Source organism: Hyaena hyaena, unplaced genomic scaffold, assembly GCF_003009895.1.
Source record: "Hyaena hyaena isolate Hyena2069 unplaced genomic scaffold, ASM300989v1 scaffold_3, whole genome shotgun sequence".
Lineage (NCBI taxonomy): Eukaryota > Metazoa > Chordata > Mammalia > Carnivora > Hyaenidae > Hyaena > Hyaena hyaena.
In genome coordinates, this window is record NW_024080635.1 from 6,889,752 (window position 1) to 6,998,860 (window position 109,109).

General features: G+C 49.6%; 4 protein-coding genes and 1 long non-coding RNA gene across 9 annotated transcripts; 3 read left to right on the forward strand and 2 right to left on the reverse strand.

The window, feature by feature from the left end:
- Positions 1-4,570: 4,570 nt before the first annotated feature.
- Positions 4,571-10,838, forward strand: SLC30A2 (solute carrier family 30 member 2). Of its 2 annotated transcripts, XM_039234016.1 has the most exons (8): positions 4,571-4,620; positions 5,294-5,514; positions 6,212-6,358; positions 7,079-7,232; positions 7,959-8,115; positions 8,857-8,962; positions 10,043-10,177; positions 10,677-10,838. In XM_039234016.1, the coding sequence occupies exons 1-8, from the start codon at positions 4,571-4,573 to the stop codon at positions 10,820-10,822; spliced, it is 1,116 nt and encodes a 371-aa protein (XP_039089947.1). In that variant the 3' UTR covers positions 10,823-10,838. The 2 variants fall into 2 exon arrangements, with proteins under 2 accessions (XP_039089947.1, XP_039089950.1); XM_039234019.1 differs by lacking the exon at positions 6,212-6,358.
- A 2,274-nt stretch (positions 10,839-13,112) lies between these two features.
- EXTL1 (exostosin like glycosyltransferase 1) lies at positions 13,113-28,331 on the reverse strand. 3 transcript variants are annotated; one of them, XR_005528215.1, is made up of 12 exons: positions 27,226-28,331; positions 20,782-20,872; positions 20,363-20,470; positions 19,440-19,559; positions 18,726-18,858; positions 18,395-18,501; positions 17,322-17,411; positions 16,418-16,504; positions 15,894-16,054; positions 14,681-14,852; positions 13,909-14,498; positions 13,113-13,836 (listed from the first exon to the last, which is right to left on the reverse strand). XR_005528215.1 is itself a non-coding variant. In XM_039230688.1 (11 exons), exons 1-11 carry the CDS (start codon positions 27,996-27,998, stop codon positions 14,328-14,330), a joined length of 2,013 nt encoding a protein of 670 aa, XP_039086619.1. In that variant the 5' UTR covers positions 27,999-28,331; the 3' UTR covers positions 13,113-14,327. The 3 variants fall into 3 exon arrangements, 2 of the variants coding, with proteins under 2 accessions (XP_039086619.1, XP_039086630.1); XM_039230688.1 differs by having other exon boundaries at positions 13,113-14,498; XM_039230699.1 differs by lacking the exons at positions 18,395-18,501; positions 18,726-18,858 and having other exon boundaries at positions 13,113-14,498.
- A 7,757-nt stretch (positions 28,332-36,088) lies between these two features.
- On the forward strand, positions 36,089-43,766 carry LOC120232045. Its single transcript, XR_005528481.1, has 3 exons — positions 36,089-36,303; positions 36,902-37,064; positions 43,022-43,766. It is a non-coding gene; the product is annotated as an uncharacterized LOC120232045 (long non-coding RNA).
- Positions 43,767-44,431: 665 nt separating this feature from the next.
- PAFAH2 (platelet activating factor acetylhydrolase 2) lies at positions 44,432-74,541 on the forward strand. Of its 2 annotated transcripts, none has more exons than XM_039232456.1 (11): positions 44,432-44,572; positions 50,835-50,975; positions 51,959-52,112; positions 52,678-52,774; positions 55,999-56,067; positions 56,892-57,033; positions 57,731-57,844; positions 62,227-62,318; positions 63,879-64,049; positions 65,790-65,944; positions 72,705-74,541. In XM_039232456.1, exons 2-11 carry the CDS (start codon positions 50,886-50,888, stop codon positions 72,797-72,799), a joined length of 1,179 nt encoding a protein of 392 aa, XP_039088387.1. In that variant the 5' UTR covers positions 44,432-44,572; positions 50,835-50,885; the 3' UTR covers positions 72,800-74,541. The 2 variants fall into 2 exon arrangements, with proteins under 2 accessions (XP_039088387.1, XP_039088377.1); XM_039232446.1 differs by lacking the exon at positions 44,432-44,572 and adding an exon at positions 46,826-46,844.
- A 4,841-nt stretch (positions 74,542-79,382) lies between these two features.
- On the reverse strand, positions 79,383-79,685 carry LOC120232058 (small nuclear ribonucleoprotein G-like). The gene has a single exon (XM_039232466.1). The coding sequence runs from the start codon at positions 79,683-79,685 to the stop codon at positions 79,455-79,457; it is 231 nt and encodes a 76-aa protein (XP_039088397.1). The 3' UTR covers positions 79,383-79,454.
- Positions 79,686-109,109: the final 29,424 nt, after the last annotated feature.

Below are 109,109 nucleotides of genomic sequence, written 5' to 3' on the forward strand. Positions count from 1 at the left end.
AGTGACAGAGTTGATGCACCGAGGGACAGTCCTGACAAATTCCTGGAGAATGCAGGGAGAGTTCCAGACTGGCAAAAGCTCCTTGTGCAGGGTTCCCCCAAATGTGTGTGAGGGCACCACAGAGTCTCCCCATATGAGCCACCAAATGTGGTGTCTAAATGGAGTGTCTTTCCTGATCAGATGAAGGCCCCCAAATGTGGGGTTTGATCGAGTGGAAGTCAGTGGCCCACAAGGTGACAAGAATTCACCTGAGGTGAAACAAAGGTGATAGAAGTTTATTGAATACACCTGCCAGGAAGCGGTGGCCAGGAGAGCAGAGGAGAGGCTGTCTTCAAGGAGGCAGTGGGTGGGGCTGTTTTTAAAGGGGGAAGGTGAAGAGGTATGGCAACATAGGGAATCTTCCCCTTTTTTGGTAGCTGTGCCCAGTTGTAAGTAGCTCATTGGTCAGTAAGGATCTACGGATATTTTGAGGTGGGTCACCTGATGGGCCTGTCTCTTAGCCAGGTGGTTGCCATGGCCCTTTCTACATTCCATCACTGAAGCCTGTTTGCCTAAAGGCAGCTTCTAGACAAATGGTATAACATATTACACACAACTAAACAAAATAAGCTGTAGAGTTTAATAAACTATCCCGTAATGAAATCCCGTGTTGCTACTGTTCAAGGCAAGAAAAACAACACTGCCGTCCCCTAGAAGCCCTCGAGTGGCCCACTCCTTAGAGGTAGCCACGATCCTGTCTTTTTTCTTTTTTTTAAATTTTTAATCTTTATTTTTGAGAGAGAGAGAGAGAGAGAGAGAGAGAGAGACAGTGCAGGTGTGGGAGGGGCAGAGAGAGAGAGAGGAGACACAGATTCTGAAACAGGCTCCAGGCTCCAAGCTCCAAGCTGTCAGCACACAGCTGTACACGGGGCTCGAACTCACGAACCATGAAATCATGACCTGAGCCAAAGTCAGTTGTTCAATCAACTGAGCCACCCAGATGCCCCCATCCTGTCTTTTTGATAGTCACATACCTTTTTTTCTTTATAGTCCTAAAGTATCTTCCTATGAAAGACCAAAGGAATTTGAAACCAGAAAGAGAGAGGTTTTCATCATTTCGAAATCTCAAAAACCAGTATTACAACCTGTCCACATTCTGCCTCCAGATTTCTTCTGCAGGTTCCTGATAACATGAGAAACGGGCATAACAGTCCACTATCTTGTCACTTATCAGAGAGAGGAGGGAAGGCAGTCAAGGCTAGTAGTCAAAGTTTAAATTCTAGGGAGGTATCTCTTGATTGCAAATGAGATCTCTACATTGCCACACAAAGCGCTCTGCTTATCTCTGCAAACCACAACACTTAAGGGTGTTAAGAAGGGGTCTTGATCACAAGATTCCTGTAAGATCTTGCTGTAAGAGAGGAAACAGGCTTCATGGGGGTTATTCCAATGAATCTTCAATACGGTTCCATAGGCTGCTGCGTTAGAACCACTGGAAGAACTTTATTTTTCCCTAGACCTCTAATTCTGGAAAATTTCAAACATGGAAAAGTAGAGGGAATAGTATAACATATCCATCTGTCAGTTTCAACAGTTATTGACACATTTGTTTCTTCTCTATCATTACCCACTCCCTACATTGGTATTATTCGGGGACAAATCCCAGATACCATATCATTTTATCCTTCAATAGTTCAAATAAAGGTTCTTTAAAAATCAAAATGACTCTACCATAAAAAATGAATAATTTCACAGCAGCATCTAATATTGAGGTTTTAAACATATAGATTCCCAAATCCCTCCCCCCACCCCAGACCTACGGAGTCAGACTCATTGTGGAACATGGAAATATATATATATATACACACACACATATATATGTATATGTGTATGGATATATATGTATATGCGTATATATGTATATACATAGCAGTTCTCAGTTCTCTTTATAGGTATACATACATATATATAAAGTTTATTTATTTTGAGACAGAGAGAGAGTGTGCAAGCACACTCAAGTGAACTTGAGCCAGTGCAAACAGTCGGAGGGGCAGAGAGAGAGGGAGAGAACTCCAAGCAAGGTCTGTGTCATCAGCAGCAGTATATATATGTGTGTGTGTATATATATATATATATATATTTTATTATTATTATTTTTTTAATTAAGTAGGCTCCACGCCTAGCATGGAGCCCAACGCAGGGCTTGAGCTCATGATTCTGAGCTTGAGACCTGAGCTGAGACCAAGTCAGACATTTAACCAACTGAGCCACCCAGGCACCCTCGGAATCTATATTTTTGAAACAAAATCTGCAGGTTGAGATCTGAGAACTGCTATGTGATTCACATAGGCCTTCTTGATGATGTCTGGAGCCAGGTATATAATACAAGTGGACGTAGTGCTTTTTCAGTATATCAAAGTCTTGACTGATCAAACTTTGGCAAATCAATTAAAATGCATCGTCAAAAGTTTTAATTTAAAGGAAATCTGGCAAGGGAGCCTGGACAGCTCAGTCAATTGGGCATCTGACTCGATTTCGGCTCAGGTCATGATCCCAGAATCCTGGGATCAAGCCCTGAGTTGGGCTCTGCTCTGAGCACTGAGTGTGGAGCCTGCTTAAGATTCTCTCTCTCTCTCTCTCTCTCTCTCTCTCTCTCTCCTTCTCTCTCTCTCCCTCACTCCCTCTTTTTCTGTCTCTCTCTCTCTCTCCCTCTGCCCTGTGCACACTCTCTCTTAAAAAAATAAATAAAAAATAAGGGGGAAAAAAAGGGAAATATAGCATAATTTTCTAAATAAAATGAATATATGCATCTGGGTCCAATCTGTAAATCTGCAATTTACTGAAAATTTACAGTGTGCTCTGCACTGAAGGGAACAAGAGGGATGTTTAAAAATATGTGTTTTTAAAACTTTTTTTTAAAGTTTACTTATTTCCTTTTGAGAGAGAGAGAGAGAGAGCATGAGCTGGGGAGGGGCAGAAAGAAGGAGATACAGAATCCAAAGCAGGCTCTAGGCTCTGAGCTAGCTGTCAGCACAGAGCCGGATGCAGGGCTGGAACCCACGAACCATGAGATCATGACCTGAGAGGAAGTTGACACTTAACCAACTGAGCCACCCAGGCACCCCTAAAAATACGCTTTTTACAGCATAAGCGTTTTGCTAACAAATACGTTATAAGATTCTGATTGAGCTGATTTGACGCAGGGTTTGAAACCTGCGTTTTAACACCTTTTCCAGGTAGTGCTGGGCCTGCTGGTTCTGGGACTATACCAGGAAAACTAGGAAGCCTAAGGTAAAGGTTTTTCTCACTCAGACTCCAGAGGAGGTGGAAAGGCACTCGGTGGGGACCCAACCTAGGCAGGCCTAGTGCTGCCACCCTCACTCCCTGCACTTAGCCCCCAAATAAGGTTACTCTTGTTGAGGAGAAACTGAAGGAGCCCTTCCTTGTTCCCAGTGGCGTGGGCAAGAGGTTTGCACCCTAGATTCTAGTCTCTGTGAAGGGACACAGCCAAGCCATGGTCCCCTAGACTGAAGGCACTGGGGATGACTGAGTGACTGGCCATCGAGGTCACCCGTCCAAAGTTCTTTCTACCTAATGGGCCCCTATCAGGGAGCAGCCATAAGGGCAGGCCATATATATGGTCCTGATCCCCCAGGAACCCCTGTGAGGGGACCACGCTTAAAGTGGGTGGGGCTCCAAGCCCGCAGACAAGGCGCTTCTCAGGCAGGACAGCAAGGGAGGGTGGAGGTGGTGTCCCCTCCGCGCACATGGTGAACGCTGCCCAAGGGCCACAGCGCTCTACGTAGGGGTGGAGACGAAGCCACTCTAGATCGTAATCGGGGCGCGCGGGAGGGCAGGAACTGGCGCTGCTTCAGAGGCTAGGATGGGCCGATCAGTCAGTCACAGCCAGTCCTAGGAAGGGCTCCTGTCCCAGCCCCCAGGGCAGGCATATCCCGCCCCCAGGAGACCCCTGGTCTAAGCGGAAGAACGCGGCGGACCGCGGGAGTCTCCAGCCCCAGGGAAAGACACCCCAAGCCTCCGGAGCCCCGTTCTTGCTCTCAGGGGACCCCGCAGCGGATTTTTCACACACCGAGGTCCGAGAACCTGCGGCGGAATGCGGCCAGCTGCGCGCGGGGAAGAGTGCGCACAGCCGTCGCCCAGTCCTGAGTCCGGCCCTGTCGGCTTCTCGGGCCCCAGGGGCGCCGGGGACGGGGTGCTCTGGGGCAGCGCCGGGGCGCTCTCTGCGGCCGGCCACCCCTCCCCCTTCCCCGCGGCCTTTTGCACACGACGCGCCGCGGGCCGCTTCACACGGGGTGGCCGCGGCCGGATAAAGCGGGCGGGCGCGGGGCGCGGACAGGCGGGAGCGGCCGGAGCGGCAGCGGGACGGCCCCAGCGCTGCCCGGGCTGGAGCTGCGGCGCCAGGCAGGCGCCGGGCGAGAGGCGCGGGCGCAGGGGCGCCGCGGGCGGCGCGCGGGGCCCTCCCGGCAGGTGGGTGCGCGCTGCGCTGCGTCCCGCGCGCAACTTCCCGGACGGCCCGGGCTCAGAGGCCGCGCGCGGCTTCCCGGACCCGGCGCAGGGCGCGCGGGGCCGCATGGAGCCCACGGAGAGGCAGCATCTGATGGACGCCAGACCCGGAGCCCGGTAAGGCGAGAGCCCCGGGAGGAGCGGGGATTTGAGCGGCATCGGACGCATCTCCTGGCTTGCCGTTTACAGTGGATGGTTTCGCGGGAGGCTTGAAAACGGGACCATATAGAACCGACGGATTGGGGGCAGGGGGAAGACGGAAAACCGAGCGCGGGCACGAGATCATCCCTCCCTCGCGCCTGGGCACAGATCCTGACCCCTTGCCCGCTAGTGTGCGGTGGCAAGCCTGGAGCCCCGCCTCTCCGGCCCGACACTTTGCCCCCGGGGCAGCCGCGCCCTGGGAGGCCCTGTGTCCCCAGGTGCGCGAGAGGGGGGTCTGTCCTTCTCCCGAGCCTGAGCTCTGTTCCTTCTCCGGGCTTGACTGCACTGGCCCCGCCCCTTGGCCAGTTCCCAAGGTCTTTACCTCTTCCAGGGCCTGGGAGAGGTGGGGGAGGAGGGAACACCCTGGACCAAGACCCCAAGACTCCTGGACTGGTCGTTGCCCCAGCACCCCACTCCAAACACGAGTTTCTGGTTACTCCTCAGAGACTGTCCAGCTTGGAGTGTCCTTAACTATTCTTTTAACTGGACGCATGGGAACGACAAGGCCCCACAGAGAGACAGGACTGGAGTCAGCCTTCCTTGCCCGGTCTCAGAGCTGAGTCTCCCCTCTCCTTTCCTCCCTGGCCAGGTCTTACACCGGATCTCTGTGGCAGGAGAGGGCTGGCTGGATCCCTTTGCCCGCACCTGGTCTGAACTTGCAGGCCATTGAGCTAGCCACTGAGAGCAGCCATTACTGTCATGCCCAGAAGGGTCCTGGCAGTCACTTTGACCCCAAGAAGGAGCAGGCCCGGCGACAGCTTTATTTGGCCTCTGCCATCTGCCTGCTCTTCATGATTGGGGAAGTCGTTGGTAAGAACTTTTGTGCTAATTAAATGAAATTGGGTGCATGGATACTGTGGACGATCTGAAAAGCTTTTCTCCAGAATGTTCCTACTAATATTAATACTGATAGCCCCAGGACCCTGGGTGGCTCAGTTGGTAGAACATGCAATCCTTGATCTCAGGGTCTTGAGTTCAAGCCCCACATTGAGTGTGGAGCCTACTTAATTAAAATAAATACTAATAGCCCCATTTATTGAACATTCATAATGCTGAGTCTTTTATATACACATTATCTCATGCAGTCCTCACAACTTCGTACTGTCATGTGGGTGGTATTATTCTTATTTTACAGGTAATGAAACTGAGGCACATTAGGGTTCAGTAATTTGCTCAAGATCATGCACAACTTGTGTGTGAGGGAGGGCCTGAATGCCTAGAAGGAAAGAGCGTTTACTGAGTGCCTACTATGCTTTCCAGGCCTTGTTTGAACTTGATTTTCACAAGTTCCTCTAAATAGATCGTGTCAGTCCCATTTCACAGATTAAAAATTGAAGCTCAGAAAGTCAGTCCCTTGCCTATGGTTCAATAGCTAATGGGTAGAGAGGTCCCAAATCCATGGTCTTTCTCCAGAGTCCATGGTTTCCCTGCTGCACACGCAGTCTGGGAAGCTGACTTCTTGGGGGAGCTGATAAGGACCCTTGTCTCCTTGGTCCTCCCCCTACAGGCGGGTATCTAGCACACAGCTTGGCAGTCATGACTGACGCGGCCCACTTGCTCACTGACTTTGCCAGCATGCTCATCAGCCTCTTCTCTCTCTGGATGTCCTCCCGTCCAGCCACCAAGACCATGAACTTCGGCTGGCAGCGAGCTGGTGAGGACCCTGGTTGGGGTTGCAAGAGGAAGGTGGTCAAGACGTGGGTTCTTTGGTAGCTGCCATAGGGTGGAACCCTGAGCGAGGCCAAGAGGGTGACTTGGGTTGGGGACATCAGTCTTGGGCTCTATCCTTTGGTAGCTTCCAGTCCGATGGGGGAGCTCTAATCCCCTGTCCTTCTTGGAACTTCTGGTGTGCAGGGAAGGAGAGCTCACCTCCCTAAGAAACGAAATGGTCAGACTTCCAGAACAAATGACCATGGCATTAACTCTGCACATAATTCCGTGGATCAGCTCTTGGGGGAGGGAAAGGTCAACAAAGCCTTCTGGAAGATAGAGCCTTTAAACCTCATTTAGTTCATGTCTGGGTGGCACTGTCATTCTCCTCTTGGTGGGAGATGGCCCAGTTTCTCCTCAGAAGCCTCAGTTTGCCAGATGAGCAATGGGTACATATTTTAGTAAGTCAGTTTCTTTACATGTAAAACAAAAACGGTGGACCCAGATGACTTCTTAAGTTTCATCTAGCTCTGACATCCCTGACATATGAGCGGTGAGGTAAGGCTCAACCATGCCAGCCATACCTTTAGCAGAGCCCAGGTGGACCCAGGCCCTGACTTTGTAGGGAGGGGGCTGGTGGATCGTGGAGGGGTGGGGAGGCCTCCTCAGGCTTAGGGCCCCCTATGCTAAGATTGGTGGTGGGGGGGTTGGGTTTCTTCCTCAGAGATCCTGGGAGCCCTGCTCTCCGTACTGTCCATCTGGGTCGTGACTGGCGTGCTGGTGTTCCTGGCGGTGGAGCGGCTGATCTCTGGGGACTATGAGGTCGAGGGGGGCACCATGCTGATCACATCGGGCTGTGCTGTGGCCGTGAATATCATGTGAGTGTGGCCTCGCTTCTCTGTGAGTCCTCCCCCCTCCTGCTTTTCACACACACACACCTGCAGGCCTGCTCTCAGTGGAAGGAGGCGGTGGAGAGGCCACAGGACCAGGACTTCCCGGCGGTCTGAGCTCTGGCAGCCCTAGGCCGAGGCAGGGGCCACCGAAGGCTCTGAGTCTGGGGCTGCGTCAACTCCACCACCGCCCCCTCCCCTCATATGTGTGAGTGAATACACCGGAAGCCTTCAGACCTGAAATGGGAAAGGTGAGTCTAGTTCTTATAGGAGCACCTATCCCTAAGGGTAGAATCCAAGTCCTTTTCCAAAGCTGGCGTGCCTGAAGTCAGTCTCGGTGAGAAGCAGGGTGTGTGGAGCGTGGGGTCTTGCTTTGGCTTTCTCTACCTTGCTCAGTGGTCTTGGGCAAGCCACTTCCGTCTCTGGGCCTCAACTTCCCCATTTGTGACACGGGTGGGGGAACTAGATGACCTCGGTGGTGTCCTCCTGTTCCGAGATTTGGCATCTTTGTGGCCGGGTTCAGCCTGGCACTGGAGCTGAGCCCATTCTCCTGTGGTGCTCTGAACCAAGGCCAGGTGGGTCGGGCTCCCCACCGGGCAAAGGGACCGAGCAGTCTTGGGGGTGAGGACTTTTGTCCCACAGGAAGGCCAGCCCTATGGGTGGCCTCTACCTGCTAGGGCAGCGAGCCCCTCGGCTTTGTCTCTGCTTCCGCAGAATGGGGCTGACTCTTCACCAGTGTGGCCACGGGCACAGCCACGACACAAGCCAACAGCAGGAGAACCCCAGTGTCCGAGCTGCCTTTATCCATGTGGTTGGAGATTTTCTGCAGAGCTTAGGCATCTTGGTGGCAGCCTATATTTTATACTTCAAGGTCAGAGCTGGGGACAGAGGGAGGTGGGCCGGGGGGATTGGGGTGGGCAGGGGAGTGTAGGTCATCTGGAGGCTCCTCTCTACACATGGCCCTTTCCAGGTTCTAGCTCCCTCCCAGCTGTGTGGGGAGAGGGAAGGAACATTCACCCAAATGCCTACCAAGCGTCAGCACTTCTGATCTTCACGGCAATCCTGGAGAGCAGGTGGTGGTGGTTTCAGCAGCTCGGAAAGGTTCAGGGACTTGGATGGTGTCACACAGCTGGGAAATTGTGGAGCCAGATTCAAACCCAGGCCAGTGTGCTGCCAATGCCCGGGCATTGTCCATCACATGGTGGCCGAGTGACATAGTGGAAAGAGCCAGGCGTTGGGGTTGAAGCCTGGCTCCACCCTTTGCTAGCTGTGTGATGTCGTCCTTTGCTCTGACTGATCTTCAACTTTTCCATCTATACAATGAGATGTTGGACCACTGGCGTCTAAGATTCCTTTTAGTTCTGTCCTCAGCTCAGTGCCTTGGGCGAGGAGGGGTAGGAAGGGACCGTGCCTTACCCTGAGCTGTGATCTGTCCTGCCCATTCTTCTGGACACAGAATAAAAGGTGGAGAACTGGGAGGCAGAGACAGGGTGAGGATTGTGCTGACCACATGAGAGCACCCCTCTCTCTGACGCAGCACTGGGCGGGAAGGGAGAGGGAGGCCGAGGTGTTGAGCAATGAGCCCAAGCTCCGCCTTCCCCTCTCTCTGTAGCCAGAGTACAAGTATGTAGACCCCATCTGCACCTTCCTCTTCTCCATCCTGGTCTTGGGGACAACCTTGACCATCCTGAGAGATGTGATCCTGGTGCTGATGGAAGGTAACCCGTACTTGGGGCTCCCCTTTTGCTCTTGGCTCTCTGGCTCTAACAGGTTTGGGGGGAGAGGGCAGGGGAGTCCCAGCACATTGGCAGGGAGCCGTGGTCTGGAGCCTGGCACAGGCTGGAACACCTCCTGGGGCCCTAGGCCAGTCTTGGCATCGAGCTGAACCCTCAGGTGTGGCTGTTCCTAGAAATGTCCCAGGGACCGGACCGTGCCTTGCCTTCCCTCTAGCCCCAAGGTGTCCCCTCCCTGCTGGGATGGGTCCTCCCTGCCTAATCAGGTAACTTCTAGGTGGTGTTTGTAGCCCTTGGAGCCCCACAGCCCTCCCTCAGGCACCTCAGTCATTTACCTTCCCTGAGGCAGGGAAAGGGGCTTCCATTGCTGACTGAGGCTGAGAGAAAAGGGGGTGGGTGTTGGACAAGCTTACCAAATCCACTGCAGCTCAGTGCTTTCCTTTCTGAGGCCTCCGTCTCCGGAGCGTAGGGCTGGGCTCAGAGGGCTTCCTCTGTGCTGACAAATGGTCTGCCCTGAGTTACCACCTTCACCAGCTTTCTTGTGCCCCAGATTCTTGGGTCATGGGGTTCTGTGTGGCCAGGGTCAGTCTGAAGTTGGGTGCTGGGTTTGAGTCAGCAGGAGTTGTCTGGCTGCAGGTCAGAGCATTTTCTCCAAGAATGTGACTGACCCAGATATAAGTGATGATGCTGATGCCTCACGTGGGTGCAGGGGTCCCCAATTTCCTTCCTTCCTTCTCCCTTCCGCTCCAAGAAAATTTTCACTGAGCACCTGCTATGGGCCAGGCCCTGTTCTAGGCACTGAGGATACGGTGGTAAATAACTGTTCTGCTCTCGTGGAGTTTCCATTATAGAGGAGTCACAGGCAGGAAACTAACAAGATAGTTGCAGACAGCATCAAGTGTGAAGAGACATACAGAAGGATGCTATGATGGAAATCATCTGGGAGGCGGGGGCAGCATCAGACCTGCTGGCCAAGGGGGTCATCTCTGAGGAGACGTGAACAGCAGAAAACAGCATGGGTGGGAGGGAACGGTTTCCTTCAGCCCCAGTCCCTGCCACCCTCAGGGACCCCCAAGGGTGTGGACTTCACGGCTGTACGGGACCTGCTGCTGTCCGTGGAAGGGGTGGAAGCCTTACACAGCCTGCATATTTGGGCGCTGACCGTGTCCCAGCCCGTGCTGTCTGTCCACATCGCCATAGGTGAGTGGTCAGGATACTCAGGGCTGGGTGAGCGAGAGGCTGCCGGATGTCTGGGGCCATCCCTGAGGCAGCCAATGACCTCAGATGTTTGCAGTGCTGGTGCATTGAACCTGGCCCCATGCTGAGTACTTTACAGACATTATTTCATTTGATCATCATGACCCCATTTATAGATGAGGAAACTGAGGCTGGGGCTGGGTAGGGTGCAGGTTCCTAAATTAGGGGTACAGTCACTTGCCTGGGCTTTTACAGCTAACAGGTGGCAGAGAAAAGACTCCTAGCCTTAAAGTCAGTGCTTTCCCCGCTCTTGAAGGATTGGGCCAAGTACGGGAACCAGGGGGTTGCCTGATTGATGCAGGAGTGGCATCTGGGGGTTTCTCGATGCCTGCATCCTGTTCTGCAGGGGGTAGGGAGTGTTGGCCTCCTGATTGTTCCTAAGGGCCCAAGAGTGAGTAAGTGTTCTCTGGTCCCTCCCCCGGTGTGTCCTCTCGGCCCCTAGCTCAGAATGCAGACGCCCAGGCCGTGCTGAAGGCAGCCAGCACCAGCCTGCAGGGAAAGTTCCACTTCCACACCATGACCATCCAGATTGAAGACTACTCCGAGGACATGAAGGACTGTCAGGCGTGCCAAGGCCCCTCGGACTGACTGCCTGGCCAGGTGCCTACTGAGACACGGCCAGGACCTGCAGGTGATGGGGCAGGTGTCCCCCAGGCCCAGCCAGGACACCGCCTATCCTGGCTGTGTTATAAAGCGGGTCCCTCTCCTGACCTCTGCTCTGTGTTCAGTGTGGAGGAACTATTCCCTGCCTCCCCCATCTGACTAGAGCCATTTGAAGGATGGAGACTCGGCAAAGTGTAAAGCCACTATGACCCCGTTCCTCCAGCTTCTGGATTGGTGCCTTGCAGGGCTGGGTTTGGGCCTAATCCTCAGCTAAAGCTTTCCTACCACCGGCTTCAGGAAAAGCAGTGAGGCACAGCGAGGGGTGACGGGGGGAGACTGGCCTCAATATCCCCTTGCCCACTGTCTTATTCCCCATTTCAGTCTGTCTGGCCTTTGCCTACGGATCTATGCAGAAGCCCCAGAACAGTCTCTCCCTCTGCCTGCAACAATAGGGTTTAAGGAGGCCTTGGGGTTGGGAGTTGTGAGGACCCTGCACTCTCACACATGTCCCGTGACAGCAGGTACCTGAGGCCTGTCTGTGCCTTTGTCACTTCAGCTGTGAGCCAAATGTTTCTCTTTCCTGGAGAGAGGAGGCTTCTGATCAGGAAGGGACCTGGCCGGTTTCTTCTTCCCTTATTCCCCCAGCTCGGGCACCACCTGTGCCAACGCAATGATGCCCTGGCCACAGGTGGCAGTGGGGGCAGCGATCTCAGCGTGGGTCTTTCCTGAGCAGCCCCACGGCCCCTGGGCCAGCTCTGTTGCCCGCATGGCCTGACGGGCTCAGAACCCAAGGATGGAGGACAGTGGCTGGGAGATGCTGGCTTCCTGAGGTGGATGCAGGTTCCTAAATTAGGGGCAGCTGGTGTGTCCAAGGTGAAGAGGGGAGACTTGTGCCCAGTCTCCCAGGGAAGGCAGCACAGCCTGTCACTAGGCGGCCCTGGGTTTTACAAGCAAGTGCCCTTAGGTCTCATCTCAGAATAAAAGACTAAGAGTGAACCTACCTCACAGGGTTGTTGTGAGGACTGGAGCCAAAGTCTTTTAAGCACACGGTGTTCCTTGCAGAGTGGTTACTTTGATCATCAGGCTGGAAAGATGCAGCATGAAACTGCTTTGCCGAGGGGACAGGTGGGCTTCCTAGCCTCCCCAGGGGCACTGCCTTGATCTTGACTCTGCCCTGATTCACAGCTGGAAGAGGAGGGGTTGGTCACTCGCCTTCCCCTGTGAACCGCTTTCTTTCCATCTGCGAAATAACCTCTTTGTGTCTTTCAAGCACGGTCATCCAGGCTCACCTGTGGTCTGAGTCACAGGTAAATCTGTGGGAAGTCGTGTGGCTTGGAAGTGTGGTGGGGGAGGGGCACTGCTGAGGGCTGTGTTCTATTCTACTCCAATCTCTGGAGAATCAAGCCCCTCTCCCCTCTGGCCACTGCAGGCTCCAGGAACCTGGGTCCTGACCTCTGCCGGGTGTCACATCCTTATATCCCTCTGCAGAGAGGGTATTTGTGGTGTTACATTTTTACAAATGAGAAAACCAAAGCCAGAGAGGTTGACTCACTTGCTTGAGGTCATGGGGCCAGTGTGAAGCAGGACTGGGGTTTCTGCCTCAGCCACTCAGGCCTCCCTTTACAGCAGGAGCTGAAAACCTGTTCTGGGCTGCATGTTGGTACAGTGCAAGCCCTTGGGCCTGGCAGTGCCCTCCATGGGTAAGGCCATGCCAAGGCAGCTCAGTGTCTGGGTGCTGTAGCAGTGAGTGGGGAGGGGAAAGGTGTCTCTTTCCCTTGGCCAGGACTGGCACTGAGAGCCCTCCCCGCCGTGGGAAGGCTGCCTGGGCCACAGCTGTGTGCTCCCTCACCCACCTTCAACTGTTCTTGACCCTGGGCCAGAATGCCTTCCCTCCTCAACTCCCAGGCCACCCCACCACCACCTCAATACTGTAGCAGCCCCAGGCCTCCCAAGGGAGAGCCCTCTCTGCACCCCAGCTGGGACTGGTTCCAGGCAGGACCTGAATCATCCAAGGGCCAGAGGTCAAGCTGGAGGATGGCAGTGGGAGGCCTTGGAGAAGCCCTTGGGGACAGCATGTTCCCGCTGGCCAGGGCGAGCTGATCACGAGAGTTTCCAAAGCTGTGAGGCCATCAAAGCAGGAAAACACCTGACACCCTGGACCTGGGCTGGACCCACCACCCCCACCTCTTTAGAGTCGCCCTGCTCCCAGGCAAGCCCTGAGTCCCCCTCCCCCACGCAGCTGCTGGAGGGGTATTTATAGCCCGAGCATGAGGGGGCAAGGACACGCGCTTTATTTCGGAAGTGATAAGTCCAGTTCCAGGTGGATGAACCCTGGAGAAGCCAGCGCCCCTTCCCCCACTCCACTGTCATGGCCAGGGTGCTTGGAACAACCCCCTCTCCCACCTAGCCCAACTAGAAATGGCTCTTTCTTAGTCCTGAGTGTGTGGGTTAAAGGAGTGGGGCTCTTTTTTAAATTCCTCCCCCCAGTTTTCAGACCTTGGGCTGCACCGCAGCACCTCTCCACGTCCCCTCGCCTGCCTTGAACCAAAGGGGCTGTAGATCCAGTCCCTTTCCCAGAGGGAGCGCGGTGTGGCGCTGACCTCTAGTGGTCCTGGCTGGTAGTGCAGAGTCACGGCCAGGCCTGAGCTGAGGGTATCACTGCTCACCCCCACCCCCGGGGCTGGGTTGGGACGGACCTCCTGCGTTCTCAGCCCCTTTCTCCTCGGCCCTACGCTCCGCCAGGTCGGGAAGAAAGCGCCGAAACTGGCTTCTCAGCGCCTCTTTGCTCCACTGCTGGGGTGCGAAGATCATGCCTGGCAACACAGGCATCTGCGGGTAGCTGCCTTCCTGCCGGACTAGCAACCCCGTGGGCCGGGGAAGAGGGGGGGGAAGACAGAGTTTTGTCTCACTCAACACACTGTCCACACTCCCGACTACGGCACAGGGCTGGGCACGCAGTTGATGTCTCTTCTAGCTGTCCGTCAAATATTGTGAAGCACCTGCCGGAGAGAAGAGGACATAGCCGTGCCCTCCCGGGGCTCCCAGGCTAGTCCTGGGGCCTGACTGTGTACCTTGCAAAGCTGCACGAACAGTGTGGGAACACCCGGCCGTGAAAGCTCAGAGGATCCGGGTCAGGGGGTCAGTCAAGCCCGTGGAGAAGGCGAAGATCTGAAAGACAAGTAGAAGTCAGCTCCGCAGAAGCCGAGAAAGGCATTCCAGGCAAGGGGTCAGCGATGGCAGAGGCACCGCAGCCAAGCGCCTTGCACCTGACCTGCCACTAGCCGCTGGGCTGGGGGGGGGGAGGGGGGCGAGGCCCCGCCCCTTGGTACGCCAGCGCTGTGATTGGCCAAGAGCGATCTGACGTTTAGCTAACTGGCTGCCTTGATTGGGTCTCCAGTTGTCCCCAGGGAGGAGCTGATGCACCCGCTCCCCCGCCCTGAGCAGGTGCGGCGCCCGGTGGGAGCAGGCCTGGGGGCTCCTCTGGCCGCTCCTAGGGCTTCTCCAGGCTGCGATACTTCTTGCGCAGCGCGGACACCGGGTCCTTGAAAAGCACTGGGTCCAGACGGAGGCGAGAGGAAACCAGGGGCATGTAGCCGAAACCCGCAGCCATCTGATTGATGCAGTCTCGGGCTGCCGGCTGCGGCTCCCGACCCCCAGGCACCTAAAGGGGAGGAGAAAAGAGTTGGGGGTCTCCTCTGTCCTTCTGAACCCACCCCACGCCCCCGAACCCACTCCCACGCTCCTGAACCCTGCAGCAAAAAAGGATTTGGGTTAGACAGTGAGAGGGAATCCCTTCCCCAGCCAGTGCCCTCCCAGTGTCAACCTGTCGCCCTTGTTCCTCACCAGTGGAGATCTGGCCTCAAGATGCTGCTTCCCATAGGGCACCTTGATAGGGGGCAGTTTGGTGACAGCTGCTACTAGGAAGTTCATCAGGATGTCCACACAAGTGGGTGTTTCATCTGCCAGGGTTCTCAGACCCTTGGGCAGGGAGTGGGTGAAGAGGGTGTGGTAATACCTGGTAAAGGGGGAAGGACAGGCAGAGGCTGCAGCCAAATCCACACACCACCTGTCTCCATCAGGCCCCATTCTCCTCCCTCCTGACCTCACTCTCCCTTTGACTTCAACCCCCAAGCCTCTTTAGAAACCCCTGCTCCCCTCTCTGAGCCCTGGCCATCTCAGAGAGCTCACACCAGAAATCCAAACCTCCCTCTACTGTTCTGTGCTCTGTGGTTCTGATGTCTGTGCTCAGCAGATGGCGTCCTCCTTGCCTCCTCCCTTATAGCTCCTTAGGGCCCCCACCCCTGGGGCTCTGAGGTCTGAACTCAGAATGAAGTGGGGGGGGGGCAGTCAGCTGGTTCCAAGGCCATTAAATATGGAGGTTCCAAAGACCAGCTTCTGGAAGGCTGTGGATTAAGCAGGCTGATGGAGCCCTGCCTCACATAGGCCTCCTACTAAACACCGTAGGCCCACTCTGCAGACCTTAGGGGCATTCTTCCCTCTGCTGAGAATTCCCTGCAGAATCTACTAGAGGTTCCAGTTTACCCATACTTGGTTAAACACGTCTAAGGAACACCTCTAAAGGGGCCTTCTAGAATTCAGTCCCTGCCCCAAAGACAGGTGCTTTGGTCAACTTCTGGAAGGTCGGGGACAGTCCCCAGCCCACCACACACACATTTATAAAGCTTCGGGACCCTTCTCTTGTTAGCACCATCACCAAATCCAAATACTGTCCATACCTTCTACTTGGCTCTATTTAAACCAACACTAGCTACTGTTTGTTGACCATCCTGTGTGCCAAGGCCTTCGTAGGGTTTTCTTACCTGATTATCACATCAGCCCTGTGAGGTAAAGACATTTTCCCGATAACGAAACTGAGCCTCACAAGAGGTGAGGAGACTTGCCCATCACACAACTGGGATGGGGCAGATCTGAGCCCTGACCCTGGATCTCCAGGGTCACATAGTGACTGCTATGTTCACTCCCACACCACCCTGCTCGTGGTTCAGAGAGGGGGTCTCTGGCCCTCTGCTCCAAGGACCACGGCCGCCATCTTTACCTGTGGTAGAAGGCAGCTGACGTGAGAACCATGGAGAACTCATTGTTCTTCTCAGCAGTGTAGCCCCAGCCACCCTGGGCCTCATCCCAGAAGTGGTTCCACGTCAGAAAGCCCACCATCCGCTCGGGAAAGCTCTGCCACACCAGAAAAGCAAAGTCCACCTGGGGAGATAGTTAAGTGAGGTCTGAGGAGGGCCTTCCTGACTGGCTAGGAACATCCAGAGATACAGAGGCAAGGCCAGCCAAGCTGAGAGAGGAGATGGGAGCATAAAATTCTCCAGGAGTGCTTGAGGGTGGGGGCGGGGTGTCCCAGCTGGGAGCTAGAAACAATACTTTTCAGTTGGGAGGTGAAGATTGTTTTCGAGAGGCTGTGGAGGAGGAGGGTGATTGGCTCCCTGGGGTAATTTCAAAAGTGGGAGGATGTACCTCTGCTCTGGTCCCCGGCTCCTCCCTGCTCAGGGAATCGGAGGGGCTTCCGGGGCCCTCTGGCTCTGTCCCCCCCCCATACTGGGGCCCAGTCCTCACCTCACTTGTGGTAAGACTGCTATGTGCGTCGAGGCTGAGGATGGCGTCTGTGCTGATGGCTCTGTGCGGGACAAAGCGGTCACTGACCTGCAGCGGGAGGGAGGTGAGGCCAACTCAGCAATGGGAACCCTCCCCAGGTTCCCGCGGGGACTGTCTGCATATCTGCTAAGCGGGAGCCCCCACAGACAGGCAGACATGGTGTAGAAGGAAAGGCAGTGCAGACAGCAAGGCTGGAATTAGGACCTGGAACTCACTCGACCTCTCTGCACTTCAGGTCCCCTGTGGTAAAATGGGGCAGTAGGAACCCTTCTAGCTTCAACACCTCAAAATTCCTCTCTTGTCACATTACGTGTTCACCTCAACCCTGCGAGGGGTTGTCAGACACCCTTCCTTTGAAAGCAACAGATCCGGAGGGATGAAGGGACTTGCCCAGAACCACACAGCACACAGGTGGCTCCAGGCCTCAGAAGCCACCGTCCTCTGGCCCAATTTGCCATCTCTCCCCATTTCCTTAAGATCCCAGGTTTTTCTTCTGGCTCATCCAAGACAGCCGGCATCACTCCCTTTGCCTCCCCTGATCACATAAAACCCCAGTTCTCTGGAAGCACAATTCAGAAGGGCCAGGGATGGAAGAGAATCCTTTCTATCAGGCCTGTCACTGAAACCCGCGTCGGACAGCCCACCATCCACTCCAAGAAGCTTTACCACAGCACGAGAGCAAAGTTTGCCTAAAGAGGTACTTAAGTGAGGAGTGAAGGAGGACTTCCTGACCAGCTGCAGGCGTAACTTGAAGTCCAGATTTGGCTCAGGCCCAAGTGAAGCCCTCTGTGCATGCCCTCCCCGGTTCCCAGCAGGCAGGGGGAGGATCCTTCCCTCCTGTGCCCCTCTCTGCTCCTCTCCTCACCTTCCTCTGCCCGTCCATGACTATCAAGGGCACTGCTGTCTGAGGCCACCTGGGTGGGGGTGGCTTCTCGCTGCTCCAGAGGACCAAGATCTAGGAGGAAAGGAAGGTGTTCCTGAAGTCTGGGAGAGCAGCTGTATTTGTGAGTTTGGGCAAGAGTTTAGTTGGAGCCAAGGTCTTTCATCAATGCTGCCCAGTTTCTGCCTCTGGGGATCTGGAAGGCAGAAATTCCAGAGACGCAAAGGTAGCTACTACCTATAGCATTAGAACTTGAGAGAGTCAGTTGTCAGGGCACCTGCATGGCTCAGTCGGTTAAGCATCCGACTGTGGCTCAGGTCCTGATCTCTCATGGTTTGTGGGTTCGAGCCCCGCATTGGGTTCTGTGCGGACAGCTTCCGATTCTAAGCCTGCTTCCAATTCTGTGTCTCTCTCTCTCTCTGCCCCTCCCCCATTCATGCTCTCTCAAAAATAAACATTAAAAAAATGAGTCAGTTGTGGTAGCCCCCAGCCTGGGCCCTGACCCCATCCCCATCTACTCCTAAAGGCTTTCATTCTCTTCTGCTCCTTTACCATTCTCAGCCCAGCTCAAATGTCACATCGGTAGAGCTGCTCTGTCAGTCGCTGGCTGAGCTAAGTGCTTTCCTCCCCTGTGAGTCCTCTCAAGAGTCTATGTGGCTTTGCTGGAAGTGAGATTTGATAGCGTGTGCCAGGGAATGCTGACTGAATCTGAATCCAGGGCTGAATCCTTTCCTGGTTTTTCTCTGCACCCCAGTACCAAGCCCATGGCCGGACACTCAGAGAATGACTGATGAGTTAACACATGGATGTATGTTTACTTCTCCAGCCTCCCCAAGTGGCATCTGCTTTTTAGATGATTTTGTCAGTTTCCAAGAAGGAGGGAGGGGAGGAAAGGAACGAGAAACTTGGGACTTAAAGAGGAGGGCAGAGATGTGCCTCCTCCCCCAAAATGTGTGGTTATGCTTGGGGTCTAGATGGTCTAGATGGTCTTCAAGGGCCCTGCCCTTGTCCTGGCCCCCACCCTGGATCCCAAGACCCCAGCTGGCAAGGGGACAGACCTGGGCACAGTGCTGGGAGCCTGCCACCGCCTGGATGAGCTTCATGGGGGGCTGGCCTGGGGCCCCCACCCAGATCAGGGCGCTGAACCTGCCCACAGGGCGCGACCCTGAGGGAATGAGACACAGGCTGTTAGGGTAGGAGGGGACAGGACCCCCTGAAGAGTGACCAGAGCTGGGGACTCCGGGAGCCAGGAGAGCTGTTGGAGAATCAGGGAAGGGCTTGGCCGGGCTGTATGGTTGAGGCTGGGATGGGCTTGGAAAGAGTTGGTGGGGAAATTTCAAGTTGTCCCACCCCTAGGGTGTACCCCGTTATCCCACCCCCAGGGCATACCCCGTTGTAGGTAGTAGAAGGGGAAGTCCGAAGGGCTTGTGGAAAAAGTGGGCAGGGCCAGAAGTGCACCCGGGGGGCTGTTCCACAGTAGCGAGGGGTGAGCAGATGCTCCAAAGATCCGGTCCTGAATAATCTGTGAAATGAGAGGGCCGTGTAGAGGCAGTGGCCGGTGTGGCTGGGGACAGGGTCTGGGGAAGTGGGGACCGGCCCTGGCATAGCCCTACCCCTCCCTCCTCCAGGCTCAGGGAGGGCAGCCCATGCATCACCGAGGGGTTCAGGCGCAGAAGTCCAGAGTAAGGACACTCGGTGATCATGTCTGGGGGTGGCAGATGACGGTGAGCTTGCTCCTCCCTTTCTTTCCTCCCTCGTGGCAGACATGGCTAACAAGTTGTGACATTCTTTCTGGACCCAGAATCCCTTTTTGCCTGACACCCCAGGCAGCCACTACCCATCACCTGGACTGGCAAGGTGGCACCTGCTTTGAAATCTATTGGCCAGAGCTGTCCTTCTACAGATAGGGAAGCTGAGGCCAAGACTGGAGAAGGAATTTGTCCAAGAGCTCAGAGTCATGTCTGATTCATCCCGAGGCGTCTTCCAGGGGGACGTCCAAGTACTGGGACAGAAGAGGTGCCCAGAGAGAGAGTGGTGTGGAGAAGGAGCAGGGAAGAGGCAGGAGCCAAGCACCATGGCCCCCAGCCTGGAAGTGCCCCTCACCTCCAGGGTGGTATGGACGACCTTCTCCACTGAGGAGAAGTAGGCATCCCATAGAAACTGGGTCTGCTGACGCAGGGCAAGGACCCGCGTGGGGGGCATCTCCTGGAGGGCAGTGAGGACCTGAAGCACAGAGGGAGAAAAGGAGACATCATGGGGCCTTGTCTTTGACTGACTCTGGGGTGGGGACAATCCAGGTTGGAGGTCTGGGACCCAGAAGCCTTCTCCCCATGGTTTTTTAAGTCGGAAGACACCCTTGGCCAAGGCCCAGGTAGCTCAAGGGTCACACAGAGCTGGGCCTCCATGACACTTGGTACCTGTGTGACTGCAGACAAACTACTTAACCTCTCTGAGTCTCTGTCATCTGAAAAATGGGGATGATAATAGTACTTGCCTCATAGGGTAGTTATGAGGATTAAATGAGATAATACACAATAAGTGCTTAGCAGATAGTAGAGACTCAGTGGCGGGCAGCTATTATTATTAACTGCCATACTTCTCTCCCTTCTCAGGGGAGTCAAGGCTTCAGCATAGATTTTCATAGCCAGGCGGATTAGTTTCATCAGCAGGAAAAGTCACTGTGCATTTTGTTTTTCCCACCCCAGTCCCCATGGAGGCACTCCGATTTTTGATTTTCTGTGGCTTTCCCTTAAATTAGTCCAGTCATGGACCAGTGGGGCTGGGCCCATGGAGATCATCTGATCTCACCTATCCCATTGAACAGATGGGGAAACTGAGGCTGGAAAAGGCTCACAACTTGCTTTTAGTACCTTCAGGAGTTCTGATCCTCTGGGAGCCCCTGAGGCTTGGGACTTGGGGCAAAATCATCCACATCCACACACGGGGGATAGGAATGAAGACTGAGATCAGTCTGGGGGCCGAGATCCCAGAGTCCTCCATGTCCTGGAGGCGGGGCCCTGAGCTACCTGAAATGGCAGCCTCTTGTCAGCTACAATGGCCGCCTTGGTCCAATCGATGACCTCGGAGAAGGGCAGCTCCCACGGAGGGCTGAGAAGCACAGGGATGCAGCCAGCCTGGGGGAAAGGGGAGTCACTGGGGAGCCCTGGGGAGCCCAGTCCTATCCTACACACATTCACCCTCCCCTACTTCCAAGTTAGCAGCTGCTTTGGTTGGGGGCAAGGGGCAAAGAAGAGAGAAAAGTGGTATTTTGGGGGCAGTGGGCTGTTCTAGAGAGGGTGTGGTGAGTGTGGCTGTAGGCACACCCGAGTCCCAGAGGAAAGGCATGGGCCGCTCCCTGCCCCTTCCCGCTGGCCTGAGCCCCAGTACCCTGCCAGCTCAGGAGTGTGGACCACAGGGGCAGGGGGTGCCTAAGTTCGGGGTGTACCTGCAGGGCTTGGAGGAAGTGCAAGGCAGCAGGACGGTGGCCGGGGATGAGGCAGAAGGTGGCATCGGGTAGCAGTCCCCCAGGGTGGGTCCTAAGGAGGTACAGGAGGGGGGTCTCACACATATGAGGCCTGAGACAGCTGCCCCTCACCCCACCTGGCTCCCTGATGGCTCCCCAACCCCCCACACGAACACTCCCAAATTCACAACGTGCACACCCATCACGCGTGCTTCCTACATTAACACTCATGCACACACACGGCCACACACTGAACACCAACACACACCAAGCTTCACACTCGCCCCTCACCCACAGTTGGGCTAGGAGCCAGGGGCCCCGGCTTCTAGTCCCACCTCTAGCCTTGGTGGTCTCCCACATTTCCCCTTCTCTTCTCTGGATCTCGGCTTCCTCTCTGCAGAATGGGAGGTGGTGGCACCAGCTGTTTCCGAGGCCTGGTCCGACTTGGACAGGCCCACGTTTGCCTGCCCACTGCTCTGCCACACACAGATTCTCAGGCAGCCCTCACCTGATTGGCCCCCTGCCCTGCATCCCCCCCCCCCATCCCAAAAGCCCAGGCCCATGAAAGGCTCCTCTGTCAGGAGGTAGGCTGGGCCCCCAGCCTGGAACCGCACAGGAAGCTGCTGTCCAGAGGCCCTCTTGCCCAGAGAACAGGCCTCCTCTGTTCCTCCCACCTTCTTCCCCCAACTTCCCGGGGCCACACTCAGGCTGTATGTATTTGTGGGAGGATGGGCAGGAGCCACCTCCCTGGGACTGCCTCTCCCTCCCCAGGGAAGCAGTGCCCATGACCTAGCTACTGGGAGGTGCAGGGAGGGCCTAGAGAGGCCAGACTCCTGGGCTCACAGGCCTGCTCCGAATGGGACTGGTGAATAGGGTCCCAGGACCCTCCACAGCCACAGCCTATCTGGTCTGAGTCTGAACCTTCAAGAAGCAGTCCTTGGAGTGCTTAGCCTCTGGACTACCCCCCATTGAACAGATGGGGGAGACTGAGTCTCAAAGAGACCCAAGGACTAGCTGAGAGTCTCAGAAAGGAGCAGAGCTGAAACTAGAAACAAATATGTGAACTCCTGCCGCTGGGTCATCTGAACTACCCCAGAGCCACTGCTTAGGGGTCTCCCAGGGGTCCTGCCTCCCGCCTTCTGTCTCTACTGCTCAGGTGGCCACCAGGCCTCTCCTGGGAGAAGCCACAAGTCAAACAACAGGACATTCTCCACTTCATTGGTGCCACAGCACCAGCCAGCTACAGCCCCTCTCCCCTCCCCAGTAAAGCCCTTGGGTGCTGAAAACCCACAAGTTTAGAACCCAGAGAGAGGCGCCTGGGTGGCTCAGTCGGTTAAGTGTCTGACTTCGGCTCAGGTCATGATCTCAAGGTTTGTGGGTTTGAGCCCCGCACCGGGCTCTGTGCTGACAGCTAGCTCAGAGCCTGGAGCCTGTCTTCAGATTCTGTATCTCCCTCTCTCTCTGACCCTCCCCTGCTCATGCTATCTCTCTCTCTCTCAAAAATAAAAAAGAATATATTAAAAAATTATTAAAAATTGAACCCAGAGACAAAGGGCTTTCTGAATAAACCTTCACAAACCTCCACTGTTCCGTCCTCTGTGTCTCTGTAGACCCTTCTCCTGAGGGAGTGTCTGGGACACCCCTCTCTGCCTTCTAGCAAAGATATTCCTCCTATTGATCTTAATGTCTAAGCTCAAACCTCACCTTCTCTGGGAAGCCCTCCTTGATCTTTCCAGCGATGGCTCCCTCCTCTGTGCCCCCACTGTGGGAGTAATGCGCCGTGCCACTCCAGCCTTCTACCGAGCACATGCTTTGTTGAAGCACCATGTGCTTTACACATATTAACTCACTTCCTTCTCACGGCAACTCCTTCAGAGATGGGAGGTGTGTGCTGTTAGTGCCCTGTTTACAGATGAGGAAACTGAGGCCTAGAGAGGTCACCCAGCTCTGACGGAGAGGAACCAACGAGGCAGCGGGCACAGCATCTCTCTGCTTAACAGTGTGTGTCATAACCAGTGACTTGTCTGTCTCCCCCCTAAGACCAAACAACTTGAGGACAGGGGGGCGTGCCTTCCTCATCTTAGCATCCCCAGGGCCTGGCAGAGTGCCTGGCAGAAAACGGGCATGTAATGGTGCTAAATGCATGAATGTCCCATGTGCAATAAAGGATAGACCCAGGACCAATGGACCAAATGTCCAAACAGGTCACTTTCAGCACAAAATCTAGTAATGGATCTGGCAGAGTAGTGAGTGGGTGGCCTTGGGAGATGGTAAGATCCCCATCAGTAGAGGTAAACAAGCAGATCTGGATCAGCACCTGCATGTGTGTGTGAGTGTGTTATGGAGGGGACTTCATGGTACCTGCCAACGAAGTCATAGGGTCCTGTGACCATACAAGGTGCTTGCCACGGACTCAGGGCCTCAGTGCCCAAGGATGGAGTCAGTGTGGCTCCACTGGGCTCTATTGAGGCCTGGCTATAGCCAGGGCCATATTGTGACCTCCATGTGTCCTAGGCACTTTGGCTTTTGGGGTCCCTCTGCTACTAAAAAAAAATATATAACTCTCAGTTATATATTGATAACTCTCAGTATAAAAATGAAAATACTGGAGTACCTGGCTGGCTCAGTTGTTAGAGCATGAGGCTCTTGATCTTGGGGTTATGCATTCAAGCCCTATGTCAGGTGTAGAGATTATTTAAAAATAAATCTTAAAAAAAGAAGTGGCACCTGGGTGGCTCAGTCAATTAAGCGCCTGATTCTTTTTAAAAACATTTTTTAACGTTTATTTATTTTTGAGGGACAGAGAGCAACAGAGCATGAGAGGGGGAGGGGCAGAGAGAGAGGGAGACACAGAATCCAAAGCAGGCTCCAGGCTCTGACAGCACAGAGCCCAATGCCGGGGTTGAACTCATGAACTGTGAGATCATGACCTGAGCCGAAGTCAGATGCTTAAGGTGACTGAGCCACCCAGGTGCCCCTAAGCATCCGACTCTTGATTTCAGCTGAGGTCATAATCTCACAATCATGAGATCGAACTCCAAAGTGGGTTCTAGCTGGGTGGAACCAATTTAAGACTCTCTTATTCTCCATCTGCCCCTCCCCTGCTTCCTTGTGCATGCGCGTGCATGTGCACGCTCGCTCCCTCGCTCAAAAAAATTTTTTTAACTGAGGGGCCCCTGGGTGGCTTAGTCTGCTAAGCGTCCGACTTTCGCTTAGGTCATGATCTCGCGGTTCGTGGGTTCGAGCCCCGCGTCGGGCTCTGTGCTGACTGCCAGCTCAGAGCCTGGAGCCTGTTTCAGTCTGTGACTCCCTCTCTCTGACCCTCCCCTGCTCACGCTGTCTCTCTCTCTCTCTCCTAGAAATAAAGAAAACATTAAAAAAATTTTTTTTAACTGAAACATTAAAATATATATTAACACATTTTATTCTGTTTAAATTATTTTTTTCTTCTTTAATTTAGAGAGAGAATGAGCAGGGGGGATGGGCAGAGAGAGAGAGAGAATCTTAAACAGGCTCCATGCTCAGCACAGAGGCTGATGCAGAGCTTGATCCCATGACCCTGGGATCATGACCTGAGTTGGGTTTTTTAATATTTTTTAAATGTGTATTTATTTTTAAGAGAGAGAAACACAGTGCAAGTAGAGGAGGGGCAGAGAGAGAGGGAGACACAGAATCTGAAACAGGCTCCAGGCTCTGAGCTGTCAGCACAGAGCCTGATGCGGGGCTCGAACTCACAAACCGCGCGATCATGCCCTGAGCTGAAGTTGGACGCTTAACTGACTGAGCCACATAGGCACCCCCAAAAATTTTCTTCTATTTAAAAGTTCGGTTTTTTTCTTTTGATTTTCAAAGAAATGAAAACGTTTTCATGGATCCCTAGACACCACGCCTCCTATATCCAAAGGAGACAGGCCAGGGAACTTGAAAATATGTGTTGAATTTATGGAAGAAAAAAAAAGCCCACCCCAAATGAGGGAGAGCACATACACAAGCTGTTTGTGCACACACAGAGTACCTCAGAAAAGACAGAAGATAGACTAGAAACGGTGTTTGGCTCCAGGAAGGAAAAACTGGGCGGCCAGAGACAGGGGTGGGAGGGAGTTTTGCTGTATACCCTTTTGTGCCTTTGGAATTTTGTACCATGTGAATGAATTCCCTATTCATAAAAATAAATAAGTAACAATTTAAATGGGTGGAGGCTTATTCCAAAGCAACAGGAGACTGTTCAGCGAAGGTGGAAAAATATGGGCTTTGTAGCCAGAAGTGCACGGTTGAACCCCAACTCCACCGCTACCACCACCATAGCTGCCCCATCAGAGACCTGAGAGAGGCCGTGGTGAAGCAAGGGAAGCCTTGAGTGGCTCCCTCTACCTGTCTGAGCCTCAGTTTCCTGTTCCCTGAAGTGGGAATAATAATATCTGTCCTGAAGGGTACTTGAGTGTGCATGACTTGTGCAAAGTGGCTGGCACAGCACCTGGCCCAGAGCAAGCTCTCCCCACGTGTGGGCTTCCTCCCCTCCCCCACCCAGTGAATGTGGGACAGCGGCTGTGGGATGGTGGCAGAGACGGTGAATTGCCTCTTTCTCTGGCCAGTCCTTGTTTATTCAGGCCACCCTCCGAGGGCTGCCCTGTGGCTGGTGGCCTCCCCCTCTCATTCCGTCCCTCTACTGTCTGGCTGGTTCAGGCAGCTGCCCGGCACCTCCGGGAAACTGAGGCTCCAGCTACTCTGGAGATTATAAATCCTGTCCCCTGCAGGTGGACTGAGGCCAAAGAGAGAACTTCTAGAAGTTCAGAGGGCAGTCAGAGGCTGCCAGGCATCACACGCTGGATACACGCTCATCGACAACGTTACTTAGAGGGTGCCCCCCCACCGATTAGAAAGCCTTGACCAGTTCTGGCCAATTTTGGATCAATCGGTAAACATCCAGTGAGTCAACAGTTCACCTACTGAAGGCAGCTCCTTAACTGTTTCCCAGAGAAGTTCAGACTGAAACAGCTTCAGGTTCACCAGTCAGCAACCGCACATAGCAGTCACTAAAGTCAGCTGAAAAAGAACTTCCTCTAAGCAAGCGTAGCTAAGTGCCTAATCAGAAAAGTGAGGCAGGCCCATGGTGAGCAGGAAAAACTTGTTCACCGAAGGGAAGCTCTGTCTGAGCTCTGAGCTTGAGGTGCCTGGAGAGGGGGGCAGATCCCCAACTTTTCAGGTCACTGCTGAGGATGCCCGTTACGGGTGGGTCCAGGCCGAAGGGCAATTCCATTCCTACCACTGGCTGTGGGAGGGTCCCTGGAGCCCACGTGCCTTCAGGAGGGAGAGTGATAGCATTCCCATGAGAGCCCCTGAGAAGCAGAGGCAAAAATGGAGCTTGGCCATGTGAAGAATTCCTAGGAGGGAGAGGAGCTGAGAATAGCCCATGTTGTTGTAGCAGAGAACAGGGAGGTACCTGAGGGAGGGAGCATCAGAAGAACACCAGGCTGACAGATTCCACATCAGGTCTGCCCCAGAGATGGAGAAGGAACCCTCTGCCCCAGGGGCCCTGGACAACCTCCAAAGGGCTCTGGCTCCTGCCTGCCCAATCAGCCTTTTGGACACTGCTGGCCTCCCGGGAGTGCAGGGGTGGACGTAAGGGTGCTTAGGGGTTAACTGCTTGACCACCTGAAGTGTGTCACCCCAACTAGCCCAGGGAGAGAGCACTTTCTGAACAACTCTCCATGTCCCATAGGCCACCATGCCCCTCCTACGTCTCCCGGTGGGAAGTTCTTCCTTAGGTCTGACCTCATTCATATTTGTTGTAACCAAAAGCTGTTTCCTTAAGAGGTTAACCCCCAAATTAGACACAGGAGCAACTTCCATCTGTGACCAGTTCGTAATCTCCATGGCTCTGAGGCATTTGATGGGTTGATTATAAACTCTTGGTTAAATCTCTGAATTCTAATGCTTCAGGCTTTGGAAACAGGCACCCCTGGATTTAAACACTGGCTGTGCTCTTGTTGTCTGGATGGCCTCAGACAAGTTACTTGACCTCTCTGAGCTTATACAAATAAATGATAGCAGTTAGTATTATTTTATTATAACTATTTATAACTTAGGACAGAGTGAGCACCATAGATGTGGATGTTAAAATAATAGGGAAGGAGGAATCGGAATATGAGAAAAAGAGTCAGTAGAAGTGAGTCACATTTTTGTTTTTAAAGCTCCCCCCAAGGGAGAACTCCAAAACCCACTTTGGACACCCCTTATGGTGGAGTATCATCTTGGTGGTGTTTCTCTCTGTCTAACCTGATTACCCCCTGTTGCAGCAGAGGCTGAATTTGCCCGGCCTCACCGACTCTCCCATCCCACCCCAATCCTGCCCTCCACCTTGGCCTCTAGGCTCACTCCCACTGCAGACCCTTCCCGCCCAGCCCGCAAGGGTAAAGGTCCACTTACTGCTCGAGTCCACGGTCCTGCTCACAGCGCCCATCCCAGGGACAGACAGAGGGGTCAGTGCCTGCTGTGCGCCACCCGCCCCTCTCGTCTGCCAGGGCTAGCAGGGGCACCCCGGGGAGGGGGCTGTGCTGTTGCAGCTGGCCAGGTGCCCCACCTCGCAATGGGTGGGCTTCAGGGAGAAGCGGGAGGGCCACGTCAAAGCCAGGCCGGAAGGTGTCCACTGTGGGGCTGGCCTTGGCCACCATCGCCTGTCCCAGTTGGAAGGTCTGGGGGCAGGGAGCTGGGTGGAGACCGAGGACCAGATGGTTCCTTCCCCCATTCCATTGCTGGGGCAGGGGGCTGCACTCTCCAGCTGGGACTTCCAGGCTGAGGAAGAGGAGGAGGCAGGCCTCATCGGGGCTGGCCGAGTGGTAGCCGGAGCTCTCAATGGAAGCCAGGATCCTGCGGTGAGCGGCAGAGAGAGGTCCAGCCACCGGGTGCACGAATACCTTGAGACCACCAGCCCTGCACTTCGAGGCATCAAAGCAAGCCCCCCAATTGCAGCTGCCGCCACGGGGGGCGTGAGGAGGTTGCGAGGCATCTTCTGGGAGCTCCCCAGGCTGGGAGAAACTCGGCAGGAGCTCTGCATCCAGCCAGCGGGGCCAGCCTTGGGGGGCACTTGCCCAAGGTCCGGCAGGCACCACCAGGCGGAGAAGGGGGAAGATTCTCAGGAGGATGAGGAGCCAAGAGGCCGAGAGTGCCAGCCAGAGGGACCTTCTTCTCCACGACTGCATGTGGCCACCCGCAGCCAGGGCTGGGGGAAAGCAAGAGCAGGGGCTTGAGGGTGGAGCTGGAATCAGCCTTCTAGGTCAGCGCCTTCATTGTATAGATGGGAAGACTGAGGCCCACGGAGAGAGCAGACTGCCTACGTAAGGTCAAACGGCAGGTCACCGGCCAGGCGCAGGGAGTCCAGGTAGGACCTGGCTTTCTGGCCTTGCCTTCCTGCAGTCAGGAATCTGTTTCGTTGGCCTGCGGACAGCCACGCCAGCCTTTGCCCTCTCCCAGCAGGGGCCCCTGCCCCTGGGCACTGCTCAGGCTGACGCAACCCCTGACCACACTGCAAGGCCGTGGCCTTCTGTCCTCCTGGCTGCACCCCCTGACCTTGGCCTCAAAGGAGAGGTGGGCAGTCTGCCAGGCCATGGGGGACCCGTTGGGGCTCTCAAAGGAGGTGGCTTGGCCAGGGTGCAGGGCTGACCTCCCCAGTCCTCCCCTTGCCCAAGCGGCCCCTGAGTAGCCCTGGCTGCCTCCTTGTGCCCACTGGGCGGGCACTCCTGGGCTGTGGGCCCAGTGGCTGGAGCTAAAATTAGACCCTGCACCCCATGTGGGCTCTCAGGGTCAGCTGAGGTCAAGGCCGGGCTGCAGCACTGCCCTCTGCCTGGGGGGCTGGGAGTGCTCTGGGTCCGAGTCTTCTCCTACCCTGCCGCTGTACCCCAGCTCAGGGAGCTTGGCCCTCCTCCCCCACACCTAGCAGCTGGTCCTGCACCCTCTGGCTTGGAGCTATCACGGTGCAGAGGCCAGGGACCCTGACCCGCGCCCCTGTCCCATGGCGGTCCCCAGCCCCGCCGGTGTCGGTGTCTTTTCCCGGTCCCTCTCCGGGTTGCATCTGGCCCGGCTAGATCTATTTCCCAGCCTGGCTCCTCCCCTGACAGCCCCAATTGGCTCCTGCCTGGGAGGCAGGGTCTCGGCTTAACCCCTTCCAAACCAGTTTCTTTGATGGCCCATAATCCTCAGCGGCAGGACGCGCACCTCACAGTTGGCCTCAAGCTGTCACAGCCTGAGTCTCTGAAGTCACATATCAAGCCTCCAAAGAAGAGGGTTAAGAGGTTGTCATCCTTTACAAGCGAAGAAAAGTGAACCTCAGAGAAGGGGAGTGGTATCTTCCTCAGCTGGCTAAGATATGACAGGGCGGGGATGAGGTTTGAACCCTGAAGTCCTGTCCCTACTCCTTAGAGCTTCGCGCTGGTCACCCCAGCTGGGGGTATCTTTGTGGGGGGTCCATAAATCAGCGATGAGAAAGTCAACAGGTGAGAAAAATGAAGCATGAAGTGATGGGGGAAGGCAGGGGTAGAATGGAGGGGGTGGGATTGGGTAAGATGCTCTCAAGGATTCCCAGGATCGGTTCCCCTCCTTCAACAACCCCCCCCCATCTCATCTAGTTGCAGCCTTTTTGGACCCACTCCTGGTACCCCTCACAGGTGCCCAGGTCTGCCCTTGTCTGGAGCTCTGTAGGGAAGGTCTTGATGCTCATTCTCCAGTCCATATAATACCTGAGGTTGAACTTGACTATCTCTTAGTCCACAGCCATTGAGGGATTCTCTTGCTCAGTTTCTTGGTCTGTGCCCTGAAAGGGGAATCAGGAATGGGTGATGTCACCCACTGATGAATCACCGAGGTGAAGAGGGAGACGCAGACCCTGGCTGCCAGGAACCGCAGTCTGATGAGGGAGGCCGCAGGAAACCGGCCAACCTGGAGTGAACACTGCCTCTACCTCTTAACAGCTGGATGATGTGGGGCCTCTGTCCCCTTATGTCTAGATGGAAGTAGAGATCTTCACCATGAGATGGTTGGCAGGTGAAATCCAGGCCTATCCCATGGGGTCCCTCAGCAAGTGGCAGCCTCCTTTCCTTGCTGGCCTTCCTTCCATCTGATGTTTTGCCAGGGGATGTTTTGCCCTCCCTGGGCAGCTGGTCTGAGGGAAGAGCACAGTTCAGTCTCCCAAGAACGTCCTCAAAATAGCCAACATGGGAGCCTCTTTGCCCACAGTGTCTGTCACTGAGGGATGGACTGACTTTCCCTGCATGCATCAGGCTCTCCCACAGGACAGAGGTCTTTGCCCTTGCCGGCTGCTGCTCAGCTAACTCCACCCCACCCGACAGGAATCAGCCAAAGGCTCCCCTCCTGCAGGGAGCCTGCTGACCTTCCTCGGGCTCCATCTGGTTCCTCTATGTTCTCGTGCCGCTTCTTCATCCTTCTATCCCGGTACTCATTCATTCATTCATTCATTCATCCAACAATTCCTTATTGAATACTAAACATGGGCCAGGTTTTGTGCCAGGCAAAGAACAATAACAGCTAACATTCATATTATGCTTATCGTGTGCCACGCACAACTCTAAGTGCAAGTGTATTAGCTCATTTAATCCTCTGAGGAAGGTACTGTTATCATCCCCATTTACAGATGGGAATGCAGAGGCCCAGACAATCAGGTAGCTGGCCTAAATTCCTACATCTTAGCCAGGCTTTGGACCCAATCAGTTCAGTCCTTTAGCCATTGCACCTGTGTCCTGAGACAGGTACACCCCCATTCTTGCAGAACCACACCTTCCCTGAGAAAGACCAGGAAGCAGGCAATTACAGACCAAGGAGGGGGGACTATGGGAGGGCACAGACGGGCTGCCCAATGCAGGGTAAGATGCTCTCAAAGATTCCCAGGATTGGTCCCCCTCCAGAGCAGTCATCTCAGGCAGTGACTCCTACCCTAAGACTTGAAGGAAAAAGTATGGGGTTTTTTGGTTTTTGTTTTTGTTTTTTTAAGAAAAACCACTGTGGCTATCCAGAAGGGGACAGACAGGAAATGGCAAGAATGGAGGCAGGGACCGCTTTTTATTAAGGTTCATTCATTCACACATTCCACAACTACTTAAGGAGCCCTCACTGTGGGCCAGGCGGGATCTAGAAGCAGGGAACAAAGCAGACAGAATCTTGCCCTCATGGAGTTCACATCCCAGGGTGGGGAGATTGGCCATGAGTGAAAATAAATAAAATATCTCCTGTTATTTGGCCACAAATCCAGAGAAGGGGAGGAACCGCAGGGTTACGTGGGACCAGCAGGGAAGGCTGGCTGAAAATCTGGCATCTGAGGCGAGAGAGTCAGTGAAAAGTGTGTGCAAGGTCTGGTCACTCCAGCAGCAGGGGAGAAGCCAGGGCACAGGTTGGGGTGAGTGTGTGTGTGTGTGTGTGTGTGCATGCGACGTGCGAGGCATGGTCTGACTTGTGTCTGTGACACCTCTTGGACCTCAGGGAAGAAGCTGGTGTAGGGCCAGAGACAGAAGCAGGGAGCCCCGTGGCCCAGGTGAGCCACTCTGGGGAGCCGTGACGGTGACTAGGACTGGGGTGGCAGGGGTAAGAAGTAGTTGGATTCCGGGCGTATTTCGAGCTAGCGCAAAATGACAGATGTGATGGGCTGGATGTGAGATTTGGCCTGAGCCACGGGCAGGATGGCGCTGCCCTCAGTGGGGATGGGGAAGACTGAGTGGGGAGCCGATCTGGGGGAGAAGGTCAGGAGTTCGATTCTCAGGCTTCAGCCTCGTTCACGCGCCTCATCCCAGCACTAGGATCATAAATGTCCAACAAATACTTGTTGAATAAGTGAATGAATGGAAGGGCAGACATACCTGGGAGGGTTGGAGGTCAGGGCCGGCTGGTGAGGGGCTTGGTAGGGAATGACTGCTCCTGCACCCCCAGCCCCGGGCACCCTGGCTGGCTCATGCCTGAGTCCACACTTGCCAACACATACAAGCTGACTCCTACCTTCGGGTCTGCAAGGGAGGCTCACAGGCTGGCCGGGCCCTGGCCTCATCTGGCCTGTGATTCACAGGGCTGCCCTGCAGCTTGGATGGAGGAGGAGAAGGCAGGGATCCAGGCAGACAGGACTGAGCTGGGCTCATGCTAAAAATATGCAGCTGGGCTCTGCCCCAAGCCCTGGGCCCTCCACCAAGCTCTTCCAGGCTCATCGAAGGCACCAGGAGCTCCCGTCCTATAGCTGGGCTCTGATCAATGGCACAGTAGCCAACACTTTGGGGAGAGGGGGGTGGGACAGGGCAGGAGGAAAGGGGCAGCAGTGAGGAGGAAGAAGGAGTAGGCCTCGGCTCTGGCTCTGGAGAAGGCCTGGGCGTGGGGAGGCTTCTGGGAGAAGGCAGCACTCTTGTTTCCTACAGGGCTGAAGCAGCTTTGATGTGCACTGGAGACGAAGAGGAGCCCTGGATGGATCCCAGAGCCGGAGCACAGCAGTGTTGGCTTCGTAGCCATAACGGCATCACACAGCCCGGGGGCCGCCTGAGTGTGGGCTTGCTTCCTGCCCGAGGCGCCAGGTAACACACTGGCCAAGCGCCCAGGCAGAAAGTGGGGGCTAACATCACTGTGTTTGATCTGGAGTATTCCCTCTTTGCACCCTGCTTCTGCCTCCGTCCCATCTTTCCTTCTCTGGAACGGACCTGAAATTTCTAGGTGGAATGTAGCTAGTCTTCCAAGAGAAAGGGGTCTGGAGCATTGGCTCAGGTGCTCCTAAAAGCTGTATGTTCCTGTGTAAGTTACTTCACCTCCCTGTGCTGCTGTTTCCCTCTCTCTACAATGCTGATAAGAGCATACTCCTCAAAGGCTTCCCGGGAAGAGGATTATATGAGATCACGAATGGACAACCTTCAACACGCCATGCCTGGCACAAAGCAGGCACCTAACGAATGGGTCTCCTATGCCCTCCTCCAACCCAGGGGGAGGTGAGTCGGCATGCACCAAGCTGTCCCTCTGGGGTGGATCAGGGCTAGGACTTGGGCTTTCTCTCCTGTGCCCATGTTCTTCTGGCTACACCTCCATCTCTGTTCAGAAAGCAAGATGCTTGGAGCTCCAGGAGGTGATCACCATGGCAACCCATCTGCTGCTTCTTGTCTGTTGCTGTTTTTTCCTCCAGCCCTGAGCTTTCTGGGTGTCTCACTGCAGAATTCACAAGTGTTGGGGGCTGGAGGCCATGAGAGGCTCAAGGGTCCCAGCTCTCACTTGCTGGAGCACAGATAGCCCCTAATGGCCATTCCCCACAGGACTCATATCTCGATCCAGCTCCAGCTAAAGCGGGTTTCCCCCCTCAGGCGCCACCAAGATGCAAAGCAATTCTGGCCTATCGTGGAGAACTCAGACCTGGAACCCAGACCTGGGGCGGGACCATGGAAGCTGCCCAGGGGATCTGGGGATGGGAGTCAGTGAAATCAGGCTCTGGCCTCTGCCACTCCCCCAGGTACAGCTGTGTGACTTTGGACAAGTCACACCCCTTTTCTGGACCTCAGTTTCTTCTTCTTCTTTTTTATTTTTATTATAATTTTTTTTAGTGTTTATTTTTCTTTGAGGTAGAGCACGAGAAGGGGAGGGGCAGAGAGAGATGGAGACACAGAATCTGAAGCAGGCTCCAGGCTCTGAGCTGTCAGCACAGAGCCTGACATTGGGCTTGAACTCACAAACTGTGAGATCATGACTTGAGCCAAAGTCAGTTGCCTAACTGACTGCACCACTCAGGTGCCCCCGGACCCCAATTTCTTACCATCAGCCTAACATAGGAATAGGACTAGCTATTAAGAGCAAAAAGACCTGGAATTCTTACCCAGAAATCATTTGGAAGTTTGGGAGGCCAGTCCTTCCTTTTCCCATCCTATGAACACTTGACTTTGTAAGGAAAAATATACAAAACCTGGAGACGAGGCAATGAGGAGACTGTGTGAACCGTCAGCATTCCCCTGGGGCCTCATCCAAGAAGCCCCCAAAAGCCCGCTATGTCTTCAGAACCAGACATTTTATCAGTATCATAGCCAAGACACTAAGTTGTAGAACACAAAAGACACAAATAACAATACAAATAGCAATACCAATGATTTCTGACCAGTAGAGATCTTTCCAAAGGGTATAAATCATGCCCTGTAGGGTATTTGCTGGGTTAGAATCTGACTAGCAATCTTATTGCAGCCTTCTCTGTGCTTTATCTCTAATCCTCACTAAGATCCCTGAACCAGCTCCATCCTATAGTTTCCTTATAAATGAGTGAAATACGACTTTGACGCACACTCGCTATGCACTGGTGTGATCTTTTTTTTTTTTTTTTTTTTAACACTTGGAAGATTATAATTTGATTGCTCAGTGAACTTCAATTTACTCTTCTGTAAAATTCAAGAGAGAAATTCAAGGAACTTCAAGGGAGGGGCCATGCATTTGCTCACCATGTGCCAGACACTATTGAGCTCTTTGAATCCATGATTGCATTTGAGCCTCATAGTAAAGCTGCCAGCATGGGCGTCTGTTCTCCCCGTTGAAGAGGTGACATTAGTGAGGTTCAGAGAGGTGAAGTGACTGCCCCAAGGCTACACAGCCAGTGAGTACCAGCCTAGATTTGAACCACTGCTTCACAGGGGGCTAATTCCTGCTTCAGAGGTTTATCTTGGAGCTGGCTGAAGGAGACAACACGTGAGAAAGTGCTCAGAAACTGGACAGACATGTGCACACGTGAATAATTATGATCAGCCAAGGATACCCTCTAACCAGCCACACATAGACACAGCCCAGGGTCTGGGACCTCTGCCCCTGGGAGATGGCTCTCTGCTTCTCTTGGCTGGGTGTCTATTAGCTGGAGAAAGCCAGAGGGGATTGAGGTAAGCAGGCATTCTGGTCTAGCCACTCACAAACAGGACACCGTCCCTGCCTGAAACTGCAGGCTGACCTCTCAGTCCTGGCTACTCCTTTGGGGCCTGTATTCCTGGGACAGGGGTGTTGGAGTAGGGGCTGGGGGACAGCTGGCCAGGACTGGACAGGCCAAGTAAAGGAAATTTCAAACCCCGGTCATAGTCATTCCATTCCACCCTCCTGAGTGTTTCACTTGAATTAGTCCCTCTCAGAAGGCTCCAGAGCCATGCCCAGCTGCCTCATTTCCTCGACCCTCCCAGAGATGCCCACACCCAGAATCCTCCACCTCAGCCCTGGGTGCCAAGGGGTTAATAGACAGGCCAGCTTAGCAAGTGTTTACATAGCGGTTGGGCTGCTTGGAACCCCAGGTAATTAACGGCCTGCTTTTCAAAGCCAAGGGAGGAAGATTTATTTCTCCTCTCCTCCCTCCCCAGGGATGCCGCTTGGCAGAGTAAACACAGCTTTCTGTTGGCTCTTTGAGGAGGTGCCCAGCAAGGACTAGGAGCTAGGGGCAGGAATTTGGCCCGGAGGTGGGCTTCAAGGAGGGGATGAAGGGGGCTCAGTACCATTTCTCTGGGAGTCTTGGCCCCACCTCGGGAAACCTGGCCCAGACTGACATTCCTTAACACAAGGTTATTATTGCTGTAATTGATGGGAGCGCATGCAAGGGCTGGGCTCCCTCTATCACCTCATTTAATCCCTGCAACCACCCGAAGAGCTAGTGCTCGCATCTCTGCTTCTGGATTAGGGAAAGGAGATGCAGAGAGATGAAATCACTTGTCTAGGGTCACCTAGCTAGTAGATCATAGAGCCAGGACCAAACCATGATCTGTCTGACATTAGACCTGCTGGACTTTATACTTTCCGTTATGGAAGGAAAAAGAACTGTTTATTTGTTGATTACCTACTATGTGCCAGGCACGGTGTTAGACACTTTATTTCCATCTCTAATCTGGAAGTATCATTTCCTAGAGTCTCTTCATTAACATCAGAAGCGTGAGATAGTACAGGCCATAACTGGGGGAGGAAATGCAGGCGTGAAACTCGGCAATAAGGACAGGAGGGGCCCCTTGCAAGTTGCTTCCTGCAATCCAAACAGCATCTTCATGAGATGTCCATCCGGTCCCGTTGGCCCTACCTCGAAACAAACCCTGACAGTAGCCTGGCTCCCAGCTCCTGCCCCCACCTAGTCCAGGCCCACCCAAATTTCGTGTGTGTGTGTGTGTGTGTGTGTGTGTGTGTGTGTGTGTGTATCATTACATTGGCCTTTGCCTCCCATGCAGGCCTGGTCTCCAGCCCTCCTCTCTGACTCACTGCACTCCAGCCCACTGCCTTCTCTCAACTCCTCAGACCCAGCAAAGCCATTTTGCTGGATCTTTCCCCTGGCTCTTCCCTCTTCCTAGAACAATCTTCTCCCAGAGCTCAGCAAGGGTTCCAGCACACAGGGCTCTGTGGATATGTCGCCTTCATGGAGAGGCCTTCTCTGAACACTGGCCGTCATGGAATAATAATAGTAGTGCTTCCTAGGTGTTTTCCGTGTGCCAGGCCCCATATTTACTTTCCAGGTCTTCACTCTTTGAATCCTCACTACAACTCCATAAGGTAGGTGTTAATATTATTTCCATTTTGCAAGTGAGGTAAGTGAGGCTCAGAGAAGTTAAGTGACATGACCCAAGTCTCACAGCTAACAGGTGGGAGGGTTGGGACCCAAACCTGGCAGTCCATTTCCAGAGTCCACACTCTGAGCCACTGTACCTTCTTTCCCGGCACAGAGTAAGTTCATAATTAGCTGTTGCTGTTGTTGGTAACAGGGGCTGAATTTCACTCACGCATTTTCTTTCATCAGATTCAAATTCCTGTAGGCAAGTCACTCTGTCCAGTTTCACAGCATCCTTTCTGCTCCCTATCATATTACACCAACTCGCTTGAGTTGCTTGGATCCCAAAGGCACTCCTGTTTCAAGCCCTGCTCTGGGTGTCTCTTGCTCATTCGCTCATTCTCTTAACCAACTGTGCCAGGAGCTGGGCCAGGCCCGTGGAGGTGAATAAGGCCGCATCCTTGTCCTCAAGCAGTCCCTGGCTGGGTGGGAAGGCAGACCTGTCACAAGGATGTCAGCGTGTGTTAGGGGAGCACCCCAGGGCACAGGGAGAATTCAGCCAGGATTCCCCAGAGGAAGTGACATCTCTGCTGAGTTTGGAAGATGGGACAGGAAGCAGTTGGGAATGGTGCAGGAGATCCAAATGGAAACAGCAGAAACACATGGAGGTGGCTGAGCACATGCGGGGACCAGGCGGTCACTTTGCAGAAGGAAGAACGAATCTGACTGGCTGAAGGAAGTTGACTCAGATCGTGAAGAGCTTCCGGTAAGGACTGCGAGCTTAGTTGTGGAGGCCAAAAGCCTTAAAAGGATTTTAAGTAAGGACTGGCATGGCATTGCTAGTAAGGGCTCCACCCCTACCCAACCCCCTTTTCCCAAACCTGCCGTGAACTTGGTACCTACCAGGCCAGTTCATGTTCTGCAGGTTGGCGAGCCTTTACCAGACATCTGACGGCCTTGATAACAAGGCTGGGGGCCAGGAAGAAAAAAATTGAAAGTGGGAATTAAACCTCTTTGGCCTCTGGGCATCCCTGAACTGGCTTAGCCTCCAAGAACCATTTTTGATGAGAAATTCTGGGAAGTAGGCCATTGCCAAGGCCAAGTAAACTCCTGAAGACATAGAAGGAGCCAGGAAGTAGGAAAGGGTGATGCCTTCACCAGTTTTCCCCTCCCAGGTGCGGGTGGGCCGGATGCCCAGCCCCTTCCTTTGCAGGAAGCCCCCTCAGCCTGGCCTTCTTACTCTGGGCTCCATCGTCCCTGTGCCTCTCAGCCAGGTGATCTGGTGACTGCCTTGAGGGATGTCCTTTTAGCTGTAGAGTTAGGTCTGACAGAGGGAAGATGTTGGAATAACCTCAGTGACCTCAATGCTTACCCGTTCTCTCATGCCGGACACAAGGCATAGTAGCAAAACTGGTAGACCTGGGTTTTGGTCCTGGCTTTGCCAGTCATTAACTATAAGACCTTGGGGAAGTCATCTGGCCTCCGTGAACCCTGTTTCCTGACGTGCGAACTGAGAATGGCACTACTAACATCTCAGAATTATGGTATCAGTGGATTAAGAGCATGCATGCCGAGCATTGGACACAAAAGTGATTCTTATCCGTGCCAGCCACTCACTGCTGGAGTTCGTCAGGTGGAGAGCACAGGGATGGACCACAGTGGGCTCAACATGTGTTTCAGCAGAGGACACAGCACTTGCAAAGGCACGGAGGCTGACAAGGCATGGCAGGATGGGAGAACGCTATGTCCCCAAGCAGTCAGCTGTGTCTGGAGCAAGAGGTGGCTGCGAATGAGGAGTCTGGGGGCAAGGCAGGAGAGGTCAGGATGGGAGGGGCCTGGGGTAGGGCTAGAGGGGCTTGGGTTTCATCTTCAGGCTCATTGTTATGGGGCACAGCGGTAAGGACTGTGGAGTGTGAACCATGTGAACCCAGATTCACATTGCAGTTCTGCCACTTGGTTGGGTGGCCTTAGGAAAGTCATTTCGGCTCTGTCTTAGCTTGAGTCCCCTCAAAAACAGACCCTGAGAGGGGCGCCTGGATGGCTTAGTCGGTTAAGCGTCTGACTTTCGCTTAGGTCATGATCTCACGGTTCGTGGGTTCGAGCCCCGCGTCGGGCTCTGTGCTGACTGCCAGCTCGGAGCCTGGAGCCTATTTCGGAGTCTGTGTCTCCCTCTCTCTCTGACCCTCCCCTGCTCACGCTGTCTCTCTCTCTCTCTCCTAGAAATAAATAAAAATATTAAAAAAAAAAAAAAACAGACCCTGAGACTTAGGTACTTGTAGGCTATTTGAGAAGTGATATCAAGAAGCAAAAGTAAAGGCGCCGAGGAGGTGAGTCCAGGAGTGGAGAAAAGCTAATAAATACAGGCCGGGGCTTGGGAGCTTGTTCATGTGAGGTTTGCTTCCAGGAGCCACTGGGTTCGGTGTCCCCAGGGCCTCTCTGAAAGACTGTGTGAAATGCACCTCAAAATCACCTTAGCTCAGGATAGGGAGGCACCAACTTCCTTGATAGCTGAAGGTTGCCCTTGGGGTATGGAACACAGCCGCTCCCTTCCCCTTCCTGGCTCACTGATGCCTAAGAAAGCCCTCCGGCAAGGAAGCAAGCAGAAGCTGGGCTTTGGGTGGAGGGGCCCTCAGGTGTGCTGCAAAGTACCGCAGTGGCAATCAGAACTCAGAGAAGGGATTAGGGGAGATGAGGCCGGCATTAACACTGCTGTTACCTCTTTGAGCCTCTGTCTTGTCTGAAAAGTAGAAAGACCATGATATACTTCCCAGGAGGATTAAATGACATAAAGTATTGGAAATGTCAGACATGTGACATGTCTGACACATAGTAAACAATCAAGAAAGGGTAGGTATGGTTGAGCTCGGCACAAATGCCCTATCTTCATAGAATCCTTCTCTGACCATTCTATTGATCTCCATCAAAGCATCCTGTCTGTTTCCTGTAGAGCATCTAACATAACATATGATTATCTTGGTTATATATGTTTGTTATCTGTCTCTCTCCACTAGAATGAAAGCACCATGTGGGTAGGGCATTAATCTCTAGATGCACCACTTGATTTCCAGTGTTGAGGACAGTGTCTGCCACATAATAGATATGCAGTAATTTTTGAATGGAAGAATTATTATATTAATAATAATAGAGAAGGACTTTATTGGCCTCTGGGCATCCCTGAACTGGCTTAGCCTCCAAGAACCATTTTTGATGAGAAATTCTGGGAAGTAGGCCGTTGCCAAGGCCAAGTAAACTCCTGAAGACTTTATACTTAATACTTTATTAAGTATATACTCTATCTGTTAACAGGATGTTAAAGATCTTGCCAAATTCATCTGGACTCCAGCTGGGGCCCAATGCTGAAAATAGTAGGCACAGCTATATTCAGAGCAGGACCCAAGTCCCTTCCTCGAACGCTAGCCTACGAACTTCCAGGCTATGATATAAGAAAGAGCTAAGAGTACTCGAGGTTTCAGCCAGGACAAGGGTGTTTTGGGAGAGCTTGTTTGAAAGCAGTGATTTGAAAAGATTGAAGATATTGCATAATTTTGTCTCTTCCCAAGGTCAGAGTTATAGTGAAGCTAATACAGTTTAAGCTTCAGAGTCCCTTCCAAGGCCCTGGGAGGGTATCTAGCAATGTGTTCATATGGTCACATGTTTTACAAATTTTAAAACAATGGGGCACCTGGGTGGCTCAGCTGGTTGAGTGTCTGGCTTTGGCTCAGGTCATGATCTCATGGTTTGTAAGTTCGAGCCCTGTGTTGGGCTCTGTGCTGACAGCTCAGAGCCTGGAGCCTGCTTCAGATTCTGTGTCTCCATCTCTCTGCCCCTCTCCCGCTTGTGTTCTGTCTCTCTCTCAAAAATAAATAAACATTAAAAAAACTAAAAAAAACAAAACCCCCAAATTTTGAAAAAGTAACATATTTAAAATTCTTTTTAAAGAGGTTCTCCTCGAATTCTATGAGCTTCAAGACACAAAACTTGCATCCACCTCTGTCCCCTACCAGATCCAACCTATTTAAGTACCCAGTGATCTGTCGATTAGCTCGTTTGATCCTGGCATCAATTCTATAATGTAGATGCTATTGTTGTCCCTGTTATAGATGAGGAAACTGAGGCCTGGAAACAGTAATTGCCCAAGATTTCAGTTAGAAAGTGGTACATCTGGAATTAAAGTCTGTAGCTTACCTCCGGGGCCCAGACCCTGTGCTTTCCAATGGTATATATTTGTTCTGTTGTCCATTTCCTGACCGGCCATGAGGTTCCTAAGGACACAAAGGCAAATAATTTCTATTCACCCAGCCCAGAGCAGACGACAACATATGATGGTATATAAGCAAGAGGAAAGCAGCCCCTGACCTTCAGAAGCTGTTCTGGGACTCACACTTGAGCCTTGGTGACCTAAGCTGAACAGAAACAATTTCATAGAACATCCGAATCAGACAAGGCCACTCTGTGTCCCTGATGGACCAAGATACAAACAGAACCACTCCACAATCATGTCTGAAAAAAATATGGACATTGTCCAAGCCACAAAAAAACATCAACCATTCCCTATTCTGGCTAACAAAAGAGACTGCTGCTTCTTACTAATGACAGCTTTTACTTTACTGAACTACTGAACTCTTCCCCTCCTAGATAAAATTAAGATCCCTGGTCATAGAATCACCTCTACTTTCAGACAGCATCCAAGCCAGAGCAAAGCCCTGCTTCCTTCAAGCCTCCTTGAAATCATTTAACAAAAGCCCCAATTCTAAGTCTTTTCTGATACCTCTCCTTCTGAGATGGCCTTTTCACGTATGCTTTCTCTCATTGCAATGAGTGTCCAATTTATTCAATGACAGCTGTGATTCTGGTGGTCTTTTACTGCAATGGCATCAACACAGGTATCGTCCAATGATGAATCTTGAGCATAAATATCACTGTCAGGGCGCCGTGGTGGCTCAGTTGGTTAAGTATCCGATTCCTGATTTCAGCTTGGGTCATGATCTCACAGTTTGTGGGTTTAAGCCCTGAACTGGGCTATGCGCTGAAAGCATGGAGCCTGCTTGGGATTCACGCTCTCCCTCTCTCTCTGCCTCTCTCTCTCTCTCTCTCTCTCTCAAAATAAACAAACCAAAAAAAAAATCACTGTCAAAAGTTACAAAATGTTGCTTACCCCAAACTAGTTGATGCTGATAGAAAAAAAAAATAGTGGTTCCCTTTGGGAGATGAGTGGTTATAAACTGGGAAGGAACATGAGACAATCTTTTGGGGTATTGGAAATGTTTCACATGTCAAATTAAGTGATGGTTACACCAATTTTTTAGAAAAAGGATTAAGCCGTACACTTAATATTAGTGCACTTTACACATTTTATTGTATACATATTATAGTTTGATTTAAAAAAGTGCTGTCCAAAACTTCAGCAGGTTGGGGGGGGGGGGCTAACAGGAAATCCAAAGTAGTCACCTAAATACCAGTTCAGTCACTTGGCAACAAGGAGAAGTCTAGAGTGAGATGGTGGCCAACTGGAAGGGAAACTTGGGCCACTGGAGGACGGGATCTATGACGAAAGCCTAGAAAGTCAAATGCTTGCTAGAAACTTAAATCATTTGGGTTGTTTATCCCAGAAAAGGCTAGATTAGAAGGAAATGCAATTGGACTCAAGTATTTCATTTTGCAACAGGAGTTTGGGCCCAAGACATCTTCCTAACAGTGGCCAAAGAGGTAAAGGAGGCTGTGACGTCTCTGTCCCTGGGAAGTTTAAAAGTCAGTTGCCCAGCAAATAATACTCTCCACGGCCTGGTCTGGGAGTTGGAGACACAGGAGGTGTGAGCTGCGCCTCTCAGGATTAGGGACTCTGGTTAGTCGTGGCTCTGCTGGGGCAGCTGCAGAGCACTGATTAATTAACGCCAAAGAGAACATTTTAGGATCTGCCCTAAGCTTTTTATACTCTGCTGTCAGTGCCACCCACCGCAACTTTAATTAAATCCAGGACTTAATTACCACAGTGCGGGGCTACCATCACTCTTTCCTGATGAGTTTATCTTGGCTCCTGGAAGGATGGTGGTGGTGACAGCGTGTCTGGAGCAGACGTGAGCCTAAAGAAACCTAAAACAGGGACTCTGGACCCTGGTGATCTGAGGGTATGTGAGATGGGGGGAGGGGGTCACCTGTAGGACTCAGCACCTGGCCTCTGAGAGCTCACAATTTCTTGGAGAGTTAAGACCTCCCACCTAGGACATGGCACAAGGCAGTGGGAGGTAAGCCTCCAAATGAGAGGTGCACAAGAAGATTCCAGCAACTGAGAATGGGCAGAGGTCCTTTGGGACTGGAGGAATCAGGGAAGCTTCATGGGGAGGAGGACCTAGTGGACTTTTAAAGGAAGAACAGGATTAGACAGGCCACTGGGCAGGGTAGCACCCAGTGCAGGGAAGAGCATGACTTAAAGCATGCAGGTAACAACAAAAACCTGGTACATTTCAAGAATGGCGAGGAGGTGATCTAGCAGGAGGCAGAGCAGAAGAGAGGGGATCCCTGTTGGAGAAGCATGAGCAACACTTCCGGGGAAGTAGTGGGAAGCCAGGTCAAGGAGGATCTCCAATGCCAAGTCCAGACAGGGAAACCGAAGGGATCTCTTGAGAAAAAAAGCTGTTTTTTTCCTTTTGCCTCTTTTGGGCTTCTATTCTTGCTAGGACCTGCATCCCCACCCTATGGATGCTTTATTGTATGTTCTCCTTGTAGGGACAGTTAATGATATCTTTGGAGTCTTCCAGCACAATAGATATTTTCTAAGGAACTACTGGACAAAGCCACCAAGTGCATGTTCCAGACCACTGGCACTAGACATCTCGAAGCCAAGACCCCCGGCTCTAAGGAGTGAGTGACTTATGATGGACATCTGGACCCTGTCCTTTTGCCGACCAGTTCTTGGATGTCTGAGAGGACACGTGCATCAGATCACAATTGTCGATAAATCCCCCAGATCCCAAGCAAAGACGAGACTCATGCACCTTTCCTTTCCGAGTCTCCCAGATGCTCTGTCTGTGTCTGTTTTTCCTGTATCTTCAATAAACTGCTTTTACCTCCTGCTGGCTCGAGTTTGGTTTCCATCCTGAGTGGAGGAGCCAAGGACCCTCTTGGCTACTCCTGCAGGACCCTCCTTAGGTCTTCGGACCCTGCCTGCCTGCATCAAAGCTAAGAAGTTGGGATCTCGTTCAGTAAGTAGTCTGAAGCCGTTGAAAGTTTTTAAAGTTGCTTGAATGATCCAAATTTCTTACTGAAGTTTACAAGACTCGAGGATGTGGCATCCCTCACGCTCTTGTGCCTGAGTGTAAAATATTCTTCACAATCCCTGTACTCCTGGCTAAATCCTAGTCCTTCAGTTCTTAATTTGAACATAGATTTCTAAGAAGCCTTGCTGACACCATCCCATTTCTCCCAAGCCTGGGCAGGTGCCCCTTTCCGGGTTCCCACACCCCGCACTGTGTCCTTCATTAGAGCCCATATGGCTGTGTTGTAATTCATTTGTTGAACTCCTCCACTAGATTGTGATTTCACTGGAGGCCACGGACAGTATCTTATTCACCACGTGTCGCTAAGAACCATCACAGGCGCAGCAAAGCGATGACGGATGGAAGGGCTGGGCTGAGGGCGGGCAGTACCAGTGATCACTCAGGTTGGTCCCTGTTCTGTCAGTGAGTTTCTGGAGGACAATGGAAAATCACAATTGTCGACAAGTTACGGATGAGTAGGAAATGTGCGCTTCATTTGAATGATCAGTCTCATACTCTCACAGGAAGCAAAATGGGAGGGAGCCAAAAAAAAAGCTCAAAAAAAAGCTCCAACCCTCCCTCTCCCCTTCAACTCCTTGAGAATAAAACGGAAGCCGTTGCTATTTCTAGGCACGCCCGGGAATTATTTGAGGAACGGTGAGGCGGAGGGTTACTAACCGGGACTATAAGAAGTAACCCTCCGCGTGAGTCTTGTAATCGTGGTGGCGACGCCTCAGACCACCAGGGGGAGGAATCGCGCCGCATCCCAGACCTTGGGAGGTTTCGTCCAACGAGGAGGGGCCGCGTGGAACTCTAGGAATTGTAGTTCTAGAGTCGTAATGTACAATCTCGAGCGAGGCACCTCGGGAGTTGTAGTTCCGGACAGACAACAGGGGAATGCTTTACGGCGCCAATGTGAGTTCTGGAAACTACAACAACCAAAGGACTACGAGCCCCGGAGTAGTTTTTGGTTTCCGTCAGTTGACCTTCTGGGCTACTTCTGAGGGGTCAACTTGACTGGGTAAGTTGGATTGGAGAAAGCTCTTGTTCTGAACTGAGGTGTGAGCCCACTTTTTCATCCTCCAGCCGGTTTTGGGGGCTGCTCGTCTCGATCCGAGGAAGTTCGCGTTAATCCTTCATCTTTTTCTGTCTCCTGTTCAGACACCTCCAGTATCCACTCGCACCCTTCACCCTCCCACTATCATCTGCTCCTTCACTCCCAACGGCCCTGGAATCCCACATTGAGCTCTGGTGCTAGGACCCCCCCCCCCGCCCCCCCCCCCCCCCCGCCCGCCCCCGGTCCCTCTTTGAGCACAGAGTGTGACCTCCCTGAAAACTGGGCTTCTTTATGCTTCACACTTCCCATGTGCTTTCTCTCTCATCCTCACTTTTCTGGTTTTTCATGGTAGTGGAAGAAGGGTCGCATTCCTTCTTCCTAGTGGAAGAGCCCTGGACGCAGCCGACCTGGGGTCTAGACCACCTCTGCAGCTCACTCGCTGTGTGACCTTGGGCACATCAAGCAATCCCTCTGGGGGTAGGCTCTTCAATTACAAAGTGAAGATGGTAATTGCCCAACTGGTCTTAGGGCGAAGCTGTGTTGTGGAGCCAGTAAGCTAATGTGTGAAAGGGCTTTTGAAACTGTAAAGCCTCCACAAAGGAGCGTGGTTATTTTTATTATAATTATTAATGCCCTGGAACACTCTTATCTTGGCTCCTTTTCTATCTCTGCCCCCATGTTACTCAAGCCTGCCTCTTGAACACTTGGTGCCTCTATTCTCTAAGAACAGGATATTTCCTCACTTCCTCCAGAGACCAAAGGTCAGACCAAGGAGCTTTAGGTTTCCAGAGAGCTTTGTCTGAAAGGAAGCCCCAGAGAAGTGTTTATCGTGGACTCTGTCCTGGAACAGCCACTGATGAAAAGTCCACACAGCTGGACAGAAGGGTGGTTGGTTTCTGCTCACTGGAAGCAGGGCCCCAGCAGGAGATGGACAGCTGCATTGCGGGCCCTGTCCATTCCTTCTGGGCTCCTGTGGCCCTTTTTAGTGCACTGTGGTTTCACCTTGGGTGTTTCCCACCCAAAAAGCCTGGGAAGAAAGAACCCATTTTCCCAAAGGGCTTAATCCAGAAAAAATGAAAGAGACCTTGGTTGGGTATGGCGAAAGAGAGACGTAGCATTGTTAATTAATTTTTAACATCTTATGGGACTTAAAATGTACCAAGCCATAGGCAATTACCAATTTTCATATTTAAATTTAACCAGAAGTGACTTCATTTTACTTATAAAGAACTTAGGCTCAGAGCTACCATCTGTAGTTCTAGTGCCTTCTACATTTCAGGTGCTTTATATACATTATTTCATTTAATTTTCATCAACAACTTCATGAGTACTATTCTGTCATATGGATAAATTATCAGAGGCTTAGAACATAAGAAACTTGCTCAAGATCACATCCAGTTAAGAATTGGAATTCAGGGGGCGCCTGGGTGGCTTAGTCGGTTAAGCGTCCGACTTTCGCTTGGGTCATGATCTCGCGGTTCGTGGGTTTGAGCCCCGTGTAGGGCTCTGTGCTGACTGCCAGCTCGGAGCCTGGAGCCTGTTTCAGTCTGTGGCTCCCTCTCTCTCTGACCCTCCCCTGCTCAAACTGTCTCTCTCTCTCTCCTAGAAATAAATAAAACATTAAAAAATTAAAAAAAAAAAAAAGAATTGGAATTCAGACTGTTGCCAAAGCCTTTTACACTATGCCCTATAGCCTTATTTTTAGGTAAAAAAGGCAGATTAAAGAATTGAGGGGATTTAAATCAAAGCCAAATAAAGAAGCATTTATTGGGTCCTTACTACATAGGGAAAGCATGAGGATAGATGGTTTGGCCATTTTTAGTATAACACACAGCCTTTATCTCTAGTATATCCAAAGAAATGAGGATAAGTGTGTAAAAAACTCAATCAGTTTCATTGGATAAATTAATTACTGAGAGTAGTTTTATATGCAGGGCACTACAATAAGCCTTGTAACCAGCAAGAACATGCTTCTAGGTGGCCATGGAGATTAAACTAGGTGAAAATCCTAGTCATTATAATTTCATTACTATACAGTGGTGGGCTGGAAAACTGTATACACTCAGTAAATATTTTTTGCATATGTGCATCTCTGAATAAAAAGTCCTATGTTCCCTCTGGACAGGAGATTCTCAAATCTTGCTGATGAGAAACACAGGCAGCTTTTAAAAACTGACCTCTGGAAATGAGGACTCTAAAATCTATGTTTTTTAATGTTTCCTGGGTGATTGTGATGGTAGGTTCAGGAAACTCTAGACGAGGCTCTACTTGGGACTATTCATAGGCAAGTCACCGATTGAAAAGTGCTGAAATAGGGAGTAATCAAGAGCTGTCCTAAAGCAGCCCATGATTGGTTACGAGCTGAGGGATGTAGACAGTGCTTAGATTTGATAGGAGGGAAAATGGAAGGACTTGGGAAAGCACAAGGAACCAGGGATGTCGCTGGGCCTTGACGGATGGGGTAGGTTTCATGGATAGAGAGGCTTCTAGATAGGTTCCACCTTGAATTGTTTGGATGAGGTCAGCAAAGCAAGGTAGAGGCACCTGGGCTGATTTCCTTGGGAAATTATATGGCATTTATTAGAAATGACTCTGGATACTCTGTGTGAGTGTCTTGTAGGCAAAACTGGATTTCCCCCGTCTCGCCCTCTTCCTTGGACATCAGTTAATGTGAGCCCAGGGGATGCAGATTCATTGTTGGGTATGCCTCACTCTGGCCAATTAGCTTTAGTTTGTATTTATTTCCAAACTTAGTTAATGACCCTTCCAGGAACTACCAGTGTTCTACTTCCCGTCTGTTAAACTCCACTCATCCTGATTCCTATCCCAAGCACCATTCTTTATATGCAGTAAGACCAAAATCTTTTCCTGTACGAAGCTACTATCATTCTGATCACCCAGTCCTGAGACCTGACTCATCTTTGGCTCTTCTCCCTCCCTTGCGTCCATAAATCCACTCAGTTGCCAAATCCTGTTGTTTCTACATTTCACTCAATCAACAAATATTTCCTGGATACTTCATAAGAGCCAGGTACTATACTAGGTGCTTTAAAAGCATTATTTCGTTTGATCTCCCTAGCAACCCTATGAGGATGGGTAGCATCCCATTGTACTGATGGGGAATCAGGCTTAGTGAGATCAGCTTTTCTGCCCAAGGTAAGAAAGCTAGGCAGCAAAGTTGCTGGGCTCAAGCTTGGCTCTTTCAGACTTAATATCACTCATTTCCACAACCTCATTTCCAGGGTAGATTCCAGTTCCTTAGCCTAGCACTTGAGAGACTGCTACCCTCCATATCTGTCACACCTTTGTTTTCTCACCTTGCATCCCTCACTAACGACTGTCTGTTTCTCATGTGTGCTTTCTTACCTCTGTGTCTTACCATACACACTTTCTTCTTGAAAATTAACTTTTGCCGACTTCCCCTGCTCTCCACTGCAAAGCTACAGAAGTGAGCTTTCTTACAACTCCTACATCTATCTGATCCTCTTATCTGACCCTCTTTGATGGCAGTTAGAACTCGGAGCTGCTTCACTGTCATGTGGGTGACATGTGTCCTGTTTCCCTGAATAGGCCTTCCGTTGGTTACACCCTCAAAGACCAGGGGAAAAGATCAGGGTGTGAGACTAAGCAGCGCCTGCTCAGTTTCACCCTGGCTAACCAGTCCACTGACTACATCAGGAGCCCAGTTTCTTTTTAAAAGGAATTGGATTCTCGGGCGCTTGGGTGGCTCAGTCGGTTGAGCGTCCAACTCTGATTTTGGTTCAGGTCATGAGCTCACAGTTTGTGAGTTCAGCCCCCTGTCAGGTTATCCGCAGATAGCACGGAGCCTGCTTTGGATTCTCTCCCTCACCCGTTCGCACTCTCTTCTCTCAAAGGTAAACATTTAAAAAAGAAATAAATAAAAAGAATTGGATTCTACTACTACAGAGTAGTAGAAAGAAAATCATTCATTATATTCCAAAATTAAATAGAATGACATTCGGATGGTTGGAGGTTGGCAACCAGGAGACCTGTGTGTGATAATAGTTACACTTGTGATGAACAGTTCACTTAACCTCTTAGGGCCTTGATTTCTTCATCAGCAGCACATGTATATACTATGGATGGTGGGGGAGGATTGATGGCCTCTTCTTGCCTAGACACACTTGGACTTGAACTTTCTGGTCCATCATAGAGTATCTTAAAGAACACAGAATAGCGTAATGATGAAAAATGTGGGGCCAGGACTTAGTATATCAGTTTAGATGCTTTTGGTTCAGGCAATAGAAATCTTAAAGTCAGTTTAAATAAAAAGGGGATTTATAGGCTCATGTAACTAGAAAGTCTAGGAGTGAGTGGGTCAGTTGTTTCATATATAGTCTAATCTAGAGATTTTTTTTTAACAGCTGATAATTTATTAAAGAGGTTGATTTAAGCATCTGCAACGGTGACTTCAGCCTCAACTCTTGGCTCAATACTGATGGAAGTAATCTGCTTAACAATCTCAGAAGACTGTGCAAATCAATGAGTCGCTTGTATATCCCCATCTGAAAATGATCCCAAGTCTTAGAACCATCACCACAAGGAGTTTTTCTTTTTCTTTTCTTTTTTTTTTTTTGTGTATTTATTTATTTTGAGAGAGACAGAGACAGCACAGTGAGGGAAGGACACAGAGAGAGGGAGAGAGAGAGAATCCCAAGCAGGCTCCACGTGTGAGCCCGATCCCCACACTGGGCTCCATCTCATGCACCTCGTGAACCATGAGATCACGACCTGAGCCGAAATCAAGAGTCAGACGCTTTACTGACTGAACTGCCCCTGATTTTAAGAGATTAAGAGATTCTTAATGTCTTCGCAGATAGGACTCCTGTTTCTCCGATTTGCTCACATCTACTACCCATCCTCCTTTGGTAGCTTCACCCTTGAAGTCGCAAAGCAGCTGCAACCTTCCAAGGCTTCATATCTACACATCACTCTAGCTCAAAACAAGAAAGAGCTTTTCTGTCCTCAAGCATCAAAATTCCTGAGCTTTGCTCTGAATGGACCAGCTATGTCATATGCCCACTCTTCATCTAGATACTGACCAGAGGACACCCAAGGGCTGATCGGTTCAGCTCAATTAAGGCCCAACTCTAGAAGTGAGGGCGAGGGCAGCCCCACCCAGATCACATAGGAGGGCAAGAAAAAGTGCATACTGAGAAGTTTGGCCATATTCTCCACTGTTAGAGCCACATTGCCCACGACTATCCTGGCTCTGTTAGCTGTGCGCACTTGGGTAAACAACCCAAGCATCAGTTTCCTCATCTCGGCTTTTCAATTAATCATACAGTAAAGCACTTGATGTCCTTTCTGGCACTCCATAGGTATAAGGATGACGATGCTGCTGGTGATGATGAGGCCGCAGAGGGATAGAAGCAATGACATTAGCTCCAGCTTGGGGAGCAGCCAAGTTCCTGGAACATGGGCTAGTCAGAAGCACACACGCCTGCCACGTTCAAGGCTCTTGGTTGATCTCCTGCCACATCGTACTCTTCCCCGTCGCTGCCCTTTCTTGCTCTGTAGAAACGCTTTCCTTCCTCTCCCCTGCCTCCAGATCTTCCTCATACCTCAAAGCCCGGCCTGAGTGCCTCCTTTATAGTCCATAGTTTAGGTCCGTGCTTTTGTAAACTTGGAACTGAGTGCCCCCACAGGCAGGGTTGGTAGGTGGTAAGAGCTCGGGTCTGGATTAGACAGACCTGGGTTTACTGCCTGGAAGCAGTATAACTTCAACCTTTCTGTGCCTTCGTTTCCTTATCTATAAGCAGGGTCTTCATAGGACCTTCTTCAGAGACTTGTGGGGAGAACGAAATGACCTACTGTATGTAAAGAGCTTAGTTCAGTGCTGACACAGCCAGTAACACATCTTAGTTGTCATTCCTAGCCTCGTGAGGACACGCTCTGGGTTATGTTCTCTGCAGAGGTGACTGCGGAGCAGGGCACATAGTAGGTGCTGAGTAAGCACTTGGCAGTGAGTTTTGAGGAAGATGGAAGCTCTCTTTCCTTTCCCCAACCATCTCTTCACCCTGCTCCCAACAACACGGCAGCCCTTAACCCTTGGCAAAGTTAGGGTAGCACAGTAGATGGTGCGGAAGACTGAACAAGGAGATGGGGTGATAAGGAGCAGTGGACACAAGTAGCAGATGACACATAGAAGCAACAGGAAGCTAAAAGGAAACCAGCAAGAGGCTCTTCTGTGTTCCACCCTCAGCCATCAAGTTCAGCACGGCCCAGGTCATTGTTTGTCTCAGCCGGTGATGACATGGGGGTCAACCAGTCCGTGGGCTTTCCACCTGTCACAGGACCCCACCTCGTAGGCTGCGGGGATGTGATGGAAGGTCAGAGTCTCCAGGTAAGCGTCTCCGGCTCCGTCCCCACACGTCTCTGTTGCTTTTTCCTGCACCGTGACTTATCAGTAGCCATTCTGATGGTGTGATTCTCAGTGGGGGAAACTGAGAGCTGGTCTGGATTTGGTGATGGAGCCCCCAAGTCTGTCTTCCCCGACCTTTGTCTTTGTCTCTCGAGTTGGAAACCTCTCAGTAGCCAGAGATAGGTTCTTTTGCCAGCTAGGAGGAAAAGGGGGCTCCGGCTCCAGGGGCAGCTCTCAGACCTGCTGCCCTGTCTTGAGGGCGGATGCCCGATCCTGGAAAGGTCTTCAGTCTCCTGCTAATCTGAAGGTATGAGAGGAGGAGCCATGGGTCATGTGCTGTTGGCCTTTGACTCCCTGACCTGAGTTGGAAGATGTACTCCTCTCTCTCCTGCTGTCATCCATTTTCCTTCCTGCTTTGGTTCTGGACTTGCGCTCCATCAGTTCCTAGGTGCTTCTCTGCTGGCCTTTGGACTCCCCCTCTCTCTTGAGAGAGACACATATTTCCTGTTAAGCCCTCACCTAGTCCCTAGTCCCTTACCCTAGTGTAAAATGAGTGTGCTGCCGCTTCCTAAGGGCCAGCCTGGAGAACTGGCCTGGGCGATGCCGCCCCCACCCCCGCCCCAGCACGAGGGCTAATCTCATTCCCGGGGCTCCTCCAGGCCTGGGCTCAGGACCAGATTGAAATCTTTCTAATCCATGCACTGAAAATACTTTGGTGCCCCCAGGTGTAATTCAAAATCTAGGCGGCTACTTGAAATCACATAAGCCATACATGTATGCTAAAAATAAAATTGCATCTTTCTGGATTTTCTGAGTGCAAAATTCAGGTCTACGAATTAGAGCTTCAGTTCCCCATTTTGGTGCCGTGCTCCACTGGTGCCTCAGATACCCACGGACTGTGTCGTTGGGCAATCTAGCAGAGTTAGGCTTCTTGCTCTGAGCAGTTGCTCTTTTCTTTCCTACAGGGGAGCTTCTTTCGGCTCTTCTACCCCTGCGAAGAGTCAGAGGAGACCACGGAGCAGCCCCTGTGGATCCCCCGCTATGAGTACTGTACTGGCCTGGCCGATTACCTGAGGTTTAACAAGCGCTGGGGGGGGTTGCTGCTCAACCTGGCTGTGGGTAAGGGCTGGCCTCCCCCCCACCCCACCAGATGCTTTCCCAGCTTCTTGGTTATGTTCCTAAGAGAGACCCCTAGGCGGACACAGTACCATTAGTTTGCATTTTCCAGCCCACTTGTCATGGGGCATGTATCAGCCAGCGCGGCGTGGAGAATTGGGACAGGATTATATACCTAAGAGCTTTGGTTACAGAGTTAGATTGTCCTGGATTCGAATCCAGACCTTCTCATTTATAGTTCCTCCTGAACTCTTCCTGTCTCCGGGGAAAGTCTCACTGAATCATCCATGTTCCCCAGAGGCTCCATTAGGACGTCTACCCACTGCCTTGGCCTCTGGGGTTGTTCAGTACTTGTTGTGTTTATCTTCCCCTTTTCTATTATATTTATGCTTTCCAGGGAAGGGAAGGGGAAAGGAAAGGTGATTGTTTGCCCTGGACTGCTCAGGGGCAAGAGATGGTTCTCCAGTGAGAAGGGGCATACGTCCCCACCCGTGTGCCCATTCCCAGGCCGCCCTTGGGATTACGGATCTGGGGCAGCCACAGGTTCTATAGCCCATGTCTCTGCTAGGATCCTGTCGTCTGCCTGTGAGCTGGAATGGCCCCTTTAAGACAAAGGACTCTGGATACCCCTTGATCATCTTCTCCCATGGCATGGGAGCCTTCAGGTAAGAGCTTCTGTTGCCCCCAAACTTGTCATATTCCTCAACCAGTGATAGCAGCTGGGCCTGAACTTCTTCTCAAAGGCAGGGAAACAGACATTTCTACCTACCTGCCAGCTATCTTATCTCCCGTGTGCTTCCTTCCATCTCATGGGGTCCCCCTTCCCTTGAAGGCCTCTCCTGAGCCCATTGCACCTGGTGAAGTCTCTCAGCAGGCTTCACATCCTTCGCTTCTCATGTTCAGCATTTGTAATGAAATAAACGTAATTTATTTTCTATTTATATTTCTTTAAACAGAAACATTTAGAAATAAAATAAATACTTTTAGCCCTCTTTCTATATAACAGCACAGAAGTATTAAAAAAGAGTTTATGCCTTATAGTCAGAGTAATTTCTTCAGTGTGCGCAGAGGGACAGCTCTGCCTGGCCCTGACACAGTGTAAGATGGGCTCGGAGCCTCACCTGCGAATCTCAGCCATGGCCCCCGTGCTCGGCAGGAGCCTGGGACGGTGGTAGAACTCTCCGAGCCCAGATTTCATCATCTCCCCAATGGGGATGCGGCTCCCACAGCATGGTTTGCGAGGATTCAGTTAGACCAGCACCCGGAAGCGTTCGCACATGCGGTTCTCTTTGTTTCTCTATGTCGAGGAATATGAGATGGCGAGCAGTAAGATCTCTCTTACCAGACTTGGGTATGCTCTGCCTGAGTTTTGTAAGTCAGTATCCATTCAGAATTCTTCCCAGGAAGCTTGGTTTCTACACCTTGCTGTGTTACATGGCTTCATAACTATAGTCCGTGTGTTCTGTTTAAATTTGTGAAGATTCTGCCTGTATGTTCATTATCAACATACAAGTCTGGCTTATGTCCTAGAGGGTCACACATCTCTGAGGTATCTATTTTTGCCTTCCCACTCCCTAAACAACTGTTTACACAGTAGCCAGGGAGAACTGTTTTAAAAGCAGATAGGACCAAGTCATTTCAGCACCTAGAGCAGTTCTTGGCAGATGGTAGGTGCTCAATGGATATTTGCTAAATAAATGAATGACTGTCGCTTCCATGCTGAGACTTTGTAATGGTCCTCTGAACTTAATTCAGTTCTTGTCACGGTCTTACCTGGATGCAGGTGCCAGACAAAGTTTCCAGCCTTGTTTCCTACTACTTGCCACACTCCAGCTCTCGAGACAAACTGACCTTTCACTTCTATAGAAGCACGATGTTATTTTCTGCCTCAGAGGCAGAAATATGTATCTGTGCTGTGCTTTATGGCTATTCCCATTGCCTGGAAGATTTGCTGTTCCGCTCCTATCCTCCTCCCTGGCCCCCCAGCCCCTTCATCTTTGCCTGGCTAATTCCAAATGACCCTTAAGGTCTTAGTTTGGATGTCACTTTTAGGGACACCCATCTTGACCCCTGCACTATATTAGTTTAAGTTTTTCAGTAATGTGCTTTCATAAGATAATATCCAGTACTTCTCAGTACTTATAATTGTAATAAATTAAATATGTGTGATTATTATTTTTTAATTAAAAATTTAAAAAAATTTTTTAAATTTATCTTAGAGAGAGAGAGAGAGAGAGAGAGAGAGCGTGAGTAGCGGAGGGGCAAAGAGAGACGGAAACACAGACTCCATAGCAGGCTCCAGGCTCTGAGCTGTCAGCACAGAGCCTGATGCGAGACTCGAACTCACAAAACACGAGATCATGACCTGAGCTGAAGTCGGATGCTTAACTGACTGAGCCACCCAGGTGCCCCTATGTGTGATTCTTTAAGGTCTTCTTTTATCGTCTTGCTCTGCCATGTCTGTGTGGCTTCCATTTCTAAGGCTATCTGATGACCTTGGGTGTCTGCTTTGGCTCCTGCCCTTACACCCACAGTCCAAGCAGTAGGAAGGGAGAACTCTCTAGAAAGTTCTGTACAACACAGCTATTTAGTCCCATTAACTAGAGCTGCTCTGTCCATTTTAGTAGTTTTTAGCCACATGTGGCTCTTGAATATTATAAATATGGCTGGTCTAAACAGATGTGCTGAAGTATAAGGTATACAATGGATTTCAAGGACTTCATATGGAAGAAAAGAACAAAATATTTCATTAATTCAGATGTTCTTTTTATTTAAAGTAATCTCTACACCAGCATGGGGCTCAAAGGCTCAAACTCATGACCCCGAGATCAAGAGTAGGATGCTGCCAACAGCCAGCCAGGTGTTCCTAATTTGGACATTTTGATTCTATGTCAAAATGATAATGTCTTATCTCTATTGAGTTAAATATAATATTAAAATTCCACCTGTCTTTTCATTTTGGGGGGGATTTTTGTTTTGTTTTGTTTTGTTTTTACTTTAAAACATCTCTCAGGGCTTCTGGGTGGCTCAGTCAGTTGAGCGACCGATTCTTGATTTCAGCTTGAGTCATGATCTCACAGTTTGTGAGTTTGCGCTGTGCATTGGGCTCTGAGCTATCAGTACAGAGCCTGCTCTTGGGCTTCTCTCTCCCTCTCTCTGCCCCCCCCTTTCAAAAATAAGTAAGTACACATTAAAATCTGTCTATCTATCTATCTATCTATCTATCTATCTATCTATCTATATCTACTAGAGAACTTTAATGACTTCTGAGGGTAGTATTGTATCTCTATTGCTGCTGGGCTGGAACTTAGTCACATGGATAAACCTGGCTGCAGGGGAGTCTGGGAGATGTCATAATTGATGGCATAACTGTATCTTCAGCTGACAATTGGATTCTGTTACTAAGGCGGAGGGAAAAATAAGTGTTTAGAGTAGGCAGTGAACAGCGTCTGCAGTATTGCTTTTTTTTCTGGGAAGTTGGAGGACAGACAAAAATTCACATGGTAAATCACAGGGGCATATTTGCATATTACAGAAATAGCCAGAGTGTCTGTCTTCAAGGATCTGACCAACAAATTTGGGAGACATACAACATATACACTGTAAAAATGTGATGGTTGAAGTAGCTAAACTGTATCAGGGGTGGGTAGAGGAGATGAGTCCAGGTTAGTATGGGGTTGAAAACATCGATCAATTTCCACATGCTTCTTGGAGCCTTGAGGAGACAAGTGGTGTGCTGGCCCAAGAAGGCACCTTGAGGAGGGCTGTTGGAAATGAAGCTTCCTCCATTCAGTCTTTTGAGATGGTCAGTAGCCAAGTAAGGTTGGATTGGGGGCTGCAGGTGGGCAATTCTTTTGACTTTTCCCTTCCTTCCTTCCTGCATCACTAGGACACTGTATTCAGCCTTCTGCATGGAGCTGGCCTCCCATGGCTTTGTGGTGGCTGTTCCAGAACACAGGTGAGGGGATGGCGGTCATAACGAACTATCATGGCTTGGATGCCTACCGTTGGCTAGGATATAGGCTAGACCTGTATCGAGATAGTATTTCTAGTCTTCACAACAACCATGCAAAGGTATTATACTCATTAAAAAAAATCTTTTTTTATGTTTCATTGTTTTGTTTATTTTTGAGACAGAGAGAGCAAGCACGGGGGAGGGGCAGAGAGAGGGGGAGACAGAATCTGAAGCAGGCTCCAGGCTCTGAGCTGTCAGCACAGGGCCCTACACGGGGCTTGAACCCAAGAAGCGTGAGCTCATGACCTGAGCTGAAGTCGGTCGCTTAACCGACTGAGCCATCCAGTCGTCCCTATACTCATTTTAAAGAGTCTTTCTTTTTTCTTTAATGTTTATTCATTATTATTTTGAGAGAGAGAAAAGACAGTGTGAGCGGGGGAGGGTCAGAGAGAGAGGGAGACACAGAATCTGAAGCAGGCTCCAGGCTCCGAGCTGTCAGCACAGAGCCTGATGCGGAGCTCGAACTCCCAGACCAAGAGATCATGACCTGAGCCTAAGTTGGACGCTTTAACCGACTGAGCCACCCAGGTGACCTGCCCCTATACTCATTTTAAAGGTGAGGAAACGAAGATTGCTAAATTGGGGTTCAAACCCAGCAGTCTTCAAAATCCATGTTTTTTCTCCTCTCCTAGGTATGCCCCCAGATCTTTTTCCTTGCTAGCTGAAAGTTGATCTAGGGTGTCTTGGCGGAAATGGAGGATTTGGTAAAGGGGAGAAATAAGCTGAGGAGAAATCTTCTGACTTCTCTGGTGGCGTGTGTATTTCAGGGATGGGTCAGCCGCGACCACCTGTTTCTGCAAGCAGGCCCCGGAGGAGAATCAGCTCACTAATGAGTCGCTGGGGGAGGAATGGATCCCTCACCGTCAGATTGAAGAAGGGGAGAAGGAGTTCCATGTCCGCAATTGCCAGGTAGGCTCGGTGCCGGTTGGGGAAGGGAGAGTTAAGCCCATCGACCTCCTACTACAGTCTTATCTACACTCTGGCTTCCCTTGTGAGGTTAGAACCGCAGCTCATGACAGTCTGAGCTTGCGTATGTGTGAGCGCCCCATCTGAGACAATGGGGCTGTTTGGGGGCTGCCTTCCAGTCATCACACCTGCCTCGAGCTGCAACATGAAAAACCCTGAGGGAGGCTCTTAGACTGGGGAGAAGTACCCAAATGGGAAATTCCCATCCGAAGTACAGGGCTAGATTTGAGGGGAGCACGATCCTCAAAAGTCAGGGCGAAGTAGGGGCAGGTAAGTGCCAGACGGACCAAAGCCATAGATGTGTGTTGTAAAGAGGCCAGTGGAATCCAGTACCGGGTTGATTAAAAAACATTCTTGTTTCTTTTGTGTTCGAGGCGCTTTCGTAGGTGTCTTATTTGGTCCTCTAGGCGCCCCCGTAGGGAGGTGGGTAGAATCTGCGCGGCAGCGCACTGTTAGGAGGTGCTTCTGTGAGCTGCTAGGAGCTGGCTGGGCCCTTCTCAGGATGTGGACCCCCCGCCCAGTGCTTGCGGAGATGTGGGTGGGCACACTAGCCCTGCGTTCTTCCTCGGCTCTGTTGGAGAGCGAGGTCCTTGCCGGGTAACTGTCCAGTGTTGCAGCTCCCACCGGGACTGTGTTGCAGGTGCATCAGAGGGTAAGCGAGTGTACACGGGTGTTGAAGATCCTGCAGGAGGTCACTGCGGGGCAGACCGTCCTCAACATCTTGCCTGGCGGGTTGGATCTGATGACCTTGAAGGTATGGTGGCCGTTGGTATGACCCCGAGCACGTGCATTCATCAGGACTTCAGTTACGCAAAACAGAAACCTAACTCGTTAGCTTCAATTCAGAGAGAGTTTATTGGCTCAAGTAAGTGGGAAGACCCAAGGCTGACTGGCTTCAGGCGAGTGTAGCTAGATCCAGGGTCTAAGACGTTGTCATCCAAGCTCTAGCACTTTTTCTTCCTTCTCCTGGCTCAGTTCCACTCTGTGTGAGCCCCATTCTCAGGGCACACCCCCCGTTAGACAAGAAAGATGTTGCTAAGTTTATTTATTTATTTTGAGAGAGAGAGAGAGAGAGCAAAGCAAGGAAGGGGCAGAGAGATAGGGAGGCAGAGAATCCAAAGCAGGCTCTGCACTGACAGTAGAAAGCCTGATGCAGGGCTCCAACTCACAAACCGTGAGATCATGACCTGAGCCGAAATCAGACACTTAACCTACTGAGCCACCTAGACACCCCACCCCAAGCATGTATTTCAATTCAGCTCTGGATTTAATAGGAAAAGAGATTCTGTTGGCCGCCACTGTTCCGGGAAGGCCGTGACCCTTGCTTGGGTTACGTGTCCCTTCTGGATCAGTTACTGTGCCAGGACAGTTGTAAGTGGGGCAGATTGGCTTGCCTTGGTTCTACCCCTACTTCTGGGTCAGGGGAACCTGAGCGCCAGGACTGGCAGCCCTCCAAAGCCACAGGGATAAAGAAGAGATGGTTCGGTCCCCAGAGGAAGGGCTGTCGACCAACAAACAGGCTGTGTCTACCGCAGCCTAATTCCTTCCCTCGGGGGGCTCTCAGAAATCCTCCCGAGAGGATAGCAACTGTTCTGGCTGTGGAATTTGCTGCCGGTGAAGATACATTCCCAACCCCCCAGTCTTTCCTACCTAATTTCAAAGATAGCTCAGGCTCTATTTAAAAAAAAATTTTTTTAATGTTTTACTTATTTTTGAGAGAGAGAGAGAAAGTGTGAGCAGGGAAGGGTCAAAGAGAGAGGGAGATACAGAATCTGAAGCAGGCTCTAGGCTCCGAGCTGTCAACACAGAGCCCGACAAGGGGCTCGAACTCAGGAACTGTGAGATCCTGACCTGAGCCCAAGTCGGATGCCCAACCGGCCGAGCCACCCGGGCACCCTGCTCAGGCTCTATTTAGACCACCAAGAAATCACACAAAAGCATGAAGAAAAAAAGTTTTTTTACATTTTGATGTTTGTCCTTCCGGTTCTTCTACTTATTTATCTATTTATTTATTTGTTTATTTTTGAGGAGGGAGCCTGCAAGCAGGCGGAGAGGCAGAGAGAGAATCTTAAGCAGGCCTGTGCTCAGCACAGTCTCCATTCTCCATGTCACAACCCTAGGATCATGACCTGAGCTGAAATCAAGAGTCGGACACTCAGGGTGCCTGGGTGGCTCAGTTGGTTAAGCGTCCGACTTTGGCTCAGGTCATGATCTCATGGTTCATGAGTTCAAGCCCTGCATCAGGCTCTGTGCTGACAGCTCTGAGCCTGGAGCCTGCTTCGGATTCTGTGTCTCCCTCTCTCATTCTCTGTGCCCTTCCCCAGCTCACGTTCTGTCTCTCTCTGTCTCCCAAAAATAAATAAAACATTAAAAAAAAAAAAAAGTTGGACACTCAACCCACAGAGCCTCCCAGGTTCCGCAGGCCTTCTAGTTCTTTTGAAATGCATAAGGTATGTGTATACATATTTCAAAACCATAATGTTATCATTTAATACAAACTTTTTTATGTTCTTTGTTTTTCACTTAGCAAAATAGTCTGAATGTTGTCCTATGCCAGTTAATATTTTTCTATGGCATGATTTTTAATAGTTATGAAATATTCCATTGCAAGGTGAGAATAGTGTATGTATATATATAAAAAATAACAACTAATGTCTTATGAGTACTTACTGTGATGAGAGCCCTTCACACAAACTTATGCAGTTAGCGTTATCTCTTACATAGAAAGAAACTGGGGATCAAAGAGACTAAGTATTTACCCAAGGTGATGCAGCTAAGTAAGTGGTAGATTTCAAACTGGGGCTTTTGGATCCCAAAGTTTGTGCTGTGTGCCCCCAAACCTCATTACAAAGTGCCTTTTAGGGGCACCTGGGTGGCTCAGTCAGTTGAACGTTCTACTTGATTTCAGCTCAGGTCATGATCCCAAGGTCATGGGATTGAGCCCCATGTAGAACCTGCTTGGGATTCTCTCTCTCTCTCTCTCTCTCTCTCTCTCTGTGTGTGTCTCCCACTCTCTACCTCCCACCCCCCACCCCTCTCCCCTACCACTGTGGCTCTCTTTAAAATAAAAATAAAATAAATTTAAAGAATACCTTTTAAATCTCTAGTAGTGTGCTCCAGGGCAGAGTATCTGCCTGGATGGCCAGTTGGTAAGGTAGAGATCTGAAGTTCTTTACCAACTATTTGATGAATGTCATCAACCCCCACCGGACAAGCAGGGTCCCGACACTAAAGTGCAGGGCTGCACGTCTATGAGCTTAAGACCGGCATTGGGCAGGCTAGAGTTTAGTTGGATTGTTATATTTTGGAGAACTACAGAATAAAAAAAGCTAAGAACATTTTTGTCTATCAGATTGAGATTTGAAAGTTCATTACTCACTCTTGTTGGCAAAGCTGGGGGAAGTAGAGAGTGCAGATTGCCCCATGCAGGGCAGTTTGGCGATAGTTATCAACAGCACAAATGCACGTATTCTTTGACCCAGCAACGCCCACTTCTCGGAATTTATTCTATAGATACCTGTACACATGCAGTGTCATGTATGTACAAGGTTATTCTTTCCACTGTTGTTTGTAATAGCCAAAGCTTGATAGTATCTTATGTGTTCTCCAGTAAGGGAAGTGGTTTAATAGATTATGGAATAATGGATGTATTCGTTTTGGGAATGTTAATTACTGTAACTCCTAAGTCCCAAATCTCAGTAGCTCAACACAGTGGAAATTTACTTGTCTCCCAAGTAAAGTCGAAAATGGGTGCTCCCATGCGGGAGCTAACTCAGGGATCCAGGCTCCTCTCAGCTCGCAGTTCTACCCTCTTCCGCTTGTGAAACCCAACTCCATCATGTGCAGTAGCAGTCCAGGCATTGGAAAGGATGTGGAGATTTGTATGAAGCACTTTTTATGGGCCAGGCCTGGAAGTGGAGATACCGCTTTCACACTCATGCCGTTGGCTAGAACTCGGTCCCAGGGCCACATCAACTGCTTGGACATAGAGCCTAGCTATCTGTCCAGGAAGAAGAAGATTTGGTGATCAGCCAGCTGTCTATGCCATGATGAAACCCAATGTAACTGTAGAAAGGATAAGGAAGGTGTTTATGTACTAATATTATTATGCACAAAGGAAAGACACAACGTCACTTGGGTAAAAAGCTGGGGGACTGTAGAGTCACATTTACCTGTATGCGCCTCAGCAAACTCAGCAAAGACCCTGAAGAAACTTACCCGCTTGGGGGTGGGCGTTGGGCAGCTTGGGGACAAGAGAATGTGGTACATGGGCGGTTTCACTATATACTCCTGATTTTAAGGATGTATAAATAAATGAAATTAACCTATTTAAAAAAGGTGAAGTGGCCACCAGCCCAGTTGGTCAGAAGGTGCTGAGCGAGAGGGGGGAATTTAGATACAGAGCCTTGGGTTAGAAATTGCGCAGAGCAGAGGAGAGCACAGGAGCAGAGAATAGGCCAGGCGGCAAGGGCTAGAGAGATTTTCTGAGCCCCTTCGCGAGCAGCTGCAGCAGCTTTTATATACTCAAGCCCTGTGGGCTTCTGTGGACAACCAGAAATAGATACTCGCAGACCATGTTATAGCAACCAGACTCTGCTGGAGAAACTTCAGAACAGATGCCCAGAGGAAGTAGAACCTGAGTCTGTTTCTGGGTGAGCACGCCTCGCTTCGGAGGAAAGTGGACAGGGGCCAGGAGCTCTGTGTTCTGTCCTTGTCACCCCACTGGCCTGGCTGTAAGGCGGGGACCAAGAGCCCGAAGACCATGTGTGTTCTTACCTGGCTCTGACACCGATGGGTCAGCGTGGAATCACATCATTTCTGCCCCTTCATTTATTTGTAGATCTTTGAATGTCTCCCCTGGTCCAGGTGTCACAGGCAATATGATTACAAAAGGAAAGATGAAAAACATAGTTTTCAGAATTCCTGACTCCAGAAAGCTGTTCGGCCTGGGGGGACTGCCTGCCTGGCTGCTCTCCAGAGAGCAAGAGATTCCTAATGTGCAGGCGGGAGCTCACCCACTGTACTCTGTGTACTCTGCTTCCGCATCACTGTCTCACTCTTTGCCTCTTGCCCTAAAGAATTCCTGGAAAAGCAGCCCCGCCTTTCTGATTTGGCTCAGTTCTCCGCTTTCCTCAGGGCGGCATCAACATGAGCCGCGTGGCCGTGATGGGACATTCATTTGGTGGGAGCACAGCGATCCTGGCTTTGGCCAAGGAGACCCAATTCCGGTGAGTTTCCCAGCGATGCTTCTGTGAGCTCCACGCACCATTCATTCATTCAGCGCATATTAGTCACACAAGTGTTATATGCTATACACTGTTTTGGGGGCTGAGGTGTCAGTGGCGAACAAGAAGACAAGGTCTCTGATTTCATGGAATTACGTTCATGTGGGAGGAGACGGAGGAGGAAACAAGCTAACAATCACATCCCAGCACCCAAGTGCCGTGGAGAAAGTAAGAGGCCGATATGCCAGAGTAGTTGGAGGTTTTTTTGAGAAGGTGACAGAAGCCAAGACTTAATAAAGAAGCCAACCGTATAAAGGTCAAGGGGGTCATTCTAGGAAGAGGGAACAGCTAATGCAAAGGTCCCGAGGTAGAAAGAAGCTTGCTGTGTCAGTGTGGGAGAGGCACAGTGAGTGATGGGGAAGTGGTTCAAGATGTAATCAGAGAGATAAACGGGCTAGATCACAGGCCACAGTAAGGAAGTTCAATTTTATTCCAAGTATGATGGGAAACCATTGAAGGATTTTAAGCAGAGAAAAATCTTTATTTTACTTTAGTTTCGTTTTTATCTATTACACTAATTGCTGTACCCCACATGGGGCTCAAACTCACATCCCCAAGATCAAGAGTTGCATGTTCCTACTGAGACAGCACCCCCCTCCCCCCCCAGCTCTGCCCCAAGATGAATCTTATTTACACTTGTAAAGATCCCTCTGGCTCCTGTGTGAGGAGTGGACTGTAGCAGGACTAGACTGAAAACCTAGTTAGAGGAAAGCTATTTCAGAGTCAAGGTCAGAGGTGATGGGTTTACATTAGGACAGAGGTGACAGGATAGAGAGATATGGATTGAGTCAGGATATATTTTAGAATTTTCTGGACTTGGTGATGTATGAGGTGAAGGAAAGAGAATTCAGGTTCTTCATTGTTGTATACATCATTTCAGTGGGAGATGAATGTCCTTCACTGATCTGGAGAAGACTCGAGGGACTTTGGGGGTGAGGTGCTAATCTTGGGGCCTTAGTTTTGCCCCAGGTGACAGATTACTGCTTGACACGCTGGCCATGTCTTTGAGTTGTGGCATCAAGGAGGCTTTCGTGACCTCCCGTGCTTGCACACTGTGGGCTCACATAGCTCCTTGTGCAGTCAGCACACTAAGCTGTATTTTGTTACCTTGTCCATTCTGTCTCCCTTTCTAGACTGGGAACTCCTTGAGAGCAAGAACTGTGTAGTTTATCTCTGAATCCACAGCACAGGGCTAAGCACATAGTAGGTACTCAACAAATGTTGAATGACCTTCTGAGTAACTCAAGTCAGCGACCTGAGTAGATCCGGGAGAAGGTCTGACCCTTGCTCTCAGTGAGTTTAAAATCTAGAAAGATCTTTGGTGACACAAAACTGATCTCCATCCAAGATCCTAACTGAAGTGTCTGGGCCCTGGTACCCCCTTCCTGGCTTTCTGAGTCTTTGTCCCACTGAATGGAAGAACCCTGCGCCTTCCCCCCTCTACCTTAACTATTCTTACCTGGGTTTCTACATGGCTATTCCAAATGTCTGGTCCCGTCACAGGTGTGCTGTGGCTCTGGATGCTTGGATGTTTCCTCTGGAACATGACTTTTACCCCAAGGCTCGAGGTCCTGTGTTCTTTATCAATGCTGAGAAGTTCCAGACAATGGAGAGTGTCAACTTGATGAAGAAGATATGTGCTCAGCATGAACAATCCAGGATCATAACTGTCCTGTGAGTAAGCCCCAGGATCACCATCCCCAGTGTCCTCTCCCTTTGCTACCCAGCCATGGCCTCTCTTAATGTCTTCTACAGGATCCATAAGCTCTACCCGTTAATATAGTACCTAAATACTTCCTGAAACACAAAGCCTTACTCATTCTGTTAGGATTTCGTATCTGTCCTTTGCCACTTTGCTCCACTTACAGCAATTCCTTTACTAGCTTATATGACTTGATGACAGGATTTACCTGTTGCTTTCTGGAAAAGGGTATTGTGGGAATGTGTGCGGGAGAGGAAAAGTGTGGATCTGGGTAGACTCCAGAGATCTCAAACCTCATTTGGGAATTTTATCGAGTCTTTTGAAGACTGTACATGTAGTAGACCTTCGACGTTCACAAGATAGACTTTGGGAGACCTTGAATACCTAAGTTCAGATACCTTCCCCAAACCATCTATATTCTGCCCAAGAGAAACCATATTCTCTTCACTTCCGTTTCTAGCACTATCAGACAGTTTTCTTTCAGGACCCCTATTTCACAGAAATAAAATTTTTTGGGTGACTTTCAGATAACGTACCGTAGATTGTAAGTGGCGCACAGTTCAGGCGCGGGGCTGAGGCTCACTGACTGATCTCTGACTTGCTTCTGCCCTGCACTCGAGCCTGACAGAGCCTAACAGCACAGGCATCAAGGATCCCACGTTCTATTTTAGCAAGATGACGGGTAACTATGTGTCATGGGCCCTTGGAATCACTCAGATAGTTGAAACGCTAAGACCAAAGCGCTGGAATGCTAGGAGTCTGCTCGGAAGTCAGTACTTCCCTTGTTCACGTTGGCCAGGCTGTCTTTCTGAGGGCCAGCCCTCCCCTTGGCCTTTGATCTCATGCCAGCTTGACAATTTCCCTAAACCAGTCAGATTGAGTATAATGGTGGGAAGGGAGGTGAGAGCAGTTGGGAAGGGGGTGATTTAACTGTTGGCAGTGTCTCACTTCTTAAACCCAGTGCTGGATATCCAGTGTGTTTATTCTTTACACTTTTTCATGTGCCTCAAATAACATTTTCTTTTTAAAGTCAGTCTTTCTGCATGATTAACAACCAAAGTTTGGCATTTAGATTTTCTTCCCTCATTGAATGGACTAGTACATTTAGTTGTGAGCAGTAGCCCAGAATGAATCTGCCAAGAACTTCATCTTTGAATGAAATGTATTTGATATCAGAGAATTTAAATTCTAACCCAGAAAACCTCTTTTACAAGCGTTTGCCCTCACTTTTCTGATTACTTAAATAAAGAAAGGGGATTCCTTTTCCTGTTTACTCTGTGGTACATTTCTGAAGAAGGAGGAGCTGATATGTTTTGTGAAGGCTCAAAAATCACCACAGAAAAGCCACAGTGCGGTGGTTTATAATGACGTAGGAATGGCCGGCGTGGCAGACCTTGCTTCCTCACCCCTGCGCCTGCCCGCTGCAGCTAACTCAACCCTTCCCTGCACCATCAGATGCTGTGTTCTAGGGACTGAGGCAGCTTTGCAGCCAGGCACGTTTTCGAATCCTAACCCTGTCCCTTACTAGCTGTGTGACCCCAGGCAGATTGTTTCCTCGGATTCCGTCAAAGGGGAAATGCTTCCCTTAAAAGGCTGTTGTGAAAATTGAGATAATGCACATAAAACAGCTTGCACCTAGGGAATGCCTATCAAATACTTGTACCCCTTAGCCTCTAAGCCCATACCGGTTATCTGTTCCTCTTTTCCTTTAGTGGTTCTGTTCATCGGAGTCAAACTGACTTTGCCTTTGTGACTGGTAACTGGATTGGTAAAATCTTCTCCACTCAAACGCGTGGGAGCTTGGACCCCTATGAAGGTCAAGAGATTATGGTGAGGGCCATGTTGGCCTTCCTGCAGAAGCACCTTGGTAAGGAGAGAACTGGGGTTTGTGGGGAAGTTGTGGGGTCCCTTAGATCTTCCTCCACAGCGGTCTATACCGGCAGGTCCCAGAGCAGAACGATTTATGGCAAAAGGAAAATCTGAGCGAAGGAGAGAGTTATGTAGAATTACAGAAAGAACACTCAGCTGAAAGTTCAGAGACCCTGACTCTGTCTCTTACTACGTGAATGACCTTGGCCTTGTCATGTAACTCCTGAGCCTTGGTTTCCTCACTGTAAACAGAACATTCACCTCTCTCTACACCATTACCCGTGTCCTAACTCACAATCACTCACCTCATGTGGATTGCAGAGGAGGTTTATGATGAGAAATGGGCTAAATTTGTGAAGTGTTTTAAACAAAACAAAGCACAGAAGGCCTGTGACCAGTGTCGTGCATCACAGACCAGCTAAGTGGCAAGGCCTGTAGAGGTCATTGGTCCAGCCTCCCACCCAGAGGAGAAAGCGTCTTCCGCCTTCCCTGCCGCACGGTCCAGCAGCGTGGGGAGTGCACTGCTTTGAGGGCCAGTCTTCGCCTCTCCGTTGTAAGACAGATGCTCTAGTTAGGCTTTTGCTTTGGTTACAAGGACTAGAAATTGACTCAGTTACCTCAAGAAGAAAAGGGGAGTTCGCTGATGACAGTACACCCAGCCAGGTGGGAAGCGAAAAGTTACAGGCACCCAAGTAGCACCGCCCTCCCTCTCTCTCTCATCTCTCTCATGGGCTTAGTCTCACTGTCTCTTCCTCTCATGACATCTCTCTTTCTCTTGGCTCCGGTCTGTATTTTTCTTATTTCCTACTCTAGTTTTTCTCTTGCCGATACCTCTGCTGACTCGTACCGGTCAGCTCGAATCCCTCGTGGCTTGGTCTTTCTTCCTCGGGCACAGTCATCTTTGGGCCCCACTGCTCACTGCCATGTTTCCCTGGATTTCCCAGACCAGATTCCAGATTCCCAAGAGAGACAGCTTGATTCTCCCAGCTCATCTTTACCTAGCAACTACGCATTGTCGGCCACTGTCCAGCCTCAGCCCGGAGCTTTCTGGATCACATGTCCCTCCCTGATCCAGCCAGAATGGAGGGGCCTGCCACTGCAGACACCAGCTGGTCTCAGCATTGGTGTGTGTGCTCGCGCAGTGTCCTTCAGAAAGGAGCCAGGCCGCCCTGGGTTTCCAGGGTTCCGCCTCACCCTAGCCTCAGACCAAAATGTCCTACTTTGTGACTCCTTCCCGCTTGCCCTGATCATCCCCTCGAGGGCTACCAGGAGAAGCCTCCGACCCCTTGCACATGGCAGGTCTTCAGATACTTGAAGTCCCCTATGGTGTCCTCTCAGAGTTTCCTGCTCAGTGAGTTAAATATCCACGGTACCTCCGCCTGTTCCCCAGGCAGCTCCCCACGTTGCCATTTATTATCCCCTTTGGATGCACTGTTGGTCACCAGAGCTGCATGGTACCCCACTTGAGATGCGGGGTATGGTACAGCAGGACCCTCCCCTCTGTGCTCTGGATGCTAGACTTCCGGCTGCATGGCCTGAGCCCATTCTCAATTCCAACAGGTGCCTAACAGATAACACATCCATTCTTTTGTAAGAGTTTATTGATTTTGTGAACCTACGTTTGCATTTCTAACTTTACGCCTGTTCATTTTATCTTGCTCGTTGTGTGAGCCATTATGCCGGCCTGGGTTCAGACACTTAAGGGTTAATAGAGACCTTAGAGCACCACCCTGTCACCTCGTAGGGGAAGAATGGATCCATGACTCTAGACTCTAGTGGGGACTGACTATGGGGTCCTCAGCCCGCTTTCCCTGTTTCCTACTGGCACCATGCCGTTAGGTAAGAGCTAAGTATGACAGCAGAGCCCACCATGGCATGATTGAGCTGCCTTTAATACCAGTGTCTATTGAGCTAAGCTACTTCTTACTGGAGATCCCCAGAAGAGGGGATGGAAGGGAGGCGAGCCTTACACTGCAGGGAGATTATTGAGGACTTGCATTGTGCCAGGCTTTGCACTGAGTACTTCAGATTCACTATGAGGTATAATCCTGAAGATGACTCTCCCGGGCAGGTGCTTTTTTAATTTAAAAAAATCGTTTTAATGTTTATTTATCTTTGAGAGAGAGACAGACAGAGTACGAGCAGGGGAGGGGCAGAGAGAGAGGGAGACACAGAATCCGAAGCAGGCTCCAGGGTCTGAGCTGGCAGCACAGAGCCTGACGCGGGGCCCCAAGTCAAAAACTGCGAGATCGTGACCTCAGCTGAAGTCAGATGCTTAACCGACTGAGCCACTCAGGTACCCCTCTGGCAAGTACTTCTATTAGCTCCATTTTACAGATGCAGATATGAAGCTTAGAACATTTAAGTAATTTGTCCCAGGTTATCTGGTTATTAAGTGGCAAGGTCAAGATGCAGCCTAACTTGTCTGATTCCAAAGCCCATGTACTTAGTCAATGCTTGTACAAAGTGATGCTTGTCTTTAATCTTTTTTTTTTTTTAATGCTTTTATTTATTTTTGAGAGAGAGAGAGATAGCATGAACAGGGGAGGGGCAGAGAGCGAGAGGGAGACACAGAATCCGAAGCAGCTCCAGGCTCTGAGCTGTTAGCACAGAGCCCAACGTGGGGCTCGAACTCAAAAACCACAAGATCATGACCTGTGCAGAAGTGGGAGGCTTAACTGACTGAGCCACCCAGGCGCCCTTGGTGGAACACACCAGCAGAGAAGTGGGCAGAAGCCAGAGGAGAAGCCACGTACTTGCTGAAATGAGAGTGGATCTTATTCCACTGGTGGGGGAAGGTCATGATCAGACTATTGTGCGCATGCTGGCTGCAGCCTGTCTGAGGCTGTGGCGGAACCAGGCGACAAGAGATGACGCAGGGTCTGAAAACCCAAAGGCTTTCCACTTGGGGGCAGTTAGCTTTGCAGCGGGAGAAAAGCATGTGGTGGCCACATGGGAAACTCAGATGGGTGGTAGTGAGCTGACCCTCTTAGGGCTCTGCAGAACACCTCTGGGAGGGTGTACACCACAGATCCGGGCATACTCCTTCTCTTCTGTTAAAAAGAGCAGTGCTTCTGGGGCACCTGGGTGGCTCCGTCGTTTAAACATCTGACTCCCGATTTCAGCTCAGGTCATCATCTCGTGCTGACCGTGCAGAGCCTGCTTGAGATTCTCTCTCTGCCCCTCACGCCCTTCATTCAGTCTCTCCCTCTCCCTCCTCCCCCACTTCTCTCTCAAAATAAATAAACAAATAAACTTTTAGGAAGATTGGTGCTTCTTTCCAGTGAACTACAGGTAGCTTCTGTCTCCACCGATCCCTCCTCTCTTCCCCTCTCCTGGAAGACTGTTTCATACCTGCTCCTTTATGGACCTCTGACACCCTCCCCTCTCCTGGCTCTCAGCTGATGAACTTCGCCTTCCATCTCACTGAGAAAATGGAAGGAGTCAGGACTTCCTCGAAATCCCAGCACCTCGTCTGCCCGCCTTCACACATATACTCAGCTCTGCGTCTGGCTCCTAGAGATTCCTAGCCGGTTGCCTGAGGCCACCCCTCCACTCGCGTACCAGGTTCCCTCTTCCGTAGGCCAGCAGTTTCTCCGTCTTTATCATCCATCATCAGTTTTCCCCTTTCTCTTTGATTCACTTCACCCTGAAATTTCTCTTTAAAGATACCTCTCTTGGGGTGCCTGGGTGCCTCCGTCAGTTGAGCCCCGACTCCTGATTTCAGCTCAGGTCATGATCCCAGGGTCGTGGAATCGAGCCCTGCACTGGGCTTTGCCCTGAGCATGGAGCCTGCTTAAGATTCTCTCTCTTTTCCCCTCTTTCCCTCTGCCCTCTCCCCCACTTGTGATTTCCCTTTAAAAAATTAAAAAAAAATTTTTTTTTTAATTAAAGATACCTCTTTTGACCTCACTTTCCCCCTCCCTTTTCCTTGTTTCTCCTAACAGCAAAACTCCTCAAAAGAATGTCCATCTTCACTTTCTCTGGTCCTTGTGTTCGCATTCTGTCTTTTATTTATATATTTTTAAATTAAAAAAATTTTTGATGTTTTTATTTATTTCTGAGAGAGAGAGAGAGAGAGAGAGAGAGAGAGAGACAGCGTGAGCAGGGGAGGGTCAGAGAGAAAGGGAGATACAGAACATGAAGCAGGCCCCAGGCTCTGAGCTGGCTGTCAGCACAGAGCCTGGCATGGGGCTCGAACCCACGAACAGTGAGATCATGACCTGAGCTGAAGTCGGATGCTCAACTGACTGAGCCACCCAGGCACCCCAAATTTTTTTAATATTTGTTTATTTTAGAGAGAGAGAGAGAGAGAATGGGGGTGGGGCAAAGAGAGGGGGAGACAAAGAATCCAAAGCAGGCTCCAGGCTCTGAGCTATTGGCACAGAACCTGATGCGGGGTTCAAACCCACGAACCGGGAGATCACCACCTGAGCCGAAGTTGGACGCTCAACTGACTGAGCCACCCAGGTGCCCCTCCCTACATTCTCTCTTAAACTCACTCCAGTCAGGCTTTTACATCCCAGTTCCCCATGAAAACTGCTTTTGTCAGCGTGGCCAGGGACCCTCCCCACCCTCCATCTGGTGGTGTGCTCTGTTCCTCATCTGGTACACTCAGCAGCTTCTGACAGTCGAGGACCCCCACCTCTGTGAGACCCTGTGTTTGCTTCCGGGACGCCCCACGGTGGGTTTTCCCCCCACCTCAACGGCTATTCGTCTTTGGTCTACTTTGCTGCTTCCAGGGCTCAGGACTTAGACATCTTCTCTACCTGTATCCCCCAGCTTGCCACTTTAAGGGTCATCTCCATGCTGACGACTCCCAACTTTATGTCTCCAGTTGAATCTCTTCCATGAACATCGGCTTTGTCTAAACCCACTGCTCAAAGTTTCTACTTTATCACCAGCAAAACCTGATTTCAGCTGCAGTCTTTCTCTTTGAGTTACTCCAGCCGAAGTCCTCATTCTTGTCTCTGCTCTCACATCCCCCTTTCCAGTCTTTTCAAGAATCCCCTCGGCTCTATCATCAGATTACACGTGGAATCTCGTCCCTGTCCTCACCCCCGCGACTGCCATCCTGTCCAAGTCGTCTGTCACCGAAACTACTGTAAGAGTTTCCCAAGTGGCCTCCCTGCTGCCACTCTTTCTCCCCACATGGTCTTTCCTGAATCGAACAGCCAGAGTGATGCTGCTAGAAAGTAAGTCAGATCGTTGACGCCCCTGTTCAGGTCCTCCAGTGGCTCCCCATTTCTCTGAGAGTCAAAAGCCAGCGTCCAGCATCCTGCTGGGCCCATATGATGCGGCCTCTGGTCCCTCCTGACCTCCTCTCCCCTGCTCCTCCCCAGGCCTCCTTCAGTGTTGCTGCACGAGCCTCCTGCGCTCCAGGTACTCAGTGCTTCCGGGCCTGTGCACTGCTGTTCCCTCTGCCTGGAACGCTGTTCCCATATAGTCTCATGGCTTCTTCTCGCCTCCTTTAAGTCTTTTTGCAAATCTCACCTCAGTGAGGCCCACCCACCTTGACCACCCTTTTCATTTTTTATTTAATTTTTAAAATTTTAGGTTTCTTTATTTATTTAAGTAATCTCTACACCCAACGCCAGGCTAGACTCCCGACCCTAAGGTCAGAAGTCACACATTCTTCCAACCGAACCAGCCAGATGCCCCTGACCACCCTTTCTAAAACATTGTCCCTTCCCTGCCTCACCTCACCCAGTCCCCCAGCCGCCACCACTGCTCTCTTAACCTCGCTCTATTTTTTTTTCCCCATAGTATTTCACACCATTTCCCATCCTATATAATTTCTTGTGCGTATTGTTATCTCTGCCTACTAGATTATGAGCTCCGTGAGGATAAAGGTTTCTATTTGTGTGCGCGTGTAATTTTAGCACCAAGGACAGATTGGCACGTCACGGGTTTGCTCGCTGTTTTTTGCATTCACGAATCTGTAACGCTTCCTTGTTGAGGACCTGTTTGTGCGGGGTGCTGGGGAGCCAGAGATGAAGGGGAGCGGTCCCTGCCTTCTACCCCAGCGTTGATTTGTTTCAAACGAAAGCACACTTGGCATGTTCGGCTGTGCCCCGCTCCCTCAGCCTGAGCTCTGAGGCCCTTTTTGACCATCACTGCTGTGTATTTAGACCCATCTGCCTACGATGCCAGGGCCCCCTCATGAATCATACCCAGTGTTGTGCTGCCTCACGATACTGCCATCCTGCTCTCTCCTGCCCTGCCTCGAGGTGGCCCTGAATTTGCATCCGCGGGCTGGCGTGCCAAAGGTCTCTCCCTGTTCAGCAGCTTCCCTGAGCTCAGAAGTAGGCTTTCCGCTTTCTCTCCCTTTCTGACCCAGTGGTGAGTTCTGTCTCTACCACTTGGCAGCCATAAGGACCTTGGGTGAATCAGGTAGCTTCTCTGAGCCTCAGTTTCCTCAACTGTAAAATAGGGCTAATACAGTACTGAACTTGGAGGGATATTGGAAAAGAGGAACGATGCATGTTTCTCTTCGGATTATCCTTCAGGAAATTCTGCCTTGTGTTATTATTATCATTCCTGAGTTGTTATGGATTAAGCAAGTCGTTTATGAAGCACATGTAAAAGCACTGAACGCAGCACAGTTACACTGCCGTCACCGTCATGACCACTGTGACCGCCCTTGTTGGTGTCCCCGGTGGCCCCTCTCGAGGCCGGCCCACTAAATCCATGGTAGCTGCTCTTTGATCTAACGTTGCAAAGATTGACCTAACTGTCCTGTGTTTTCCCCCATTCAGACCTGAAAGAGGACTATGACCAGTGGAACAGCCTCATTGAAGGCATCGGACCGTCGCTCACCCCAGGGGCCCCACACCATCTGTCCAGCCTGTAGGCACACCCGGCTATTTGTGAGAGGTCACTGAGCTGAGTTCCCATTCGGGGTCTGTGCAGGGACACCCGTAGCCTCCTATCAAGAAGTGGTTGACGGTGACCCTTCTTCACAGATTGAATGGATGAAATCACATTGCTGATTAGATTAACTGGGTACTTTGATTTTGGACTTGTTGATCTCAGACTTGTTGATTCTCGGACTTGCTGATCTCAGACTCATGCTGGGGCGTGGGTCACTCACTGGTTGGCAAACTGACTTTCTGGGAACTGAACCTTGATGGTGTGGGGATCAGGCAGTGGGGTGGATTTGGGGGGGGGGCGGTGCTTCGGGCCCCAAGCACTATTGACCCAGCGGCGTACTCCCTCACCTTGGGCTGTTGTGGCTTCTGCAGTGGAAGAAATGAAGCCGAAGGATGGAGTGAAATTCCCGTCTTCAGAACCGCCAGCCCAGCCTTGCACTAGCTCTTCCCACCTTTCAGCCTGCTCCCTCCCAGGGCCACTCGGTAAGTTCTGAGCACTTTAGGTAACTTCCTAGGATAGAGAGCACCATTTTCTGTTTATTTTCAAGCCTTCTTGTTATATGGAACATGCTCAGAACTCAGACTTGTGAGCCCGCGGAGGGCAGAAGCATTGTTCTCACAGCCTAGGGAGGGAAGCCGAGCCCAGACCGGTATTGCAGAAGCTCTGGATGTCATGGGCATTTGTTAAAGACGTATCTTGACGAGAATCAACACAAGTTGGTTGAGATGGAGAAGACAGATAAACACCATTAAGTGGACTTTTGAACGTGCCCTTGCCACAAGAGGGAGGTAGTTCGGTTGTCAGAATTCAGGCAGCCACCCCCGGAGAGCTCTAGGGACTCTTTCTCGCCCCTTACCTCAGGTACTATGAGCCTTTGCTTGCTCGGACTCAGGTGCTGTAGGGTTTCTGTTTTCTGGCTCTGGGGCCCTACCCTCAAATGTATGTCAAGCTATAGACCGAATTTCCATTCTGTTCCATTTATGATATGAATCATATTAATACTCATGTTTGCCTAATGATATGTTGGAATATTTTCTTTATTTAATCTGCATTAGAGCAAGATGGCGAGCCATCTGGAAGTGACTTTTCCTTCAGTCTTTTCTTTGTTCGCTTACCACTTATGCCCATGTGGAAAAAACCTTCGAAAGGAAGGGAAATCTTCCTGGGGAGCTAACTCAAAGCTGTCTGGGAACATCAACCTGAAACCGTCCTCTCCACTACGCTAGACTTCGTACCTCAGCCCAGGTAGTAGGGGATCCCAGATGAGGCAGGAGAAAGGGGAAATACACCTACACAGTAGGTCTGAGGTCAAGCGCCACCGAAGCAAGCTTGGGACAAGGTGGCTCCCATCTTGCAACAGCTGTTCTTTCTAAGATGTGAAGCGTTGGATCCCCTGAGGCTGTGGGGGACCTTGGAAGGACCTGTGAATTCCAGTGAGACTGAGCATAAGGAGAGTATCATTGAAGCGCTGGGCTCTAGAATTCTGTATCCTGGTTTTGAGTCCTGACTCTACCACCACTGAGTAAATTTGAGCAAATTATGTTCTTGTTCCATTCTTATTTCCTGAATTCTAAAATGGAGATCTGCATCATGAATTGTTAAGAGGATTAAGTGTCAGGATGTGTGACCCAAGGGTTGTTTAAACGTATGTTTCTGGGGCACTGGTGGCTCAGTTGGTTAATTTCCACTTGGGTCGTGATGTCACGGTTCTTGAGTTTGAGCCCCATGTAGGGAAGGTTCTGCACTGACAGTGTGGAGTCTGCTTGGGACTCTCACTCTCTCCCTTTGCTCCTCTCCCATGCTCTCCCTCAATCTCTCTCAAAAATAAATAAACATTTAAAATTAAATAAATAAAAGTGCCTTTCCTACTTTCCGGATATGTGAGATTTTTGTAGTTCTCTTCTTAACTGTTGTTTTCTGGTTTAATTGCTTTGTGGTCAGAGAAAATAACCCATATGGTGTTCATCCTTCAAGATTTGTTGAAACTTGCTTTTTGGCCCAGTATAAGGTCGTTTTTGTAATTTAAATGATTTAAAAGACTATATATAAGAAGTTTTTGGCTTGCTATTTTACTCAACAACACATTATGGACTTCCTTCTAGGAGAATGCATTCAGATATTTAATAGATAAAGACTTCTAGCCCCCAAATGGGGACCAGAGCCCCTCTGTGCTTGCAGAACCAGTATCTACTGGTTCTTGAGCCTGGGGCCAGTTCTGGCAGTATTAGCATGAGACCCAACTTCTCCCTTAAACAAATAAATAATGCAGATATATTTTGTAAAGAAAGTACTCAGAAATTAGATCCATCTTGTCCATTCAGTTCATGTTCTGGTAATGACCCATTTATCTAGCAACATTGGAGTAGGTAAATTTTTATATAATTGAAAATTATATCCTGTAAGCTACAGAATATAATATTGACTCTTGTTTGTTTGTTTGTTTGTTTTTTAAGCAATCTCTGCGTCCAACACGGGGCTTGAACTCATAACCCCAAGATCAAGAGTTGCATGCTGTACCGACAGAGCCAACCAGGCGCCCCTGATATTGACTATTTTGAATGTCACTCTACCAAAAAGATAATGCACATACTTCATAATGTGAACCGACCTCATTTAACTCTTTAGGATGTTTCTGTGAAGATAAACTAAATTATATGATAGTAACAAGCAACCCCAAACAGCAGCCAAAGTTTATTTCTTGCCCGTGTTCTTTTTCTCTGTTGGTTGGCTGGAAAACTCTGCCTTGTGTCTGTTTTATACTCATGAGACATAAAGGATCTATGAATTCCAGTGAGACCAAGCATAAGGAGAATGTCGTTGAAGTGCTGGGCTCTAGAATTCTGTATCCTGGTTTGGGGACCCAGGCCGGTGGAGCTGCCACTGTCTGAAAGCGTCCACTGCCAGTTGCCATGGGCACCCACTAGCTCTAGAAGCTTCCACCCAGAAGTGCCACTCACTATTTCCATTCATATTTCATTAGCCAAAACTAGTCTTCTGGCCATCCCTAACATCCCATACTGCGCCCAGAGGGCCGACCTATCTGTGATCTAATGTCTGTGCAATGGTGCCCTCTGATCTGTAAAGATGTGGATAGCTGTTTGCACCTATCCTGTGTGGCCCCCCAGCAGCTCTCTTCTTAGTTCTTTTGGTTGCTTTTCAGAGTTTGTGTTTGTCTCCCTTGTGGTCAGGCTGCCAGCCATCACTCTTCATTGCCTTTATTGTGCCAACCCCTCTTTGCTTGTGATTTGGGACTTGTGATCAGCCACATTATTTACAACTGTCTAGAGTAAAACCACGTAGTCAGAGAGGGCTTTGGAGACTTCTGCAGTCAGAATGCACTGCCTTCAGCGCTTGGACTTTATAATCCTTCCTTTGACTGCTCGGCAGGGATATCACAAGGCCTTTGGTTCTTTATCCTGGTTTTTTGTTAGCTCCCAGGGCATCGAAAGACACCAGATAAATGGCCTTTAGATAAGTAAGGTGATCTGGCATATTATTTGGCATTTGCTGTAAATTACATGCTGGTGAATCCTTTCCAAAAGCAAAGAAGACGTCTCAGATTTCTTTTGCGTCTTATTCTCCATCCCATTATTGGACTGCGCCCATGGAAGCCTCCTCGTGGTATATTGGGAGGTGTCTGCACAGGGGATGGTGCACCAGTTAGGAGGGAAAGTTAGTAAATACAGACTGGAATGAGAGTGCTCATCCCTCCCGCTTCCCGCACTTGTCAGGCTGAGGCTGGTTGGGCTCTTGCTGTGCCCCCAACACAGCCCCAGGTGCGTGTCCTGACAGGTGCTGTCTACTTGCTCATCCTCAGGAGGACTCCTAGGCTCTTGAAATGCCAGTCAAACTCCAACTCCATGTCTTGGCCTTGTGCAGGACAACATCTGCTCCCCTTTTCTTCTGGGACACCACTTACCCCTGCGCCTGCAGACCAACAGAGGGAGGGACGGACGGAGCCGTACTCTGTACCCAGGACCCGTCCTCCTTAGGAAGCTTGCTTTCTGTCCTGTCACAATCACACACAGATGCCGAGTGTCCCTGGCCATTGCCACATGGCAAAGTACCAGTGATCAGGACCATCCTCATAGCCTGGGTTAATGAGCCCTTCCTGTGCATCAAAGACTATGCCCAGGGCTTTACATGCGTCATCTCCCTTCTCACAGCAACCCCCTGAGGTGAGGTGATATTGGCCTCATTTCATGTATGAGGAAACAGAGCCTTAGAGGAGCGACTTGATCAGGTCTCACAGCAAGAATTTGGCAAAGCTGGGATTTCGGTGTCAAAATCCAAGCTCCTAATCGCGGAGCTGTATACCAGCTGTATACACCGTTTTGCACCTGCCTCTGTCTTTTTAAACTGTCAGGGTATGAAGAATGTAATTTCATGAGGAATTGAATCAAAAAAATCAAACTCCATGGGGCGCCTGGCTGGCTCAGTCAGTGGAGCATGTGACTCTTGATCTCGGGGTTATAATTGAAGCCTCACGCTGGGTGTAGAGCTTACTTAAAAATAAAATCTTGGGGTGCCTGGGTGCCTCAGTCAGTTAAGCGTCTGACTCTTGATTTTCGCTTGGGTCATGATCTCATAGTCCGTGGGTTTGAGCCCCCATTGGGACCTGTGCTGGCAGTGTGGAGACTGCTTGGGATTCCCTGTCTCTCTGAAAAATAAATAAATAAATAAATAAAACACTTAAAAACTCTTGGGAAAAAAACTTAAGTCAAACTCCAGCAATTTCTTTTTTTTTATTTTAATTTTTTAATGTTTATTTTTGAGAGAGAGAGAGAGAGACAGAGTATGGGTGGGATGGGGCAGAGAGAGAGGGAGACACAGAATCCCAAGCAGGCTCTAGGCTCCAGGCTGTCAGCACAGAGACCAATGAGGGGCTCGAACTCACAAACTGTGAGATCATGACCTGAGCCAAAGTTGGACACTTAACCGAATGAACCACCCAGGCGCCCCAAACTCCAGCAAGTCCTATATGACTTATATTCAGATTCCGTGACATCCTCAGCATTATTGAGAACCGGGTTGGGGGGAGAGTTGCCTTTCACCGAGGACTGTGGGTCGGGCGCTCGGTTAGTCTGGTTTATGAGGAAAGCAGTTCAGGTGTCAGTTAAGAAGATGGTCTTTGAGATCAGTCACCCCTGACCCCAATAGCCCTGTGGCTTCACGCTGTATATTCTGTGAACTCTGTTTTCCTCGTTTGCAAAATGGGAATTCTAATAGTATTTACCCCTTTGAGTTATGGTGATGGTTAAATGAAGTTAATGCATGTAAAGCGCTTAGGCCGATGTCTATGCAAGCGCTCAGTCTACACAACCCGTGACCGGCAGTGTTTCCCTTGCTCCTCCTTACGTGCCGGTGAGGTCAGGCATCATTTGCCCTTCGCTGCGTGGGCCCCAGTGGTCCTGGTCGAAGTTCTTATGTCAGCCCGTCCGGTTCCCCGGCCCCTCTGTCACGAGAAGCTGTTTCCCCTGTGGGAGGTGGAGCTGGATGGAGAGAAGGTTCTGTTCTCCTTGCCCTGGTTTCCCTGCTTCCCACATCAAAGCTCAAAGCCCACGCTGCAGTTCCAGCCTCTCTTCACCACCAGGGAGAGTCTCCACTCCTAGGTTCTGGGTTGGGGTTTAGTTTCACACCTGATCATCCGAACACGCATGTCTGTGCACCAGCCGTGACCCAAAGGTGGGCGGCTCAGAGGGTGGTGGAGGGAAGAGGGGAGTTTGTGGCTAGTTGCTAGTTTGAAGCTAGTTGCAGTGATCATTGTCGCGTTCAGGGCGGGCGCGGAGGGGTGAAAGCGCCCCTGACCTCCTCTGGAGACACCCCTCCAGCCCTCCCCCTCACTGCCTGCTCTGCTTCCCCACCGGGTCCGCTTGTGCCCTCCCACAGGCCAGCTGTCGCCTTTGAGGCTCGTCTCACGGCCGCTCACCCCTGGATTCATTCTTACAGCCTCCTGGACTCCAGCCCCTTTCCCCCTGCGTCCACTTCTGTATCAAAACGCCGGCCTGGCGAGGTGGTCTGGGGGGAGGGGGACCAAACTGCCTATTTGGAGCCCAGGGTTTTGGTCTCGGCTCTCAGTCACCGACCCTCTTGTCACCGTCTCTCTTGCTAGGTGCTTTCCCTCTTGTGACTTCAGTTTCCCTGCCTGTAAATTGGGACGTGGGGTTGGGACGTGGGGTGGGGGGTGTTGAACTGGCGGACCCCTGAGGAGACCCCTGCTGTTGTGCCATTTCCTGGCTCCGTCACCGTCACCGAGTGGGTTTTCCCGTAGGACTGCATCCCACCCCCTCATCGTGCCTGGTCCTGCCCCACCCCCCCACCCCCGTCCCCCGCTTCTTTTTTTTTTTCCATGTGTTACATTTAATCAAATTCTTCAATATTAATGCATAAAAAGCTTTGAACAATTCAGTCTCAACCAGAAACTGTTCGTGTTAGAGAAAACTAGAATAAGAGCTAACATTCAATTTTCCATGTTCACAATGTCTGAGAAAGCGTATTTTGACTATTAAAAAAGTTTATTTAACAAAAAGTTCAATATGAAAATGCATGACCTGATTTTTATACTGTAGTAAAACAGGTACTATGGAGGGGACATGTGGAAGCAGTTGGATTCTTCAGGTGAACACACCCATTGTTTATACTCGTTCCAAGGCTTCTAACATGATGATGCTATTTCCTCGAATTACCACCATTCCAGTATTGTTCTGTTGCCCACCAGTTGCCATCTCCACACATTTATCTATCACCAGATACATAAAGGGATCGAATCCCCACAATATTCCTTGGACATGTCTGCCACCATTTAATTTCAATGATAATTTCTTGTCCATAAATTTTTTCGACTCAGGAGGATGTGCTTTGCTCATGGTGTCTACTCGGTGAGCTCAAAAATCCCCCTGTCCCCCGCTTCTTACCGCACCCTTTTTCCACAGCCCCCCTCGTGTGCCCGCCTGTTCCCCAGACACACACGCGTGCCCTTTCTCACGATGCTTTCTTCCCAACCTCCTCCCTGTACATCCAAGCACTGCTCATCTCTTGGGCCCCTTTTGAGCTCCCGCTCTTCTGCGAAAGCCTTCCTGCTTAGACTCGCCTCACATTTGACCTCTTGGCCCCCTGCTCCCCAAGAGAAACACGTCCGCGCCATATTTCGTATTGCGCTTAGTTACGTTATTCCAGGGGCGGGACCCATCTGTTGCACAGGACAAGCGTCCTCCTGTTGGCTGACATGGGGAGCAGGGATCGCCGTCCCCTCCCCCGCCATCCCCCTCATCAGCAGGCTTGTTCCCCAGCCAGACTTGGGAACAGCTGGTGTTCGCCCAGCCCTCCCACGTCTCCAGCTGCCCCTGTTCCCTTTTCACTGGGTTTTCCCAGATCCCAGGTGTGGGGCCCAGGGCAGAGCCAGTGACCTTGCGGCCGAGGGCAGTGCGAGCGAACGGAGATACAGAGATCCTTGGACACGTAGCGTTTGAGAGTTGGAAGGAGGGCAAAACTGAGCACAAGTCATACCGATACTGAAAATGAGGGAAAGTTTGCCAGCTTATTTTTCCCATCTTGCTTTCGCCTAAAAAAAGAAGCTGCTCAGAAATACAGTCCTCCTCAGCCTGCTAAGCCAGATGGTCCCTAGATGCTCGGCCTGCCAAGTGTGCGTGTATAATTATTCATTTTCGTGGTGTCACACCCGGGTCTGAATCCAGACACTGACGCTTTCTTACCATTTGAGCTGGAGCCAGTGAACCCTTCCGAGCCTTTATTTTCCTGTAAAATGGGGTCATTAATAACTGCCTTGCCCACCTCAGGATTCGGGGGAGGGGGAGGGGGGTTCTATATAAGACGTAAGGTGCTTCGTAATTTACAAGGCACTAGACAAATATATGTTGCTATTAATACCAAAAGTGCCATATTTTGTTTTTTGCCAGTGTGCTGCTATATAATGAGCCCTTGTTTTGTGCCAGACTCTGTGCTAAGTGTTTTACATACATCGTATCATTTAATCCTAACACCATCCCTCTAAGGTAGTATGCGTTATCCCCACACAACAGCTCAGGAAAGTGAGGTTCAGAAAGATGCACTCGCTCGGCCACAGTCACCCAGCAGGTCAGTCAGTCCTGGGGCCAGGATGTGAACCTAAACTGTTGGCTTCCAAAGTCAGTGCTCTTAATTTCTGTTCATCCCTATCTCACAGAAAGAAAGCAGTTCTGTTCCCTCTATAGGCTAAAATAAGCCATGATTTGATCTCCAGTAAATGCCCTAAACAGTTGGGCAGTACAAAGACTGATTTTTGGTGAAGATCCAACTGAGTCCTGATGGTACACTTCGAATTGCTTTTCTAGCAGTAGAGATGGGCCGGTTCCAGCAGTCCATCCATCATCCCTCCGCCCCACATAAAGTTAACAGTTCAGAGAACAGACCGATTAGTTCCGTACTCTGTAAATCATGGAGCCAACCAACTGGCAGGAAAAGAAAAATTTCTAATCTCTAACTTACATATTGTAGATCAGTGAGTCTCAGCTCTGGATGTATAAAAATACAGATGCCCTGAGCATGTCTCCAGAGACCCAAAGAAGCTGATTCAGCAGGTATACGGTGGACTCCAAGGGTGTGTGTGTGTGTGTGTGTGTGTGTGTGTGTGAACTGTTATAAACTCCAGGGATATCCTGATGTGTAGCCTAGTTTGAGAACCCCTGTTATGGTTTAACACTATTAGCCTATTTTTCTCCTCGTTATGGAACAAGAGTAATTACTCACTGAAAATATAGAATCATTACATTTTAGACCTGGAAGAACCTTTAAATCTGGTGCATGAGGAAACCAAAGCTCAAGGAGGTTCAGCAAGTAGTTGGCAGATTTGAATTAATATCCAGATCTGAATTCCAGTCCAGTCCAGTCCATCTGTAGATGCCTCTATAGATGCCAGGGGTTTGTTGGATTATTAAGAAAATCCTCAGGGGGCGCCTGGGAGGCTCAGTTGGTTGAGCGTCTGACTCTCGGTTTCGACTCAGGTCATGGTCTCATGGTTTGTGGGATCGAACCCTGCAGTAGGATCGCTCTTCCGCTGACTATGTGTGGAGCCTGCTTGGGATTCTCTCTCCCTCTCTCTCTGCCCCTCCCCTGTGGATACTCTCTGTCTCTGTCTCTGTCTCTCTTTCAAAATAAAAATAAAGAAAAAGGAAGAAAGAGAGAGACGGTGGGAGGGAGGGAGAGAGAGAGAGAAAGAAATAGGGAGGAAGGGGAAAAGAGAGAGAGAAAGAAAAGAAAGAAAGAAAGAAAGAAAGAGAAAGAAAGAAAGAAAGAAAGAAAGAAAGAAAGAAAGAAAGAAAGAAAGAAAAGGAAGAAGAAAGAGAAAGAAAGAAAAGGAAGGAAGAAGAAAGAGAAAGGAAGGAAGAAAGAGAAAGGAAGGAAGGAAGAAAGAAAGGAAGAAAATAAGAAAATCCTCAGGACATACTCATTGTGATATCCATGATTTCCATAAGTCATAATTGGAGCTTTTGTGTGGGGAAGAAGCCCAGGCTAAAAGTTCTGTGAGAATTAACTCAGATGGCCTTTCTCACACGTGTTCATTCACGCTACAAGCACTTACACGGCTTTTCACAATTGGCTCTGTCCTCCTGGGACTGAATCTAGAGGGTAAGAAAGGCAAGTCAACAGTTAGGCCCCGTGTCACGAGTGCCGTAAGAGGGAGATCTAAAGCTCAGAAGTGGCACAGGGCGATTCATCAACCCCAGCAGAGGAGAAAAGCTAAAAAAGCCTCGCAGTGTGTCATTTGCTTGAACTTGGTATTTGTATTAGTTACCTATTGCTGCATTGCTGCATTATAACCGCAAATGTAGCAGCTTTGCACAGCAAACATTATCTCCCACTTGACGGCTCAGGAACCCTGGCGTGGCTTAGCTGGGTGCTTCTGGCTTAAGATCTCTCAGTCAAGATGTCAGCTGGGATCACAGTCGTCTGAAGGCTTGACTAAGACTGGAGAATCCGCTTCCAAGCCGGCTCACTCACATGACAGGAGGCTGTTGGCAGGAGGCCTCACCTCACGGAGCTCTCCGTGGGGCTGCTGCTCAAGAAACGGCAGCTGGCTTCTCCCAAAGTAAGTGATCCAAGAGACAGTAAGATGGCAGCCACAGTATCTGTTATGACCCATCCTTGGAAGTCATGTTCCATGGTATCCACAATATCATATGATACAGGCCAGGCCTATTCGGTGTGGGAGGGGGCTCTACAAGGGTGTGAACACCAGGAGGTGGGGATCACTGGGGGTCATCTCGGAGGCCAGCCACCGCAGTATTGAAGATGAATGGAGTTTTCCAGACGGGCAAGGGAGAAGGCCTTCCAAGGCCTGTTCCTTCCCTTCTGTAACATGCAAAGGCACAGAAGTATAAATAGCAAGGCATGGCATATCCAGGACATTATAACTGGAAGAAAGAGGTAAGAAATGGGGATAAGAGGGACCTTACTGAAGAAATCAAGGCTTCTGTGACAAGTGAAGGAGTTAGGCCTTTATCCTCTCTATCAAAAACAAAACAGGAACATCTAAACTTTAGCAGCCCCAAGAAAGTTCCCATCATCCTAAATTGCCTATTTATAAATTTCCAAACCTAACATTGATGCCAACATTCTTACATTAACATAATCACTCCAGAGAGGGATTTTCCCTCCCTGCTTCACACTTTCATATATGCATTTCGCTATTTCTGCATGGTCCTCCTGTCCAATAGGAGAGTGTTAATTAGGGGCACGGCTTTCTGAAGCAGATGGACCTCTGAATTTGAGTCCTGATGTCATCACTTATTAACTTGTTTGGTGACTGAACCTCTCAGGGCTTCAGCTAACTCATCTGAAAAATGCAATCCTATCAAAAGATGCTTGAAGATATTAAATGAGATTATGTATGCCAAGGCCTCTCCTCAGTGCCTGGCACATGGTGCTCAATAAATGTTTATTATTATTCAGCATTCCAAACGACATTTAAAATTTTTTTTTTAATGTTTTATTTATTTTTGAGAGAGAGAGACAGCATGAGCTGGGGAGGGTGAGAGAGAGAGGGAGATACAGAATCTGAAACAGGCTCCAGGCTCTGAGCGAGCTGTCAGCACAGAGCCTGACGTGGGGCCCGAACCCATGAACCGTGAGATCACAACCTGAGCTGAAGTCAGACACTTACCCAACTGAGCCACCCAGGCACCCCATCCAAATGACATTTTTAAAAGTTTATTTATTTATTTTGAGTGGGGGGGGGTGAGGGCACAGAGAGAAGGAGAGAAAGAGAATTCCAAGCAGGCTCCACGCTCAGCACAGAGCTTGACGCGGGGCTCGAACCCATGAACCATGAGATCATGACCTGAACCGAAGTCAAGAGTCAGATGCTCAACTGACTGAGCCACACAGGCGCCCCTACAAATGATGTAAAAAGTTTTTTTGTTATGTTTTTATTTATTTTTGAGAGAGACAGAGCATGAGTAGGGGAGGAGCAGAGAGAGAGACACAGAATGTGAAGTAGGCTCCGGGTTCTGAGGTGTCAGCACAAAACCCCATAAGGGGCTCAAACTCGTGAACTGTGAGATCATTACCTGAGCCGAAGTTGGACGCTTAACTGAGTCACCCAGGCACCCCTTAAATGACATTTTAATATTCTGTTGCATCAACCACTATCCTTTTGTTTGGGTCTGCTTAGTGATTCCCTCGATTGCCAGGGTTTTGAGGCATTTTCCGTTGTTTTTAGCTGTAATAGTTTACATTTCTTTGTATAAATTGGTGTGGTTTCACTTTAAAGGTCTTTCCCTAATATATATTTTTATCTTTTCGTTCTTTATTCTTTCCTTTCTTTCTCTCTTTCTTTACAAATCCTTGTGTTGATGGCTGACTAATGTTTTAGATGTGGAAGCTGAAGATTGGAAAGATGAAATAACTTGTCAAACAAAGGTCTTCCTGTTTGTGAGTGTCAGAGCCAGGACCAGGGCCAGTCCCAGACACCCTGAGGCTTACCTTCGTGTTCTTTCTCCCCTGACACCCAGACGGCACAGTCACTGGAGACTTGAAGACTGGCCCTTCTTGCCTTCTCTTCTCCAGGCTGAGTGATTCGGATCTCCCAGTGTGCCCTCTGACATCTCCTCCCCCACCCTTTCATCATCCTCGAGGCCCCTCATCAATCCACTATAATTGGTGCAGCAGCCCTGCTGGGCCCCTGAGGCATGGGAGCAGACGATGACTAATGCTTTAGAGACCGGAACTCCTCTCTGGGCGCTGCTGGATCTCCGCTGGTTGATGTTGTGCATTCAGATGGGGGTGGGGATCCTGTCTGACTCAACCCCTCTCTCCTACCTGGAACACTGTCTGATTTCATCAAATCCACCTTTCCAGAACAGTAGAGCTTGAAGGGACCAGAGAACTCATTCTCTAACTTAGCCCCTGTTGTTTACAAAAGGAGGAAACAGGCTCAGGGATACAGGTCCATCAGTAGCAGATCTGGGACTGGGACCCAAGCCAGGAAACTTCTAGTGTGATGTTGGGGAGAGGGCTTCGGAGCCAGGCAGGCCTGGGCATGTATCCCAACTGTGTGAACTTGGGCAAGAGAGTTAAGTGATGCCCAATTTCCTCTTCCATAAAATGGCAATACCCAGCTCAGGGATGTGGTAAGGAATGAATGAAATAACTAACGTAGAGTATAAATGCTAGGTAGTCAGTAGAGCACAGTGGTGTTAAGAGTCTGGGCTTTGGAATCAGAGAAACTATTCAAATCCTAGACACCCATTGGCGAGTTGAGCTGTGTGATCTTGGACAACTTACTTAACAAGAGCTAATATTATTGAACTTGTTGCAGGCATTGTGCCAAGTGCCTTAGAGATATTATTTCATGTGATGTTCGCAGAAATTTTATGAGATGGGTACCATCAGTATCCTGTTTTTACGACCAAAGATACTGAGGCATGAATCAATTTAGTAAATTTACCTCACCATCCTGTATTTTCTGATTATTCTCCCGTTTAAGTTCTTTTCTGCCAATCCAGCTTCTTCCCTCAATGCTGAAGAATCTTCTCCCACTTTTGAGCTTTGGGACAGGCCACAGTCTCTTAAAAACCCTCTCCTCGCTTCTCTTCATCAACCTCTGTTCCCTCCATCTGGCTCCATACTGCTGCTGACTCTCCTCCTCTACAAAACCCACCCTGCAAGCCTCATGCAGGCTGCTCCAGCATCTCCTCTGGCCTGTCACCTGTCAGTGCCTGGGATTGATTCCACAGGGTTGTTAAGTGCTCGTTGTACACGCTGGTCCCCCTGCTCACAAAAGACTTCACACAAGACAAGCATCCACAGCCACCTCAATTCAACCAACGTCACAGCTGCTTGTGTCACTGCTGGACCACATGTTGGGTACTGTCCCGACTGTTAGGACAGGCTGACAAATCACATACTACCCTACAAAAATGAAACTCAAATTTCATTCCGCATTCCTGAAATGCAGAATTCTGAAAACATGAATACCAGCATAAATGTGGAATTTGGGGGAATACTCATTGGGAACACCAGTAAGTTGGTGCAACCACTTTAGAAGTAGTACAGAAGGGTGCCTGGGTGGCTCAGTCAGTTGAGATTTCAGCTCAGGTTGTGATCTCGTGGTTCGTGGGTTCGAGCCCTGTACCGGGTCTGCGCTGACAGGGGGGAGGTGCTTGGGATTCTGTCTCCCTCTCTCTCTGCCCCTCCCCTGCTCATGCTCTCTCAGAAATAAGTGACCATTAAAAAAATATTGTATGCAGTCAGTGATGTGTATACTCTACAATCAGCAAGTCTGTTTTTAGGCAAACCTGAAAAAACTCTTGCTCACATGTATAAGGGAACACATACAAAATTGTTTCTTGCAGCACATACGTGTTTTTTTATAACAAAAGTCATTGTTTCCTTAAAAGTTCCAACTAGAGTTTTGGTGTTTTTTAATGTTTATTTATTTATTTTGAGAGAGAGAGAGTGTGTGTGTGTGTGTGCACAAGCGGGGGATGAGCAGAGAGAGAGCAGGAGAGAGAGAACTCCAAGCAGGCTCTGCACTGTCAGCACCAAGCCCAAAACAGGGCTTGATCTCACGAATTGTGAGATCATGACCTGAGCCAAGATCAAGAGTCAGATGCTTAGCTGAGTGAGCCACCGAGGTGTCCTGAGCTCCAGCTAGAGTCTGATAAGTGGGCAGGGCCCATCAGAAGCAAGCCTCCCTTTAGGCAATCTTGGGATCCCCAAACTTCTAAAATAAGGAGTGGAACAAGGTGTTACTGGTCTGTTAGTTGCAATGGCCAGAAAACAGGCATGGTCCAGCTTAAGCAAAAACAACTTACAGGCTTAGGAAGTTTGGAGTGGGGTTGCTGGCTATCTGCATGGTGGCAAGATGGCTGCCAGAAGCCCCCCGACTCTCATCATCTTTAACCACAGTCTTTATCCATCTTTGTCCACAATCTCAGAGGAAGATCCTGGAGTATTCTCTCCATATTATTAGATGCCAAGGAAGGAGGCTGACTCTGCTTGGATTCTGTATCTTAGACTGGTCACTGTGGACAGGAAACAGGTACTAAAATTGGCCAGGACTGACCCATGGCGCACTTCTTATGCTGGGGGCGAGCCTGACACTGTGACTGTTTATCAGCATCACACGGGATGGTAGAAGGACAGGCAGTCCCACAAAGGGCACAATTCCCGACAGGGAAACCACCCATGTCCTCATAAGGATTCTAGGGCATTTCACTGCCAGATGGAGTTGCCTCTTCTTTTCCCTTCTGGGCCCTCTGGCTTTTTTACTTGAGAACCCTCCCTGAGATCTCTTGTTTTGTTTGGAAAGCACTTCCAACACCTTTAGCGGATTTGAAAGCAGCCATTCAACTCTGGAATGCATTGGTACAGCACCATTCATATGAGGACATCTACCCTAAAAACCAAACCATTAAATTTATAAATTTTACAAAATGTTTATTTACTTTTGAGAGAAGGAGGGGGGCAGGGAGGCAGAGAGAGAGAGATACAGAGAATCCCAATCAGGTTCCCTGCTGTTAGCCTGGAGCCCAATGTGGGGCTCAAACCCATGAACCATGGGATCATGACCTGAACCGAAACCAAGAGTAGGTTGCTCAACTGACTGAGCCCCCGCAGAGCCCCTTTAAATTTTTTTTTTTTTTTTTTTACTATCAAGTACATGCAAAGCAGACCTCCTCACTTCCACTCTGAGCCCCACCCAATGCCAGCTCTCACTGCAATGAAGTGGGGGGTCAGAGACATAGTAGAAATTTGAGAAAGGAAGGTTTGGATATGTCTTTCAGAAGCTACTTGGTAATTTATGTTTGTTCCAAGCTTTTTTCTTTAAGTTTATTTATTTATTTATTTAGAAAGAGAAAGCATGAGCAGGGGAGGGGTAGAGAGAGAAGGAGAGAGAGTATCCCAAGCAGGATCCGAGTTGTCAGCACAGCTCTCTTCAATCTCACCAACCGTGAGATCATGACCTGAGCTCAAATCAAGAGTCCAACTTAACCGACTGAGCCGCCTAGGTGCCCTTGTTTGTTTCAAGTTTTTATTTAAATTCCAGTTAGTTAACATATGGTATAATATTAGTTTCACGAGTAGAGTTTAGGGATTCATCACCTACTTACAACATCCCGTGCTCATCACAACAAATGCCCTACTTGGTAATTTTTAATGGTAACTTTTATTTTGACCGTTCTATCAAAATGTCCCTCATATCAAATTGGGTTTGCCAAAGTGCCCTGCTTTGAGGCCCAGTTGGAATGAGACTCAGATAGATAGCTGACTCCCAGGCCAGTACTCTTATCAGATAGTGCACATTCTCCTTGCAGAGAGGCCCAGACCCAGGCAGGGAAGATTCCAGAGTCTGCCCTCATTTGTCTCCCGTAGGTTACTGCCTGCGCAGATGCTCCACCCATCCTGTGTCTCACTCCCCACACCCCCTCCCTCTTCCTCTTGGGCTCAGGTCAGGAAAGCGAATGTAGAGCAGGCAAGGGTGAGCTAACAGGCAAGGGTGAGCTAGCAGGCGGCTCCGACCCTCTGCCCTTGGCCTTCTGTCTCTCCAGCCTCCTTGTCTTCCATAAATAAGGCTGAAGCCCAGAGGATGCCTTTACCTCCTTGTTGTTCAACACAGGAACCCCAGACAGAGCAATTGCCTCCCCAGGAAGCAGTCCCTCCTCACAGTAGGGTCTCAGCCTTGAGTCGAAATTTTTGGTTTTAATTTGGTTTCTCTTCCCTTTTTACCCTCTTGTATTTTCCTACATGCACACCCCACCACCCCCATTCTTTGAATAAGAGATGCTGTCTTGGCCTGGGCTGCCATAACAGAATATACACTGGCGGCTTAAATGACACACATTCACTTCTCACAGTGCTGGAGGTTGGGAAGTCCAAAATGAAGGTGTCAGCTGAATCGGTTCCTGGTGAGGGCCTGCCTCCTGGCCTGCAGACAGCTGCCTTCTCCCTGTGTCCTCATGTGACAGAGAGAGAGCAGTCTCTTTCTGTCTTCTGTTGCTAGAGCCACTAATTCCATCATGAGGCCAGACGCTCAGGACCCCATCTAAACCTAAGTACCTCCCAAAGGCCCCGCTTCTCAATACCATCACACTCCAAGTTAGGGCTTCAGCATATGAATTTTAGGGGGACACGAACCTTCAGTGCATAGTAGATGTTTATTGTAGAATATTTTGACAAATCCAGAAAAGTAAAACAGAAGAAAAGTACAACCTATACTACCAACTAAGGGTAAATAATATTTAGACATTTCTAGCATATTCCTTAAAATATAGGTATCAGGGGCACCTGGCTGGCCCAGTCATTTGGGCGTCCAACTTTGGCTCAGGTCATGATCTCACAGCTCATGGGTTTGAACCCCCCCCCACCCCGTCGGGCTCTGTGCTGACAGCTCAGAGCCTGGAACCTGCTTCTGATGCTGTGTCTCCCTCTCTCTCTGCCCCTCCCCTGCTCACTCTGGCTCTCACTCTCTCTCAAAAATAAACATTTAAAGAAAAAACAAAAAGAATCAGTTGCTTAACCAACTGAGCTACCCAGGTACTGGGTGATTTAATGACTGAATAATATTTTATCCTATGACTATACCACAAGTTATGCGAGCAGTCTCCTGATGTTGAGTGCTGCGCTTAGTTTTACTTTTTTCACTGTAAAAATTAACATTATTCCTTGTGACAGAACGGTTCAATCTTGACTATGGGGGTGGTCCCACAAATCTACATGTGATAAAGTTTCATACAACGAAATACACACAAATGAGTGCACGTAAAATAGTGAAATCTGAATAAGGTGTGCGTATTGTATGAATGGCAATTCCTTGATGTGTGATTATATGAGATATTTTATTGCCATAGATCGAACGTGTCCCCTCAAAATTCATATGTTGAAACTTATTCTCCAGTGTGATGGTGTTAGGAGGCCAAGTCTTTGTGAGGCGATTAGGTCGGGAGGGTGGAGCCCTCGTGAAATGGGGTTAGAGACAGCTATCAGAGTCCCTTGACCCGTTCTGCCATGCTGAGGACATAGCTAGAAGACCACCACCTCTGAACCAGGGAAGGGGCTCCCACCACACCTGTAATCTGCCACCACCTTCAGCGTGGACTTCCCCGCCTCTAGAATTGTGAGAAATACATGGTTTTTAAACAACTCTGTCCTTAGTGTTTTTGTTATAGCAGCCTGAACAGATGGAGGCAGCTACCGTTGGGGAAAGCTGGGTGAAGGGAATAGGGAATCTCTCAATATTATTTCTTACAACTGCACGTGAGTCTAAACATTAATTCAAAAGAAAAAGGTTTCAGGGGCGCCTGGCTGGCTCAGTCAGTTGAGCATGCGACTCTTGATCTTGGGGTTGTAACTTCAAGTCCCATGCTGGGCATAGAGATTACTTTAAAAAAAGGAAAGAAAAGAAAACGGTTTTAGGAACCCCCTATAGTGGACATCTTCTATATGTCCGTGTACACATCTCAACTCCTGGTTATTTCCTGCGAGTAGGTTCCTGTGAAAAAAATTACCAAATTTTCAAATTTGGTAGAAAATAAGAGCTCTCAGTCTCGGCACAAGGAGGACTGATCTGTACCTCCGCAGAGGAGGAGGGGTAGCCATCCTCACGGACTGTTCTATAAGCCCAGAATGCTAGTCCACTATTTACAATGAAAGATGTGGGCCGCCTGGGTGGCTCAGTCAGTTAAGCGTCCGACTTCGGCTCAGGTCATGACCTCACGGTTCATAGGTTCGAGTCCTGTGCTGGGCTCTGTGCTGACAGCTCAGAGCTTGGAGCCTGCTTCTGATCCTGTGTCTCCCTCTCTCTCTGACCCTCCCCTGCTCATACTGTGTGTGTCTCTAAGAAATAAATAAAACATTAAAAATTTAAAAAAAGAAAGAAAGAAAGATGTGAATGGAGGGGACCCGACTCCCTGTCCTTTGAGCAGGGCCAGACCCTCCCCTGGCAGAGCCAGGGGAATTAGGTGATGTGATTCAAATGTTAAAGATATCAAGCTAAGGCTGACTACACACACCTTGGAAGTAGGCTGAACCACTGTTAACTGCAGGACAGACAGATAGGTTCTTGGGCCAGGGCGCCCCTCCCTTAGCAATGGGAACTAAGAATGGAGACAGCCTGTATTTGCCTTCTGTGCTCCCAAGGTTGATTAACCCCTGTTCCAATTAGCACATTGTTCCTTTAGGCGTATGATTCCATTCTAGCGAGTTACAGTCAAGACTTGCTGACCCTGGAGCCCTTCTGTCTCATTAAGGCACTTGATCTTAACCCCTTGTTCAGTAGACCTGGAATGCTTTGGAAGGCTCCTATCCCCTGTGAAATCATATGCAAAATTTTGAGTGTAAGGTCAAGGGTGCATTTTTTCTACAGAGAGTTTGTTAACGTTTATCAGATTTTCAGAAAAGGCTATCAGTTTCACAGTGAACATTACATGGGCCCCATGTTCTAGGCCTTGTACTCAGGGTTTCATACACATTATCTCACATTTTCCCCACTGAGTCCAAAAATTTGCCCCCAGTTATCAGTCCGGGCAAGCTAAAGAACCACTGTTTTCAAGTGACTTTGTATATCTTTTCTCTGGTACAGTCGATATCTGTCCTCCAGGGAAGTCTTATCCCTCCAGCCCCCACCACCTTTTTTATCTTCCTAAATGAAGACAAAGTTATTGGCAACCAGCAGACCCACGATCCGTGCCAGACGAGGCTGTGGAACGGCTTTGTTGATTCTTCCTAGAGACTGAGCGCCGCTGTCTGTGTCAGCGTTTCTAGTTACCTGTTTTACTTTCTTATTCACAGATCCCTGTGAGCACCCGCATTAACTTGTGAGCTAGCACCTCGTATCTGCATCTCACCCCCCTCGCCAGCTTGAATGCCATCATCTGCTCCCCTTCCTTCCAAAAGGCAGGCCACTGTCTGTTTACTCTGCCTTTTACTCCATCAGAGTCTAGAACCCTTAGGTTTTCTAGAAGATCATTGGGTTGCATTTTATCAAAAGCAGTATGCATGTCGATGTTAGCTTTCCAATAGAAAGTCAGGCAAGAGGTTTTTCAACATTCACTTACTCGTGGAATATTCATGAATTCGGATACTGTTCTAGACACTACGGATATGAATAAAAATCTTCGCCTTTGTGGAGCCTAGTTTTTAGGCGAAGAGAACAGACACTAAACAAACAAGTAAAGATATAGTAAGTCAGATGTGCTTTTTTTTTAAGAGGGAGAGAGTGGGGGAGGGGCAGAGAGAGAGAGAGAGGGAGAGAGAGAATCCCAAGCAGGCTCTTTGCCATCATCATAGAGCCTGAGGCAGGGCTCAATGTCACAAACTGTGAGATCATGACCTAAGCTTAAATCAAGAGTCAGACACCCAACTGGACTGAGCCACCCAGGCGCCCCAGATCAGATGCTTTTAAGTGCTGAGAAGATAAATAAAACAGGGGCAGAGCCTAGAGAATGCCAGGGATCTGGCACCACATGCTGCCTTGGGGTCCTCAGGGAAGGCCTCACTGAGAATTGACACTCAAGCAAGGGCCTCTGTGGTGTAGTGGACAAAACATGGGTTCAGGCCCAAGGTCAAATCCTGACTCTATACTTCCAAATGTGTGACCTTGGGCTAGACCTTGGCCTGAGCTTTAGTTTCTTAATTTCCAGCATGCAGATACTTGTGTCTGCTCAGTGAGAATGCTATTAAGATTGGAACAAAATAAGGTCTATAAACTATCTGTCCCCAAATACACGAATGGGAATCACTGTCATAGCTTTTGCTACATGATCTTGAGAGTCCATCCAGTCCAGGGGTTCCTTTAATTTTGGAGGGTCTTACTTGGGTCCAGAGTCCCAAGGCTGGAATCCCTATCCTCTATGAGTCCAGCACCAAGATGAGATCTGAACTTTCTCTAGTGGTGATTTAGATGCTAGTCACTCTGCAGCAATATGAATGCTCTCTGAAATGAGAGGCTTTTTGTTCTTTTTTTTTTTTTTAATTTTTTTTTTTTTTGTTAATGTTTTTATTTATTTGTCAGAGAGAGAGAGACAGCGTGAGCAGGGGAGGGTCAGAGAGAGAGGGAGTCACAGACTGAAACAGGCTCCAGGCTCTGAGCTGGCAGTCAGCACAGGGCCCGACGCGGGGCTCGAACCCACGAACTGCGAGATCATGACCTAAGCGAAAGTCGGACGCTTAACCGACTAAGCCACCCAGGTGCCCCGAGAGGCTTTTTGTTCTTAAGGAAGACCCTTCATATTTGTCTCTTCCCTGCCTGACAAGGGTGTGGTCTGCAATCCGTTCACTGATTGCAAAAAAACTTCCATTGATTCAACACCCTTGATCTATTTTCATCTCTCTATCACTTGTTTAAAATAAGGAGCTCATTGCTATTCTGCCCACGGCTGCATCTAAATCATAACTGGGCTGGGAGTTGAATACATTTTTCTCTCTTCTGCTAAATACCACTTTCATCTTTCCGAGCCCACCAGCCCTCAGACGACAGTGTCTGCTTAGCAGTCCGGGCGTGGGCCCCGGGGAAACACAGAGGTGAGAGACCCCCTGCCTAGCTCACAGTGAGCCTCCCTCCCCGTGACCTGTTTGTCTTCCACTGCAAATTCTCCCGCACCTGGAGCTAGCCAAAGCCACCTTCCAAGCTGTCACCTCCTCTTGTTTTCACCATCCTTCGCTCTTGGGTGGGGGCGGAGACTTTGTGAGCCTTTGAGTCTCCAGTCTGTCCTGGGAAGGTTTGAGACCCAGCACCCTCGGGACTTCTGTCTCCCCCTTTCTGACTCCTGTTATAGGAAGGAGAAGATTAGCAAAATGAGGACATTATGGAATTTCATAAACATGACTTATAAGAGACTTTTGACTCTGAAAAGGAATGATGTCATATTCTAAATTCAGCCTTAAACTCATGCATTTTCATCTCTAATCTTTTCCCATCTAAGTCTTAACTCCTCCCACATACCTCCTCTCCCTTTCCTTCCCATGAGCAGGGTCAGCATTATCACCATCATCTCATAGACCATCAAATCAGCCCCACTGGGGAGGGAGGTGAGTGGCTTGGACCAGATTAGGATGTGAGACTCCCCCAAGGACAGAGGACAGAAGAGCGTGAAGTGTCCCTTGACTGCCTCATTATTTTAATCATTATGAATCTTTCCTTTTCAGTTAGCCCCTGTGCACTTGTGACAAAAAATCCTTGTGCCCACGATTGCAGACATCCGGAAGAAGAGCAAATGCCTTTTCCTGTTGTTGGGGAGACTGAGAGTAGCTGGGGCCCCAGAGAGAGTCAGGAATATAAGACAGAGAATCAGAGGCAGCCTCTGGCTTAGCCGCAGAAATAGCCCTCTGAATAAAAGGGTTTTCCAGCAGTGGAGGTGGATGGCGACGAGCCAATGACAAAATGGCAAGAACACAGGCTTGGAACCTAGTCCGCCTCTCTTCCATCCTGAGTCTGCTATGTACTGGCTGTGTTACCTTGGACAAGTTGCTTTGCGTTTCTGAGCCTCAATTTCCCCATATGTCAATGGGAATAATAATATTTCTCCCTTGAGATGTTGTTGTAAGGATTACGTGACAGGCTACATTAAAAAGTGCCTAGCACAGCGTGCGACAAACGGTAGCCGTAATTACAAAATGCCCACAGAATGCGGACCCTGTGCGGGTCACTGGAAATACTTACATGAATAAGGCAGAGTCATCGTCACTGGGGAGTTGATTGTCCTGTGGACAGGACAGGTGAGCAAACGCTCACCACACAACACGTCGGGCGTGGCGCTGTCTGCAGCCATGAATAGAGCCCCCGTCTCTAGGCAGCATTAATTGTGTGAGAGCAGAGACTGAACTCATAACCTTAATAATGGAAATGGAAAAAAGTAATAATAGCAAGTAGCAACTGGCCACTTCCAGGGAGAGGGTGTAAAATGTCACAGTAGCCATGATTTCATTTTCTCCTCTGCAAGCCTTGATAAAATTGAAGAGGGGAGTGTGGCTTTTCTAGGACCCTTAATAAAAGGAATCGTCCCTAAGAGCCTGTGCATAGGGGCTCCCACTCCGATAAAGGCCGGCAAGGCCAGACGCGAATGGCTCCCCACCCACCTCTTAGAGGGGAAAATAAGTAACAAAATGGCCAAAGGGTACTTTGGAAAGAGGCTGCTGGCTAGAACCTAGGGACTCTAGGAAGCAAATCCCCAGGTGCCTGGCTGGCTTCGTCCATGGAGGATGGGACTCTCGATCTCTGGGTTGGGAGTTCCAGCCCTGTGGCGGGTATGGCGATTACTTTAAAACAAATAAATAAAGTGATCTCAAAATAAGCAGATCGTTTTTATGAGGTCAAGGAATTTAGGAAAATGCCTCGTTTGCAGGTTTAAGTTGAAGTGGAGGAACCCTCTACCCCGTCCTCCCATCGATTGGCCATAGGACATGGCAGGAGAGGTGGGAATGACGTGGCTGAGGGCAGTTTGCCCTGTCGCTGTGCCAGTGACCTCCGCCCATACACAGAGCTCCATGTGAGGGGAGTGTCCTCGCACGGTGAGTTCAGACTTGAGGCCTTGCCCACCTTGCTTTGCCATGTCATTTTTGTCTTTCCCCCTCCCATGTGTATGATGTCTCAACAGAGCATCAATTCTCTTCAGCTCTAGTAACCCCCAGATTCTATAATAGCCCTGCGAAGCAAACACCTGTCAAATGAGGTAAAAGTAAATGAGGGGCGCCTGGGTGGGTCAGTCAGAAGAGTGTCCGACTTTGGCTCAGGTCCTGATCTCATGGTTTGTGGGTTTAAGCCCCACGTCGGGCTCTCTGCTGACTGACAGCTTAGAGCCTGGAGACTGCTTTAGATTCTGTGTCTCTGTCTCTCTCTGTCCCTCCCCTGCTTGCTCTCTGTCCCTCAAAAATGAAATAAAACATTAAGAAATTTAAAAAAAAAAGAAAGAAAAAGAAAATGACTTACCCAAGATTAAACAGATAGAGGGGCGCCTGGGTGGCTTAGTCGGTTAAGTGTCCGACTTTCGCTTAGGTCATGATCTCGCGGTTCACGGGTTTGAGCCCCGCGTCGGGCTCTGTGCTGACTGCCAGCTCGGAGCCTGGAGCCTGTTTCAGTCTGTGACTCCCTCTCTCTCTGACCCTCCCCTGCTCACGCTGTCTCTCTCTCTCTCTCCTAGAAATAAATAAAACATTAAAAAAAAAAAGATTAAACAGATAGAACGTGGAAATCCCAAATCTGGAACCCAACTCTGCTGCTGTGAGCCCAGTGCTTTCATGGTTCTAGATGCCTCCCTCCCAGGGGCCATGGATTTGGGCTTTTGCTAAGATGGAGACGGTCCCCCAAAGGGTTAAAGATCCATGACCTCAAAGCTCCCTTCCTTTTTCTGATGCCCCCTTCCACGTGGGAGGTCACAGGAGCATCAGGAAGCCAAAGCTGCGGGTGGAATGAACCCCCGCTTCAAATCAGAGTCAGGAGGTCAGCGGTCTTCTCCAACTCCGAGCCATCTCTCCTGTGACACTGAGCAGGTCACTGCCCTTCTCAGAGTTTTGGGGTCCTTTTCTACTGTGGGGAGCCATAGCCTGCTCCCTGTCTACTTCCTGGGTATGATGAGACTCAAAGTAACAAGTGACATTAGAAGTGCTTTGGGGGGTGCCTGGGTGGCTCAGTCGGTTAAACGTCTGACTCTTGGTCTCGGCTCAGGTCACGATCTCATGGTTTTGGGAGTTCAAGCTCCGTGTCTGGCTCTGCACTGGCAGCTTGGAGCCTACTTGGGATTCTCTCTCCTTCTCTCTCTCTCTCTCTCTCTGCTCTTCCCTTGATCTCAAAATAAATAAATAAATTTTTAAAATTTAAAATTAAAAACAAAAAAAAGAAACACTTTGAGAGTATTAAAAGCATAGTAACAAATGATGCCAGGTGTGATTCTGAACATCTTCATACAAAAAATGAGATCTTCTTTCTCATTGTTATGTTTCATGCATTCACTCAGTGCTGGAAAAAATGTTTATAGACTACATCTCCTGCCCCAGACACTGCAAAAGCACTGAGGACCCAAGGAAATCTCCAGGCTTTGAGGAATTCAAAGGGAGAAGAGACAGATCTAAACAAAGAATTATGGCATATAGACGTGAGGACTTTATTTTTTATTCTCTTAACTTTTTTTAATGTTTTATTTATTTCTGAGAGAGAGAGAGAGCGAGCGAGCAGGGGAGGGTCAGAGAGAGAGGGAGACACAGAATCTGAAACAGACTCCAGGCTCTGAGCTAGCTGTCAGCACAGAGCCCGACGTGGGGCTTGAACCCACGAACCGTGAGATCATGACCTGAGCCGAAGTCGGATGCTTAAGCGACTGAGCCATCCAATTGACCCTTATTTTTATTTACTTATTTTGAGAGAGAGATAGACAGAGTATGGGCCGGGGAGGGGCAGAGAGACGGGGAGACAGAATCTGAAGCAGGTTCTGACTCAGGGCTCAAACTCACCAGCGTGAGACCACGACCTTGAGCGGAAGTTGGATGCTCAACCAACCGAGCCACCCAGGCGCCTCCCAACACACAAAGACTCTAAAATGATGTCCACAGTTGAGGAGCCTCTCATTGAGGGGCCCTGAGCAGCTGTGGAATCCAGCAAGGGGTGTGGCGAGCAACATTTGGAACGAGGGGAGGCCCCACAGAAGGGAGATGAGCAGGAGGGTGACAGGGAGTGTGTGGAGGGGGAGGGGCAGTGGAAAGAACCCGGATGACAGTGGGAGAGTGTGTGAGTAGTTTAGCACGAGAGAGTCAGGGCTGTTGGAGGAAGTGTGGTAGCTGTTTCTTATTGTTGCAGTGGAGCCTAGGGGTCCGCCCGGAGTTGCAGACTCTGGGGCATGTTCAGCTGTGTATGTGTGTGTAGTGGGTTGCCTTTCCGGGTTACAAGAAGCCCATGTCGATGAAATTCAGTGACGGAACTTTGTTACGAGGTTCCACTGGAGGAAGAGGGGTTTGGGGGTTGCTGTTTTACACTGTCTCAGCTACTAGACCTGCCTAGGAACCCTAGCTTCCAAGTCAGGGCAGTGCTGTTCAGATTACAGCCTGAGCTGCAGGGTCCCATGTGCACCTAGTGTTGGCGGTTCCTAAGAGGTGGTGTCGCTGGTCTGCCCCAACGGGCATAACTTGCCCCCTTACACAGGGCTTTCAGCCAAGCCACCATGGCAGGAGCTGGTTTCCATTGGGCCCAGCATATACTGGCCCATCCTATTCCAGGTCCAAATAAGATGGCTTTTGGTCGCAATCCTCTATCATCTTGTACAGAGAGAGCTCCTCAGGACACCTTCCTCAGATAGGGCTGTGAATAGGGCAGGTAACTTAGCTCTCTAGGACTCATCTTGTGGATGGCATTTAATCTGTATTGACTGTGCTATTTCTTTTTTTTTCTTTATTTTTAAAAAATGTTTTATTTATTTTTGAGAGAGGGGGAGAGAGAGAGAGACAGAGTACACACAGGGAAGGGGCAGAGAGAGACGGAGACACAGAATCAGAAGCAGGCTCCAGACTCCGAGCTGTCAGCACAGAGCCCAATGTGGGGCTTGAACCCACAGACCGCAAGATCATGACCTGAGCAGAAGTCAGACGTTCAACTAACTGAGCCACCCAGGCGCCTCACAACTGTGCTATTTCTTTACTGAGCCCTTTCCAGTGGGGACATTAGGGTCCAAAGTTACCATTTCATGATTTTTTTTCCCTTTAATTTATCCCGATCTTGACCCAGTTTCCCCTATGGAGAGCTGTGTGGATTTCTCCCTTGGACACAGGGTGTTGGAGCTGAGGAGGAAGCTTTAGAGATCACAGTCCAACTTACTTCACAGATGGAGAGAGTGGGGCTCAGAAGAGGCAATAGACTTGCTCAGAGTTGCACAGCAAGTTGGCTGCAGGGCTAGGCCCAGAACCAGGTCTTCTGACTCGAGTCTGATTTTTTTGGCTGGCATATAAAGGTGCTTCCGTGCTACTGAAGTGTTCATGAACCCATCTGCCTCGTACAAGGCAATATGCCATATCCTGGGAAAAGACAGCCATATAATCCCTGTCCTCCAGGAAGTTCACAGGCAGGCTAGCAGGGCACAAATAGAAAAAGATAGCTGTCTGATTTAAAATGGCCCTGGGGGAAGCCAATAGAGTTAGGTAAATTTTACTATGTCCAAGGGAGAGATCTGGAAAGCTCTGAGTACCTGCCTAACCCTCCATGAGCTTCTGAGAGAGTGATCGTCAAGATGTTTTTGCTTAAAAAGAAAAAAAAAAGGTTTCAGTCTTGTGAGAACCAGACAGGCCACAGCAGGGCTTCTGGACAAGCCACAGGCTAGCAGAGCGGCGAGGAGCCTGAGGGAATGAAAGGGAGTAAGACTGCGGGCCTTATTACCAGTGAACCTGCTCCTTAAGCCATCCATTCTTGCAGACCCATACTAGCAGCCCAGAGCAGCTAGGGAGCAGGACAGGGGTCCCTGAAACACAGATCACCGGTGATCATAAGGCCACTGGGCAGGAGGCTGTGTGTCTTTCCTCTCTCTAAGTGGGAGAGGTTTTGTAAAGGACGCATGGAGTATTCTTTCTGGCTGGCCCAGTGTCCTTCGCACGCAATGGCTAGGGGATGCTGCTCTCAGAGGCTCCTGGGAGTGCCAATGGATTGGCTTGCAGAACGACAAGTTAAAACCCTGCTCCAAGGTAAGCTCCAGAGCCTGGACCCTGGCAAATTAGTCTTTTGGCCTGGTTGCCATGGAGACAGACAGGCAGCAGCTGCGCTGGGAAAGGGACCCGCAGCCTCACCACCATCTAGGATTCTGAGACAGCCATGGAGGGGGAGGGGGCACGACACCGCCCTTTCTTCCCCAGATACAGAGGCTCCTGTGTGCCCCCGCCGCGCCCAGACTCACAGGATCTGGTGAGTTGTCACGGTCATAAAAGGAGACAAGGCGGTGCTGGCTCTTGAAACCCCGTTTTTCTGGCTTCTAGGCCAGTGCCCTCCTGCTGCACCATAATTGTCTCCTGCTCAGCTTTTGAGGCAAACACATCTTCCAGTGCTGAGCTCCTGGGCCCTGGAGGGTTCCCAAGCTCCCTCCTTGGAGGGGATAAGTCATCAGAGGTAAAGCCCAGAGTGGTGGCCACCAGAGGCCGATTGGGCCCCATGCTCTGTCGCAGTCTCTCTGCAAAACCTGGCAGAGGCCGTGTGGGGATGTGACCAGCCATTGTCTGGGAAAGGGGCTTGAAGCTGAGCCTAGAGGGAACTCGGCAGATGATGGGGTTTATTGTTCCCTCATCTGATGCTACACTGAAATCATTAATTTGTGGCTTCCAGCCCTGGCCCTCCCTGCCCTGGTGGAAACAGTCCTCAGCTCTCCCTTCTTATGGGTTATCTCTGGAAATTGAAGGTGGGAGAGGAGGGGCCTGGGATCCAGGTCACCTGAGTCCACTTTCTCAGCAGAGCTGCCAGAAGGCTGTGTCTCGGCGGCATCTCCGTTTCCTCCTCTTTGGTAAGAGGAGAAAGGAGCAGGGTATTGTCTGGGGCTTTGAGCGCCTGGGCGGCGCATGTGACCGGGCTGGTTACCTAAGAGAGCCGAGCCCTAGAACAGGGACAGCGGAGCTGGAGAAATCCAGAGGCTACTGCTGATCAGAGAGGACTTTGGATGTTGCTGGTCTAATTGTGAAGGAAGCTCGTGTGTGGGTGTAAAGGAAAAATCAGTACCTACAGTATATAAAGTCAATTGAGAAAATTACCCATCACTTCAAGCCCAGATACGTCATTCCCGCTGAAAACTGCTGGTGATTTTATTATGTATCTTTTTAGAGTTTTCTCGATGTGTATTACTTCCCCCCTATATTATGTTTTAATTACACAAATGATACCAGAATATACGTTTATAAAAGACACAAAGGCCACAGACAATGTAGAGTCCAAAGTATATTCCCTTCCCCAAAGACAACTGTTGGTAAACTGTAACATCCTCCATACACTTATGTCCAAACACACAGTTTCAGCTTTTCTTTCTTTTGCAAAAATGCAGTCATGGCACCCATAATCTTCTGCAAGTTGCCTTTTCTGCTACAATAATATGTGACCTGTAGATATTTCCACGTTGGTTTTCCTACCCCGTTCTCCATAACGGCTGCTTCATACTCTCCATCATGGATCTCCTGTGCTTATTAAGTGGTTTCCTCCGATAGACACTCGAGGTGTTTCTAATCTTTTGTTATTCATTTTATGCTTTGGGCATAAATCTACCTATCGATGTAGGTTTACTTCTCGAGGTAGAATTGCCAGTTTAACATGTTTGTATATCTTTAATTTTTCTAAATACTGTGGAAATTTATTTTTAAGGTTTTTTTTTAAATTATCCAAGGTATGAAAGCTCATTGCAAAACAAAGTGGAAAAGTATAGAAAGCCACATTAGGGAGAAAACGTCACTCACCATCCCTCGACACATTTGCCATAATTGCCTACTTTTTGTCGTTTGCCTCCAATTGTTTTCTACGTCTTCCTATTGTTACAGTGACCAGATCATACTGCAAGGATGATTTTATCTCCAGCTTTTTTATTTTTACCTAACGTTTTAAACATTCTCCCGTGTCACTAACATATTTTTATAAGCATCCTTTTCTTATGATTTCATGATATACATTACATGTACATACCATCATTTTCTTAGCTATTCTTCTATTGTTGGGCGTTTCAGTTGCCTACATACTTTTTCACTAGAACACTTCAGTGAATATCTTTTTGTATAATCTTTGAAATCCTATAATTTCCTTAAGCTAGATTCCCAAAAGGAGAATGACTGTGTCTAGAGGAAGGGTGTTAGTGAATCTATTTTTAAGTGGAACTTGGAACTGCTAATATACATACATGGAACAAAAGTCCAACGGTACTATAAGTTAGACAATGAAAAAAATGTCTTTATTCTACTTGGTCCCCCAGCTGGGGTGTCCCCCCAGAAAAGTAACACTATTACCTGGTTTGTTGTGTATCTTTCTTAGGAAAAAAAAATATGCATCTACATAGACACACCTATGCATACACATGTGTGCACAAATGTATACATACATATATATTCCTTTTTTTCACTTATAAATAGTAGCATATCAGATGCATACTTTTGTACTTTTCTTTCTTCATTTACTATTTCCTTTTTTGTTTGTTTTATTTATTTCTGAGAGAGAGAGAGACAGCATGAGCAAGGGAGGGTCAGAGAGAGAGGGAGACACAGAATCTGAAGCAGGCTCCAGGCTCTGAGCTAGCTGTCAGCACAGAGCCCGATGTGGGTCTCAAACCCACAAACCGTGAAATCATGACCTGAGCCAAAGTTGGACGCTTAACCGACTGAGCCACCCAGGCGCCCCTTCATTTACTATTTCTTGATGATTGTTCCATATATAAAAAGGCGAACCGCCTCATTTTCTGAAAATATTGCATAGAATTTCTTTAAATGGATGTGCCACAATTAATTCTATTGAAATGGTTTTAGGTTGGTTCCCAGCTTTTGCTGTCGGAGCTGTGCCATAATGAAGGTCTTTACACATACACCATTTTGACCATGTGCTAGTACATCCATCTGTAGAATAGATTCCTTTGAGTGGAATTTCTGGGTCCCTGGAAGTGTGCATTTTGACATATATCGCCAGCTGGTGCTGTCTCCCTAGAAGGTGCCCATTTCCTCATTAAAGGGCCAGGACAGTTCTTCAAGCTCTTGATTCAAACGGCCAAACTGCTTTCCAGAAACGTGTTACCTGTTTGCTCTCCTGCCAGCCATACTCAGTGCTCCACGCCCTCTGCCCACTGAGTAAAAATAGCGGCTGATGTCTGCGGTGTTTGTGATCAGTTGTCAGTTTTTCAAAAGGCTCGGTGAAAGACGAGCAAGAGTGAGCACATGGTCCATTTTTAAAACTTGTTTAACTGAAGTAGGTGTGTTTATGTGGCAGTTTTTAGGAAACAGTAAAGCACAATGCAATTATGAAGTGACTATTATTAAAAACATTCTAATTTGCTTGGGGGGAAAAACTTGTTCAGTTAAAACAAATTTTAAAACACAGGACCTGCGAGAATCTCCTAATCCCACTTTTGCCACTCTGTATGTGTGACCTGGGGAAGTTGCTGCTCCCGGAAACTAAGGTCTTAAAGCCGACTGGAGGGGGAGATGGGATAATGCACAGTGCTTGGCATATGACGAGCGATCACAATGATCACAACGTGGTAGCTAAGAAGAAAAGTTTGCTAAGGAAAAAACCCAGCCCCCCAAGTAATCCCAACTGTGAGAGGAAGGGAGCCTTCCAGGCTCTGTAAAGGAGGCTGGGTGGTGCCAGCTTTGTTCTTTCCCTCCAAGTCTCCCTCTGGTCTTTCGTGCCTGGAAGAGGAAAAAGGGAAATCTGGCCACGGGCCCCTGGGGAGGAACACCTCACACTAGCACTAGCTCTTAAGAGGGGCTGGGATCTGGGACCTCACCCAGGTTGCCCTGGAGTTGCGGGCATCGTCCACTGGGGTCCCTGCCGCAGCCCGATGGGAGCCTGGGAAGTGAGAAGTGCTGACCCGGCTTTGCATTTCTTACTTCGAGCTAACCGGTGACTGCCTGTACCTCCCGGGGTCTCAGAGCGGCCCCAGAGCGGCCCCAGGGGGCGCGGCAGTGTGCTCGATGGCTCCGAGGTCCTTGGGACATGTCGTTACTGGCGTTCTCTGCAGCGCTCGCTCCCTTCCAGCCACTCAGGCGCGGGCTGCAGAGGCCGGCCAGTGCCAGCCCACCCTTGAGGTGCTGCAAGTGGCAGGGAGGGGTCGCCGGGCTCGTGCTGGGCGCCGGGTGCTGCGTGCCTCCGCGGTCTGCTGGGCGAGCCCGGGATGCGGGGTTGCCTTTGGGGGCTCCGCACCTGCACAGGTCTGGGAGGCTTGGCCGAGCAGGGCTGCTGCTCTGAAAAATCAGCTGCTAGAGACGCCATTTCTGTCCCCACCCTTGTCTGGGCTGGAAGAGCCAATCACTGTCGTGGTGCGGAGCTGCAGGTAGAAACTTCCCGGGGTGGGAGAACAGATCGGTGCAGCACAGCGAAGCCATTTTCTGGGAGGATCTGGAGTCATTTCCACTCACAATATAATCGACATGCTGGAGCATTTTAGCCATTCCCTCCCCACCCGTCTCCTTATACTGTAGCCTGTCCTGGGTTTTCCCGGGAGACGCGACAGTGAGGATACTGTGTGGTGCAAAGATTGAGCTCCGAGGAACCAGGGGCCAGCCATGTGGGGTTCTGTCTTGGCCCTGAACCCTTACCTGCAATGTGACCATAAGAACGCAATACAGCCAGAGGCCTGTCTTCTCACCTATAAACATGCAATGAAGGAATGAAGGAATAAAGTTAGACTGTGTCAAGAACTGGTGAGGCTGTGGGGAAGCAGGTTTATACCCTGTACCCTGACAATTCTGTTTCTTGGTTTCTACCCTGGAGAAATACTTCCAAGGGGTGTTCAAGCAAGCTGTCCATTGCAGGATTCTAGCTAATAACAAAGCACTGAAAACCATTCAATGGCCATCAATAGGGAAAGTATAAATAAAATAGTCTATTTTCATAATCGGCCACTAGATTGCATTTGGAAGGAATAAATTGGATCTATAGATGCAAGGACACGGACAGAGATTGAAGAATCTTAAGGCAGAAAGTTGTAGAATAATGCATACAACATAATAGCATTTTGCAACGTATCAAACAGAACAGTGGAATATTCAAACATATATAATGCTTTTTTTTTTTTTAATGAAAAGATACACACCCAACTCAAAAGAGTGGCTTTCTCTGGGGAGAGGAACAGGGAGCTGGGATAGCCAAGGGAGGTGAAAGGGCACTTTTGCTTTCCTGGTAACATTCTAATTTTTCCTTAAAAAAAAACCAACAACAACAGTGCATTCCTATAAAACACTGGAAACAAATACGTCAAAATGGAAACAATGGTTAATTCCAGGTGATGGGGAATGCAGTAATTTTGGGGGTTTGTTTTAGCTTTCAAAATGCAGGGAAGGGGTTCAAGAATGACTTTGTGACCCCTCAAACCCCTCAAGTCAGAGAGCCGCGGTCTTGTGATTCTAGATCAGCATCCCTAAAGTCTTGGCCCCACCCTGAAGAGTTTTCAGGGGCTCTGGTGCTTCCGCCACACCCATTCTCCAGGCCTGAAGGCTGGAGTCAGGGCAGAACACCGTATGGGGCTTACTCTCTCTTCTGGGCATTTTGTTGCCCTGTTTCCTCTAGAGGAAGATTCTCCCTCAAAGCCCTCAGAAGGAGCCAACCTGATTCCATCCTGATTCTGCCATCACCTGATTCCAGACTTCTAGCTCCCAGGACTGTGAGACTGTCATTTAAGCCAGCACCCAGTTGGTTGCTCTTTGGTAAGGCAGGTACTCCAGGGAAGGGTAGACCCCACCCATCCTGCTTGGCCAGAGGCTGCACTCTCCAGAGACCTGAGCTGGCAGGTGCCCATGTGCGGAGAAGATTTGAGGTGGGGGCAGGAGGGAGACCAAGGAAGAGAGGCTGGTGTGGTAATCCAGTGGAGTGGTGGGTTTGGCCAAAGCCCGGCACTGCCGATACTTACTAATCGGCAGTGCTGATACTTACTAATTGATGCGAGGGCTTAGCAATAAGCCAGTGAAGGTCTATAAATCAACCCGAGCTCCAGTAACACATTAGCTTGTCTTCTCCTTGTGTATTTTCTCTCGCACAGCATCCCACCCTCCTCCTGACGCCTCAGCCACCCCCACCTTCCGGGCTTGAATTCTACTCGGTCTTTACTTTCACCCGCCTTCCAGTGAGTGTGATTTCAGCAGGCTTGGTTTCAACTTCCTGTGACAGCTGTAACCTCTGTTCTCACTGAATTGCTAAGAATGCTGAATAAATGCCAGCTGCTTGGAAGTCTTGTAAGTAACCGGGAACATATTCCCATGCCAGGCCATGGAGAAATGGCCTATGAAATGGTCCAGAAATTTAATGAATTAAAAGTAACGAGTAACTGCCCTCTGTCTTTAGGCCTATAAATGCCCATTCAAGAAAAACACTAGATCTGGGCGCCCGCGTGGCTCAGTCGGTTAGGCTTCCGACTTGGTGTTGTAGTATTATAGAATTGTACTGGTGTTAACGTTTTAGTTTGGATAAATGCTCTATGATTATGTAAGATGTTAATGTTAGAGCAAGCTGGCTGAGGGGTAAATGAGAACTCTGTGTATTTATTATCTTTCTGAAAACTCTCTGGAAATCTGAAATGATTTCAAAAGTAGAGCTTAGGGGCACCTGGGTGGCTCAGTCAGTTAAGCATATGACTCTTGATTTCAGCTCAGATCATTATCTCACGGTTCTTGCGATCTGAGCTGTCAGCACAGAGCCTTCTTGGGATTCTCTCTCTTCTTCTTTCTCTCTGCCCCTGCCCTGGACTTACATGTATGCGCGCTCTCTCTCTCTCTCTCTCTTAAAACCTTAATTGGGGTGCCTGGGTGGCTCAGTCGGTTAAGCATCCTACTTCGGCTCGGGTCATGATCTCATGGTTGGTGAATTTGAGCCCTGTGTCGGGCTCTGTGCTGACAGCTCAGAGCCTGGAGCCTGCTTCAGATTCTTTGTCTCCCTCTCTCTCTGACTCTCCTCTGCTTGCACTTTGTCTCTCTCTCTCTCAAAAATAAATAAACATTAAAAAGATTGAATAAAAAAAGTAAAAACTTAAAACCAAAACAAATATTTTTTAATGACCCTGGGATGGTACTTTTTGAATCACAAGACTCTAGACTCCAGGCTATAGTCTCAGTTACACTGTCTGATAATCAGCCCTGAGTACTTTTTTTTAACATTAAAAAAAATTTTTTTGAAAAGTATTTATTTTTATTTTTGAGAGAGAGCATGAGTTGGGGAGGAGGCAGTGGGAGAAAGAGAGAAAGAGAGAAAGAGAGAGGGAGAGAGAGAGAGAGAGAGAGAGAGAGAGAATCCTAAGCAGGCTCCACACTCAGCACAGAGCCCTGCATGGGGCTCGATCCCATAACCCTGGATCATGACCTGAGTTGAAATCAAGAGTTGGACATTCAACCAACGGAGCCACCCAGGTGCCCCCTGAAGTGTTGTTTAGTGGTCAAAAAGACTTCAGCCCAAAGAGTCAATATTTGCTGAGTGTCTATTCATGGCACTATCGGGATACCAAGAAAAAGTCGTATATAATCCTGCCCGCAAGGAACTCATTCTCTAGTGAGGAGGACAAAGATGTGTATGGATAGACTCAATACCAGGCATAATATGTGTGAGTCAGAGAGATTAATCAAGACTTTGAAGGTAGAGAGAATTTCAATAGGGACAGAAGCCAAGGGATTCAAGGCTGAAGGTTAATGATAAAAGGTGTATAATTTTCATGGAGCTGGGGAAATAGTCCAATAAAGCTGAGATTTGGAAGGGGGGTGTGGTAGGGTAGAGGTCTCAGAGACATGGGGGTACATAAGATCAGTAAGGAGGACAAAATTCTGTTTTAAAAATAAAATTGTTTTATGTTAATAAAATAGTGGATGTTCACTTTAAGAAGTTTGGAAATTCCAGAATAGTATAAAGAAGAAAACTAAACTCAATTGTTATTTTACCCTCCAAATAAATATCTTGGTGCATTTTATTTTGCTCCCACCTGAGTTCATATTGTGCACACAGTTGGGTAGCCTTGGCTTGTTTGCTTCATTAGCATAATATCACCAGGAGCCTTTCCTCAACTCATTAAAGAAGGTTCTTAAAGCATGAGGGGGGTCCACCTTCCTCCTAATGCAAGAATCCTTCTTGCATTCCCAGCAGCTGACTGACAAATCTTCGTCTGGATACTTCTCATAGCAAGAATCTCATTAATTCTTACAAGGTCCATTCTGTTGTTAGCTAAGTCCTTCCATACACCTTAATTGTGATACACTCTAACCATCCTTTTTGCAGATGACAGAGCTTCAGATGCATCAAGAACCAAAGAGTCTCAGAATTTAATTGATCTTGAGATGGATTGCAGTAACCTCGTGGAGGGACTCAAATTCCATGCCGACAATGACCCTTGGACGATAAATCTAAGGGAGTCATCAAAAAAATTTTAGACTTCAGGAATTTTTATGTTTCTTCTATGATGTGCCTCAAAGTTTTTTTTTTTTAATTTTATAAATGTTTATTCATGAGATCATGACCTGAGCCGAAATCAGATGCTTAACCAACTGAACCTCCCAGGCGCCGAATGTGCCCCAAAGTTTAATTTATCGAATTTTTTAAAAACTATTTTTATTTATTTCTAGGAGAGAGAGAGACAGTGTGAGCAGGGGAAGGTCAGAGAGAGAGGGAGATACAGACTCGGAAATAGGCTCCAGGCTCTGAGCTGGCAGTCAGCACAGAGCCCGACGCGGGGCCCAAACCCACCAACAGCGAGATCATGACCTAAGCGAAAGTCGGACGCTTAACCGACTAAGCCACCCAGGCGCCCCCATCGAATATTTTCAAGCAGAAAAGTGGCATGATCAGAGCCATGCTTGATGATTAAAACTGCAGCCATCACTTATTGAGGGTTTATTATGCATCCGACACATGCTAGGAACTTTACAGTTAGCTTTTCAGGTGGTGGTTCCTGAGAACAACCCTGTGAAGTTGGGGCATTCTCCTCATTTCACAGATGATGAAACACAGGCCTTAAAAGGGAAAAGTCATCTCCCAAACTCACACAAGTAGTAACTCACCAGTGACCTGCAGCATCATTTAAAGCACCAGAGTAAAAAAAAAAAAAAAATTAAAAAAAAAAAAATAAAGCACCAGAGTCAAATTCCTGCTGTGACATAAATTAGCCGTTTCACCTTGGGCAAAT

What these genes read in the sequence shown, in the direction of transcription:
- PAFAH2 (XM_039232446.1), top strand. An exon ending in TGGAAGGTCAGAGTCTCCAG is followed by an intron (nt 50,976 to 51,958) that starts GTAAGCGTCTCC and finishes TCTTTCCTACAG; the next exon opens with GGGAGCTTCTTTCGGCTCTT. An exon ending in GTGGCTGTTCCAGAACACAG is followed by an intron (nt 56,068 to 56,891) that starts GTGAGGGGATGG and finishes TGTGTATTTCAG; the next exon opens with GGATGGGTCAGCCGCGACCA.
- LOC120232058 (XM_039232466.1), bottom strand. Translation starts at nt 79,685, where the DNA reads ATGAGCAAAGCACATCCTCCTGAGTCGAAAAAATTTATGGACAAGAAA.
- SLC30A2 (XM_039234016.1), top strand. Translation starts at nt 4,571, where the DNA reads ATGGAGCCCACGGAGAGGCAGCATCTGATGGACGCCAGACCCGGAGCC. An exon ending in GACGCCAGACCCGGAGCCCG is followed by an intron (nt 4,621 to 5,293) that starts GTAAGGCGAGAG and finishes CTCCCTGGCCAG; the next exon opens with GTCTTACACCGGATCTCTGT. An exon ending in CTTCGGCTGGCAGCGAGCTG is followed by an intron (nt 6,359 to 7,078) that starts GTGAGGACCCTG and finishes TTTCTTCCTCAG; the next exon opens with AGATCCTGGGAGCCCTGCTC.
- EXTL1 (XM_039230688.1), bottom strand. Translation starts at nt 27,998, where the DNA reads ATGCAGTCGTGGAGAAGAAGGTCCCTCTGGCTGGCACTCTCGGCCTCT. An exon ending in TCATGGACGGGCAGAGGAAG is followed by an intron (nt 16,505 to 17,321) that starts GTGAGGAGAGGA and finishes CTCCCGCTGCAG; the next exon opens with GTCAGTGACCGCTTTGTCCC. An exon ending in TTGAGGCCAGATCTCCACTG is followed by an intron (nt 14,499 to 14,680) that starts GTGAGGAACAAG and finishes CCTCCCCTTTAG; the next exon opens with GTGCCTGGGGGTCGGGAGCC.